This window comes from Vanellus vanellus, assembly GCF_965231255.1.
Source record: "Vanellus vanellus genome assembly, chromosome: 10".
In the NCBI taxonomy this organism is placed as follows: domain Eukaryota; kingdom Metazoa; phylum Chordata; class Aves; order Charadriiformes; family Charadriidae; genus Vanellus; species Vanellus vanellus.
In genome coordinates this window covers 21,316,379-21,458,403 of record NC_138915.1, presented here as the reverse complement: position 1 = coordinate 21,458,403, position 142,025 = coordinate 21,316,379, and the positions used below count along the sequence as shown (strand labels likewise).

General features: G+C 49.5%; 1 protein-coding gene across 1 annotated transcript; it reads left to right on the top strand.

Annotated features, from left to right (window-relative positions):
• Positions 1-63,389: 63,389 nt before the first annotated feature.
• On the top strand, positions 63,390-66,105 carry ZIC3 (Zic family member 3; the record flags this gene model as incomplete). Its single annotated transcript, XM_082488027.1, has 3 exons — positions 63,390-64,440; positions 65,119-65,282; positions 65,799-66,105. 3 exons carry the CDS (start codon positions 63,390-63,392, stop codon positions 65,979-65,981), a joined length of 1,398 nt encoding a protein of 465 aa, XP_082344153.1. The 3' UTR covers positions 65,982-66,105.
• Between the last annotated feature and the right edge of the window lie 75,920 nt (positions 66,106-142,025).

The following is a 142,025-nucleotide window of genomic DNA, read 5'->3' as shown; positions in this document are numbered from 1 at the left end:
GTGGAGTCCCCATCCCTGGAGGGATTTAAGGGCCGTGTAGGTATAGTGCTGAGGGACATGGTGCAGCGGTGGGCTTGGCAGTGTTAGGGTAACAATTGGACTAGATGATCTTACAGGGCTTTTCCAATCTGGGAGATTCTGTGATTCTGTGATTTTTATTTAGGGCAGAAAAAGTGCCAGCACGTAGCTGCCGCTGGGGGAACAAATACACCAGCACTTAGCCCTTGCTTATCTGGAACACCGAATCCCTTTCTTTCATAGACCTGTGCATAACGCTTTGTGCCACGATCCAGCCTGGCACATTCCTCTATTTCTCCCCATGTCACTAGAAGGAAAGAGATCCTCTCCCCAAAAGCTCTTTATCCTTCCACCCATCTTCTCCTGGCCCCTGGTGGAGCACGGCTTATGGCCATGGCAGTGATTGGTGCCGGCGCAGAAGGAAAGGCTACACCCCAGAAGCCTGTTCCCTTTGCACGTTCCTAAGGTGATGGCAACGCTTGGAGTTTTGCTGTGAACCCACTGTGGTTTTGCTCTGTGCCCCATTCCCGGAGTCCTGCGGGCGTGAGAGACTCCCCACTTCCACTGAAAAAGGGAGAGTGGTCGTTGGGGAGGGTGAAAAAGCTTGAAAGCACTGATTATCTTTTGCAAATAATTTTCGTTTTCTGTTTCTGGTGACCAGGCAAGTGGAGGGCTCTGGTGGAGGTGCAGCTTCTCTCGGGGAGCTGTGGGGAGCTTGTCCTCCCTCTGCCACCCGCTGCGAGCGTGCGAGCACATTTTGGGGTTCAGTGTCCGTGTGGATAAGTTACGGGAGTCCAAAGTGTGCGTGCACGGTGCCTGTGGGAGTGAACAGGGAGATTTCGGGGACCTTACACGGTGAATGTAACGCAAGTGTGTGTGTTTGCTGGGGCATCCTCCCTGCGCGCAACCCCCCGGGGACCTGCTCTGTACCCGGACTCACCGGACAGCAGGGTCCTGCCCGGGCTGGGGGTCTGCCTGTCCCCCCACCCGGTATGCTGCCCAGCTGCTGGCAGAAGCTGGTTTGCAGTTGGGGCTTTGTCCGTGGCTGGAGGGCAGCGAAGGTGCAGATGGGAAGAGCTGAGGAGGGGAGATCAGCATCCCGGAGCAGCTGGGGGGGGGGGGACAGAGGGGGGGAGACTGGATTAGTAGTTGGGAGATCAGAAGCCCGGACCGACCAGGGAGGGTGGATCAGGTACGCGAGGGGATCAGAAACCCCGCTAAACCACGACGCCCTGCTGCCCCACGGAGGTGTTCAGGGGGGTCGGGACAGCTGACGGGGGTGAGACCAGAGGGGACGAGCGTTGTGCCGGTGCTGCCCGCCTCCGCTGAGCATTGCCATGCGTCGGCACATGGGGGCTGCATTCCCCCCCCCCCCATGATCGCACCGTGTCCCCAGCGCAGCAGCAGGAGCTGCCACCCCCCCGAATCCGCCCCGTGCAAAACGCAGCGCGGGCCATAGCGCGGCGGCTCTTCCCAGGGCCGCCATCCGGGCGAGCGGCGGTTTGCGGCAGAGAGGCACCCCGGCGGTTACGCTGTGTTTCAGTGGAGAGTTCCCAAAAGCTGCTAAAATGCCGCCATCCCTGCGACGACCCCCACTCCGTCACTGCGAAACGCTCCCTCCCCACCCGCGGGCGCCGTCCTCCGAAGGCTGCGCGTGGCTAAGCAGAGCCTCGACACCCTGCTCCTGCCCGGCCGAGCGCGGAGACGCTGCACGGCAATTGTAAGGGAGAAGGAGCTGTTTAAGACAGACAACTGATAAAACAGCGGCCGTGCTGTTTCAGCTCACGCGTGGCTGCGGAGGTGGCACAGCAGCGTCACCGTGCCACCACCCCGGGTCTGACGTCCGCAGCTCTTCTTGGAGCACCAGCTCCAGACAGACGTCCCCGTTACCCGCGCTGGCAGCCGTCCCCCTCCTGCTGCCATCTCGGGGAGAGCAGCCCCTCGGGAGGGCGGGTTGGGGTACGGGGGGGTGAGACGTGGCTGGCGGAGGGGGACAGCCCCTGGGGAAGGTGGCTCCTGCCCCCGCTGCGGGCACTTGGGCAGCGCTGAGGAGGGTTGTGCTTCTCCACCTGGTTTTCCCAAAGGAGAAGTAGGAGTGGAGATGGAAGGGAAAGCTTTCTAGAGAAGAGGGCACCAATCACTTCTCCAGCGTGTGCTGTCCTGACAGTAATTGCCAATTAGTATTCTCTTTCTCGTGCCTCTTCCCCTCTTTCCCTCAAGCGATGTGGCTTCGCTTCCCACCGCTGCTTGCTGTGGTGGCAATGCCTGAACACAGCGCAGAGGCGTTGGGTCACCTTCCAGAGCTGCAGGGATACCCCGGGAGGGGAAAATGACTGGTGTCACTCAGTGGTGTCCCTAAACCCACAGACCCTGGTATTGGGCTTGGTTGCTGGTGCCTTGATTAAAGGGATGGAGCTCTGACCGCCTGGTGCTCCCACTTTCAGAGGCATCGTCTTGGACCTCTGCCTCGTGGACTTTTGCCACCAGAGCTGGTGGGAACAGTCTATGCTGAGCTCCTGCCAACCCAGCTTCTGGTGTCCTCCAGGTGCTGGGAAGAGCTGTGGGTGGCTGGATGGAGACAGCTTTATGGAGCGCAGCTAATTGTTTTGTTGTGCCTTTCAGGCCCCGAAGGTGGGCTCAAGGTCCAAAGGGAAGGGAGTAGAGCAGGACCATTCAGAGCAGCCTTGGGTTTGGTTTCGCAGTCAGAGACGAGACGTGGATGAACCTTGTAGGGCACTTCCTGATGTTTTCCTGTCTTCTCACCCTCTTTCTTCTGTTTCCAGCTTGGGTTTGTTATTTTCTGACGTTTCACTGACACGGGACGTGTGCCCAGCAGTGATGGAGGGCACTGCAGCACAAGCCGAGCATCCCTGTGCTGGCACCAGCCCCACTGCCACGAGGTGCGTTAGAGCCAGCGGGGTCGGTCCCTCTGGACCCGCTTCAGCCCAGCCATGCAGGGTGGCCTCCTCTGCAGTCCTGCTTACATCGCTGCCCCGTGGGAGGTGTAAAAGGGAATGTGTTGGCATGTGGCAAAATACTGAGATGGTGGATGTTGGAGTTCGGATGATGTTCTCGTTGCTCAGTCAGAAGGGTTTGATAGCGGAAATAGGAAAATCATTATTTATATTATATAATTATCAATGCATAGCTGATTTCAGAGACACAAGTAGAGGGACAGAAGGTGTTCCGCCTGGGTGAGGATGGCAGGGTTTTGGCCGTGTTGGGTCCAGCATCTGAAAAGCTGAACTTAAAAGCATCCATGTGGAAGATGGTATGTGAGATGCCAGCACCACGCCTGGCATCTCCCATACCCGCCGCCCCGCAAGCCCCGCGTTCAGGAGGCTGAGCGTCTCCCTGCCCTGGTGGCACGCAGAGCTCCAGCCCACACGCATGGGGTTCCTAAAGCCGCAGCAGATCCTGCCCTGTGGAAGCTGAGACTGCCGACTGCTGGGACTCGGGATGTGCCTGGGAGGTGGCTTAAATGGAAAGCTGAGACAACCTCATGCAAGAAGGTAACGGCTGAGAAAGTGGAAACCTGTAAAACCTTTGAGGCGTGTTATTTGCTAAGCTGATAAAAAGTAGAATGCATAAATTTATGAACGGGGGAAATCCCTGCTGTATTCACATGGGCTGCTCACGGTTTCATAGTTAAGTAAATATAGTTCAGAATAAGAACAGTTTAAAGGGAGTTTGAGAACATAATGAAGCTCAGAGAATTAACTGAGTAGCTTTCATTTGAGATTACAAAACCACGGTGTAATATAATGTTTAAATACAAATGTGGCTTCAATATTACATAAAATAACCAAACAGAGATAAACCCACTATTCTGCCCTAGCATTGGCCGGTAATCTTATTACTGAATTAATATAACCATGTACTTTATGATCACTATTTTCCCTACCTTGACAGACAAGGTGGAGGAATGAAAAAAATGTCAGAAAAGGAGCACATGTTGGTTTTGGAGCTCACCAAAGCGGCAAAGCCTGATGCGAAGCAGAGCCTGACGACCCGGGCTACACCACGCTGCCAAAAAGCTGCCACCCCAGCTTTGGCTGGGGCAGGAGAGATGCCTGGATTTTGGAACAGCTGGAAGGGGCTAGGTGGATTTTTCATCCTGCTGGTGTCAACCTTAGAATCATTGAATCATAGAATCGTCTAGGTTGGAAGGGACCTTTAAGATCATCAAGTCCAACCATCAACCTAGCAGTGCCAAACCCACCACTAAACCGTGTCCCTCAGCACCACGTCTACACATCTTTTAAATACCTGCAGGGATGGTGACTCCACCGCTTCCTTGGGCAGCCCGTTCCAATGTTTGATGACCCTTTTGGTGAAGAAATAACTCTTTCGGTGAAGAAGCATGGTGAAGACTTTGTGTTTCCGGGTAGGGACCGTGAGTTTAAACAATTGAATTCATTGTAGGAGGGAAGGGAGGTGAGAGGGGTGAAAGCGTGCAGTGGCTGCTGGTTTCCAGAGGGAAAGCCCAGGTTTTTCAGTCTCCTGTGGTGCACGTGGCTTTTGGGCTGAGGCAGGGCGTCCCCGTGGGCTGTCGGTGCAGAGACTGCCCGTTGGGGCACGGCATGCCCCGCGACGGGTGTTGGCTGTGAAGAATTTACTGGTAGTTTGTGGCTTCGCTCTATTTGTCATTACTGTGAGACTGCAAAATCCCCCTTGTTTGGGTGCCAGCTTTCCCTGAACGATGCACCGTTCTAACGCAGCCATCCTCCCTGCGGCGTCCCGGGAGGATGGGGAGGCACGTCCAGGAGGAGCAAAGGCTCCCCCGGCCCCATCCGCATCCACCCACAGCATCGCCGGGGGCAGCGGAGGCCCAGCACGAAGAAGCAACGAGCAGTGCGCGTCAGGAGGTTAGGGGGAAATAAGTTATAAATGAGTAACAGTAATAAAAATTAACTGTGTGTTTTTTTTAGTGAGCTTTTTTTTTTTTTTTTTTGCCCAAAGCGTCACCACTGACACCTGTGATTTGGGATAAGAACCACGTGTTGTGGTCAAACCAGGGGCTGTTGGGGGCTCCAGCTGGCAACAGGGACCAGCCCTGGGGATGCTTGTTCATGGCATCAGTAGATATGGTGTAATCAAGAGACTGGTGTGGCTCCTTTGGCACCATTTCTTCCCGTTGTGCAGGAACGGTGGCCAGTGCTTCGGCACCCTCGAGGTCTCCTGCTGGTACACGCGTCTTCTGGCTGCCTCGGTGGGGGCTCAGCTGGTGGAGCCCATTGCCGGTGGGGAGGCTCTGGTCACGCAGCCGGGTACGTCGCAGGTCTCGTAGCTTTAGGTGCCGAGATGGTTTGGCCCGGGGAAAACAAACACCTTCGCGTCCATCTTCATAGCCAAAATGATTTGCTCGGCTTTGAATTATAGCAACGTTTCTCCAAATGTTTTGAACTCCGGGATAATGCTGCTCCCCAAACCTAATACCTAAAAGGCCTCTTTTATGTGACTATTACTTTGGTGACCAAAGTGGCAGGGTTTTACAAGAGCTGCTTATCCTTTGATAAAACAAAATCAGTGAATTTATGCTGACAGCTTCAGATGCTGCGGAAACCTGAGCAACCTTTCACCAGCATATGTTGCTTGCTGGATCCTTCCTTAAGAACAAACCGCAGAAGCATCTTTAGTAATTTAATGAGCAATAAAGCCGACTATAAAAAAACAAGGATAATTAAATGCAATGATAGATTTTAGCACCCTAAATGGTTACCAGAAGTGCTTAATCAAAACTAAGGTTTGTGCTAGGCAGAATGAATAGCTCTTTGTTGCCCCATAATAGAAAATATTTAGAGATAAAATGCAAAGAAAGATTTGGGATGGCATCGGGATGGCAGAATCATTAAAAATCATCACAGCCTGCCTCCTGATGCCCCTCTGATGCTTGAGTAAAACAAATAAAACCAAGCAAAATTAGGGAGCTGTTTTCTATATTGCTTTGATCTTTGTTTCACCTTTTGAAAATATTTGTGATGGGTACTTTAATACAATTTGGCTTGTAATTTTTCAACTTGGAAGAGGAACAAATAGATTGACGGTGTTAAAGGTTAGTCAGCGATGTGATTTTTTTTTTATTTTTTTTTTTTTTCCCCCCTCTCCTTCAGCCTACTGTTCTGGGAGGTAAATCCTAGAGCGCGAATCGTTGGCTGCCTAGGCAGAAGGAAGGGCGATGTGCGTGCGTGGGTGCTGTCGTGATGGAGTGTACGCGTACGCCAGCCTCACCGCCGCTCGCCTTTCAGCAGCACAGATGGGAAACTAAGGCAGGCACCAGCGTTGCCGCAGCTTCTTTCTTAATACAATAGCCGTCGGGAAAATCAGTGGATTAATTACACATTTTGATGCAATAACACGATGCTAATTGTTTACACTAAGCCACGTTTGCTTATGTCAGTTATCTCAATGGGAAAATTCTTCAGTGTGTGATTGTGGTAGAGAATTGAAGAAGTGAGGAAATACGGGGGACGTGGAGGCAGTCCTGCGCAGAGGATGCTCTGGTGTGATTCAGGGCGACCTCATCAGTTAAGTCGGGCGCGAATTTCTCAGATAAGTGCAAAAGTGCTTGAAACACAGGGGCTGTAATTCTGACCGTTAACGGCCTCAGCCTGTCCTCCTTCCCTGCCGAGCCCTCCCCACCTTCCTGGAGGGAAGGGGCGACGAGGGCCGCGGAGGGGGCCTGGTCCTGCGTCTCTGCTGGTGGGACCGCAGCAGCTCAGCTCGGGAGTACCGGGGTGAGCGCAGCGTTTCTCATGAAAACCTCTTGTTTGCAAAGAAATCAAGAGGGGTGTTTGCGCTGGGTTTGGGTCACTGGGCTCTACGCCGCTGGCCGGAGTCGCCTGCCTGCTGTTGGTTGCTGGAAATTTGTAACGCTCAGTGAAAAACGGTGATTTTGGAGAAATCTGTGAGCGAATAACCAGGGCAGAGCTCAGGTACGTAAAGGAGGAGGGTGAAGAGCCTGGCCTGCAGGTACCAGCGCGCTCCGCGCTCTAGTCGGTGTGAGGTGGGAATCGGATGGTCTTCCTCAATCCAATACAATCGCTTTTTCATCTTGCTGGGTTTAGTGAGATAAAGAAAAAAAAAAACAGCAACAAGGCACCCCCAGCCAACTTCTGCGTATGGCACAGGTGAGGTGTTTGGGCTCTGTTTTCCCGATTACCCCTTCACAATTTTACAATCTCCCGATTTACCCACTTTGTACCCGCGCTAATTACCGTAGGGGTACTTTCCTGAGGCTGTAGGTTATCCTGGTTGCTTCAGGATAAGCCGCTCGGGAGTCTTCTTGGAATAAGTTGGTGTGGTGCCGTTGAAGACATCAGCAGGGCCTGTTAAATTAAGAGACACGTGGGGAAATGTATGGAAAAACACAGAGCAGCCTGTTTTGGCTCCGAAAGGGCAGATACCAGCGGGGGACATAGTTTCTCCACAGGGAATGCCTCCGCGCAGCCACCGTCATTGGAGGCCAGGTGGCCCCCCTCGCTGCTCTGGGGCACGGTCACCTCACCCCGTGGATGAAGCTGTTTGTCCTCCTTGCCACGCTGCAGGCTCGTCCTGGCTCTTACCCTTAGGATGCTGCCACACGGCGTGCTCTCACCAACACACGTAGGATTCCCAAACCTTCTCCCCGCCACCCCGACGGGGCAGGATCGCTGGCTGGGGGACCCTTCTCCTTCCCCAGGGATGCAGAAGGTGCATCTCTCCATCCTGGTGCGACGTGCAGAAGAGCCCCATCTCGGCAGCTGCTTTCACCCGCTGGTGCGCGGCGTCACCAGGCTCTCAGAGAGGTGGGGACCGTTGTGTCCCCATAAAGGGCTCTCCTGCTGCCGTCCCGGCCGGTGTGGGTGCGTGCCTTGGTGCCGAGGTGGGTGCAGCGTGGCGCTGGCGTGGGGGCACGTGCGTTGGTGCCGACATTGCCGCCGTGGGGTGGCGGAGGCAGAGGGTGCCGTGGGGGGCCGCGTCCACCCGCTTTGTTCGAGGTGCGGGGTGGAACCAATGGAGAGGACTTCAAAGCTTCATCCGGCCCACAGCCGCCTTACTGCGGCCTTTTTCACCAGCGATTAGACACGTAGGTAGGTAGATGGGGGGGAAATGCCGGGCCGTGCCCCCCTCACCCCCCGCCAGCCCCTTTGTGCTCCCTGCCACAGCCCCGACCAGGAGAAGCCTTTTTGCCCGTATTATTCTCAGCGTCTCCCTGACAGGCGTAGTAATATACCGAGCTGTCTCAAGCTGGGACTGTTTGAATGAGAGATTTATTAAAAAAAAAAAAAAAAAAAAAAATTTAAGAGTGAGATTTCAAGGGTCGCACCGGAGCTTGGTGCTACGAACGGCTTCGTCGGGAGGGTGCGGGGATGGGGGAGAGGGGAGGATGCCCGCAGGGGATGGCAGCGCTGAGCTGCACCGCTGCGTACGCGGTATCACCACTTAATACGTGTGATCCAGGAGAGGGGAGTGCGCGTGTGATGGAGTGGGACTCTCCCGCTGCTGCGCTTAAAATGGTTTTACTTTGGTTCGGCAGCTCCTCTAACGGGAGGATGAGCGTCACTCTTTAAGGGCTGAAATCTAGTTAAGTCTTTCTCAGCATTAACCCCCCCCCCCCCAGGCAATGTCTTCGTAGTCCACTGCAATGATATTTTGCTGTATCGTATGGCTAGAAGAGTTGTGTCCTGGGTCACTGTCACCTATCAGAGTCTAGCCCCATTTAAAGGGGGGAAAAGAAGCAAATTTCCTTCTTTTTTTTTTTTTTTTTTAATTTAGACTAACTTTTTTCTTCCTTTTATTTATTGGGCTTCGCGTCATATTTTCTTAAGAGAATCTACTCCTGATGCTATGTAAAGACTGTCAGTCTGGAGCATCACAAAGAAAATGCATCTGAAACATTTGCTGAGTGGAGCCTGAGAGGCGCGAGGCTGTCCGAAAGCGTTAATGCGGGCGGGCTGCAACCAAAGGAGCTTTTGCAGCTCCAACAGACGTATTAATTTTGAAGGGTGTTTCTTTGAGCATTAAGCCTTTCTCATGCTACATGCTGTTTGCGCTCTTTTGTCTTATAAACCTTTTAAAATTTATCCCAGGGCGCTTCAAGTTGAGGCTTTTGCTTTTTTGGGGTGTGGGTTTTTTTTTTGTTACTGGCTGTTTTCTGTCTTAACTCAGTAAACTGAGAGCCGGCGAAGGGCTGGGTGAGAGTTTCAAACTCCCTGTGGGATAGTTTCGGAAAAGATGATCTGGAAAGAGGAAAAACAAAAGCACATGTTGCCCAGCGTATGTGTATTTTGCATCAGTGTTTTGTGTCGTAAAAGTGTATTTGTATGTATTTTCAAGACTGTGTGTGTATTTTCAAGGCTGTGTGTGTATTTTCAAGGCTTTGTGTGTATTTTCAAGGCTTTGTGTGTATTCTCAAGGCATAGAGGGAATTCGCTAAATGAAATACTCAAACACTTTGGCAACTCCCGCACCGTATTTTTTCGTTATCGTAAAGCACTTGTTCTGTAACCGGGTATGACATTTATTAAAAAGTAGTGGGGTTACCAGTACCCATAAACAATTTCTACGGTTACCGAGGTGACGTGGCGAGAGAAATCAAAGTTCTTATTAAAGATGTTAAAAAGCAGGTTTCTTTTAAATGAAAGCGGAGCTGTACTGGGTAACTTCTGGTTTTAAATATTTTGGTTTAGGAAGCGTAGTTCTTGATCTGGTGCTGGTGTGAGCGGGTCCAACGGCCCTGCAACCGGGGATGCCCACAGCATCGCGCCCGCTTATAGCGGGGGGGAAACCTCTCCCTTGGCTCAAACTCTGCGTCCGCTCACAACCCCGGTCTCAAGCACATCCCTCTGAGGATGCGAACATGTGCGCAAACCCCCCCAGCCCGCTTGCCCTTCGGAATGGTTGTGAGCGCCCAGTGAAGGCCACTGGAGCTGGTGATTTTATGGGGTTTCAGATCCAACCCCCCAAGCAATGCAAATATTTCGGGTTTGCGCCGTCCCGAATCACAGAATCACAGTCAGGGTTGGAAGGGACCTCTGGAGATCATCTAGTCCACCCCCCCTGCCAGAGCAGGGCCACCTACAACAGGTTGCACAGGACAGCGTCCAGGCGGGTTTTGAATGTCTCCAGAGTGGGAGACTCCACAACCTCTCTGGGCAGCCTGTGCCAGTGCTCCACTACCCTCAAAGTGAAGAAGTTCCTCCTCATGTTAAGATGGAACTTCCTATGTTCAAGCTTGTGCCCATTACCCCTCGTCCTATCAATGGGCACCACTGAAAAAAGACTCCTCCCATCCCTCTGGCACCCTCCCTTTAAGTATTTGAAAGCATTAATAAGATCCCCCATCAGTCTTCTTTTCTCTAGACTAAAGAGACCCAAGTTCCTCAGCCTTTCCTCATATGAAAGATGTTCTAATCCCCTGATCATCTTCGTAGCCCTTTGCTGGACCCTCTCCCGAATGTGTTTTCTGTGCCTGCCACCAGCAACAGCGAATGTCACAAATATACTCAACGAAAGAGGGAAACCTGCTTTCTTGTGACGATACTTGAGAAATGAGTTACGATGCTGCCAGTCTTTGAGGTTTGTTGGGTTTACCATAAAGTTCTGGGCCGTATATCAAAATCCCCGCTTTTAGGGTCAAAAACATGAGTTGGAGAACCAAAAAGCCAGAAGCTTTTATAAGGACTAAACGCTTTCTCCGGAAAGAGCCGTGTGATTTCTAAGCTTAACTTATGAATCGGGAGGTGCGAACGCACGTTCCCAAGATGTGACCCCCACCACCCCCATCGCCCCCGGCTCTCTCCTGCGCGTCAGGCGAGCGAAGACGGGGTCTGCCTCCGCGGGCGGGGAAAATCTCAGCCTCCGCTACGGCAGCCGAGAGGACCTGACACAGAAAGGACTGCCTGCTCGCTGTCTGCGCTATAAATAGCGCTATTAAATCTGATTTTTAAAAGCACTGGGAAGTCCTGCGAGACGAGACACGCAGCCGGGAAGCACTTATGGCCGGGGTGTATCTGCCCAGCGAGGTGAAGCGCTGAAGCATCTGCTGCTCAGCTGCTCTGAGGCTGCTGTAAAGCCCAGAGAAGCGGCAGGAACCCCCGGTCCCCGTAACGGGACTTCTCCTGCCTGCCGCCGGGGCGGTGGGGCGGCGCGGGGAGGGCTGCCGGGCACCCGCTCCACATCTGGGCTGTATCTTCGGCATTTGGGTTCCGGCCTCCCAGAAGTTGGAGCATCCACGCTAATCAGCAACACCTTGGTTTAATATATACCGAAACAGGTTTTCCATGCTTTACATATAAAACGCTATATCAGGAACGTATTAAATGTTCTGGAGCCGAGGCTATCCGGGCAGGAAAATGCCAATGAAGTGTGACCGAATCCATGTGAAAATGAAGTGGTTGCTTGAAGGAGTTAAAGCAAATTTAAAATGCTCGAGTGCGCTGATTAGAAACATTATTACATCTTTTTGGCGGTGAACTAGCCAGCCGCAATTTCTGCTCGTTTCTTCGCAGGCCCTGAGTTAGCTTGAGGGGATTGAGAGGATTCGTGGACTGGAAGGTAACGGACGGGGAATGCAGAGAACTTCAGCGGCAATGAAGGTACCTGCGTGTGATTGAGCTATTCGTTTAAATAAATACAAAAACATCAGTAGCGCGTATATGCCGCCTCTCAACCTGAGGCAGCGCTGCCCGTATGGGGTCGGCGGTTTGCCGTCCAACCTCTTTACGCCTTTGCAAACGGGGAAGCTTGGGGAGTTTCTTCTAAGGGAAGATGCTAATCGGCTGGGAATGCCTGCGAATACACCGCTTTCTGAGGGGAAACAGTTTCCCGATACTCACCTGGAATTCTCCTTTATCTCGCTCTTTTGCGTCGCTTTTCTCTGCCCCCCGGGGAGCGTACACGGGTTCGGGTGTTTATCTTCTCTGAGGGGTTGTCACGGGCTCTGCTTTGAAAGGCCGGAGGGGGATGAGCGTGGGGGCCGAAGCGACCCCGTCCCCAACCGCTGAGCTTCGCAGGAGCACCAGCCGGAGGTGCTGAGCCTGTGGGTTTGGGTTCAGGGCAGTGGTGGCGTCCCCGTCCCTGGAGGTATTTAAGGGTCGTGTAGATATAGTGCTGAGGGACATGACGTAGAGGTGGGCTTGGCAGTGTTAGGGTTATGATGGGACTAGGTGATCTTACAGGGCTTTTCCAGTCTAGGAGATGATGTGATTCTGTGGGTGTCCGCGTGGGCAGATGGAGCTGGAGTGGGAAAAGCTGTGTTCTCGGGGGACATCGGGGTGGAGGGAGAGCTCGGGGCTGCCTCCAGACCCCTTCACCAGCCCATGCCGGGGGCCACGGCGCCTTACAACGTCCTACCGTGGCTCTGTGGAGAGGGACCGGTGGAGACAGGGCTTCCTAGGGTGACACCTCAGCACAGCTGTCCCAAGACCAGCGTGGTGGGGTGCATTGCCGCCGGTGCCTGGCTGCTCTCCCAGTGGGAGCAGGCACATGCTGGGAAGCGATGCCACAGCCCGGGGTGGCTTTGGTTGCCACCACACAGTGTGGTCACCCCCAGCCCCATCTTTGGTCCAGCTCAGGGGCAGGGAGGGATGCAGCGGGGCTGGTCCCAGCCCCGACGCTGGTTCCCGCCTGGGAGGTGGCTCTTTCTGTGCTTGCGGAGCCTCGTAAACAGAGGGGGCAAAGCTATTTCTTTCCTTTCTGTTCCTGTGCTGCTTCCTGAGGCCCATGTCTCCGGCAGGAGGTTCCTCCTTGACCCCCTCTTTCCCTGCTCTCTGGCAACTGTGTGGCTTTATGATGGCAAAAAAAAAAAAAAAAGAAAAAAAGTGGTCCCCAGATAACTATTTGGTATAAGCAAACCATGCGGCTTTAATGGAATTACCTCAGCCCTGCTAGTAAATAATTTATAGGAGGCAGTAAATAAAATATGTTTCTGTGTTCTTAAAAAAAAAGAGTTGTCAGCCGGCAAACGCCCGCTGGGGGGGAGTTAACCCAGAACGTGCCCCACCGCAGAGATCCGGCCCAGGTTTGGGACCTGGTGGGGAAAGCATCCAAGCCCAGACGAGCTGTGGGGAAGGGTGTTCAGAAAAGCTGTGATGCTCGGCAGGGACCCCCAGGGTGCCCCCTCGCTGACCATCCGCTGGCTGTGTGTGTCCGTCTGTCTGTCTGTCCGTCCAGTGGGGCATTTCCGAGGTTGCCTCCCGGTAGCCTTGACCGTGAAACCCGAGTCCGCACCGCTTGACCTGAATTTCCGAGGCACCCGCTGCAGCCCCACAGTGTCACCGAGCCCCGATTGAAACTCGACCTCTGTCACTAATGGCATTAACGGGAGCTGCGGGGCCAGGGCAGGCGGCAGCTGGGGGGTGCCCGGAGGGCCCGGGGGGGATTGCTGGGAGGGGCGCAGCGAGGAGGATGCGGGATGCTTGGGGAGGTGGGACGAAGGGTACCCAGAGGGGGATGGAGGGAAGGAGGGATGGAGTTACGGAGGGAGGGATGGAGTGATGGGAGGGATGGATGGAGGGATGGAGTGACAGGAGGGATGGAGGGATGGAGGGATGGAGTGACAGGAGGGATGGAGTGACAGGAGGGATGGAATGATAGAGGGATGGATGGATGGATGGAGTGACAGAGGGATGGTTGGAGGGAGGGATGGATGGAGGGGTGCAGGGCTGGCTGCCCTGCCCCTCCCCAGGGCTGTGTCCCCCTCCTTTGGGGTGCAGGGACCACTGAGCGGCACAGCCCCCCCGGCCCCCGGGGATGCACTGCCCAGCAGCGCCGCGGCCGGGGCTCGACCCGGTCCAGCCCTGCCCGGGGAGGGGAGGCGGGGGGTGTCTGCAGCCGGTCCCCCGCTGGTGTGGGGGAGTTCGGGCCGGGAAGGCGGCAGCGGAGATTTACGATGCGGGAGGACAGAGCGTGAAAGCAGTATATCATCATCAGGTTGGACTGAAAGAAAGAAAACATATCTTCAACAAAAAGCGGGGCTTCGCAATTCAGCTGCGTTGTTAGGACAACGCAAACTATCCTTGAAATGATTAGTTCCACTTCAAAGGCATTTACATTCAACAGGGGCAGACGCAGCCTCTTTTTATGTCGCCAGAGGAGGAGGAAAAAAAAAAAATAATAATAATAAAAAAAAAAAAAAGGCGAGGAGGAGGTGGGGAGGTTTTGTGCTAAGGAGAGTCATATGTTTGCGCCTTCTATTTATTTTTCCTCATTCAGGGGACACTTGTGTAAGATAAACAGAGCACTGGCAGCCGCGGGGCTCTGGGGCCGCCGGCCGGGGAGGTGGGCGAGGGGTGGCCGGGCAGGCGGCTCCGGGGGCTGCGCTCCGGCTCCCCCGCCCCTTCCAAATGGGAAGCAAAAAGACAGCAGTGAAGAAAAAAAAAAAAAAAAAAATCCCTGACCTCAAGAGCTGTCTTTCCTGGGACATCTGTTATTAACTTGAGGAAGCGTGACATACGTTTGGTAGGATCACAAAGGCTCAGGGTGTCCTGACAGAGTTTGGGAAAGATTTGAAGGCTGAGGTGTCCCCACGCTGCTCGGGAGTTGGATCCCGTGGGATGGCCAGGGCTGGGAAGAAGGTTTTGCGTGTGAAATCACGCACCTAAACCGCGTCCCGGAGGCCTCTGCATGGGGAAAACCCAATTGGTATATTCCAGGTTATCCTGAGCTGCTCAGAGTCGAACGTAAAAGAGGAAAAAGATGCAGGAATTAGCCCAGAGGGAATATTTACCAGACCCTTATTGCTGTCCCAAAACCCATCTCCCCTGACCCTAATCAGTTCTTACATCCAAACGAACCTAGTCTTCTCTCCTATTTCAAAGCACATCACTTATTTTAGCTCCCAAATCATGCTTAGCGCTGGAAGTCAAAAGGCAAGGATAAAAAAAAAAAAGAAAATGCAAACTACGAAGCCCATGCAAAGAGTTATCTGTGCTGAAGGGAGGAATTCCCCGTCGCCCGAAACGCCTTGCGCCGGCACACGTGCGTGTGGATGTACGAGTGCGGGTCTTTGCTGTCTCCCTCTTTTCCCGTTGCCGGTTTCTGCCTGACGTTTTGCAGCTCCTCCTTGGGTTAGACCTCAAAATTCTGTAGGAGAAGACATTTGAAATTGTAAAGGATCCTGGGCAACGGTTTGCTAAAATATTTTGTCTCCCACAGCTATCTCAGCGCATATGAACTGAATTATTCTCAATACTGGTGCTGATCAAAAATCTTTCTTTCAAGTTGCTTTTGTGGGGAGGTTAACACTTTGCACATTTGAAACCTGACAACTATATCTGTTTTTTTTTTTTAAAAAAAAAAAAACATTTTTAAAGGTGTTGCGAACATTTTAATGCTTGCACCCACCAACTCTGGGCTTTAGCCCTGTTGGAAAGCCGAGATGACGATGGCCCCAGCTTTATGAAATAAATAGCAGCGTGCAAGTTAGCGTTTGGAAATGAAATCCTTATTCCAGCTAAGTTGTGTCTGACTGTTCAGTGATCCTTGTTTTAGGTTATGAATGTGGATCTGAGTCATTCCTGATCAATCCAAGAAGTTCCCTTCCCTTTCTTTTTTTTTTTTCCTTTCCCCTTTCTCTCCCTTTTTTTTTCATTGACCTTTTTCTCACCAATACGGGAAGGTTTAAAGAGGAGGGCTGGAGAAGTCAGCACTCGCTTTCGGTTACTTTCATCCAGTTTGTGGTCACCTCAGCTATTTTGTTTGCTCTGGAGACCTTTGGCTCAGGGAGGACCGGTCCGGTGCTGGGTCTTGTTTGGATGGTGTGGGGTGAGGAATAGTGTGCTGCAGCAACCAGCGAACAGAGCCCAGAAATGGGTCTTTCAGTGAAACCGCCTCTCGGGGGGGTGTTGGCAACTGGGAGAAACGTGGCCGAAAGCGGCAGTGGAATTAGAAAGAAAAGTGGTAATGTTTTTTTTATTTTAGAGGGCGAATGCCAGAGGGTTGGTGTTCTGAAGAGAAAAAAAAAGAGAGAAATAAAACTGGAAAAATCCTAATAAAAAGAAGCGAATCTTGAAATTGGAGTCGGGGAGGGAGATGGGACCTCTGCCCGTGCGAGAAGAGGGCGGCAGGGCGAGCGCCGGCTGCGGTGCCGCGTGAGGGGTACCAGAGCTCCCAGACCGAGCTGAGAGCGCTGCCAGCCCGAGCCGCTTTAGCCAGCGGTGGTAGTTTTCATTCCTAAAGATAAAGAAATGTTTTCAGTCAGAAAAAAAAAAAAAAAAAAAAAAAGCGTTTTTATTGAATTCCCTGCAAGTTCATACTTTAAAAATGTGGTTTCCATTTCTGACTTTCTTGTTTTATGAAACACTAGAAACACGAGAGCTTTTCAAATATCCTCGAGAACGATGAGAGTTTCACATTTGTTCTGTCGTTTACTCAGTCATTTATAGGGGTGTTATCGGAGAAACTGAAGCTGATGCGTGTTTTAGCTCTACAGCATCTTCTGATGTGGACCTTTCCCTTCTCTCGACTTTTATTGTTATTCTACCACCCTGTTCCTTAAAATCTCGGCGAGGCTGCGGGGGCCGCTTGGCTGCGGGAGGGAGGGGAGCATCTCCCCCCGGGGCTCCCTGGTTTAGTGGGGTGCCTGTAAAGGAGAAACACACCAAGCAGAGAGGGATTTTTTAGGCTCCTTTGGGAGGCTGAGGGCTCAGGGGGGGGAGGCTGAGGGATCCGGCAGCATCTCGTGTTCCCTGGGCTCAAGAGTAGCAATTTTGGCTTGTTAGCCCCCGGCTGATCCATGCCTGCCCGTATGCTGGCGTTAACTGGGACCAGCTCTTGGTTTCGCAGGCAGGTGCTGGTGGCTGTGGCATCATCCAAGGTGCGTTTTTGGGAACAGGGATGAGGAATATCGGTGAGAAACACACCCAGCTCCCTTTGCAGATCTGCCTATCGCGGCCTCGCCGGTAGCGATGCAAAACTTGGGTGGGCGGGAAAATCCTCTCGGATTTGGGGGTTCACCCCAAAGGCGTGATGCTCCGCTCTGGTGTCCTTGCGCGGGGCGAGCACCGAGCGAGAGGACCAGCGTGGGGCGAGGAGAGGGGGAGTGGGCCAGGTGAGGACCGCCCTTCCCCATGTGGTCTCATCCCCCCTTGTTATCCCCTTGTCTTTCCCTTTCTCTGATTTTTGTGTGTGTGCGTGTCTCCCTCCCCTCCTTCTTGTCTGCGCGGCTCCTCTCCCATTCTTGTCTCGCTCCACCCTCTGTCTCTCTTGTCTGGCTGCCCCACACCCCTTTTGTCCTGCTGGGCTGCTCGGCATCGCTTTTGTGTGCTAATAGCCGCCGACTGCCACCGGCTCAAAGGATCCCAACGCCGCTGCCATCCCCTCGGCTTTTAATTCAGCTGCTGAGGACCCACGAGGGTCCTCTGTCCCGGCCCCCTCGCCGTGCGGCGTGGCTGATGCCCACTCCTGGGACGTGTTTGTGGGTCCCCTCTCTCTGCTGAGTACAGCACCTTGGCCATGATTGCCCCCCGCCCCAGTTAGCTTGGAGAACCCGTGGAGAGGGTTGTGGCAATGCAAACTGGAGCTGCAGTGGGGTCTTCCAGGCTGCTTTGGGCCACACCGGGGCTTCCCGGAGGTGCTGGCCCCTGGAGCCAGGGGGAAGGACTTGCACCTCCATGGGGATATAGGTGCCTCTCACTCCCAGGACCCTCCAGCCCTTGCAGCTCCATCCCCATCTGAAGCGTTTCTTATTTCGTGTTACGTTCAACTTAAAACATTCAGGGAAATGGTTTCCTGTGGGAGCTTTTCCTTTGAGTACACGGCATTTGCTGTTTATTGTACGACAGAAGCTGGTGGCCCAGAGCAGGTCTGGGAATTGGCCTTTCCCGCCTCCGAGCGCATCCCCGTGAGGTGTGCAGGGATCTCGTCCTTGGGATCCCTGCGGCGGGAGCACCCCCCTTGTTCAGGGATCGGGTGCTGCTGGGGCAGCGGGTGCCAGCATCGTCCTGGTTTGAGAGACACAGGACTGGTTTCCCTTTCAGTAATTTTACTTTGCAGTAAGGTCTCTTCTAATGTTTGGGAAAACCACTTTTAGAAGCCTCTGGTGTCTGAATTTGTGAAAACATTTACATCACAGCCAGCGATGGTGTGCGGGTTTCGAGGTCTCAGTGGTTTGGAGCTGGCCGGGTGCGGGGATGAGGGGGAGCGAGACCCGGGCACTGGACCTGAGCTGCCAACAGGGTTATTCCATACCATGGACGGCGCATTCCATAGAAATCAGGAATTTTGCTGAGGAGTTCTCTCTCTCCACCCGGAGAACCCCTCGCCCCGGTGCCGCAGCCCTGAGCCCTTCCCTTCCTCCCGCAGCCGCAGCGCTGGCGGTGTCCCACGTTGGCTGTCACTGCGGGGAGCGCACGGCTTCTACCCACAGAACGGGCCGGGGGTAATCTTTTATCCTTTTATATGGGTATTGGAATCAATATTGGTTCTTTAGTATTATTAATGTTAATTATTTAGTAGTATTCTATTAGATCTGTTTATATTTCACCCCTCGGGTTTCCTTGTTTTTCCCCAATTGCCCTTCCCGGGTGCGGAGGGGTCGTCAGGTGAGAGCATAATTGTCTACATGACAATAAATTGTCGTGGGCTCCTCACAACGTAACAAACACGCGCCAGCGGCTCGTCCCCACCCCACGCTTCGCCCCTCTCATCCCCGGTGCCGGCCCCGGCAGCGGCTTTGCCGGGCGCTCCTCCCCGAATCCCACCAACCGCCATTCTCGCAGGAGGCATCGTCGCCCCTGTCCCCCCCCGCCTCACCCCGCAGTGACAACATGCCACATGCTTTATTGCTCCTCTCCCTCCTGGGAAGCCTCTGATTGCTCTCGGGAGCCGCCACGCTCGGCCGAGCGCACCCCGCGGCTATCCCGGGTCTTGGAGCAGGGATGGGGGAGAGGGGCTCCGGTTTGCACGGTGGCATTTTCGTGGCTGGACGGTGTTTGTTGCAACCCGGTGTCACGTTTATTTTTCTAAGAGCCGCTCTCCCCACCCTGGTTTTGTCCTGGGGAGCTCCGGGCTGCGGCCGTGTGTCTGTAGCGAGGTTGGCAGAAACCTGCCTCATCCTCCGAGCCCTGGGAGCACCGGGATGCCGTGCGGGGATGCTACGTGTCAGCCAGGCGATGCCGAGACCTTTAGTACCGGCTGGGAGGGAGGGAGGCAGGAAGGGGTGATGTGACCTGCCTCTGGTAAATGCAAAAGAGTTGCAGAAAATGCTAAGGAGGCAGGAAAAAAAAAAAAAAAAAAAAAAAAAAAAAAGGCAGGCAGAAATCACCCAGTGTCTGTTCTAAAAGGAAAATCTGGGAAGTCGAGTGGTGTTTTTCTGCGGCCACATATTTCCTCTGAAACTGTGCAGGGTTGTGCGTAAGCACCCCACGCCTTGCGACTACACCCGGGTTTAAAGGGGGCAAGGATGAGAGGGAGTGAACGCGTTTTGCCTAATTGCTCATCCTTTTCAAGACTTGTTTGAAATGTTTTTCCCTGACACCGTGTTTTCTTTCCTCTGAAGAGAACAAGTTAAAAAAAAAAAAAAGAAGTAGAAGAGATTGAGGGAATAAACGCTAATGAGATGTTAAATGAAGTATTTATATTACTTGCTGATGAGTCTCGCTTGTCCACCTGGAGTAAAAATACCTGGAGTAATAATAAAATGAATATATATGTGTATAAATGTATGTAGACATATATAGATTGCTTGAGTGCCTGCGTATGCGTGGACACACGTGTGTTTGCACGTACAGGTAGGTGGAGAGAGGGAGACAGAAATCCCACGGGTTTGCCCTTCACTTAAAAAAGCCCAACAAACTCCCTTAAAACCCACTAGCGGCTGAGATAACACAAGGCGGATGCTGGCGAGGTTTGCAGCCCCTCGAGGAGGAGCTGTGTGCGGGTCTCCACGGCAGGCTGACCTTTAGTGCGAGTGCTTCCCCCCCCCCCCCCCCCCCCCCCGCCACCGCGCCAGCCTGCGTGACCTTCTGGAGCGGTGCGGGAGTCGCAATGTCCTGGAGAGAAATCCCGTTCCCGCCGAACCCGCCGCGCCGTCCCCGTGCCAGCCAGAGCCGGAGACGGCATCGGCCGCGCTCGCTTTTCTGCACATCACGCACCGTCACTGCTGTCGGATGAGAATACAAAAGCCTGGTTTTATTAATCTAGTACAGCCTTCTACGTATTAAAAAAAAAATAGTTGTGCCATTAATAATGAATTCGTCACATTTCTCTGTCAGTTCCAATTTGTGTTGCTTTGTCAGCCGGCGCGGTGAGCTGGCAGAGCTCCTGCCTGGCATCGCCGCATCTCGGCATCACCTCCGCTCTGTGCCCGCAGCCCCCTGGAAACGCCCAGGGGCTCCATCCTTACCGCCTTCCAGGAAAGCATCCCATTCCCGAATGCCGTAAGGAAGGGGAGGCTGGCTCAGCTGGCAAACGTGATCTGAAAAGTGTTTTCTATTCCTTGGGATACTAAAAAGAATCAGAATGGCAAATACACAGGTTTTTGAATGAAAAGATTTTGTCGCTCTGAGCAGTTAAGTAGTTGAGTGTAGATGTCACCAGGTAACTGGGATGGCAGTTACTTAAATGTTCCCAAATAAATCTTCTTTTCCTCCGCTGAGACCAGATTTGAATTAGAAGTGATGGAGTGCAGGGAATTGTGTCAAATACCTGTTTCGGCCACCAGCATGTCCCGGCAGCAGCCGTTCGGGCGGTGGGAATGGTGAGCTCCAGCCCGTCTCCCACCAGGTAGCCCTTCTTGGAGGGGGTCTGATGGACCTGACGTGCTGTGGGGCAGTGCCCATCCTGCAGACGGGGTCGCGGGGAGCCCAGGGTGAGCACGTGGCTGCTGCTCATCTCCATCTCTTTCAGTATTTGCCTTAGGAAACGGCACGCGCCTCTGACTTTGCCACCACCTCCAGTTTATTTTAAAAAACAAACAGCCCAGTAAGTCTTTAGGCTCTGGGTTGCTTCTTGCCGTGGGATATTTTGGTTTGGACTCCAAAGGAGATGAGGCTGTTGCTTCCGAGCGGCTTTTCTGTCCCTGTCCCTCTGCTTTGCTAACTCTGAACTCGTAAATCGGAGGCATCGGGCTTCGTTAGCTGTACCGATCCCAGGACTAATTGGTATTGCCCTGGAAATCACAAGTCAGGCTGTGCAACATTGTGGGAATAGCTTAAAAAACTTGAAACGGGAGGGGAAGAAAAAAATTAGACCGGGGTTTGACTTGATTTTCTCTAGATCCTTTGAACCCACGGGGATGCGATGCAAGGTACCCTTAAACAGACATTAAGAGACTCCAGTTCAGTACAAGATGGGGAAACCAGTTGAAAGTGGCAGTGTGAATCTGTACTGCGGGCGTGCAGCACCACGTAGCACAGGAGGGTTTTGAGGGAAACTTTTGCCGTTGGGAGCGGTGTTGTTTTTTGTTGGTTTGTTTTGTTTTTTTTTTCTCAACTGCCCTTTCTTGCTTTCTTTTCCAAGTCCCTAATCAAAACATTTGCTTATTGAGAGAAGAGGCTCCTGAATGCCTCGACGGGGAGCGCGGCAGCGGGCGATGCTGGCAGGGTCCCGTGCCCCTCGGCGCGGGCAGCTCGCGGGGTGCTGGTGGGTGCTGCTGGGGGGGGGACACCTTCCCGACTGTCCCCGTGCCCCAGCAGGAGCTCCGCGGGGAACCCTCATGGGTCACGGCCTCATCTGGGCACCTTTAGCCCTTCTCCGCTGCTTCTTCGCCGCTCTGCTCGGTGGAGGGGCTGTGGCTAATGCCCGGTGAGGGCACACAGGGAGGTGGTCAGAGGGACTCCGGGTGAAGCCTTCAGGGGGGGGAAACCTTTCCTTTCCCTGAGCACCCCAGGGCTGGCGGCACCCAGCACCACCCCTGATGTGATGCTGCTGTTCCCCACCCCGTGGTGGGGATGGGGGACCTCCCCTCCGGCGGGAAGGGGAGGGATGGAGCCCTCGGAGCTGTCACTGCTGCCTCTTTCAAAGCGTTGAATTCTTCTTGTAACGCTCTTCTGTATATGCGGTTTCTTTTGCCGTCTTAGGTGGGAGCTTTTGGAGCTTGGCCGTTACTGCCTGTGCCACGTGCTTTTAAGTTATCGCTCGTGCCGCAGCGTTTATGGCTTTTGCTCTCACACTGCGCCGTTGTAAAATCTTTGTTTTGTTTAAGACCCCAAAATCGACCCGGCAGCGAGCGCGGGTGCCGAGGCATGGGCTGCGCCGCCGAGCATCCCGAGGCATGGGCTGCGCCGCCGAGCATCCCGAGGCATGGGCTGTGCCGCCGAGCATCCCGAGGCATGGGCTGCGCCGCCGAGCATCCCGAGGCATGGGCTGTGCCGCCGAGCATCCCGAGGCATGGGCTGTGCCGCCGAGCATCCCGAGGCATGGGCCGCGCCGCCGAGCATCCCGAGGCATGGGCTGCGCCGCTGAGCATCCCGAGGCATGGGCTGTGCCGCCGAGCATCCCGAGGCATGGGCTGTGCCGCCGAGCATCCCGAGGCATGGGCTGTGCTGCCGAGCATCCCGAGGCATGGGCCGCGCCGCCGAGCATCCCGAGGCATGGGCCATGCCGCCGAGCATCCCGAGGCATGGGCTGTGCTGCCGAGCATCCCGAGGCATGGGCCGCGCCGCCGAGCATCCCGAGGCATGGGCCGTGCCGCCGAGCATCCCGAGGCATGGGCTGCGCCGCCGAGCATCCCAAGGCATGGGCTGCGCCACCGAGCATCCCGAGGCATGGGCTGTGCCGCCGAGCATCCCGAGGCATGGGCTGCGCCGCCGAGCATCCCGAGGCATGGGCTGCGCCACCGAGCATCCCGAGGCATGGGCTGCGCCACCGAGCATCCGCCCCGCGAATTCACCCCTCGGCGGGCACAACAGGCAGAGGCAACATTTCCCCTTGTTTTTCGAGAAAAGCTACTGAAAAAGGAAGAGGGGAGCAGTGAGCTGTAATGATAAAGCATTTTTTTTTTCGGGTACGTGTGCCTGTGTGCTGAACCACGGGTGCCAGCCAAATTGTTCTCGGGGAGTTCAGCGCGAGAGGGGCCAATTCAGAGTTACTTGAAACTGGCGTCAGGACTGAGTGTAAGCTTTTGGTAGGAAAATAGCATTCTGAATTGTTAACCCGAGACTGAGATGGAAATGCAGTCGGGGTATCTCCCGGCTGTGTCACGCACCGCAGACTCACGATGTCTTGGCTTAACCCTCGTTAACGGTAGGGGAGTTGTGGCCACACTGAGAAGGGGCGCTGGCAGCGGTGCTGCTGCACCTCTGGGCTCAAAGGATGTAAAGAAGAAAAAGATGGAGAATGATTTTTATTAAATCAACTGTTAAGCGAGACCCGGGTGCTTTTACCGAGCCACCTGTGGCAAACGTATCTAGACGATAACAAAAGATTTTTTTCTTGAATGACGGTTTCAAAGTAATCTTTGGGGAAAAAAAAAAACCTATAAAATACGCGTGCGTCCATTCACAAAAAGCTCAAACCTTATCTATAATTTGCTGGACAAATATAAATGTGGCGGTTGGTCTTTCTTTTTAACTGAATTGAATATTAGCATTCTAGGCTGACTTTTCCATCTGTCCCCTGCAAAAGATTATACAGGAACCTTCGCTGACTGCGATGTGAGCGAGTCTAATGAATGTGTGTGTTCAGCCTGATAAATGGATGACATTTTCTTTTTAAAAATGTGTGTTTTTCAAGAGCTTGTACTGAAGCACTCAGAAATTCTTATTAATCTACCAGAGTTAGCTTTCTAATTAGTGTATGATTGCTATTTTATAGGAAATGCCAGTTGAACATTACGGGTTTTTTCCCAAAGAATGACTCCTGAGCGCACATAGAAGTTTAATGATAATGTGTGGGACTAAACAGGAGCAGAATTTGGCCCCCAAACACTAATTTTGTGAAGGAAAAGGCAAAGAAGGTTCTGAGGAGCAATGCTAGATGCTGCTTTAAAATTCACTTATTGTCCTGGTGATTGACTGCGCTAACCGTATCCTGCCAGTAACGGCTGGCTTTTAAAATATATATTTGTGATTAGTTTAATTCATGGAGCCTTTTTCCCTCTGAATTGATTTGATGAAATGAACTAGGCAAATAATAAATTTTTCACTGGAATGAATCTGCTTAATCAATTTAGACAATCAGTTTGTTCTTTGCTTAATAACATTTGCAAAAAGAAAACAAAGTCTTTCATTAGCAAGGCTGGCCAGACATTCATAATGAGAGGTGGCATCTCACATCAGGTTACGTCTTCTGTATGAGCAGAAAACAGGATTAAACATCTGGTGCAAGTACCTGCCTCTAAAATGCCTCTCCCGCTGCCCAACGTGGGATTCGACAGGCGGTTTTTTTTTCCCCTGGCATGAGTCCCGTGTACCTCCCTGGACATTTTCCCGGGGCAGGAGATAATGACAGGGACGTGGGTCTGGATCCGAACCTGCCTAAAAAACCGTGGAGGCTTCCAATCTGCTTTTGACGGGAGCTTTGGAAAATAACGCAGAGACCGAACACGGTGTGGAGACCCGGCATTCAGTAAAGCTCTTCCATTTGCTTTTTAGAGGAGGAGTTTAATGCGGAGTGGTATTAAATAACTGCTTTCTTTCCGTGGGCTGCAAAGTAAGAGCTCACCTGAGGAGCCTGGGGCTTCAACGCATCTCTGTACGGGGGAAGCAAACACTGCCAGCCCGAGAGCGATTTCATGCGTAGCGCAGTGCAGAGGACTGTTTGGTCTAGTGATTGTAAAGACGTTATCTCCTAATGTTTTATTTTCACTGTGTTCTGGATTTTATGTTGATTTTAATTATACCTCTCAGGAATAATATCTGGTAAACTAATTTTGGTGAGTGGCAATGAAAAAGCATTATCCACCTACAGTAATTACACATATTTCTTAGTCCCTAGATAAAATAGTTTTACTTAAAACCCCGCTACAGGATTTGTAAACTCCTTTTTACAGAGTCTGCCAGTGGAGTTTCAGATAATCGAAATCTAAAATAGTAATCTCAGCATCCCAGATGGCCGCCTCCAGGAGCGGCGTAAACTCTTTCCCCCAACAAATTTCCCTTTGCAGCCTTCTCAGAAACACACAGCAAGCCAAAGCAGAGACATTCAATACTTTCCCTCATGGTTCCTATTAATTTAATAACTGTGGGATTAATCCTTCCGCCTTTGAAATCAGAGGTGGGGGAGGGTTTTTGCCACTGAGTTTTGTTGCGGAGTTTCGCCCACCCGATCGCTCTCCTGGGGCGCGGCGTAGGTGCTCGGCTGCCCGGTGATGGGCGTTTGGTGGTGGTGCTGCTCAATATGTGGGAGAATTTTACTCAACCCTTCTTACTTCCACCATGACACTCCGCTGACGCTTTGGCCTCTCTTTACCAATGTCCTGGTTTGAGGTAAAACAGAACCAATTTTGTTCAGTAACTTCGCTTCTTAGCGGGGCCTCTTCTAACTACTGAAATTAACTGCATATTGTGCAGACAGTGTTCACTCTCAGAGTGATAAGACCAATGTTTATAGCTGATGCCCGGGCATGGCATGCAGAGAGGCTCCTGCTTACACTCATTGCCATAACAGCCAAGGCCAACCAACTTTGTTATTTGCCACGTTGGAGGGTCGGAAGCGGAAAAGCATAGTGGGGTCCCACCTGCAGGGAGGAGCGGACAGGACAGGTAACCCCAAACTGACCAACAGGGTATTCCATCCCATCTGCCTCGTGCTCAGTATAAAAGCTGAGGGATCAAAGGGTCACGGGTTCTTCCTTCAATGGCCAACGCCTGAGGAGGACTCTGTCCGTCTGCCTGTGATCCCGATCCTGACTCCAGATCCGGAATCCAGTTCCCGTCCGTCACTGAGTCCAGCCTGGGACTGCCCCAGTGCCAGCCAGTGACATGATTGTCATCTCGGGAGCTTGATACGGTTTTGTATATATTTGTCATTATTTCTTTTTATTTTATTATTAATATTTCATTAAAGTAGTTTAGTTTCTTCTAAACTCGTAAGTCTCTTTTTCCTCCTCTGCCTCTCTCTTTGTAGAGTGGTAGAGGGGAGCATCTGTCGGTCCCGTCTGGGGTCCCTCGGGTCCCCAGTGGTGGATTTGGCCTAAACCACGACAGATTAATTGGCGCCCAACGTGGGACCCTGAGCAATGACAAGCCTTTGAGCAAATTAAACAAGAGATTGTGCATGCAGTAGCCCTTGGACCAGTCCGAACTGGACGGAACATTAAAAATGTGCTCTACACCGCAGCCGGGGACAACCAAACGTCCCGTTCAACAAACTGAATCCTCCAAAACATTATTTCTAACATGTTGTTGTAAAATATCATGATACAAGAGCACCTTCTTCCCCACGTCTTCATAGCATTTGGAAACAGAAGCTCAGGATGAGCGGTTGTTTTCACCTGTGGGTGATGTCTAATGACTGATAACCTCCTCCTGGGACACCTTCCATCTCTCTCCACCCCTGTCGTCTTCTTCAAACCTCTCCTCAAAGCATGGCCTTCCCCCGGCGCTTTGCAGGCAGGTGCGCGTGGATATACCGGGCTAAAATAAATAAGAAACTGGAAGCAAGCCCTGCTGCCTGGGTCTTGGGACAACCTTCCCTGCTCCTGGATCACTGCTGTGCCTCCTGCCTTCCCCTTTGCCTCTCCCAGCTCTCGTGTGCTCCCAAAAGCACTGTGCGGGTCTCCAGGGTGAGAGGTAAGGAGTTTGGGGCAATCACCCAACTGGGTGATGTTTTTTGCAGAAGGGCTGCTTGGTGCCAAAATTTCCTTTTGTCTGACTTTTTTTTGGTTTTTTTTTTTTTGTTTGGGGTTTTTTTGTTGTTGTTGTTGTTGTGTGTTTTTTTTTTCTTTTCTTCCTCCTGAAATCCTTAAGGAAAGCTAGGTCAGGAAGCCTCAGTTAATGTTAAAGAGTCCAGCAGGCTCATTTAGGGGGGTTATAAAAATGATACAAAAGATGCATCGCAAAAATTAGGGGGAGCCAAAGGCAGCAGCCCATAGAGGGAAATGAGGGGTCTTGTAGTGTGGATGTCCTGACCAGCACGGCTGGGGGACCAGCCGTGTCAAGCCCAGTTTGGGGAAAATCCTGCTGGCTCTTTAGCTGGACCCAGACCTCCTCATAAGCCCCTCTGCTGCTGGTTAACACACACCCCATCCTGTTGGTCATCACCTCTAGTGAGGTTTTCTTCCCCCTTAACATTCATTAATACTGAAGCAAAAATTCCAGATTTTACCCCACTCTTGAAAACTGTGGCAAATACCCGCGAGCCGGTCTTCTATGTGGGCAGGAGCCCTTCAAATCTGCTGTTTTATTTGGCATTTCTGCTGTATTTTGGAAAAGCGACAAGCAGGGACACAGTACATCAGAACCGGCTTCCCTGTTCGAGGCTGTACAGGCAGCAGTTATGTTTTAGGCTAAACTTGGACTATTATGCGGCGGCAACGCCTGCCCTTTCGCCAGACGGGGCTTTTGTAGTCCGCGAGATCAAGCGATGAACAAGCACCGCTCCTAATTCTCGCCCGTGAAAAGTCCCCGTCAGCTCACGTTGTGCCTTCTCCAGCAGAGATAATGCTGCGAAATGAGCCAACTTGAACTTTTTCCCCCGGCTTTAAGCTTGTGTTTAAGGATGTTCATCTTTACCCTGAAAGTGGCAAGGCTGGCAGTGGAAACTCCCCTTCCTTGCCGCGTCTGATGGCGGCAGGGCTGGGGACGTGGGGGGGGGTTTGGGGGAAGGGGGGAGGTTCTTTCTGCACCTGTTTCTGGGGTATCCAAAGAGCTTCTCTAAAGCCTGATTTTGACCTTGCTGGACCCAGGACAAGGCGGCTCTTGATTACAACGGGAGAAAGATCAGGTCCGTTGCTTTTACTGAGCATTTTATATAGTGATTTCTACCAGGTGGGAAGCTGAAAAGATGTAAGATTTATGTACTGGTCACCAGTGATCTGCAGTACCCGCTGGTCTGAGATGAGATACGGGACTGAGTACAGTGACTCTTTGCATGATGGATGCTTCATCTGGTCAGTCGAGGATTTCCAGTAAAGAAAAGTATGGCAGGATTTTTTTTTTTTTTTCTGTCTATTCGGTCAGTCTTTCCTTGAGCTGTTTTTGCAGTCTTTGAGTATTTTTTATTTTTTACAATGCTTTAACTATCAGATCTAAAAATATATATGAGATAAAGAAAGAACAAGAAATCCCTAACTGCTACCAACAGATGTATTACAAATGAGTCAAATGCCTTTAAAAAAAAAAAAATCACTTCAGCCATTCATTTTGCAATGTTTGATTGTTCGAGTATTTAGAAATAAAGGTAAAAAGTAATTGTTAAATAGAATCTAACAGAAAGGGTGTTCCACTACTGAGTTATGTGTTGTTAGAAGAGCAGAATGCAGCAGAACTACAGCCTATACAAATCAAACTGGTTAAAAAGTGTAAGCCAAGAAATATCTTATTCCAGTCAGTGGCTTTGAAAGAAATAAGTTAGGAACCTTAAGTGTGCTCTAAAGAGGCGATATATGCTTTACTTTTAAAGGTAATCTATGCTGTTGGGAAGAACTGCTGTTACACTGCTTCATTTTTGGTTGAAAAAGTTATTATTTGTAATAATCCGTTTTCTGAAATTGAAATTATTATTTAAACTCAAAGCTGAATACAGAGCAGGATCGTCCACGGACAGAAAATAATTTGATTTTGTTGCCGGTCTCTCGTTAAGCGTGAGGGACGTGTGTCTGTCCCCGTCCCAGGGACTCGGTCCGGCGCTCAGGTTTGGCTTTGGGGTCGGTTTACCGCCTGTGTGAGCGGAAGAAACGTGCACATCGCAAAGCGGAAATGCAAACTCTCTCCTGCCTGAGCTGTGGTAACTGTCCTCGCTGGAAACCCTGTGCTTGCCGACTTCCCTGCCGTCCTCCAGGAATGCCTTCCCAACCGTCCGTGTGTTTAAGCGGCAATTTAATGTAGCATGGGGAAGGGCAGGTGGGGGGGAGGCTCTTTAAGAGCAATTAAGTGAACACTTTTGCTGTTAACATTTCTCGGAAGGCACTGGCAAAGAGATTGAGCCCTTTGTGTGTTAAATATGTGCACAGTTAGTTGTTCTTGGTGGTTTTGGGTGAGCCAGTCGCCTCTGCGAATAGACACCAGAGCCGCGGGCTTGCCGTTTTCTGGGAGAAATGTAAATTTTAGCATCGGTAGTTTGCCTCTTGGTACGTGGTGGCTGCAATGTTAACCATCTGTTATAGTATTATATTTTCTTTTGTTGTGTTTTTCTTTTTTGTCGTGGGGTTGGTTTTTTTTGTTTGTTTGTTTAAGCACCCAGAAATCAAATATTAACCTGATTAAGAATTCAGCGTTACATGTAAGGCGGAGAAGAGCTGCAGGTGGTGACAGACAACTGGATTGCGTTTGATCTGGCAGTTTTCATCTATGCCACCATTTTATTCCTGCTGTGGGACTGCAGCAAAATGGTGGTTCGCTTGTTCTGTACCTCGGTGACGAACAGGGGGTGTGAAATCCCAGCTCCTGCGTGCCAGGGACTGCGCTCGCTCCGGGAAGGAGCACGCTGAAAGATGTACCCTTGCTAGCGTGTAAGGTACAATAGGATCTCCTACTGGGGAGCTCCTGGTGTTGGAGCGAGGAAAGAGCTACATTAATTCTTCTCATGGGATGAGGATTTAGGAATTTCATCGTCCAGTGAGTTCCTCCCCCCTCCCCTCATGTTTTCTTTGGGTAGGGGAGGGAGATAATCTCCTCGGAGCGTATGTACAGGGATGTCTTGTTGTGATGTCTAAAAGACAGCCAAGCGCCAGGGACGGCTCCACGTCTTCAAGCAGCCCCAGTCCTTCCTCCGGGAGGCTCCGGGATGACCTTTACTTGGGGGGGTTTGCTCGGAAGAGGCTGGATGTGCAGGGAGCCCTCGGGGCGCCCAGAGCCGGGCTCACCCGGGGGGTACCGCCGGGACAGCCCTGGTCCTGGCAGGCTGGGAGAGCAGGGACCCTCTGGAGCTGACCAGGACCCCAGTTTGGGAAACCCTTTCCCCAGTCGTTCCTGATGTGCCCTGAGAAGGCGGCAGCAAGGTTTTGTGTTACCCTACGCTGAAGAGCTGTGCTCAGCGCTGGTTTCTTTGGCTGGCCACAGCAATCTCCACCTGCCAGGGATCTCCCAGGGCTATCTCAAAATCATCAACGGAGGCCCTCTCGAATGCGCTCCAGGATGGAAGCGGGGTGCTCAGTTCCCTGTCAGTGTCCTGTCACCTGAAGAGATGATGCGTGGCCAATGCCTGAACCAGCAATTGGCCCCTGGAGAGCATGGGAAATATCTGGATTGCTTCTAAGAGAAATTATGTCTGACTTGTTTTCCCCACCCACTGTTGAGCTGTGACCACCTAAGGCCGGAGGAACTTGTTTCTGCCCTGGGGTGGGACAAGAGGTGCTGTACCAGGCTCGGGCTCAGCCAGTCTCCGACATGGAGCGTGTCTGCGTCCACCCAATTAATATATCGAGAGTGGGCAGCACTGAAGTAGGGTTGCCTTGGGGAGACGCTGGAAACCAACGGGTAAAGCTGGCTTTGAGCTACTGGGAACCGAGAAGGACAAGACGCATGGAAGTGGCATCGGTAGAGCTCAAAACAGAGACCAGATGTGTTGCTGGACTCCTGTTAGACCGTCTCCGTGCTGTGCCCTGTGGGATAAGAATGCAGGACGTGCAGGGTTTCCTTTTCCGCTTTAACTGAGGGACCTGGACAACCCCTTGTTTCAGCTGGCTATGTCCCAGCCCTGCTTGCAAAGCAGAGAGTTGCCTAAGAGGAGTCCACGTTGCTTTGGGCTTGTTGGGGAGCTGGGCTGTGGGGTCACACAGGTTGAAGGACCTTGCCATTTCTGTGGCCAAAAGCTCAAGCTCGTCCTGGCATCTGGCCGTCTTTGCCAGAAGAGAAACGTTTCGCGTGAATGTTTGACTGCATGTGGTAACCCCCCATATAGAGTGAGGACCAGCTAAGGGGTCTCACAACCATCTCTGGACAAAAAAAAAGGACTTTCTCGTCCAACGGAAGTGTCTCTTGAGGGAATTCTGAGTCTTGTTGTGACCCGAGACAAACAAAACTCCATGGGCCAATAGTGCTCAGACCCCACCGTGTCCTGCCCAAGCACTTCTGTAGGAGTCTCTGAGGATGTGTTGCCTGTGCTCATCTACGCAAAGAGCTGGACGGATTGCGGCGGGGACTTGCTGTCTTCCAAGCTTAGAAAGCACCTTGCACAACTCTGGGCTGACTGACATAACAGTAATCCCTTGGGATTGCTTGTTCGCTAGTGATTTAAAAAGGGATTTTTGTGCTGGGATGAGCTTCAGAAGAAAAACTGTTTCAACAAGGAATTTTTTTTGGCCTCAAGTTTTCTGCATGCTCCGGCCTCCCAGTTGTGCCTAAAACTGTTGTGTATCGATAAGAGTTTCCTTCCACCCGTAATCTCCTCTCTCCTTCTGTTCCCTGCTGTAAACAAGCCATTAAAAATGTGTTTATGACATCACAGTTGGTGACCATGGAAATGACTTTGATGTTAGAAAGACAAATATAGCATCGTGATTTCACGGCAGGATCAAGGCAGGAGAAGACCCTTGTTCAAATGGCGGGTAATTAACAAAGGTGGTAGAGGGGAAGCTTGAAAAAACATGAAGAGCCAATTGACGGAATATGATACATTTTAAAGTTTTCCCCAGTGTAATAAAATAAAATAATTAAACAAAACCAAAACAAACTCTTTCAAAAGAGAAATTGCAGTGCTCTGGCTGTACTATTTTAAATAAAAACTATAGGGTAAACAGAGAATTGGGAGGGAAAGCTTTGGAATGAGAGTTATAGATATGCAAAAAATCCAGCAGGCATCTTTCAAGCTGGAGCGGTTTGTGCTTAGAACAGGCTCGGAGCGTAAGGGCCAAGCTAGACAGTGGGGCCAACCTTCCTCCAGTTTACACCGGTAACAAAGTCCTGCGGGTTTTGAGCGCAAACGGCTGGAGCTGGGATCTTTGTCTAAAATCCCCATCCCTTGCTGTGCAGGATGCTGTGCATCCCTGCCTGCAGCCGGACTCCTGGAAGGAGCCAGGGGAGCCAAGGTGGGCAGCGAAACAAGAGTCGTTGGCTCCGGATTTCGCTGCGACTCCAACTCCTCCTCATTAGGCCAACGCTCCTGGCACGGCTGCATCCATCGTTTTACGCAGCTTGTTGAAAATATGCCCTTGTTTTCACATACGTTTGATTGAATCGTGAGCGTTACAGGCTTTGGAGGCGACGGGACCGAGCTGCTAGGAAAGTATTGTCAGAATCCTTTCTGGGCTCACTTTTCGAGCAGTTGTTCCAACATATGTAATTATGAATGAAATAGCCCTCCTTGGGTTCAGCGAGAGATGAGAACAATAGGGTAGAGATTAAAAAAGATGGTTCTTCTCCGCTAATTGTTTTTAATAAAGTGGCAAAAGTGAAAAAAAAAAACCCACCAGGAAACTATAATTAGGATGATAATGCTTTGTTCTGCAGAAATATGTGCCCTGTTGCCTCTCCTATTACAGAGCAACAAAGGGAACGAAGTGGAAGGGAAGGGAAAAATGAGGATGAATGGGGGTTGTTAAATACCGGACTGGAAAGGTCAATAATCTTGTCTCGAAGGTAAAGCGGATAGAGAAGAGCCCTGCAGCAGGGCTGCCCCGAGCGCTGCCCAGCCTGCTCGAAGGGTTACCCAAGCGCTGGGGCTGGTGGGTCTCCCTGGCTGCCCCGTGCCCGACGTCCTGGCTGGGACCACGGCTTATGAAGGCCCCCCGGGATTCCCGGGTGCTGTCGCTGAAGCCCGTGCTTCCTCCTGCGAAAGGAAAACCCGCAGATTTGGGGGGTTTGTATGTTTTTCGCATCTGAGTTCTCCCTCGGCCGAAGGCTCAGCTCAGCAGGTAGAGGAGGAGGCAGCTCCTCCGCCGTGTGTCCTGGGGCTCTGCCCGACTGTATGTGCCCTCTCCGCCCCCCGAAACATTCCTGGTTACCATAGAGCTGCCACAACTGTTTGTAGCAAATAGCACATAAACCCAAATTAGCCCCTTTCTCTTTCTGAGTGATGCGCGGACAGATTTGGCTAGCTGAAGGCTTGTCCAGTGACACCGTGTGACAGTCGCGGGCTACTGTTGGTCTCCCCCCAAATCATTCGGGATTCAGCACGATGTTTGTGAGCAGGTTTGGAGTGTGGTTGACTCGGCACACCACCAGGTTTTGCTTACGAACCAGAGAACGGCGTTTTGGCTTTGCTCCTTTTGGGGGGGTTTGGTGGCCGTAAGTATAAGTTCGTGGCCGCGCTCTTGCGGCTGCTCTTCGCCTTCCGGGAACTCACTTGCGAATGCAGACGGACCCATCTGCAGGTATCAGAAAGGGTTTTTCCAGACTAGTATTTTGCAGTATTAACCCTTCTTTTACCCTTTTGGGGTACGGAACCGGCAGGTTTGGGATAAGAAAGGATGCCTTTGCCATTCTAGTGCGGACTGGGAGGAAGCACGTGGGTCCTGGAGGTGCTGCAGCCTTTCCGGGGGTTGGTGCCTCGCTGGGGGCCCGTTTCTCTTTCCTCCGCTCTGGGATGGCATTGAACTGCTACAGAGACTGGTGGTTCAGGCAGCCCACGGGTGCGTTTGAGGGCCCTCACCCGTGGGTTGAAAGCTGGGGCTGCGGTCCTTCATTGGGCTTCCCAGGGAAAGGTTTTGCGCCCCGAATTAACCCCTTGCAGAATTACCCATAGTAATAAGCAGCCTGGCCCTGGGATGGGGCGAAAGGCGCTGCTGGCCAGTAGTTGCCCTCTGCTTGAGGAAAAACAGGTTGTGTCACCCTTTGGGGACCGCCACCGCGGCTGGGGTGGCACGGGAGCGGGGACACCTCCGCCTCTGCCGCGGGGTGGCAAGGGGGGCACAAGGGCAGGGGGTCGCCAGAGGGTTTTATTGCGTAAGTATAAAGAGATTTAGTTCTCCTCGGGCTGGAGGGCTCTGTGGTACTCGGGCAGCGTGAAATTCATGAGGGAGCAAAAGCTGAGTTACTGCAGGGGAAAGGAAAGCTTTGGAAATATCCGGGGGCTCTTTTTGTTACGCTTATGTCCAGTGCCTAATTACCAGTTTGGAGAAGGGAAGTATTTCTCATCCAGCAGCCCCCTCGCATCGTCTCCTCTTGCGAGGCGAGAAAGACCAAATTTTACATCTACGAAATTAGTAAAGTAAATGAGAAAATAGCGTCTTCCCCGAAAGAAGAAAGAATGAATCCTTTCGGTCTCATACCAAGAAGCAAGAAAGATCATAAAATCGAAACGTTTTAAAATACTCCTGGCTTGCGTTTAGCAGCTGGCACCGAGCAGCAGGGAGGTGCGAGGTGTAGTTATTGTTTATTTCAGATACTTTATTTTGTTTGTTTCGTTTCGTGGGTTTGGGGGTTGTTTGGTTTTGTTTTTTTTTTTTTTTTTTTTTCTTCCAGACTCTGGATAGAAAATGATTTCAATTTGCCTTGTGAGAAAAGAAGAAAATGTATATTGAGAGGTTGCCAAGGCGCACCTGGGAAGCCAGGCTGATCGGGGAGGGCTGAAGGCTCTCCCCTGGCCAGCAGACTTTCTCGACTGAGTCATTTAAGAGCGTGAAACCCCTCGGTCCGCTGCCAGCGAAGTGCTGGTGATTTCGGAGATACTGTTTGAACGCGTCCGTCGGAGGATGGGCAGAGACCACCAACGCTCTTGCCCCAAACAGCCTTTTTTCCAAGGGAAAAATGTTGGTGGATTCTCACCACGGTGATTATAGGGGATTATTCTAGGATTCTCAGAAGTATCTGAAAACCAATCTTTCTAAGTTATTTCTGAATAGCTATTGAATGGATAATTTCCATACCCATTATCAAAATGATGTGCTGGCGGTGAAATTTAGCTGTATTGTATTTGATCAGTAATTGGTGAAATGTTTTCCTAGGGTTAAAAGTAGTGTCGGCAACAGCTCTGTGTAGGGATTTACAAGGTGTTTAGATACATTTTTATGTATTCAGTTGCTTTATGCTATCCAAACGCTTTGATGGTGCGCAGAGAGCTAACGGGATTTATCTGAGTATTTAAAGACAAACCGCAAAGACTTTTACCTTCTGAGACCCAAGTGCAGAGTTGCGTTGCTTCTGTTAGCTGTTGATGACACAACTGACATTTATAACAACGTACAACCTTAAAGTCTTGATCATTAATGACTTTTCGGTCTGGAGAATAGAGCAGGCTCCGAAGAAATCGATGCAAATGCACTAGAGCAATTAGTAAAGAAAACATCAATGATAAGAGAGTGAAAACTTTCCTGAGCTTAGATTGTTTCTCTCAGTCTGTGGCAGCAATGATTGAGATGATGCCGTATCTTGGGCCACGTGAAATAAGAATTTGGTAAAATGTCCCCCACTTTTATGACTGAAGCAAAGAGAAGAGATTAAGACTGGGAGAGAGTAAAAAAAAAGAAATCTGGAAGGAAGGGAAAAAAAAACAAAACCCAAACCAAACTAATTTGCAGTTAAAAGTGGACTGAAAAGGAGAGCTGCCGTTTAGCCCTGGATTTCCATGTCAGTAAGGTGACAAGCACGCGGTGGATACGAGTGCATGGAAGCAGGGGCAGGCAGGAGGCAGGCAGCGCTTCGTCCTGAGCTGTAGAAACGTTCCTGCGTTGCGGTAGGTAGCTGCGGTCACAAGGAATTTTCTGGAACTTTATCTGCCCCGTGAGGTGCTGGCAAAGGGGCAGAGCTGAGCTGCTTCAGGACTGAGGAGGGCAATAAGTAAAAGATCGCCACATCCCTCACGGCACCGAGTTACCTCCGTGTTCTCAGTAGAAGCAAAACCTCTTTCCTTTAGCCCCTGCGTGGCTGGTGTGTGCCGGTACACTGCCCTTCCCGCTGGCGTTCTGGGTCCAACGCTGCTGGTTCGTGCTGCTGTCGAAAGCCAGAACGTGCCTCTGTGTGGACGGAAGGTCAAGGTGGCCGGGAACGTCGGGGGACCCCACGGTGCCCTCCTGAGGCATAGAGTGAATCATGGAATGGTTTAGGTTGGAAGGGACCTCAAAGATCATCTGGTTCCAACCCCCCTGCCACGGGCAGGGACGCCTCCCACCAGAACAGGTATTTAAACATTCCAAATTGTTACCACCTGCTGATAAAAAGAAACCTCTGATTGTTAAATCTGGCACATTCTAGACAAATATTTAAGTAATGTTCGATTTTAGGGCAGGCTGTCTGTCGCATGGCCCTCTGCAAGCTTTGGGTTGGCTGAGGCTTCCCCAGATGTTCTGGTGCTGCTGCACTCAGCATCCTCCAGAGAAGAGCCGTCCTTTCCCAGCTGGAGGGGACAATGCACGAAGGGACTAAGTGACTTGCCTGAGGCCAAAAAGTCTGTAGCTGAGGAAGGAACTGGAGCCTGGTTGCTCAATTCTTGGTCTGGCAAGCTGGGTCCGGGACCGTCCTTCCGCTTTAAGCAATGGGACAATTTAGTCTATTTAGAAATAACCAGATAAAAAGGAAGAAAAATATTATTTTAATATTCCTTGGTATGAGACAGAGCACCTGGAGCCAATGTAAGCAATGAAGTCAGATGGTACGGATAAATAAAAGCTTACCTAATTTACCACCGGGCTGGATAACAGAAACCCAAACTAAATAGGGAGCAAACCAAAAAAAGTTTCAGACTGCTACCTACAGTTTATTGTTGCAGATTTGAGGTGAATTCCCTTAGATGCAAACCACTGTATCTGCAGAGCATTTGTCCTCTTATTTTAAGGTGTATTTAGTGATGAGATTTCCTGTAACAAACCCCACCGGTTTCACCTTGAGTGGCTCTCTCGTACTGCCCTCCTTGCTTTCACCCGGCGGCTGGTGGCCCTCGGAGAGAGCCCCACGCCGGGGGCTGCGCAGCTCTGGCCCCGGCAGGAAAAAAAAGTTGGAAAGGAAAAAAAAAAAAAAAAAGAAAAAAAAAAAGAAGAAAGGCAACCCATCCATCTCGGATGCCTCGAAACACGTATAGCTGAAGGGAGCTGCCAAGGGGAAGCCATTTCCATACGCTCTCCTTGTCAGAAGAGCAAGCAGGCTGAAAAAGTTGGATGTGCACAGTAAGTGGAAGCTGACCCGGGCAGCCTTGATTTACATAGCGCACACTTGGGACCTGCTCATTACCACAACATCCCCCTAATCATCACCTCCGCATGACGGGCACACGGACGCGACTATGCCCCGGGATCCCCAGCGCTTCATTTTCCGAGCAGCACCCAGCCTTTTGCGGTTATTGTGATATGACAGATGCACATATCATTGAAAGCAGGTCTTGCATGGCATTACACAATGTAAATCAATAATGTGAAAATACAGCCGTTAACACAATGTACAGTTTTGCCTATTACTACAATGCCCTGCTTGTTCCGAAGGAAAAGCAATTTTATGCTCCACTGAAGCATGGTTTGCTTAGCCTTCAACTAGCGGCAAATGCCAGATACTGCAAAATGTTGCTGTTACGCAAGCGGTGGCCTGGATTTATTTATACGTATCCATGCAAAGACTAATTTCAACAAGGACTAGGGCCGGAGCCCCTGTGAATACGGGGCTGAACTGCTCTGACCCTGCATTTCCAGCTCTGGGCACCTAGGGCCCCATCCAGCGAAGCTGCGCGGCCCCATGCAGCTCAGCGGGGCTGAGCTGGGATGAAATTCTCCCGGGTCTTGGGGTGTCCTACCAACCGGTGGCACCTCTCAATCAAAAAACATCACACCAAGATGACTGCCTGCTCCATACGTGCCCCACATATCCAGGTACCGGCTGCCTGGCCCACTCACTGTTGCTTTCCCCTTACCTCCACCCATCTCCATCACCCTCCTTGTTTGCCTCCACGATTGCCTCCCTGCGTGGCCAGAAAGTCAGCACTTCTTGGGCATCCCTTATCTTCGCCGGCTGAGACGTGTGGATGCCATAGCATGAAGCCTCCGAAGCCGTAATCGTCAATATGGGCCCTATCGGCTGCTCCTGCCGTTTTCAAGTCTGGTGGAAGTTAATTCCTTTTAGCTGAGGACGCGAAAGGAAGAGCTGTAAGGATAAAATGAGAGATCCGCTTGGGTAGCGGGAAAGAGGTGCAATGTCACTGTGCAGAGGCAACCACCACCCCCACCCCCCCACCCCGACCCTCTCTGAGGGCAGAGGGTGCTCAATGTTCACTTCTGAGCAAGGATGCCTTCATGTGTTTAAGCTGGGGTAGAAACAAAAGATACCAGGAAAACGTGTCGTTGAGGTGGAAAAGCCGTCATTCCCGAGCTCGTCAGCTCGGCGTAAGGGGGCACAAAAGCGCGGTCCCGCTTAGGCTTTGCCTACGCAGCCATCCGCAAGAGGAGAACTGTCCCATGCTCGGCTCGCGCCGGGGATGTTCATTTTCCCATCGTCATCGAGCGCAGCCGGGACGTGGCTGGAGCTCACACCACACCTTCCACGTTTTCTGGCAGAATTGGGTTTTTCGCTGGGAAAAGGGGAAATTTGTCAGAGACGGGCTGTTTAGCAGAAATAGATTAATTACCCTGAGAGCGTGGACAGGAAAATGTGGAAAATGAAAACGGATGGGGATCCCCACAGGCTCGTGTTTTACCAGCTCTGTGCTTTAAGTCTCCTGGGTGGAAGCAGTCGAGTAGCCGCAAGAGAAATCTTTTTCTTCGTGTTCGGTTTGGGTCAATTTCTGGATCTTGACTTGTCCCCGAGTTGCATGGAAAGTGCGTTTCAAAATGCTAAATTATTGCACAGAACAGAAATTCTGGCATTGCTCAGTTCTGCCTCCTGCCTCTCAGGTGAAGCCGGGAACGGATTAGAAGCTCCTGCCCGTTGCGCTGTGCTGGCATCTAGCCACGGCAGGTATGCTTCCTAACGAGAGCTTCATGAGGTAGCGAGACTTTTGCTGGCAACAGAAGGACGCAGATGCCGACTTCTTTCGATACAGAGACTGCCCGTGCTGTGGGCAGAGGAACCAGGGCATGGCACGGCCGTGCCGTGTACAGGCTGGGGGCAAAGGCACAGCCCCCTCCCTCCCACCAGCAGCACGGCATGGGAATAGCTAGAAAAGGAGGGTGTGGGGTTTTTTGTTTTTTGTTTTTTTGTTTTTTCATCTGGGGACCTCTTTGGAGCGCGGCACGCTGCCGGGCAGCCTGGCCTGACCCGCTCAAAGGGCGCGTGGCAAACGCGAGAGGGTTTCATCCAGGAGAAACCAAGCGTTGGGGTTCATCTCAGGGTCCTTCAAAACTTTTTTTTCTTTTTCTCGTTTGGCCTGATGTCAATTTGAAATGCAAATACAGCCTTAAGATGGGAAGTAGGAGGGTTTTGTCTTTTAAACATCCACACAAAATATTTCCGTTTTGTTAAAAGATGTTAAATTTAATTGTTTTTTTCCCCTCTGGAAACATTTGCCGTGTTTGGCCCAAATTCAGGAGTGTTTTGGTGCCTGTCCCCCTCCTTTTACCATTGCACCTATTGTTTTCCGGGGGAAAAAAATGCTCAGCCTAGATTAATTAGATTATAGATTATACAGCCTAGATTAATTTTGATTTTTCTCTTTTGACTCCTTTGTTGTGTTTATTTTAAGGGATTTCTGTCACCTCCCTCTTATACTTCCACGTGCCTGAAAAATTTCTGTTAGGAGTCATCGTGACTTGAGGAAAGTGCAAATTTGAAGACTTGGATTCACTTTAAAATCCCCACTGCTTTCTACTCTTTGGGGTTTTTCCCCTCCCCCCCCCCCCCCAAATTAGCGCATTTTCACACTGAAGCTTCCCCGTTTGACAACACTGTGTATGTCATTACTGCCACAAGATCTTTCCACTACCGGGCTCCTCTCTCTTCCATTTCTCACTGTGAATATGAGATTTGCGGGGAATTGCTGCGTGCTGAGATTTTGCATCACAGCCCGGGATGCTTCGAATAAGACTTCAGGGAGCTGGAAGAGACTTGAGGCCGATCCAAAATACTCCGGAGAAAATTCCCCAAAGTCATAGAAAAATATTTCCGAGCATGATTATTTCCACCCTGGCAATTCTCTTTAAATATCTTACTGCAACCGACAGCCAGACAGACAGACAGACACTTACGTACGGCTGACATTAGCATGTAGCTTCTGCTGTCACCCGCAGCCAGGCTGCATGGTTGGAATGATGATGTTTCTGCCCTGACTTTGGGGAGTTTCACATATTAGACAGTACTAAAAGAATTTTTAATTGGACTCATTTTACTTTTTTTTTTTTTTTTATCAGAAATGAGACAATGTGCCCGAACCCCTGTGGTTACTGTAGTCTCAATCAGCTGCCAAATAATATTATAGAAGTTGTGATTGGATTAATGAAAAGCTTGTAACAAAATTATGGTTGTGAGGAAATTATCCTATTGGGGGCTTTAATTTAAACTGGTGGGACAAAATTAGTCTTAAATTAAAGAAAACAACTAATTGTCTAGATATCACTCGGTTGATAAATGCACCAGTAGGATCCCGCTCCCAGGGCGTCACTCTGCTGTTTATGGGGTTTTTGAGGGAAAATGCACTTGGCAGCCTTGTTCCGCTCCCTTTTTTGCTTTTTCCACGGGTGTCCTGGGCTGCTGCGAGCTGCGAGCTCCCGCTTGGCCCCGCTCCTGAAGGCACCGAGCCTTGGAGGTCCTGGAGGGAAGGGCTGGTTTGGGGCAGCCTGGGGGTACCCGGTGCTTCCTTAGGGACCCCGACCCCTCAGCTGGGGCGATCCAGCACCCACATGGGCTTCCACCACTGGGACATTTAGACAAGGTGAGGACTCATCCCTACCATCCCTTGCGTCCCATCCAGTGCTTCTCGTCAGTGCTTGCGATGGAGCGGTCTAAACCACGTTCTCCATTAGCATCCGATTCAGCCTGCCGCCCTAGCCGAGGGCGTTCCCCATTTCAGGGCAGAGACGGGTATTCAAAGCCCTGCGGGTCCCCAGGGTGGGGGAGAGGACAGTCGGTGACAGCCTTCTACAGAAAAAGCTTTTTTCTTCTGCTGGAGTCAAAAACCAGCCACAGATCTGTAAACGCAGAGCCACGGCTGTGCCTCATGCTGGGAAAGGGACGTATTCTCGGGTAACAGAGTTCTGTCTGTGTTTCCTCAATTTTCCCTATCGCTGGGAAACCCTGAGTTCGCCTTTTAATAAGGGCAGAGGTGCTGGAGGCAGCAGAGCCCGTGGGACACCGCACGGGGAGAGCCGGGGGTGGTTTTCACCACGCTTTGTCCTGCTGATCTGGACCCGGTAAGAAGGTTTTGTGGGCCACAGGGTATTGGGAAGTGCTAAGTGGGATGTGGCAGGTATTTTGGGTACCAATCGCATCGTATCAGGAAAAATCCCCAAAAGGAGGGGAGCGCCTTCGGGGCTGATGGGGGACCCCCCCCTCTCCGACGCAGATGACCTGCAGAGCTGAGCCACTTTGATTCAGGACTCCTGGTGCCAGCGAAGGGTGTCGGTAAGCAAACGTTAATCCCCTCGTACTTGGAGGCCGGTTAGACTGCGTTTTCCCTGTGTTTCTGAGGCCCCGTTAGATGCCGGTGTTTTGCCAGTGGGTTAAGCTGCGTTTGCCGGATCGGTTGTCTAAGGAAAAAAAAAAAAGCTCAGTTTCCTTCAGAAATTTTTCCTGTCCTTTAGAAGACCATTTCTGTTGCCTGCCTCCGCCATCAGCCCTCGAGTGGTAAATCCCAGGCAAATAAATCTGTATTTAAAGCAATAAATTCGGTGCCTTTCCTCTGTGGCTTTATTTTCTCATTTAGTGACCTCTTGTTCCCCATGTCTTTGACACTTCTCCGATGTGCATTAAGCAAATATGCAATCATCCTTTCACTCTCTATCTTTGCTTTCATTATGATTTTTTACACTTCATTACATTTCCCTCTATAATTGCAACTCTTTGTTGTCCCAAAGTTTTATGGCTCTTTCCTCTCTTCTCTCACTTCTTGTGTTTCTTTGTTATTCACGTTAGCTTTTCTTGACACTGTGTTCCTAGTACATTTTCTAGATGTCAAGCAAACTCTTAGGCCTAAACTCATTTATCTTTGAACACTTTCCATTTCCACTTCAGTGCTCTACCCCAATGAATTCCATCCAGAACTTCCTTTTCTTCTAAAATTGGCTGTGCTGCTTTTATTCAGCGTTCTTCCCTTTTTAGGCCTAATTATAAATCCGATTGTTCGGTCCTGAATGCTTCCACGAGCTCCATTCATTTCCGAGCGCGGTTCTGCCATAACCGCCGGGGGAAGTTGCGTGACTGCCCTTTCAAAATCCTAATATGATCTAGATGAGAGAAAGAGAGAGAGGGATGTTATTTCTAACTTAAATTAAACGCTAGCGCAAGATCGGGCTGTTAAGTCCCTCCGCTCTGCTCTCCTGTCGCCGCCTTTACCCGCCCGAGGAAGTTGAGAGGAGAGGGAGGATGCTCTGCGGTGGGCGCGTGGGTGCCGGGGGGTTTCCCAGCCCCTCGCAGCGAAGCTGCCGGGAGAGCCGGTGGGCACCGGCCCTGCCTCCCGCCGGCGTCGAGTGCGGGGGTCTGTCGAAATCCCACTGTTCCGGCAAAAGCAGTTCAAAGTGGCAAACGGCCGGTTCCCGCCAACACACGCACCCCACCGCTTTCCTTAGGAATTTTTACCGGCTGCTTGGAAAGCTGCGCCTTTATTTGTAAGCAGAAAGCATCACCCTCGCTGACTTAATTTGGAGCATCTTTGGGATGAGTGGCCAAGGGGAAACGCTTGGGTTTTGGCCGCAGCTCTCCCCCCGGGGATTGCTGAGCGGTTTTGGCTGAATTTCGGCTCTGCAGCTGGGCAGGGGCTGGCCCCGGGTAGCCCCGGGGAGGGAGCTGCGTGGGGACAACCCACCTGCGGCTTGTGAAGCTCGCCCTGCTCCCAGGCTCTAGGTGGAGCTCAGCTGTTCCATCTCAAGGCGAACCATGCCCACCGCTCCACAGCCGAACGCCCAACTCCAATCCGGAGTCTTAGCGAGTCAGACTTCAGGAGCAGCTAAATGACATGATGGGTTTGATGTATCTCCAGGCACGTCTGGCAGAGTTTGCCTTTAGGGGTGTTTAGGGCACTTAAGTAGCTTGGTCTGGGTTGAATGTTCTCGGGAAGGGAACGCACAGGGCTGGGAGCACAGTCTGAAATAGAGAACAAGTAGGAAGATGATACTTTTCCTGTGGAAATGATGGCAGGATTTGCTAAGCTTTAAAGCAGCCAAGACAGCACTCCTCTTTCTCCGCCACAATTGCCCTTGGAGGGAAGTGATGACAAAGAGAATCACTCTTGTCCACTTACTTACTGATTTAACCTGATTTCTTCCTGTTCTTCGAGCATCTGGGGAAAAAAAAAAAAAAACAACAAACCACGAGTAATGTGATGAAAAGGTTCATCCTTTGCTCCCAGTGGAAGAGGAGAATGTCAGTGACTTTGCAGACCGGGGGCACCCTGCCATCCCCAGCTAGCGTGGGGGCTGCTCTGCTCTGCTCTCCAGGCATCGCTGTCTCTCGAAAGCCCGAGAAAAAGCAACCACTGCTTCCTGGCCTGTCTTCTCGTGACCTTTCGGACTGATGCTCAAGCGGTGTCAGCAAGCCCGGACGATGTACAGCGGTGGTCCTGTAGGAAGGTGAGCAACAGCAGTGCGCCTCGAAGTGCATGTAGAGGTATGGCTGTGCACGGTGCGCCAAGCGCCTCGCTGAACATCGGTGATTTTGCGTCCTAGCCGTGGGCTGGTGTGGCCGCAGGCGGATAAACTGTTTGGGCTCTACTTCCCACCTGTAAAGCAGAGCGGGTATTGCTGGCTGTGTAGTATGTATGGTGACTTTGCTGTACGATGCTTAACTCCGCTAAAGGGTTTAAGATGCCTCACGAGTTGCTCGGTGGTCAGCTCCGTGATCCGAAGACTTGCCCTTGTCCAGCTTCACTGGCGCAGAGCTGAAGCATCCTGGGTGGAGAGGGGACATGTGGAACGATTACTAAAAATGATCAATAATGCAGCATTGGTCACACATTAAGGAAAGGTATGAAATCAAAAGGCTTCTAGGGTAGAATACAGCCGCAGCCGGTATGTGAAGAATCTGCTACGTCTGGGATTCCCTGTACAATATTGCTCGCAAAGCAACACGGCGGGTGGAGTGGGGTGGAGACTCCAAGGCCAAACCCTGTGATAATCCGGAAAACATGGGAACGAGGTGGCACCGCGGAAGAAAAACAGTGCAAAGGATGGAGCAGAGTGGAGACACCGCGGCTAAAACCGTGTGATAAACTGGGAACTTGGGGACCAAATAGAGCCCTCGAAGGTCTTATAGAACTGATAAACTGCCCACTTGTTACCCTGAGCCAACAATCTGTCATTTTTTTTTTATGAAATGCTGTCCTTTAGTGAACTTTGCTCATTATAATGTCATTATAATACCAAAACACACCTCCATCCCAAAAGCTACCCGCCTCCCAGGTGCAACCACTCCTCCTTGAGTCTGCGCCCTGAATTTTTCGTAAACTATACCTTTAAATGCGAGGCGAGAAAATTTTACACCAATCATAATGAAAGTATTTATGACTAGAGTCACTCAAACGCCACCTTGAAGATAAAAAATAGTATAAAAATAGCCCAAGAAAAGGGGGATGGGAGGGAAGACACCATCGTGGACTTCTGAGACCAGTTGACAGGCTGAGCTTCTCTCCCCCCACCCCCTCCCCATAAGGACGCTTGTGGGTAAGATTCGAACACTCGGCTATACCAAGTGCTTCCCCGGGAAACTTAGAAATCTCTGTATAGAGTGGTTTTATAACTTAGCGCTTTTGTAACCGAGCTATATTGCTAGCATCTTTAGCATTCGCACGGGCTTTGCAGACAGTCACTATCACCGGCAATCCAAAAGAACTTGTGTATTCCAAAAGAACAGTCGTTTAAATAAACTGCACGGTGTAGGCAGCTCCTCATTTGGGTTTCTCACTGAATGTGACCGAAGCGTGGCCGTGTTAGTTCATGAGCACAACCGGGCTGAAGGTGCAGTCTGCTATTAGTGTATCCAGAACCGTAACAGTTTAATATATTAAACACGCCTGGGCTGATAGTGGTGAATTGGGCATCACTCAGAATTTAAACCTAGCCTCACCTCGCCCCCCACCTCGGGGAGGAATGTTAGAACGCAAGGGGGGGGTATTTTCTGCCAAAACTACTTTGCCCCTTTAACGCAACAGGACAGACACTACCAGGATGCACAAATGACCACGGCAGGGGTTGCCGCACGTAGCCATGGATAGGTGCCACATAGCACACAGCAATGGAGGGCTGAGGAATAAAGCTCTTTTGACCTCAGAAGAGCTCCATCACCTACCTCGTGGTTCATTGCATTGGGCTCCTGCTCTTTGCCCAGACAGTGGAAGAGGGGTTCAGGCTCCCCAGGTGCCAAACGAAGTCTTACAAATTACCTGACCTTAGAGCCTGAGCCCTTTTGAAATCTGTACACTGATTTGTTAAAAGTTTTGGGAGTTTTTTAAGAACTTCCTTAAGTGAAGCTGCTTGAGATGGTGGCCTTCACCATGAATTGGTTGGTTATGAGGTGGCAACTGTCCCCAGGGAGCGCAGGGCATGGCTGGGGTATTTACCTTGTGTCTGGAATTGTTATCCTAGTTTGCAGAACCACTAGTTTTTTGGACACTCTAACGCATCCGTGTGTGTGATCAGGCTATTTCGTTTCCTCTTAAAATATCTGACAGAGGGAGATAGACCTCTTGCAGCAACTTCTCTGCGTCAGACCAGTCACAGGAGACGACCTGAAAAAATCAGCTATCACACACCGTATCATGTAAATAAATACATCTTGCAATTTTTCTAAGCGTCTACAGTCGGCTGCATATGCAGGATGGATATGAGTGGATTATTATAGTCTGTCATTTCAGCATGAATTCAGACACTATTTTAAGTGTGTATTATTTAATAGGCTGGAAGAAGCCTTTGGAGCTGTTATTATCTCTGATGTAAATGCACGTTAAAGCAATTTAAACGGGCATATCATCCTCCTGATGGACTGCATCGCTCCTGTGGAAAGGCTGAGGGGTTTGTACTGTGCCACACCGGAGCTACCCACCCTCTGGGACGGCAACCGGGAGACGTGCGGACCCCCGGCATGGCACACGGAGGGACGTCGGGCTGCTGCAAGGACTGGCCAAGCTGCTCCCCGGGCTACGGCCACGTGCTTAAGGAGGCAAAGCAAATAGCTTTGCTGAGGAGGATCGAGGTAAATCAGTTCAACGCAAACTTTAGGGGTGACTTCAGAAAGTCTGCGTGGACTGACCGTATATTGATGCTTCGTTGCGGCACGACGCGGCTGTGCTGCCTGCGGGTTGCGGGTGCGTTGGGAAACGGGATCCAGCTGCCAAGGGAAAAGTTTTCAAGGTCCAAAGAGCAACGTCTGGGACAACGCTGGCTTTGGAGGGCTGGGAGCCGTGGGGAGGGACCGCACGGCTTCACCGTTTATTAACAAACAGCAAAGAGCCGTGGACAGCGAGCGGGGAGGAGGGATAAAATCCCACGCAGCACAAAAAGCTGCTCGATGGGGATGCTGCTCTGAGAGACGTGCGTGGCTGGGGAAAACAGGATCTTCTGATTACGGTCTTGAAATTGCCGTAAGAGCAGGTTCCATCGGTGCTCATTCTCCATCCCTGCCCCAGCCCGGGAGAGCTGCAGCGTGCCCGGCTCTGGCCGCAGCCAGCGGGCCATCCTCGGGAGCAGGCAGCGTCCCCAAGCTGCCTCCTGATATTACTATTTTTTTTATTATTTGACGCAATAAAAATCTGTGATTTATTAAGCGCTTGTCATGTTTTGATACGTGGATCAGGAACTGATCAATAGCCAGCCAAATTTAATAAAAAGGAGCTCTATTCTTGGGAAATGAGCTTGTTACCATGCCAACTATCGATCTTTCCTGACAGGCTGCTGTAAGTCGCAAAATGGGGTCCTGATGGGGAGGTCGGTCTCCCTGCCTGCCTGCCTGCCAGGAACGATGCCGCTTGCAGCCTCTGTATTTAAAGGACTTTGGAGACAACCCTATTATTTAATACTGCCTCTAAGTAATTCTTTGGCAAAGGTTCTAGATTGCCTGGAGCTAGCGGAAATCGTCCAAAGGCTTTGTTCTGCTTACTGGCTCCGAGGTGGTGGAAATACAAGACAGAGGGGAGCAGACCTCTGGTTCTGCACCGGAGCCTCCCGGGATGAGGAGGGATGGAGCCCGACGCCAGCCCACGTGGCCACCTCGCTGGTGCAGGTCGTGCCAGCTGTCGCCCGGTCCCTGCCCGACACCAACGCCGCAGCATCTTTCTTTGCCATCTTCGTCACTTAACGGGAGCCAGACGGTGTTAAAGGGCACCAAACCAATCCCCCATCAGGTGGATTTCTCTGGCTGACCGTGGTAAGCAGGACGGATTTGCATCCTGAGGCAGAGAGATGCTCTGTGGAGTCCCACAGGTCGCAGGGTCACTCCGCTGAGCTTCCCACGCTGATCCGAACCCCCTGAATTTGAAGCGTTGGCGTTGCAGCTGCTCTCTGGCATGGGTGGCACTGGAAGATTTGGGAGCAAAGGCTGAATATGGACGAGAAGAAAGGGGTTTGTCAAATGCAAATAACACGTCCCCGAGGTTTTGATTCACCTGAGCCATTTGCAATGTTCCTAGGATTTTATTTGTGCTTTATTCTCCTTTTATTTCTCAGAAAGAAGGTGGGCTGGGCTGCCTGCTGCCGGGGCGGGCTGTGCGGGGACCCGGGCTGTCTCCTTACCCGGGCAGCCTGGCACACAGAGGCAGCGTTCCTCCAAGCACAAAGCACTCTGTGAATTTTGGCCCCATTGTTCTCCTTCAGGGCTTGGTCCAAAACACACCGGGTTCAGTAGAGACAGATTTCAGAGGACTCTGGCCCTCTCCCAGTCCAAACCATTTAAACACAGTGGCCCGCATCCTTCTTCAGGACAGCCGCGTAGGTCGGTGTTTGAGAGTTTAAGAATGGATGGTGAATTGTACGTGGGGCGGCAAAAGCTTTACAGGCTTAGAAATCCAATTTTGTGCTCAGTACAATCCCTGAGACTCCCCTAGAATAGTTTATCCAGACAAAAGTGAGACAAAGGTAGAATTTGATGTGGAAGATCTCACCAAAGTCACTTGGGGAGAAAGGAGTGCGATGTAATTCCCTCATGGCTTTTCCAGATCGCGTTCTGTAAAGCTTATTATGGTTTGAGACCGACATTAGCCCTGGTTGGGGTGGGGTGAGGGGGCTCAAGATCTCCAGAGGTCCCTTCCAACCAACATCCTCCCATGATTCCATCTCAGGGATGTGACGTGAGGTCTAACGCCGGCATGAACACGCAACTGGCAACATCAAAACGGGAATGTTTCTCAGAACTATTTGTGCGTATGAGGTGCCAGAACAGTCGTAGTCCCTGGGCTGTGCCAAGCGGGGGTCGTTGGGCGGCGCTGCCTGCCGCAGTTCGCAGAGGGGCTACCAGCAGCCAGCGCCTGCCCTCGTGTCCGCTCTCCGCATTCCTCCTCCTTGGGCTCAGCTCATCCCAAACGCCCCGTTTCAAGTTTCCTTCTTTCAAAGGTTTCGCTCTAGCAGAAATCAGCGGACGTCCCCGTAGGGTTGGTTAACGCGAATCCTTTAGTGGGAATGTCCTTCGATAGACGGCAAAGGTGAAGGTCTTCAGTGAGGTTTGGTAACCCCCAAGCTCTCTCTGGCCCTGCAGTGCTGTACGCCGGCGTGCCGCGGCAGAGACAGGGTGGAGCAGCTCTTTGAATTTAGCCTATGCGTGCCAAATTGAGCCTAAAATAACACCCTTCTTAAAATCCAGCGAAGGTTGTTTCGGGGAAGAGCCTGCCCGATCGGATCCCCGCTGCCCGTGCAGAGCCCGGCAAGGTTTTAACACGGTCCTGACCGCGTTTTCTGTTCTCTCTTGCAGTTTGGGCCGGAGTCTTGAAGGCAAACGAGACCGGTCGAGTGCTGACAGCAGTGCGATGCCGAGGAGAGAGAGGGGCCCCCTCGGCAAGTGGCCGGAGGAGGAAGGCAGCCCCTGCCCCGCTCCGCCAGCCCAGTTTGCCCCTCTCCACCACCCGGCGGGTTCAGCGGGAATGCCAGCCGTGGGATAACCGTACTCGGAAAATAACCTCTTGCTTAGCAGAGGAAGGCGCCAAAAGTTTTCTTTTCTTTTCTTTTTTCTTTTCTGCCCAGCTGGCCGGCGGTGGCGCCGGCAGCGAGGGGTTCCACACCAGCCCAAACCCCAACGAGGGCAGAGAGACCCAGCGCGGGGGTGCCCGGAAGGTTTGGGGTTGGTTTGTTTTTTCCCTCCTACCCAAGGAGCCTGCTCTGCAGTTTTTAACTTACATCGCCTCGTGATTTGGCTGCGAGTTGAGCCAAATGTGTATTATTATGTCGGCAGGCTCGTGGCATGCCTCTCCTCCCCGCCTAATGTACCAGTACACAGCCAGAGTTTCCCGGGCGAGATGATGTGTTTTGGCTGCGTGAAATAGTGATGTTCTTCCTATAGGAGAAAAAAAAAAAAAAAAAAAAAAATTAATTTTGCTCCGAATTCCACTATAACCAGAGAGCTCCCCGTTTATATCCTGCAGAATAAATCAACGCAACGTGAAGTCTCGTGCACAGAACTGAAGTGGTTTCTTAAAGCAAATTTGGCAGGAAATAAGTCGTCATCTTAAAAAGCCAGTTCGCTCTCCACATAGAGTACATGAACAACTCTTTGCTTAAAAAAGGGTTGGAACTCGATGATCTTCAGGGTTCTTTCCAACCTAAACCATTCTATGGTTCTATGAAAACTGCAAACAAGCACGAAAAGTCATTTTGTGAAAAAGGGAGAGAAATCCGCGGGCTCTAGCGGCGCTCTGTGAGATAGGCCCTGCGATTCTGTTATCAAAATAACACATAACTTTGTCAGAGAAATCACCCCATGAGTTCTCTTCGGCTCCCGGGCTTGCAGTGCCCAGGTACTCAAATATCACAAGGGCCATTAGTCTGCCTTCGTCTAAAAATAAGGTCATGTTGGTATCACATCTTCCCTCTGTGCTTTTCCTCTCTCTTCTTGCCTCCTCAGCTAATGCCGCTATTTTTTCCTAGGGTTTGGGATTTTGTTTTTTGTTTTTTTTTTTTTCTCCAGCCTTCCTTTCCCGTTTCTGTTTCTATCGTGCAAGCATGCCATGGCAAAGCGATGTAAGCAATGCATAATATATTTGCAGTAATGTATGATTCATTTACTAGCTTTCATAATTAATGCGGCTGTGTTTTACATACACAATACTTCCTGCATGCATTTTATGATGTGAGCGCTCTTCAAAATCTAATAAAATGTAATCCATTAAAAACAATAGTACTATTCCTGTGATGAGATTTGTGTGCAGTTTTGCAGCAGCTGCAGCAAGAACTCGGTGCTGAGTTTATATTCTAAACACCGATTTTACGCTGCTATTTTATGCAGCTCCTAATTCTCAAGGTGGAAATTATTATAATGATATATATTACTATAATGATACCACAGTTGGTCTGGGTATCATCTGCTTTCGTACCCTGAAAGCTTTCCAACGCAAATATTTTTTCTATCTGCTGTCTGGAGTTCAGTAACAAATACAAAATTATGTTGAATTTATGAAGCAACACAAACAGCGGCATCTGTAAAATATCAGCTCAATAATGCCAACATCTGCACCTCCGAAAACCTCATCCTCGCCCGGGGTTTGGTGGGGCTGAGAGCACACGCAGCCTCGCAGTCTGGCCCCCAAGACCCCGTTCCCAAAGATATTTCTGCATCTAATTGCCGTCAATACCAGCAAGAGTCAGGAACTGCCGAAGAGCTCAGGCCACGCGCTTTATTTACACATTATTCTCTTCCTAGCGAGGACTTGAGGACCCCAAATTATTTTGCACCCCATGGAGAAGAAAGCCGCTGTAGCTGCGTGTGTGTTGTTCCTTGCCACGCCGTTTCGGGCAGATGGATTTGGGAGCTTTTAGTTTCCTGTCTTCATACTGAAAATGTGTGTAAAATAATTTCCAATAAAAAAATCTCCACTTAAGAATGAACCAGGAATATGTTGAAAATTCAAAATGGATGTGAAAAATGGATATGATTTCCAGTGCAAGGCTAGAAATCCTGTTCCCGTCTCTCCAGACACCAGGCTGAAATTTTCCCTGCTGTCCTCCTCCAGCCGAATCCTCATTATTGAAGCCGACGGGTGCAAACAATCCCAGCTCGGCAGCGGTGCAGGATTGGGGGATTTACCTCTGCCGAGGCTCTGACCCCGGGCTGGGGCTCGGACTCGGGCTCGGGCGGCCGCATCAGCCCCACTCTGCTCATGCATTAGCGCTTCCCACCTGTGCAGCACCTCGGGGCCGCCTCGGCTCTCAGCAGGTGAAGAGCATCATTGACTTTAATAAGTTAAGCCTGGGCTTGTGCCTCACGGGGTGAGTTTTGCAGTGTGTGGAATAGGAAAATGCAGCATTTTCTGGATACTATTGGTCAGGACAGCAAGGGGACGGCTACATCTTCGGCGTGACTCCAACCCACTGGTTTTGCTGGACTTGCACCACGCCTCTCCCTGAAGTATTTGAAATGCGGACTTTTTCCAAGGTATTTAAGCATTGCTTTTGGACTTTGCTGTGTCCCTCCCGGTGAATGTTTCCCCACCGGGGCAGCTGCCTGTGCCGCATGGGCAGTTTTGGTGTTTCTCTGCGAGCGAGATGGGTTCAAGCCTACGGGTAACTTGCACGGTGGCTGATGCAGCTCTGAGCTGGGGGGGGGGAGAGCTGCCGTGGCCGGGAGCTGCTTCCCTTCCCCAGCGTGGCACTAGGGGAAAGGTGGAAAAACCTTTCACGTGGAAAAAATGAGCTAAAGACCTTAAGGCCCAAATCCTACCATTTAGAGAGATCAATACCGCTGTTACTGTCAGCAAGCGAAACGCTGCGCTGCAGCAGCACAAATCCGATGTGCTGTGTCCCTGGCTGGAGTGAACCTGCTGACCCCTCGCCTGGGGTCCTGGGCTGGGGGGGGACCCACATGCCCCCCAGTGCGCTCAGGCTCCTTCATGGCCACCTCTCACTTGGGATGCTGCAGGGAGGCGGTCAGGGCAGTGGCACGGATGCCTGGTACAGTGCCCTCTTGATCGTTCCTAATGTTTTCTAGTTCTGATCGGAGCGATGGATTTCTTCCCCTGCCCCCTTCCCCCCCCCCCCCCCGCATTTGAGGAGGCTTATTTTAACATTGAATTGTGTGTACTGCTCGGATCTTTGGGACTGGAGGTTGTCTTGACATTTTTTCCCAGATTTTGGATTAGGTTTGCATGCTTATTTCTACCTTTGCTCTTTTTCTTCTTTAACAATTGCTACATTAATTATTGGGAGGAGAAAACCCATGTAAATGTATCTCTGTACCCTGTAAAGATTCAAGAAATGCAAAAAAGTGAAGGGGGGAGGGATGAAGCAGCAGTGATGTTCTGAAACACCGATATTTGAGAATTATTTTGAGTCAGTATCTTCAATATCAGAGACCTGGTGGTGACTTCTGCCTTTGGCAGGTGTGTGCAGGTGATGCTGAACTTTTCCTGGCATCTGCAGCTGTACCTATTTTGCTGCAATCACAGCAGGTGCTTTTGCCACAGGGTCCCTTCTTCCACCAGCAAAACTATCGGGGGGGCTGCTCCCCCGGGCAGGCAAAGCCCCCGTTGTCCAATCTGCACAGAGCACCTGGCAGCGGCAATAGTGGCGATATATCTGAATCAAGGCGTGTGGCAACAGGGGCTGTGCTGTGGCCCACGCCAGCACACGAGTGGGGCTTGGCCTCGGCGTGGGGTGCTGTCCCTCAGCCCCAACCTGCCAAGCGCCACATCAGAGCTCTGCTCTCCGGTGTCAGGGCCCCCGCTGTGCGAAATGGGGGAGAACCTCCTGGGACACGTGTCTACCCAGGTGGCCTCCTGTCCCCAAAGGCTGACCTCCAGCTGGGAGGTCTCTGCCCCTCCAGCCACCTCCCCTCAGCATGGTCCCTACCCGGACACCCCCGGATGGCACCGGCTCCAGGTCTGCCTGCTGTCAGCTGGGGTGAAGGGGCAGAAAGTCCCTTTTGGGGGAGGTTTGGGGAGGGAGGAACAGCCCAGCCCGGTTCAGCGGGAATGGGAATGCAGCAGCAGCTCCGGCACACGCAGGGGGCTCTGGATGGTCCCCTTGCGTGGCCTGACACTGCGGCCAGGAGGGCTGAGACCCTGCTCAAAGCATTGCTTTTAAGGAGGGTTAAAGGGACAAGTTTTTTGGGGGGAAGGGGAGAAATGCAGGACAAATGCTGGGTCTGGAAGACCTTTGCCTGATGTGGAGGAAAACTCACAGGGGCATTCAAAGAAAACAGCTAATTACTGCTTGTATGGAGGGAGAAGGAGGGCACGACACGACTGGGAAGGCTGGAAGCTACAGACCCCTTTGTGGGGTGTGGGGGGGGAGCGGAGAGGGGCAGGGGGCAGCAGATAGGGGCGGGGGGGCTTGGACACTACGGGCAGCACCCCCTGCTCCACCGACCACCGTGCCGGGGGTCCTGGGATGGGGTGGGGGTGTTCCCCAGTCCTCTGCAGTCGTGCTCCGGCGGGGCGGGGAGGGGTGGCGGGGGGGGGGGAGGGATGCGCTCAGAGGCTTTCCGAGGGCGCGGAGCTGTAGCGCGGATGCCCGAGCGCTTCTTTCTTCAGGGCAAATGGGGCGGGCACGGGGTGGCTCCCGGCATCCGAAGTGCCAGGGATTTTAAGGTTATAAAATATATATCTTTTATATATATATGTATATTTTACCTGCACTAGTAAGCCCCGGCTTCATTTGCACCTTTAGTTCTCGTTGTGTCAGGGCGGGCTGCGATGCAGCAGCCGCCGCCGCCTGTGCGTTAAACGGGAAATAAAATAGAAATAAATATCCGCATCTGTCCCGTTTTTAAAGCAAACGGCAAAATTATCTCCTGTCTCCCGGTCCGGCCAGATCCGCCCAAGGACCGCGGGGGAGACCCCAACGTCTGGGGAAAACTTGCAGCCCTCTCCTGCGAACGAGGGCTGCGAAATCTTGGGAGATAAAATGATGGAGCCAAAGAGGTGGTGGGGAAATCTCTGTAAATAGGTTGAGCATCGGGAGCCTTTGTGCCCAGGTCGCCTTGGAAGGCGGAGGGGCGTCGGGGATGCCCGTCCCTCCCGGCTCCCCTTTTTGTAATCTCCGACACGGTCGCATCAAAGGACCCGCCGAAGGGAGGGGGGTGGGGGGGTGTTTGTGCACAGCCGTGTCCCCGAAATTTGCGCCTGGGAAGAGGGACAAAACCAGGCGATATTAATATCTTACTGAACGGCGAAATATTGACTGTTTCTGTTCGTGCGCGTTGCCAGAGGTTTGCACAGTTTGTCTGAAAACACCCGGAGCTGGAGGCGGAGGAAAGGGAGGGGGATTTTAATAAAAACCATTTGCCGCTTGTCTTCAATTAAGGTCCAGAAATTTAGCAAAAAGACAAAATGTCTATTTTTTTTTTTAATTATTTTTTTTCTCGCTTGCCGTCGGGATCAAGAGGTAAACGCGGCGCCCATGCAACGGTTTCAGGGCTTCGCGTTAAAAGCCGGGAGCAAACACAGGCGGTATTGTCGCGATCCGTGTCGGCGCAGGGGGCGACGAGGCCGGCTGGGTCGATCCCCCCCCGACCCACCGGTGTCTCTATGCCCCGGTACACACCTCGCCATGTTCCGCCGCTTCTCCCCCCACCCCCTCCCCTCTGCAAAGGGCTTCTCCGCCCGGAGCCGGACCCCCGACGGGCGGCGGGACCCCCGCGGGGCTCGGGAGCGGCGGGACGGGGAGATGCGGCTCCGGGAGCGGGGGGGGGGGGGCTTTGCACAGCCGCTCCCTGCAGCCCTCAGCCTGGCGTGCGGGGGGGGGGGGGGTGTCGTTTCAAGGTGGGGTGCCCCTCAATTTTGTCCCCCAGTGCCATCTGGGGAGCCCCAAGCCGGCGGGGTTTGTCCCTCCTACGGGTTTTGCGGCCACGGAGCCTCCCGTCACCCTGTCCCAGGCAGGTGATGGGCACCTCGGGGGCTGATACCCCCCCGCTCCCACCCCGATATTCCCCTGCATCTTAGTGTCCATGACAAATAGAGGCAACGTGAGACAGGAAAGGGGGAGGAGGGAGAGAAAGACACGCACACAATAGCCAGGCAAATTGTTAGCAACTCCGGCGTTTGGGGAAGCCGGTACTGTAACTGCGCTCTCATCAGTCACCGCTCCTGAAGTGATAGTAAAAATGCATCTAAACATGCTGCGGTGTGATATATAAAAGCACAGCGGGATGAGCTGCTTTCCAAAAAGGGACTTGGTGATTGGATATGCCTTGGCATGATTGACAAGAGCTTAGTTTGGTAAAGAGAAGACACGCAAGCTTTCACAGCGGGATTTCTTTTCTAAAATATATCACACTAGCCTTTGAAAAGCGCCGCACACTATAAGGGAAATAAGGTTGCTTTATAGTGCGCTGACATTTCTTTAAAACACAACTAAGATCAAAAAAAGAAATAAAATGTGTTCCAAACACAATGTTTTAATTAGTTTATTCTGTGCATTTGCTTTTATCTGGTGTATATATCACGGATCCCCACCCTTTAATTAAAACAACTGGCTGCCTATACAACGGCAGAGACAAATGCATAACTTTCTCCTTTGTAGCTACAAGCGAACGCAATTTACTACAGAGTTTTTAAAATAAACGTGGACGCCTTGAAAAGCTATCGGGGAATGGGCGAAGGTAGCGGGAAATGGCTGGTTCCTGCCTTTCAAAACTTGATGCGGAGGATGTGAAGCTCTGCCCGCTGCCCTGCCCGCAGCCCTGCCCGCACCGCTCACTCGCCGGCCCCGTGGGCTCGCAGCCCCACCGAGGGAATTTAACCCCAACGAGGGCACACGGCTGCCTTCAGCTGGGAGCCGCAATCGAAGGGCTGCGACGGGGCTTTCTGTTTTGCTTTTTGGTTTTGTTTTAGTTGCTCTCTTTCTCCTTTTTTTCCTTTCTTTTTTCTCTTTTTTTCTCTCTTTTTTTTTTTCTTCTTCTTTTTTTTTCTCTACTATTTTTTCCTTCCTTTGTTTGTTTTTTTTTTTCTTTTTTCTTTGGTGCGGTCCTCATCGAAGCGCAGGTTACCGCAAGCCCTCCCTCCCCCCCGGGCACCACCCCATCGGGGGGTGATCACTTGAGGCACCTCTGCTACCGCGATCTCCCCCGCCTCTGCCCGCCGAGGTTCTCGTTACCGAACCGATCCTCCGGGGTTAGGGAATAAAAGGCCTTTAAAAGGCATCGACTCCTTCACCCCGTGGCAAGCACACCGTTTACAAGGGGGGTTAATTGTACCGGGGGGGCTCGTCGCTGCCCCCCACGCCCGAGGTGCCCACCTTGCGTGTCCGCGTCCCGCAGCGCGGGGCCTGCGCGAAAGCGGCGGGGAAAACGCGCTGCCTCAATATATTCGATAGGAAAAATAGGGAAAGGGGAGGGGGGGATAGACCGGCGGGGGGGGTCCTTTATCGGCCCGAAATCTGGGGATTTCGGCAGGAAGAGGGGAGCTGACTCCCCCCGAAGCCCCGCGGTCGCAGGGCAGAAGGTGAATCGCCCTGGTGCAAACCTGGCTCCGGGCGAGGGGGGAGTCATTTGGGCAAGAGCCCCCTCCCCACGCCCTGCTGCTGCTATTCACCCCGCTTTGGCTCCGGGCGGGATTTTACCGGAAAAAGCGGCTCCCGTTGCGGGGATATTTAACCCGCGGGGGCTGATCCCGGTTCTGCCCGGCCCGCACCGTCCCACGGCCCGCCGGGGGGGGACGGGGGGGGACGGACCCCGTCGGGGGAGCGGGCTGGAGGCGCCGCCGGAGCGCGTCGTTCCCCTCGTTGGCGACGGGAGTGGGGCAGGCGGCGAGAGGAGCGGGAGAGGCACCGCTTTTCCCGGGGAGGAAAAAAAAAGAAACCAAGGAATCACCCCCCAAAAAAAGGGAATCACCCAAAAGGGACCTGCGGGGACGGGTCACCCGGGTCGGAGGGGCGAAAGGGGGGATTCTCTGCCCCACACCTTGGGGAAAGCACCCGGTGGCTGAGGGGAGGGTCGCTGGGCGATGCGGCCGGAGGGAGGATGGCGAAAGGCGAGAGGCGGAAACGGCACAGCCCTCGTTTTATTATTATTTTTTTAAAAAGACTTTAAATCGTTCAACACGTTGTTCCAACATATCCTCGGGGCTGGCGAAATCGTGTCCCTGTCTTTAAGGGATTCCCGGAGGCGGGAAACATCCTCGGTGCCCGCTGCCGGTGTGCCCCGTCGGTGCGGCGGCACGGCGCTGCCGGAGCCGATGCCGGGCGCACGGCCCGACCCCGCGGGATGCGGCCGGAGCGACCCGGCCCCCCCTCGGTCCGAGCCCACCTGCGGAACCCCCGGGGGCCCTCTGCTCCAGCCGGCCGCCCTGCAGTCCGCCGCCGGGGCGGCACTAGACGGCTCCGCTCCGGGGAGTCCCGGCCGGCGGCAGCTCCCAGCTCGGGGCCGCGGGGAGAGGGGTCTCCCGCTGCTGACCCTCCGGCTCGGGGCTGTGCCCAGTGCTGGGGAAGAAGAGCCGGAAGCGGGAGGAAACCTCACGTTTCTCCCCCGGGGCTCCCGGCGGTGGGGAGAGCGCCCGAGCCCCGGCACACCCTGGGGCTCGCAGTGTCGCGGGTGTCCCCGGGGACCTGCTGCAGCCTGGGAGGGGGGTCCCCAGGACTGGCCTGGGGCCGCCCCCCCCCCCCCCCCCCGGAGTCTGGCAGCTCCCCCCCGTTTGGCCCTGGACGGGCAGATCCGGAGTTGATTTGGGGACGGAGCCCCAGGTCCCCCGGCTGCCTCGTCCTCCTCGGTGCTCCCGGGGCTGCGGGACAGGGTGCGGGGGGACCCGGCCGTACCGGGGCAGGGGTGCGGGGCAGCCCCGGTGGGGTGCCCGGAGCCGTCCGGTGCCCCGGCAGCCGTCGGGGTCGGGCCGGGCCCGCTCCGCAGCGCCGCCTCGTGCCCGGCCCCGCTCCGGTCCCCGCTGCAGCCGCCACCGGGCGGGCACCGGCGGAGTCGGCTCCCGCAGCCCCCCGCTCTCAGCACCGCTCGTCGGGTTTCTGGTACCCGGGCCGGGTACCCCGGGTGCGGGCTCGGAAACGGCCAGGGTGCGGTGCGGGGCGGGTGGGCAGCGGCCCCGGCACGCCGGGGAAAGGGTGGCTCTGCCCAGGGATACCGGGCTAGCGGCTCCCGAGGCCGGGATGCCTCCCCAGAGCCCGGGGCTTGCGGTTGCCCCTCAGGGCTCAGTCACGCAGAAAGGCTGACTAAAGTCTGTGTCCCCCGCAAGAGCGGGACAATAGAGCCACCCCTCCGGGTCACAGGTCACCTCCTCGCTGATTGAGATATTCGCCGCTTCCCCCCACCCCCTCCGCTCCTCGGAGGCGCGGGGGGGGGGGGGGGAGGGGGGGGAGGCGGATTTCAGGGGGGCGGCCGGAGGGAGACGATGCTCTCGGCCGGGCAGGGGTGCCGAGCGCCCGGCTTCTTCCTCTGCCTGCTCCCGGGGTTGCACCGTGCCTCGTACGAACGGCTTTTTGCCCCCTTCCCGAGGGTGGCCTGTCCCCGGGGACACGTCGCTGCGTGGCTATCTGGGTGCGTGGGCATCCCAGCGCGCAGGGGGCGGCCCCGGCGCCCCGCAGGGCTGCGACCCCCGCCGTTCCCCCGCCGCTGGGTTTGCCCCGGCCGCCTTTGGGGCGACCGGACCCGTTTATTCTAACTCGTCTTCGTGGTTTTCCCACTCGCTTTCGAGCCCGACGCGGGTTTCCCACGCAGCTGAACGGTGATTTTCTTTTTTTTTTTTTTTTTTTTAATTCGCGGGGGAACTTCTTCCCATCACCACCAAATATGCGACAAACCCCGGCCCATGGGCGAGGATGCCGCTGCCACCCCGACTCCCCGGGCTGCAGGAGGGAGCCCGCTGGCACCTACATTTCCTCGCCACCTGGGTCTTTCTGCTCGCCTCCGCCTGGCCTTTGATATTCCTCGCCCCCTCCCCTTGCCGAAGTTCAGACCTGTTTACTCCAGCCCGTATCTCTGAAGTTCAAATGTACATGTGATTCCCCCTCCGCTGAGTGACAGCTACAATGGAAATGTCTCGTTCGCTCCTGGTTTGCATTTAATTACGCTGGAGACGCAATATGTTTATGGCAGGAGAAAAACTACTTGTCTTTACGCTTGTTAGGGATATTAATTTACCCGCGATACAGCGCGGTTTAAAAGCTATTTAGGGCGTACGAAATATTCCCCTCGCCGGCCGGCTCGCAGGATATTTTATTTTATTTTATTTTATTTTATTTTATTTTATTTTATTTTATTTTATTTTATTTTATTTTATGGCTGTTTCCCCGGGTTTGTTTTGCCTTTTCTTCGCACCCTCGGTGGAAGGGACAAGGGAAACCCACGGAGCCGCCGTGTCCCCACGCACACGGACACTCCCCACTCCCGGGGCCGTTACCGAAAGTTCACCCGCCCCTGCCCCGCTGCCAAATTCGCCGTAACGAGTGGGCAACCACTGCGGACCATTTTTTTCCTCCTGCCCTGCACGGCCCATACATTGCGGTCTTTCCCCCGGCGAGGCTCCCCGCACCGCGCCGGGGTGCGGGGACGGGGCAGCGTTGAGCCCCGGGAGCCCCCGGGGCGGGATGGGGGGGAGCCCGATGGGGAGGTGCGGGTCCACCGGCGGGGCTCCGGGAGCAGAGGCAGCTGCGCCGCTTTCCAAGACTTTTACATTTTTGTGGCTGTTAAATTCTCAAATCATCCCAAGGCAAGGAAGGAGGGAAAAAAAAAAAAAAAAGGAAGAAAAAAAAAAGAAAAGGGGGGGGGAAGTGGTGGAGGAGAATTACACGAATATCTGTTCTTGACGTAAAACAGGGTGTCTTTCTCCGCCTTCCCCTCGCGTTGGGAGCACGGCGGGAGAAAGGGAGCCTGCGAGACTACTTTTTTTTTTTTCCCGGTTGCCGTTGTTTGCGTGTTTGCAACTGAGATAGATTTAAAAAGGAGGGAGACGCGATGTTTCCCCCGCCTCCGGAAAAGAAATTGGGATCAGCCAGAAACACCGCTGAATAAAAATGGAATTTAGTGAAGGGGTAAAATATGTACAAATTATATATATATTGTTTTAAATTACGAAAGCACAGGGGAGGGAAAAATTCATAGGCCATACCGACAATGCTCTTTAAAAAAAAAAAAATAAACGCCTTTTATCTCATTTTTGGTCCCCCGTGTCGGCAAATTCCAGCCGGGAAGCGATGGGGTGTCAGTAGTGCCGGTACGCCCGTGCGGATATTGCCGGGCGCGCACAGAGTTGGCGGAGTAGAAACGGGAAACGTATAAAAAAGATTTATAGGTTAATTGATGTAGCCCGACCCGCATGTACACCGCGGCGTGGCAGGGCCACCAAACCCTCCCCGAAACGGCGAGTCCTCGTCCAAAGCTACGATAGATTCTTTTTTACCCCCCTCCCTGCCACATTTCTCCCCCCACACATCCCCTCGGGATGCTTTTCCCCACGCCCCGCGGTCCGCCGCCGCCGGCGCGCAGGGATTTTTCCAGGCGCAAAACGCCCAAATTATTTTTTAATTTTTTTTTAATCTTTTTTTTAGAAACAACAAGCTTCTCCCGCCGTGGAGCCACGCTCGCTCCTTCTCTCTGAGCCAGAGGGTTTCTCGCCACCCTCCTTTTTACACCCCCCCTCCCCCCCATCATCCCACGCCGCCCGGCAGTGGCGTGGGCACCGGGGAGGGCAAAGCGGCGCGGCCACCGCTCGCCCGTCGGCTCCTCGCCACCGGCCGGGCCCCGGTGCATCCCATTAGGGACAGACAATGCCACACGTGAGGCCTCCCGCACAAGCAGGGGTCAGTCGCCCTCGGTCGCCCCAGGTCGGCGACTTCAGAGGCGCTGCCCTCCCCGGCGCTCAGCTGATGGGCTAATTGAATTATGCCCTTCCCCCCCCCCCCCCTTTATTTTTTTTTTTTTGAGGGGGGTGGGGGGTAGTTGTTGTTGCTGAGACAACCCACCACGTGCGGAAGGTAATTAATTACCCCGCCGCGGCCCTCCGGAGACACGCAGGTAGAGCCGCGAAGTGAGGGGGGAGCGCGGCCCCGGGGGCCGCAGGTCGGTGCCCGGTTGTCCCCGATGTTGCCCCGGTTGCCGAGCTCTCGGCCGCGCCGCGGAGAGGGCTGCGATCCTGCCGGGTGTCCCCGTCCCGTCCCGTCTCCCCCCATTCCCCCGCGCAACAGCCGCGGGCGCGCAGCGGAGGCGGCCGCAGCTCCGGGCCCCCCCCGGGAGGGTCCCCCCCGCTCCCGCCTCGTGTTGTTGCGCTGCGATCGTGCACTAACGGCAGCGGGGGACTCACCTTCCGATTTTGGGAGTGTTCCTGGCGGCCGTGGCCTGGGAAATTTGAGTGTTTGACGGGCACCGGTGTTACCTCTCGGGGAGATTTTATATCGGTGGGGTTTTTTTTTTCCTCTTTGCTTTTTTTTTTTTTTCCTCTTTGCCTTTTTTTTTCCTCTTTGCCTTTTTTTCCCCTCTTTGCCTTTTTTTTCCCTCTTTGCCTCTTTTTTCTCTTTGCTTTTTTTCCCCTCTTTGCTTTTTCTTTCCCCTCTTTGCTTTTTTTTTTTTCTCTTTGCCTTTTTTTTTCTCTTTGCTTCCCCCCGTTCTTTTTTTTTTTTTTCCCTTTATTCCCCCCCCCCCGCAAACCCTAAAATAAAGAATGCGAAGCCTTTCCCGGGGCTGATTGGGGGGAACGATGTGAAAGGGCCGCGGTTATAAAGCGCTGCTTGAAGCGGGCTCTCAATGCGTCTCTGAACTTGATCAGATTTTACGTTTCCTGCAGAGAGCCGGCGGCGAGGCTGAGACCTGCCCAATAGCCAGACTTGGGGGCTCAGCAAATCTCAGGATATTACAATTACAGCCATCTTTCTTTCTGCCTTTTATTTCCACTCTTGCTCCCCATAGTTCTTTGCAAATGCTTTCCAGAAGAGAAAATGAGTGGATTTATAGCGCTGTCTGCAACTGATAATTATTCCAAGGCAGAACGTTGCCTTTGCAAAATAAAATTAAAAAAAAAAAAGGGAGGGGGGGAGGGAAAGAAAGAGAGAGATGGGGGGGTTAAAAAAAAAAAAAGAAGAAAGAAAAAAAAAGCTAAATGAGTGTAGGAAAAACGCGGCGCGGGAGCTGCTCGGCCGCGCTCCGCGGGCCGGGGGGAGCGAGGGGACGGAGCCCCGCTGCTCGCCGAGCGGGGTGCGACCCCTCCCGCCGCGGGGCGAGGAGGGGGGAGAAAGGGGCGACTGGGCTCGGGGCGGCGGAGCGAGGAGGGCAGGAGCCTGGGGGGGGGGTTTCGGGGGAGGGGGTGTTGGGGGGGAGCAGGAGCGGGGTCTCCCGCCCGGCTCGGGGCGGCTCTGCCCCGGCGTGTAGGCAATAAAGACAAAATAAATAGAAAATGGAAAGTAAAAATTAAAAAAAAAATTAAAATTTAAAATTGAAATTAAAAAGTAAAATTAAAATTGGAATTAAAAAGTGGAATAAAGAGAAAAGCCGCCCCAAAGGCGCCGGTGAGGGGTTTAACGTGTTTTTATTTTTGAAGCGGCGCAGCGGCTTCCCCCCCCCCCCCCCTTCCCCCGGGGGGAGCGTCCCGCGCGGTGTGGCGGCGGGAGCGGGGGGGGGGGCACAGCACAGCGGGACACGCGTGGGAAGGAGGGCACGGCCACGCAGCGGCACCGGGGGCCAGGCAGGGGGGTGCTGCCCCCCCCCCCCCCGATACCGCGGCCGCCCCGCCGTAACGCGGAGGTCCCCCCCTCCTCCCCCCGTTTTACCTGCCGGGCGCCCGCGCCCAATCAGCGTCCCCGTGGTCGCGGGGCGGGTGCCAATCAAGCGTGCGGCGGCCAATGGGAGGGCTGGGCGGTGGGTCAGGTGACGCGGGGCGGCCGGCCGTTCCCCATTGGCGCGGCGCGGCCGGGGCCGGGAGTTGGGTTTATGTGCGAGGCGCGGGCGGGCGCCCCGTCAGTGCCCCGACGGCGGCGGTGGCGGCGGCGGCGGCAGCAGCGGCGGGAGCGGGGCCGCGGCTGCGCCTGGCCCTGCTGCGCCGCCCGGCCCGGGGTGGGGGGGCTTGGGGGGGGTGGGGGGCGGGCGGCTTTTTATTTGGGGGGGGCTGATTTTGAATTTTAAATTTTTTTTTTGTGTTTGTCGGGTGTGGGGGGTGTGCTCGCCTCGCAGCGGGGGGTGCGTTTTGGGGTGGTTTTGTGGTTTTTGTTTTGGGTTGTTTTTTTTTTTTGGGGGGGGGGGGGAGGGGTTGAGGGGGCAGGCTGCCGCCGCGCCGACGGCCCCGCGCCCATGACGATGCTGCTGGACGGAGGGCCGCAGTTCCCGGCGCTGGGGGTGGGCGGCTTCGCGGCCCCCCGCCACCACGAGATGCCGGGCCGCGATGCCGCCGCTGCCGCCGGTATGGGGCTGGGCCCCTTCGGGGACTCCTCGCACGCCGCCGCCGCCGCTTTCAAGCTGAACGCGGCCCCGCACGACCTCGCCGCCGGGCAGAGCTCGGCGTTCACGCCGCAGGCACCGGGCTACGCCAGCGCCCTGGGCCACCACCACCATCACCACCACCACGCCGGCCAGGTGCCCTCCTACGGCGGGGCCGCCGCTTTCAACTCCACCCGCGACTTTCTCTTTCGCAACCGCGGCTCCGGGATCGCGGACGCCGCCTCCGGTACGGCGCAACACGGGCTTTTCGGCGGTTCTCCCGGAGGTTTGCACGGCCCCGGCGGCATCCCGGATACCCCGGGCTACCTGCTCTTCCCGGGGCTCCACGAGCAGAGCCCCAGCCACACGTCCCCCAACGGGCATGTGGACAACGGGCAGATGCACCTGGGGCTGCGCGGGGACCTCTTCGGGCGACCGGACCCTTACCGGGCCGTCTCCAGCCCCCGCACGGACCCTTACGCCGGCGCCCAGTTCCACAACTACAACCACATGAACATGAATATGGGCATGAACGTGGCGGCCCACCACCACCACCATCACCACCACGGCCCCGGGGCTTTCTTTCGGTACATGCGGCAGCCCATCAAGCAAGAATTGTCCTGCAAGTGGCTCGACGAGAGCCAGCTCAGCCGGCCCAAGAAGAGCTGCGACAGGACTTTCAGCACCATGCACGAACTGGTGACCCATGTCACCATGGAGCACGTCGGGGGGCCGGAGCAGAACAACCACATCTGCTACTGGGACGAGTGCCCGCGGGAAGGCAAGTCCTTCAAGGCGAAATACAAACTGGTCAACCACATTCGGGTGCACACGGGGGAGAAGCCCTTCCCCTGCCCCTTCCCGGGCTGCGGCAAGATCTTTGCCCGCTCCGAGAACCTCAAGATTCACAAGAGGACGCACACAGGTAAGGGCCCCGGGGCCAACACGCCTTCCGCGGGGCTGCGCGGAGGGTTGCGCGGCGCTGCCGCCGCTCTCGGCACCCACCCCCCCCACCCCCCCATCGCGCGCCTCTGCCGAGGCCACCATAGAAATGCTAATGAAATCTCGTTTTCGGTGGCTTCCGCTCCTTTTTATTTTATTTTTAGGCCTGATTGGCGTCTCTCCTAATTAAATCAGCGATACTTTTGTCAAAGTATTTTTATTTGCAGCCCCGTTTTCCCTTCAGCCCTCCGCACGGGTGGAGGGAAGAGGGGCGAGGGGGGTAGGGGGAGGCAGGAAGCAAACGTATTTTGGCTTGTATCCTTGAGTACGCCTTGTAAAACTGTCCGAGCCGCTGAATTTATCTCGGGTCTTCTCCCCCTTCCCCGGGCTCGCCCGGCCGCCGTCCCCGCTCCGCAGCACAGCGTGGGTCTGGCGGGAGGCGAGTTAAAAGTAACAAAGGCTGACCTGAATTTATCCGGCGCGTAACAGACCCTGCTGTCCATCTTTCCCTTCTTCATTGATTTTTTTTTTGGGGGTGCTTGTGCATCCCCAAGGTGGGGTAAGCAGGGCAGAGGCTGTCCTGGGAGGAGGAGGAAGAGGAGGAGGCAGGCGGGGATGGAGAAGGGGAACGGCCCTCCTTCACCCTCTCTGAATTTCGCAGGTGAGAAGCCCTTCAAGTGCGAGTTTGAGGGCTGCGACAGGCGCTTCGCCAACAGCAGCGACAGGAAGAAACACATGCACGTCCACACCTCGGACAAGCCCTACATCTGCAAGGTGTGCGACAAATCCTACACCCACCCCAGCTCACTTAGGAAACACATGAAGGTAATCACCCCCGCGCCCCAGCCCTTCCCTCCCCGAGCAGGGATGCTCCGTCGCTGGCGTGCTCGGGGCTCGCTTCCCCGGGGCAGGGCAGAGCTGAGCGGTGCCTGCTGTAGAGCCCCGCACTCCCGCCATGGCCCGAGCGGTCCCCGGTGGCTAGGCCGTGGCTGGACCGCAGCCCGGAGAAATGGCGTAGTTTTCTTTTTTTTTGTGTTCCCCACTGGTACAAGCGCTGCCCGGTTTCCAGAGCGTGGCTCCGTGCCGGAGGGCTGTGCAAATGCAACCTGGCCTGTGGCTGCAGCCCCCCATGCCAGGATGCTGTAGCCCCCCACGCCGGGACGTTTCAGCGAAGTGGCCGGGAGCTGGGGCGGGCATTGGCCGCCGGTGCTCAGGGTGGCCAGGCAGGGGCTGAGCTGCTGGACCCCAGTGTCCCTCCTGCACAGGGGAGCATCCCGAGCCGGCTCTGCGGGGTGATGGGGGACCCCGCGGGCTCGTTCCCATTCTGCCTCTTGGTTTTAGGTGCACGAATCCCAGGGGTCGGACTCTTCCCCTGCAGCCAGTTCGGGGTACGAGTCTTCCACCCCTCCTGCAGTGGGCTCCGCCGGCAGTAAGGACTCCACTAAAACACCGCCGGCCACCCTTCAGAGTAACCCCAGCCACAACCCTGGACTGCCCCCCAATTTTAATGAGTGGTATGTGTGAAGGCAGCTGCTGCCCGGCCAGAGACTGGACCAAAAGCGTTGGGAACAAGGAGAAAGGAAAAAAAAAAAAAAAATTAAGACAAACCAAGCCAACTGCAGCTCGCTCCCACGGAAATGGAGTTTCCACACCGACGACCGCATAGGGCTACACCTAGTTAACTGCCAGGATCCGGAGGGGGGGGGTCTTTTATTATTATATTATAATTATTACTATTTTTTGCAAGCCCAGACGCTGGACTAGCCATGTCCTTTTCTCAGGATTGGATTTCTTTTTTATTTTTTCTGTTGTTGTCATTTTTTTGCAGTCGCAGTCGTTTCTTTGATTTTTTTTTTTTTTTTTTTTTTCCCCCTCCCTGCCCCAGTCCCTCTTCCTCCGATTCCCCACTTTTTTTTTTATTCTTAATTTGTTATGGTTTTCCTTCTTTTCGGTGGGATGTTGACATGAGGATGAAAATTCTCCTTCGCCTTAGTGGTGATTGTTTAAACTTACAGTCTTAAACCGTGCCAAAGTCCTGTTATGTCTTGAACTTTCCTCTCTAGCTCTCCTGCTGCTTCTTTCTCTGCTCTCCTCCTCTTTCTCCTTCTCTCTCTCTCCAAGCATTACACTTGTGAATGTATTCTCGTCTGATGGGGTCGGTCAGTATTTTTCAGGATGAGGATGTGGTGTTTATTCTACCCAGATTGTGACGTTTAGTATAACAGTTGCCTTTTTGTAATAACTTTTTTTGTAAATACATATCCATGATGCCATATTTATCGTTCGTAATTTAATTATTGAAACAAAGTGCCGGGAACTGAACAATATTTATGGGGGAGAAAAAATTGTTTTCTAACAAAAAAAAAAAATACAAACAACGACAAAAAAAAATCCAACTCTGTACAGCTTTTGGTTATAACTGCTTTAGCATTAAAAGTTTATTGTTTTGGAAAGAGCTGGTTTTGACCTCCTCCTCCGGGGGGACGGGGGCAGCCGCGGGGGCCGTGGCGGGCCCGGTCGGGCGCTGCCGCCGGGGCCGGGCCGTTGTTTTCGGGCTGGCGATGCTGGATGAAGCCTCCTCCTCGCCGCTGCTTTTTTGTTTTGTTTTGGTTTTTTTTTTGTTTTTCTTTTCCCCTCCTGTCCCTTTGTCCCCGCCCAACGGCTTCTCTTCCCCGTCGCCTTCCCGAGCGGAGGGAGCCCGGGCCGCGGCGCCGCCGAGGGAGAGGAGCACCGGGGCCGCCTCGACGGGTGGTGGTGGTGGTGGGGAGGGGACCCCCGACGGTGAGTACCGGGCCGGGGTGGCACAGCACCCGCCGCCCCCTTGCATGCATGGCGGGGGCCGGGCAGGACCGGCCCCGCCGCCACCGGGATGCTTATGCTTCCCGGGCGACTTTGCGGCGCGACGGACGTTCTCCGTTATGGTCTGTTTTTGTTTTTGTTTTTCCTTTTTTTTTTTTTTTTTTTTTTTTAATTTATTTCTGACTAGGATGCGGAAAAGCCAGAAGAGCAGAGGCATTTCACCCCAGAAATTTCTCCTCCGGAGCAGCCCAGGACCCCAAAGCGACGGTGGAAACCGCCCCCTCCCCCGGCAAACCTCCGTGGCCCCGACGGGCGGGGAGACGCCCGTGGCCCCGGCGGGACGGCCGGAGCTTCGGTGGGGATGCAGACGGCCAGCGCCGGGCATACGGCTCCGGAGCCGCATCGTCCCACCGACGGCAGGGACCTTCCCGCGGGCTCACCCCCCGGCTCCGGCGGGACACGGGGACCCGCACCACGGGCTCCGCACCTCCGCTGAGCGGGAGAGACCCCAGACGGGGCCCATCTTGAACTTGACTTCGGGCGTTGTGGGGGGACGGGGCGACCGGGTACCTCCAGCCTGCCGCAGGGTCCGCTGGGGCAAAGCGAACCGCAAAACCTCGCATGCTTTAAAAATTAAGTTTAAACAAAAATCTCATCCCTCCTCTCTCTACCAAAAAAAACCAAACAACCAAACAAACAACGGAAAAATGGACAAAAAAAAAAAAAATAAGGTTTATCGGGCAGAAAAAGACAAGAGTAAAGTGGATTGCAGCCTCTGGGGCTGCGTACATGAAAAAAAAAAATATACATTCCCCCAAGTGCAGGCAGGTTTTCCGCTCCTCCCTGCCCAGCCTGCCCCCCCCCCCCCCGCCCCAAAATGGTTGCCTTGGCGGTGCCCCCGCCAGACGTGGATCTCCGCTTCTTTTTATGCTGTGAAATCTTTCTCTCGCTGTGCGCAGAGCCGAGCCCGGGGGCTGAACGCGGAGCGCCGCCGGTCCGGGCCCTTCCCCGGGGTGGGGGCGAGCGGGGCCACCCCCGCCACCGCGGCGGGCCAGCAGGAGCGGAGCCGCCCCGGGGGCCGTCGGGGCTTTCCTCGGACACCCACCTGGGTCGTGTCTGCGTCGTTCCGGACCGCTCCAGCCTTGGAAACGTGCCGGTAGGCTCGGTTTCTTTACTGCTTTGCTGGGAAACGGGGAGGCGCGGGGTGCGCAGGGTTCCGCGGGTGCGCGGGGATGGGCAGCGGAGCGCCCCGGGACGGGTGGTTGCGGGGGTGTCTGCTGCTGTCGAGCCCCGAAAAGCCGTCTTACAGCTTGGGATGGGGTGGGGGGGGCTCTTTTCTGGCCGGGGTTGTCCGGCCTGGGGAGCCCCGTCTGGGGGGATGCAGCATCCCCGTGCCCCGGAGGAGCCGCCCCGTCGGGGGCTCGGCTGGTCCCCGGGGCTCTCGGGCCGTGCTGGTGTATTTGCCCTCCTGCCTGTCCCCGCGGTGGCTTCCTTGGGGTTGCGGCACAGCCCCAGACGTGTTTTATAGCAAGGGCTTTAAACCAGCACCCTGGATCACTTGGCTTCCCGTGGGTCCCCCACCCGGGGGTCTCCGCATCCAGCCAGGGCCAGCACCCAGTATGGGGAAGGGGGGAGCAAACTGGTGTCTGTGCCCCACTGAGGTTAGGGCTCCCCCTCAGCGTAGTCTGCCGAGGCTGCCACTTTGCGCCTCCCCCCCCCAAAAAAAAAAACCAACCCCAAAACAACAACCCACCACATGGCATTGGTGGGGCAGCAGGGGTGTGTGTATGGTTTGGGATGGAGTGATGGGTTTGGGATGGGTGAAAAAAGGGCCGGGGACCTGTTTGGCTGTGAAATGCTCACAAAGCACGAGGGTCAGCATCAGCACCGTGAGGTGGGGCAGGAGGGCCGTGTCCCCCGAGCACCATACGCCGTCGGTGCAGTGCCTCTGACCCCCCCCCGGCTGCTGATGACCTCGAGACTTCGGGGATGAAGGCCAGGGAAGAGCTGTCTCGCCCTGCTGCCAAGTCCTCAGCTCTCATGGACAAATAAGAAGGGTTTCTCTGGAAAAAAGAAGCAAAAAGATTCTATTCCTCACCCCTTGCCCATTGCAGGGAGATGTGTAGAGTCCTAGAGCGGGAAAGACTGCCTTTTTCCCAGATTTCTCAGGCTGTTTTTGTGATTGGGGGTGAGACAGCTCGTGATTTTCGGTGTCAGGGCCTGGCAGCGGGGACCTGTGGGCATTCCCCACGCTCGCAACTCGGACAAGAGCGTCACGGAGCCGGCCGGGGCAGGACGAGGCTGGCAGAGCAGGTGCCGCGTTAGCTCAGCTTTTAGCGTGTCGTTAATAATAGATCGATCTCGTGTTGCACCCCAGAAGAGTCCCAGGACTGTTCAGGAAGAGGGGCCGTATTCTGCAATCCTTTCCCAGACAGGCAGCCCCTTCGAAGTTGCTGTGCTTGCTTGTATGAGTGGGGTTAGGTGGATTTGTCCCCAAAGAAACAGAACTCGGGATGGTTTTCTAAAAAGGGGTAATGTTGATGCATTGTGCTATAAAGAGTCTCAGCAGAGGCAGGCGATGAGCTGGAGCCATTCCTTCTCCACCACGCTTTATGAGCCATGAATATTTTGATTCCTTTGGTGTCATTGTTTCTGCGTATCTGTTTCTGTGTCTGGTGTGATCCTCTGAAAATAATATTATTATTTTTTTTTCCCTAAGCTTTGTGCGTGCCGTTAGCAGCTAGGGGTTGCACTCAGTGTGAAGGCAGAGTCCTGAAGGCATTTGATCAGGTTGTGTTTGAGCGTCTCGGCGCTGCGGCACCAGGAATTAAGTTCCTATAGTAACTCTGTCTGCTGTAAAGCTCTGAAGCAGTGGGTAGGGTGTAGTATCGCGTGTTTGCATCTTTTTAAATATGATATTCCCAGATTGAAAGCATCAGCCCTTTCAGCTGAGTGGAACTTTCATGGCTGTTTGATAAACCATCCCTGTTATTAATGTTCTTAGCATGATCAAACTGCACGGAAAATATCTCTGCAGAGATGCACTTTTGTTTCGGAGAGGTAAAACTGGAGAGGAAGCTTGAAATTCTTTGCAGAAATCTAATTTTTATCGTGGAGGGTGCAGAAGGAAATAATTTGGATCGCGCTGACTAATCTGCACATCCCCTGAACCGAGGCATTTGGTTAACTTCACTGTGCCGTTTGTGTGCCTTAAAAATATAATTTATGTCTTGCAAAGCGCCTACTCACCTGGACCTGCCCGCGGGCAGTAAAAATGCTGGCGCAGGGGCTCACGCTGGTGGGTGAGAATGGGAAAGCAAGGCTCTACCCTGCAGACTTGATAGGAGATGGTTTAGGATGGCTTTACAGACATCTGCTCTGTATGAGTCGTGGGAAAAACCCTCTGCAGAATCTGGGGAAGGCAGTTGTCTAAGGAGGCGCAGATATATTTTTAATGCTAAGATGCTAATTTTTGTTCTCGGTAAAGAAGGTTTTTGCGCTGCTCTTAGGTTTTCTTTTAGCTAACGCTTCAGTAGTGTCGCTCCGTTTCAAATGTTTGTGTGAAAAGAAACTTTAATAAAAAGGGCTGGGGGGGGGGGGGGGGGGGAGATAAAAAAAAAAAATAAAAGAGTTTAGCTGAATGATTTTGTTTTGGCAACTTGTTCAATAGTGGCAGCTTTGAAATTGCCAAAGCTCGACTTTGAAATGGTTGAATGGGCGATACGTGAAGTTCCTTCTGAGGGAAACCCAGCCGGCGCGTTGGGAATTCGTTCCTGTGCCTGCTGGGCAAGGTAGCCTGACCCGGGACAGCCGGGAAACTCCTCGGAGAGAGGAAAAGTCCCCGGCGGTCCTGCTGGCTGGAGAGAGACTGGGGAAGCTGGAGAGGCTTAATGGCTGAGGAGCATAAAGGATACGTGCAGAAAAGGGCTATTCCCATGGTTTTGTCCTTTTTCAGAGCGTCGTATAATCCCGGTGTGGGCCTGTGGTAGTCCTGCAGATCCCAAGTGGCTCTTAGGCAGGGTTTTTTTGGGTGCTTGGCACGGCGGAGCCAGGGGCTGGGCAGAGATCCCGAAGCTTTGGAGGAGGTTGTGTCCTACCCGGCTTCCAGCATCTCCCGTCTCCCGTGTTTTGGGCAGAAACTGGTCCGTGGGCTGGGAAAAAAGTGGTACATGGGTAGGGTTTGGTCTGGGGGTGTGTGTGTGTGTGTGTGTGTGTGTTTTAAAAAAAAAAAAGTGTTTTGCTTTGCGGGGCTGTCACCGGTCCCCATGTTTCCCGGGGAGCAGCGGTGGGGTTCGGGGCAGAAATGAGTGTTGTGCTGTAGTCACAGGCCGGGACGTGGCCTTTAGCTGGCAGGGTCACAGCAGGGTAGGAAACGTCAGGATTTTGGTTTGTGCTAGCCATGGGCTTGCTGGATTTGCGTGGCACACAGAAAATAACCCCTTTGGAAAATATAGCTACAGGCAGACCGGCTCGGCAGGCAGGGAATCAGCATATAGTATTTGCTTTAAATAAAATTACCTACTTATTTATTTCTTTAAATTTCTCCCAGTTTCACTAAGATATTATTCCAGTGCAAAATCTTCTCTCTTTTTTTTTTTTTTTTTAAAGTATTTTTGCTGCTTTCTGTAGTTTACATAGCATAATTCTTCTACGCTTTTGGGCAAGAAGATAATGTTGTTCTTTTTGTTTGCTTTTTTTCCTGATTTTCATTTGTTTTGTGGTTGTTTGGTTTTTTTTTTTACCTGTGCTAGTAGAATGCAGTTGAACTTAGGGTTTCCACCACTTCACTGTGTTCTTACTGAAAATAAACATTTCTTTTGTTTGCGTTTAGCATCCTATTAAATGCACAGACTTGAGCTTCTCAGTAATTATTGATAACCTCAAGAAAAAAGTGAAACTTGTGTTGAGATCGGTGAGAGAATGTCTTAGCTGTAGGGAAGATCTGAATTTGGACTCACATACTATCTTTAATAAAGAGAAAAATCCGCATGGAGCAGATGATGTGACTAAAGTTCCTCCGGTGCACGCAGAGTTTGCACGCCGGTTGCTCACTGGTGCGAGGGCTCTCGGTGCTGAGGAAGGCAGATGTTCCCCAGAAAACTCATTTTCCCGTAATCTTTATTTTTACTAGAAAGAAGATGCTGCAGGAACTTGCTGAAACTGTCAATCACAAATATTTATAAATCAGGTGCTGGGCATCCCTGACACGGACTTGTTTAATTTGACAAGACTCAGAAAGAAAGAGAAAGTGGATATATTTTTTTTTCTCTTTTCTCCTATTTTTTTTTAAGTGCTGTGCGCCTCACTGACCAGAGTATATTTTGCCTTTTTTTTTTTTTTTTTGGTGACTGCTGTAAGGCCAAAACCTGTGTTTTAAAGCAGAGCTCGAGTTTTCATGTTCATTGCCCAATTCTGGAGCTTGACGTACATTTTTAAATATGAGGCTCTTGATAATATTGTAAGAATTGGCAACAGTAAAGCAGTAAAATATATATTTAATTTTTAATCTTGGCCTGCAGAAGTACTTTAAAATAATGCAGTAAGTGGAGTGATTTACTTTAATGACTTTGCACCACTTTGTTTTTAAAATGAGACACCAACGTCACATTGTGATCTGCTACTGTTTTTCTGTTTCCTTTTCGTTCTTTGCTGATGTGGATGGAGGAGGCAGGCAAAGGACCAAAGGAGTTGAAACTGCACCTTGAGGATACTCCCTGTACCTTCGGGAGGACGTTGGGCTGAGATTTAAAAAAAAAAACCCTCTCCATCAGTGCTCACTATATGTTGCTGAGGATTTGATTTCAGAGGAGTTCCCCGACCCGTTCAAAAATCTCAGGTTGGAGATTTTTTTTAAAAAAAAAAAAAAAAAAAAGGAAAACAAAATTAAAAAAAAAAAAAAGACCTGCATAGCCATTAGTTTTGAAATTACGAGCTGATGTGGTGTATTTTTAAGAATTACGATTATAAAGAACTTACTGGGTCCCTAGCTGTACGGCTGAGCTCTGCAAGCCTCGCCTTGCCGCTGTGGTTTCTCCATATGTTTAACACCCCAGAATGGACCACGTAAGCTGTATCGCGATGTCTGTAATCAGAGGACGGAGAAGAGCACAGTGTGCTCACATCGGATCCTGCTAAGCGTCATAGTCCCAATTTCAGGCTGTGCCCACTTAATCAGCTTTTTAGAAATTTATAACACAAGCGACTACAGTATTAAAGCAAAATTCTTTGTCGCCATTTAATTTTCACCCAAGCTAGGGGGAAAAAAAAGAGCGTTCTAGAGAGAACAATAGTTTATATCAGCATCTTAGTTTTATCACACTTGTATTTCTAGATTTCTTTTTTTTTTGCCATAAGTTAAGAAATAGTTTCCTTCCAGATTGACAGTAAATCGCAGGGAAAGAATGAAGCCAGCGTAAATGCCCCCTACAAAGTTTAAAATCACATATGCATCAGTGAAACATTAATGTCCTGAAAATATGTTTTCTTCTTTTCAGTAATTTTCTATTCTTAATCTTGGACAGTCTTTTGCATAAAAGCGAGTTGTCAGTGCTGCAGCCGCGAGTAAATCGCGCCCGGCAGAGAAGCTGACGCAAGGAAGGGGCATCGGAGAAATACTGCATTTCATAAACACAATCACTAGAGCATTAGGAGAGCAAACATGTGGTTTTATGAACATAGTTATAAATATTTAAACATGCAAAATGAAAATGTTACTAAATGTCTGGTTTTCATTATCTTTCGACGAACATTTTCATTCTTGGAAGCGTTGCTAGCTGTCTGCAGAAAACCATCACCACCCCCCTCCCCAGAATGAATGATGCGTAATGCGAAAACGTGTTAAAATGCACAGTTGTTTGTAATATCTTCTACCAAAGTGGAAGACATTCTACCAAATTTGGTATTCTACTGAATCGCAAAGTATTCTTGCCCAACAAACGGGGAACCATCCTGCTTCTGTCAGCAACTTGCTTGCTGGATGTTATGAAAAAATCTTAAGGACGGGTTTGGAAAAATATAAGATGTCACTCAGCGTGCTTGGAGCCGTGTCCTGCCATCCTTTCCTCCGGCAAAATTCCTCCAGAAGTCAACGAAAGATGCGGCTGCTGATTTTTATCGTTATTAACGTATTATTTCGAAGTGTCAACAAGTGTGGCAGCGTTCCGCGGGCCTCCGTGGAAGGGCTGGGAGGCCGCGGGGGGGGGTCGGGGTGGGAAGCCCCGGGCTCTGCCCCTCGGCCGGGCTCTCGCCGCGGGTGCGAGGCTGCGCCTTTAACGAGGAGGGGAGCGGATCCGGGTTGTGCGATTCAGCTTGCGTGAGTGGAGGCCTGTGGGAGAGCAGAGGCCACGCTGTGCATCACTGTTCATAATAAGGCAGGTGGCTGATTCCTCGGATCCGCCGTACTCGGCCGTCTCTCTTGGCTTCGGCTCTCCCCCATCCGTGCATCCCCACCACGCTCCGACCGTGCCGCGTATGTCATGAAAGAAGAGGCCGAATGGTTTACTTATTTTTTTTTTTTTTTTTTTTTTTTAGACGCGCCGGGAAACCCGTTTTATATTAGTCACGTATTTAACGATGACCGCCGCGAGTTTCTACCACGCTGGGTAGAGGCACGGCGTCCCGCGCGCTGGCACATAGGCACGCACGCCCGCGCGCTGTTTACTATTCCTCCGGCAGTTGCTCCCACCAATAAATCTGCACTGGCCGTAGCCAGGATGGAAATCTTTTAAGACAAAGGGCTTGAATGGGCAGTTTTTTTATTGCTGTGATAGAGTAGAAGGCCCCAAGCTGGGGGCTAGCGCACGCATGAATGCTGCCCCCCTTGGCTGGGTACCGTGTCTCCTGCTAGCGCTGTACCGGCACGGGGGGGCTGTGAAAGGGAGAGGGCCCCAAAGGTTGGTATTTCCCCCATTTTGCTTCTTGCTCCTCTCTCTGACTGCAGCAAATCCCAAAGAAACGATGGCTGAGAAGTAAACTTGGAGGAGAGCGCGGCTGTCGGGTAAAGCGGGGCATCACGCCTGGGAGGGCAGCATGGAGAAAACAAAAAAAAAAAAAAAAAACAAAACCAACCAAAAGCAAAACGTGGGAATGAGGAAAGGAGGAACAAAAGCGATGTGGGTTGGCGAAGGAGGAATAGGGGAGTGAAAGGAGGCCAGGCTGGTGCCGCGGCGAGGAGCTGCTCCTTGTCCCTCTGTGCGCGTGTGAATGCACCCAGCTGAGCCTGTGGCATTTGCAGGCTGTTCAGGCAGAGCCCCCGCAACAGCGCGTGACTCTCCGGAGACGCGCAGAGGATTTGCCCCGTGGGAAGCGGCGCGCGGCGCTCGGGCTGAGGTTCCCTCTGCGCTACGCAAGTTTTGGGCTCCCACAATAAAGCTTTGCGGGGGGAGGGGGGGGACTATCGACCGGCTGCCGTGCGTGGGGCTGTGGGATGTGGCCGGTGATGGAGCATGTTGGCAAGGCGGACCCTGAGCTGGGGTGGCTTCCTGCAGGGCAGCTTGGTGGCCACTGGGGTTGAGGAGCAGAGGGACACTTGGGGAGCCGTCGTTGCCCTCCCGCTCCCCTCCATCCGTGGAGGCCGCAGCCCGGGTTGTGCGGCGGTGGCGAGAGCGGGGCTGGTTTCGCAGCGGCAGGCGCGGTGGTGCTGCTGCTCTCCGTCCGCTTACGTCAATGCAGACCTTTCCGCGGACTCCAGTCTGGGTTGGATCAAGCCGCGCATGATTGTGGCCCTTGTGCGTTTCAAAACTCTGTTAATCTATATCTGGATCCCAATGGGGGCACTCGGGATGAGCCGAGCTCAAACAATCCTTGGCAGGAGGAGCAGACCGGAGTTGGCAAGGATTTTTGTCCCATTATTGGTTACTCGGAGGAAGGAATGTACGCACCATTTTAATATATGACAACTTGAGGTCTGTCATCTTCAGCCTATTAGAAAAGCCTCATTTTTAACAAATCCCAGAGCGTTTACGAGGCAGCGCGCTGCAGCTGGATTGAGGCTGCACGCTGGTGGTGGGCAGAAGCGTGGGGCCTTCTCTCCGTCTCGTTAGGCACCGAGCGCCTTCTCCCGCTGCCGGCTCGGCCCCGTGAGCCCCAGTGGGAGAGGGGACCCCCCCACCCCCCCCAGGGGCTGCTCACCTCCGGCTGTCGTCTGCCTCCGTTGGCGGGGGAGATGGAAATCTCGGGGCAGAAAAAAGCTATAGCCGTGCAGCCCACAGAGCAAACCGCGCCGCAAGCTTTTCCGGACTAGTTAAATCTGCCTGCGTGTTCCCAGCAAGTTTAGCCAAGGGGTTATTTCCCAAGCTCGGAGGAGATTTGCCTCTCTGCAGTAAAATCTTCGAAATACTGTCCCAAAGACCCTGAGAGAGATTTTACATTCTCTTGGTCAGTTTGCTTTTTCCTCGAGTGAAAATCCAGATGGGTGCTTCTGTAGAAAACTCTTTTTTTTTTTTTTTTTTATATAAAGTCACCCTTTCTGCTTTCTCTCTCTGGGTTTCTGAAGTATGAAAACTCAACCTTGTTAAAGATTTTTCAACAAGGTTATTTAGGCTTGTTTTATCAAGACCAAGAAATTAAGTCCAGGTAACCGTTCCCCCCAAGAAATGCTTAGGAAGGATGGAGGAAATCTGTTTGGGCTGTTGTGGTTATTTTTTTTTTTTTGCTTGTTTTGTTTTTGTTTTGGAGGCGGGAAGAGTTTTGAAAATAGCTTTCTCTATTTTACCAAGCATTATTTGTATTTTTATCAATCAACAAACCACTTGAGTACTAAGCAAACTGTTCCCTTCAGCAACATCCCCGTAAAGAGAAAGCTGAAATAATCAGCACGAGGAGTAGGTGTCAGCCTTAGAGAGACGACTGTGTTTCTGGGTGATCTAATGCCATTTTAATATCTTGCTTTTAATGCAGCTCGGAGAATGGTTTGATGGACAAGGCACTGATGCTCACGAGCCCGAGTTCGGTTGTTAGGGGTATGTCAGAAATTGTTTTTCACAGACAACTGTAGTTGGAGCGTCAGCTCTCGTTAAGTATATTGGGGCCTCTGTGGTTCGGCGCGAGCACACCATATTTCGTAGCCTTTGGTTGGCTTCGGTGGCGACAAAACCAGAAGGTCTTTGGTTAACTTCTGACCATTGACATATTAAATGAAGATGCGCATTTGAGCAACATCAGTGATTTCAATTGACTCATCAATTGCCATTGCGTAGCAGTCCTCATGTTTCACTTTGGTAACAAGCTGATCTGCCACATCTGATGCCAGCAATTCAGTCCTTCAAACAAATGACATGTTTGATAAAGAAATCTTTTTAAATTCATTATGCACTTTGGCTTTTGTCTTTCCTTTTAATACAGCATCTGTTGCAGCCGGGATACATTCCTTGATCGTTTCTGAGTCTGCAATTATTTTTATGCCTGCCCAGTGTCCTGGAGATGTGAAACGAAGCTGCCGTGCTATGCTGCTGAGCCCCGAAACTCCACACAGACATTCAATTTAATCTCTTGGAACAGACTGCATTAAAGTAGTTTCATCAGTGCACACTTGCGATAAAAAGACGACATGAAGAAAGACAGTGAACTAAAAGGCCCTGCTTTTTTTCTGGGAAGACAATAGGATATCTGTCCCTTCATTTGTTTCGTGGATTCCTCGCGCAGCCATTTAAATTCAGCAGAAGGCTCCAAATGTCTAAACTTTATCCTGAGCATTTTTTCCGTGCTGGAAAGGAATACAGTTCAGTGTCCCTGGGGGAGCTTTATAGAAAATGCTATGTGCAATGTTAATGAGTTGGGATGGGGTCATACGTTTTTCCGTACAGAGCCAGTACAGAAACAAATACAGGACTCGAGGAGCAATGATCTGCAGGGATCCACTGCTCTGTGCCTCGGGGTGATACTGTCCTTCCGAGGCCTCCCCAAAGTCTGGCAGGAGGATCACGGGGGCTTTAACCCAAAGTGGCCCCCGTGTGCCTCCGTCCCACTGCATTCCGGGGCTTCGTGAATAGCTGGTGCTGGAAGAAACGACAAACTTCTTGGGTGCCACAAGAGATTGCATCAGCATTACTGATCCTCACTCGGCTCATTACTGAAAACGCATCAAGCAGCTATATGGGTCAGACTGCTAAATTTGTAGACACGGAGTGTCAGGAAGCCTTTTTGTCAACTCGGTACCGTTTAGTATATGTGTCCTCAAGTTCAAAGCAACCCTGGCCTCAGACGTGTGATATTTTCTGCCCTTTCCCCTTTCTGTTGACTCAGACCTCTTCCCTTTGAGGTCAACATCAAAATAAAGATGTATGTTTCCTCAGCCTGACCATGGCTCTGAGTCTTTAGATCAGCAATCCCATAGTCCATATGTCTTCCCATCTGTCAACTGGCATTTGAAGCCAGCTTGCTCCTCTATTCTTTCAGACAAGTGTGAGAACCAGGAGTTTCTTTAATGACAGTTTCAGGCCTTAAAGCGTTTGCTAAGATGCTACCTATTAAGATCCCTTGATGGCACCTTGAATAGAGATCAAAAGCAACCGAGTTCACTCCACAAATCTAATTCCGTCAGTCAGTTTAGGGCATTGAGAGAGGGGTGGGGAGGGCTCGGGAGGGCACCGCGCTCCCGCGGTTAGGAGACAGGCCTGGGAAGTCCGAGCCCCGGCTGCGGGGAGCGATGCCGAACAGCAAACACGAGCACTGCCGAATCCCTCCAGTGGTGGCTGCGCTCAGACTGCCGGGGGCTCTTCACTTTTGGCGAGCAGAGCTGGACAAAATGGGTTGGTGGCTTTGCTTGCACCGTGCTGCGGTGACAGCCTTTAGGATCTGAGCTGCGCCTGGTTCAAATGAACGCTTTTTGGTGCCGCGTTAGTACCCGTGTGCCCGCTCCTTTGGCTGGGAGATTATTCAGCATCTTTTTTTTGCAATGCGGGATTGTAAGCAAAAATCTCAGAGCGCAAAATACTCTCCTCGTTAATAGTTATTACCAGGCAATAAGTTGTCTCCTGTACTTTGGAGAGCTGCTAATAATGGGAATCTGTGTCCTGCTTCACCACGGGGACTGCATGAAAAGCGGCACGGAGAGCCGCCGCCTGCGCGGCATTATCGCAGGAGGTGCTGCAAAGCCCTTGGAATATTTGGGGAAGTGTTTTTTCACGGGTGATGCGCTTCCCCAAGTGACACAGAAGAGTTAGTGTGGGAAGTTGTGGCTGTTAATTCAAGCCCAAAGCCTGGAATTCAAGGCCCGTTGGATTTTGGTGCACTGGCAGGTGCTGTGGGAGCCAGGAAGCGCAGGGTGCCAACCGTGGGAAGGGTGGTGGAGGGCATTCCCCAGGGAGCCTCCACAGGCGGTGGTAGTAAACCTCGCTGTTAGTTTATGGGACCCAAATGTCTTGAGAAGAGCTGAAAAAGCCTCAGGATGTGGCTGAGTGCCTGGGGATGGTGTCACACCACTGATGGCCTACTAAAACTTGACTCAATGGAGTCAAGGACACCATATGGCCTTAGATTTACGTTGAAACCTGTTAAAGTGTGAGCATGAACCTGAAGTCCAGGCGCAGAGTTTCTTTGGCCTCAGTGTCTTTAACTTCAGTCATGTCACTTCTGCTCCCTGAGGGCAAAGAGCCGCTCTGGCTGTCGCTGCTTGTGAACCAGGTGGTTACTCAAACTTTGGGGCATGCAAGTTTGGGTGCTTGTAAGAGGGGAAACGGAAAGGACTTTGATGCGATGCTACGTCTTCCCCAAGAAGGTGCACCAGCTCCTGGACACTGCAGTAAGCGAAACAGTCAGAGTCAGTTTTTGTTCCCGCTCCAAGCCCCCTTCAGCCAGCCCCCACCCAAAAGCACTCTCTGGCTGAGATTGTCATCAGGCTTATTTAAACGGGTTTGGCTTTCTGCTCTTATTCTGTGCCTGGACTCTTGGTCACCCACAGTTTTTCTTTTACAACCTCCACTCAGTCTATTCTGTCCCTCTTTTGCACGGTGATACTCAGCCAAGTTTGTCTACATCACAGTCATTTTTAGTGTGAATCCCTATCTGCCTTTTTAGGGGGTGGTGGCGATGGTGACGTATACTTGTGGTTGAAGCAGAAGCCGCTATTGAGTTGGACAAAATAGGATGAATGCTGTATAAAAGCCTTCAGAGAGCTGTGAAATCTCCATCCTCTCTTCCTTGTTCTCCTGGGAACACTTGCACAAAGAGTATTTTTAATGTGAAGCAAAAAGGATTCTGACGAATACTCATTAACATTTTGTTTCTGCAAAGATACATACATAATTATCACAAGGCTGCAAGGGACGTGTATTCAGTAAAGCTCCTACATGTGTGCTTAGTTTTATGTACGTGCTTAAATCTTAGCGATGGCCCCTGTTTTGCTGAACAGACGCCTTAACCAAGAGAAACCCAGGTATTTCATGGAGCTTATTTGTACGGCTCAGGTACGACGCAGTGCGCTGTGAGGTCTCCAAACTCACCGTGTAATAGTGCTCTGTGCGCACTGAATCCTCCCGCACAGTGGTAGCAATCGTTTGGTTGAAATACACACCCTCAAATCATTCGTATCGCAATTCTGAACAACAAACCTGAGGGTTTGCAAAGGGAACCGCCATCAGAGCCATCAGATATATTCTGTAGCTTGTTTTCGTCGTGCGGCCTTCTTAGTGTTCGCCTAGCTGGGAATCATCGGGCGAAGGTATTGCTTCTCCACTGCCACTTTGGAAGCTCCAGTCCCATGAATCCGATACAGACTGCAGTCTTTGTTAGGTACTGGCTATATCCCTCGGGGCATGTGCAGGCAGCCCCGTTTCTTGCTGCCTGTTCTGAGCTGGTTAAACCCAGGAGAGCCTTAGTCAGGAAGAGTTAACGTAGCACGGTGCTGAGTCTCAGCTGGGAATCTTCTCTGATGGGCAGGAGAAAGTGTGTTGTCTGGGCCTCTTCCTGCAGACATGCCACTGATCTGTTCATCTCTTGCTCTGAGTGCCCCGTGGAAGGTGGAGGGCTGGGCTTGCTTGGCCGTGTCATTAGATACTGCCCAAATTTGTTAAGGAGTAAAGATTTCCCATTTGCACAGGAGAGGAATGTGTTTTGGGGGACATATTATGCAGCGGAGGTAACCAGACATGACAGAAAGGCTTCCAGGCTTTGCTGGAGTTCTCAAATCTTCTCACAGGGGGAACTATACACTCATTTTTCATGAGGTCCCCATTCTTCCAATGGTTGTAATCCACTTTCTGTGTTGCTCTTTCCACATGAAACCTTGGGTTTCTTTTAGTAGCTGGTAGAGTGGAATAAAGAATTCTGACAGTTTGAAACACAAAAAGGATGCCTGGTCCTAGCTATTTCTTTTGGGACTACCCAGAAGTGTTCTGAAGGTGGCCGTGCTTTGTACGGCTGGGTGTCATTTTGCCTCACGTGAAGCATACTGAAGCTTTGACACAATGTCACCAGGAACTGGAGTTTCTGTCACCGTGTGATGGCTGGTTTGCTAAGAAGTTCATTAATGTCGTACCTCTAAATACTTCTGGAGCCTCAGGGTGTGGTGCAGTGTGGACTCAGAAGCCCAGGTGTCAGTCCTGGGAAGGGGAAGCTCCAGGTTCTGGTCCTTAGTTGCAGGATTTTTTGTTTTACAGAGAGAGTTGAGAAGCAGGGGCCTGACTCAAGGACGTCCATGACTACGATGTCTAGGTGCTGCACCCAAACAAGCTCATCAGGATGGTGATTGGGCACTGGTTCCGCACCCCAGGGCAGGAGAGCAACAGTCAGGCTCCCCCTGCTTGGACACAAATACTAATTCAAGTGGGCCTCTTGTCCCTGGAGGGCAGGGTGAGCAACTTCAGAACATGACAACTACTTAGGAATTGTCACTAAAAATCAGTCACCGCTTCCTTAGACGACTGGGCCAAAAGCATCCTGGTTTACCTTCAGGAGAGCCAGGGGAGTTACACCACTGTCTCTTACATCACCGTTCATTTTGGCCCTACTGCAACAACAGGTTATTTAGTATGTGTATGTAATTGGGGGTATTTTCTTCTAGCTGATGGAAAGATAGCTGTGTAATTAATGGACTGGGTAATTTGTTCTAACAATAGGCCATATTGTGACATTCATTGTTAAACAGAATTTTCCCTTAGCAGAAAAAAACATTTGCATTTAAGTCTGTTAGCATAATAGGGCTCAGTATTTCTAAGAAATCTGCGTTTGACCTTTGGTGAAGACCAGAGCCGGTAGCACCTGTTACCCGTGAAGCAAATGAAGATGGTGCATCACTTCTATTTATACGACAGACGCCGAGCATTGTAAACACACTGCTTCTTGCGTTAGCGCATCCTCGAAGTACACAGAATATGTGTGTCTAAAAATATGGAAATACAAATGGTTAAAATCATACCTATCACTTGACATAAGTACTATTCTTCAGCACGTAAGTAACGTGAATGTTATGTTGCACAAATATTTAGAGCTTCGTTTACCTTCATCTTCTTTTCATTATTCACAGGAGGTCTCTTGTTCTCTGATGGTGTCCTGAAAAATACAAACTGGATATTATTCTTATTTCTGCTGATGATATTTGCTGTCGATAAATAGACACAGTTAAATGGGAACAAATGTTTGTTTCATAATCCTCCTGCAACTGCAAACTTCATTGTATATGAAGAATACGGAGATTAATTCTGCCATTTGCCAACAGCACGTTTCCAGTTTCCCAGTGTATAGTACTCACATATGTTAATGTCAACCTGTACCTGAGCTGAAATTTATTCTTTTTTTTTCCCTTCTTGAGTAAGATATAAGGATTAATTATTGATGAACTCACTCTAACCTTTTAACCCGGCTGGGATTGCCAATTTTTTCCCCATGCTATAGTGTCTGAAGTATTTCTTCTCCTTGGTGGAGGTGAGATTGTTTTGTACTGCAGTGAACTGGTCTTTACTTTGCCTCCTTAGAAGTTTTATTTTAAAAAAATATTTTCTGAGCACATGGCTAAAGTTCCTTTTCCAAGGGTGGATTTCTTTTTATCACAAAATGCTATTATACCACATCTCAAGAGTTAAAGTTTTATCATAGGCAGATTCTATTTTCAGATAGCATCCTGTGGAGACTATGTTTTCAAAAGCATTAACTCAAACCACACGGATGCACAACTGTTTTAAAATATGAGAATTCACACATGCTTTTTATTATAACGCACATAAAACTGAAGTATAATACAGTAGGCTTTGGCAATAAAACAGAGTAGTCGATATATAAATTTTATGCCTAGTTCTTTAGATTAATGAACCGCTTTTCTTGATGAATTGAGCATGAATGAGTAAAAAACACAATGATCCGATTAGATACTAAATTAATGGTTTTCTGGCAATTCAAAAATTGCATGTCTAGTTCAGAGTTCACTTCTTTTTTTTTTACCCTGGGACAACTTGATAACCTTCTTCTACTAGCCAAACCGCTAAAGAGGCATTGTCAGCCTCTTCAAGTTCGCTATTGTTCTCAGAAAATCACTTCCTTAAGAAATATCCATATGTTGAGGGTCTCAGTTGTACTTTGTGGGAAACAAGACTATGGGTCAAAAAGTCCTTTACTCTGTAACTCCACCGAAGTTGGATTCAGCTGGCACAAATCTCTCCTAATGGTGATATAGCAGGGGCGAGTCTGGCTTCACCTTCCCTCTGCTGGCAGAAGCAATGGGGAGAGGTCTGTAGTCAGTAGGGACGGTTGCAGGTGGGGGAGATTCCTCAGGGCTGAGATTTCAAGTGGAACCACTCCTTACGTTGGGAAGCTCAGATTTGCATGGAGGAATATAAATGATTTTCCAAATGAAGTGAACAGCCAGATGACCTTCTTCTGCAGACAGGGCCCCATATGTGTTTACGTCAGGGAGAGACCTCTTTCATTTTAGAGGCACTGGAAAGAGGAACTGCAGATGAAGGGCTGTCACAAGCTGGTCCAGACCTCCAGCAGCTGGCACAGAAGGGGTTAATCAGCCCCTTGGCACCAACTGGAGGAAGGCCTGTGCAGCAGGTAGTGATCTGTAGGAGAGTAGATATGGGCCAGCTGGGAGAAATGATCTGATTGCTTTGGGGGGCTGTATAAAAGACTGCGTTAGCAGAAGGGCCTACTAGAGAGACAGCTTTGCTGCTGGGGGTTGTGGTTGTAAGGTGTTGTGGCTCGTGCTGTTGTTACAGGTTTGGGTGAGACAAACTGCGCTTTGCACTTTTCATTGGAGTCCTGGTGGTGCTTCTAAAAGGGCTGAGATACTGCTTTGCATCTCAGGCTCCCATCTTTAAGGTAAGAGTGAAGTGGTTGTGGTCCTCAGGCTCTGTGGCATCCCCTTTTGGTGCTGCAGTTCCCAACTAAGAAGGCAGGGCGGTTAGCTTGGGTGATGGAAGCATGCAAATGGAGCCATACCAGAAGCTGGTGGGTGATGGAGCTGTGCCAGAAGCTGGCTGAGATAAACTCTTTCATGGGAAAAGATGGTGGGCCTGATTCTCTGCTTTCTCACAACCTTCTGCAGTTTCTAGTCCAATGCAAAAGTGATGTGAGATACTGAGCAAATGAGTGACTCCCAGAGGGGCAGAGGAATGGCAGCATCTTGTGTCCAGAGAGCTCTGGTGGGAGGTGCAGCCCCTCCATGCAAAGGGGAAGTGCTGTGGGGAATGGGAATACCAGCATTTAAGGCTGAAAGGGGGAATCTGGCAAAGATGGGGAACCCTCCAAGGTGGAAGGAGCAGCTGCTGTAGAGGTGGTTGGAAAACGCGGAGTATCTTGTGAGTCTTTTTCCCTGGGCTGTGGGAGAGTTGTAGCCTTGTTGTGGCTGGCAGAAAGGATGGGGTAAATGGGACAGCCAGGGTGGTTTGGTGTGCAGCTGTGTCCTGGCTCACACCAGAGGGGTCTGAAAGGGAGGGGGAGAGAGAGAAAATGAGTGGTGGAATTGAAGAAGGTGGCAGCACTGACACAGTGGTGAGCTGGTGTGTGCAAACTGGGTGTGTCTCAGATGGACTGGAAGAAAGGAAAGGAGACATATATGGTGTGCAAAAAAACCCGAATAAATGATTTTTAAAAAAAACACAAACAACAACAAACCTCCATCAGAGAGGTCAGCTCTTGAAATGGGCCTGCCAGGGGTGGGGGTGCTGTCCCAGGGATCCTTTACATCCAGAATCTGCCATGGCATTCACAGACCTCTGTCTGGTCCCTTTTCTTCCTCACCAGTGTCTTCCCCCCTCCCCCTCCTCCTCCTCCTTTGTCAAGCAACTCGTTAACACTTATTAGCAAGCATCTTCAAAAGGCCAGGAGGGGGGAAAGGATGGGAGGGGAGCTGAGATGGCTAAAGGAAATGATTAGGAGATTCCTTTTCCTTTCTGCCTATTCAAGCTTTAATGACCAGCCCTTGCTCTGTCTGTGCCCTGCATTGTTATCCAGCCCTACCCCGGGATCGCAGCACCCCCGCAACCCCCGCTGCTGATCCGCTCTGACATCTGGGGCTGCAAGTGCCCAGAGCATCTAACCTTTCTCAGGCTGGAGAAGCTCGCTGGGTCTCAGTCTTCCTCCTGCACTTGGCGTTGGTGCCCAGCGCCGTGCCAGCACTGGTTCAGTCTCCTGCTGGTTGGCTCCTCTGAGGATACCTTCTTGATGGGTGTCATCAGTGCCACACTTGGTCTGCCCCTGTGTGATCCTGCCTAGAGACTCATCTCTATGTCTAAACATGGCTTGTAAATCCTGGGTGTCCAGTGTCAAGGACTAAGAATCTGCTAGGCAGCAAACAGGCTGTTACAGTGGCCCAGATTGTGCTTGCTTGAGGTGGAGGAAGGAGAGCTGAATAAAGGCGGTAGAATTTGGCCTGTAGACTTCTATTCCTGCCTCGCAGTTCCCGTGGCCGCAGTTGCAGTGCGTGTTCTGTGGTTTCCACTCGAGCTAGTTATCTAGAGCTGAGCCCTAATCCCATCCAAGCGCATGGCAGAGCTCCCGTTGGCATCGGGAGAAGCGGGCTGGATCAGCGGAGGCTGTTCTGGGCAGTAGTTGTGGAATGTGGGTTATATTTGTTTTGTCTTGTTCTGTCCATCAGAGTCTTCAGACTGGTGTTTCTTTGCCCTTTCCAAGCTACGATCCCAGAAATACAGATCCTGGTCTGTTTTCTATGCAATAGTGGATTCCCTAAAGAAGGATTTCTCTATCAAAAGGCTCCTGTAACTTGGCCATGACAACCCACCTCTCCTCCCCTCCCACCTGGCAGACAAAGAATTGGGAAGCTTTCAGAAGCTGCTTAAATTCTGCACCTACTGAGGACTCTGTAGGCATAAACTACCAGAAAGTGCCTGTCATCTTTTCACAAAGCTTTTGCCTCTTCCTGCAGGAACAGCAGCTTGGCAGTGGGAGAGCTGGATGGCAGCCCTCCCAGCAGGCAGGAGACCTTCGGAGCAAAGTTCCTGTCTGGAAGAGGGGAGAAGACTTCCCAGATTTCCTGCTCCTGCGCTCTTTAACCTGGGGGCGTATGGGTAGTTGTATGTACAGGGGAGAGCCCTGATCCCAGGAATGGGTGCTTAGAGACAGAGCCTTGAAATGAAAATGACTTTATTTGAGTATCTGCACAGGTCATGGGCTAGAGCTACTAGGTCTAGGACACCTCCTGAAGACACGTCTGGCCCTGAAAGGCAGCACCGCATCTGCTCTGGGCCTTCCCGCAGACCTGTTCTCTCTGGTGGGCTTCTTCAGGGTCTCCTTTTTGAATTATTAGTGTAGACGTGTATTGACAAATGACCCTGTGGCCACCTACTAGTAATCCAGAAAGAGATTTTGACCAGGCTTGGTTGTACAGAGAACAGGTGTGATTATATTAATAAAGTCATTTGCTCCAGAAGTTGGTGCTCTGAGGGCTCCGGTTCGCTCCCTTGGCATGTGAATTCACTGGAGCAGTGGCTCTGTGGGGAAAGAAATAGAGGCTTGCAAAAATCGGGGCATGTTTTACTACTGAATCCAAACTGCGGTTGTTTAGGGCAGCAGCGTGCACAATTTGCCTAGGTAGTTCGAAGACTTTTGCATCAGTATTAAAGATAAGTACAAATCTGAAATTAAAGGAGGGGGGGAAATGGAGTATGTGATTTATTTTAACCTCTCCTTTAGACTGTAGAATAAACCTTGGATAACGTAGAGGAAAACTAGACCGAAGAGGCACTGGTGGCTGGCTGGAGCACTCCTGCTCGTATGCAGACTGTGCAGCGCCTGCCCCGAGAGCTGGGCGCCTTCGCTCACACCCGTTCGTACAAGGTTCCTTCTTTCAACAACTTATTATGGTCTGCTGAAAGTGTGAGAGAATCTCCTCTGTGTCACTAGCTGAGGCTTTAATTTTAAAAAAAGGGGGGGGGAGGGGGGGAAGTGGATTTTGAGATGAGTACTGGAAAATTGGAACTACGTGTGGAAAAAAAACGCAGAGAAGAATTGGTGAGCTGGAAAAAATAGACAAATATTATTTTTTAGTGTTTCTCAGAGTTTGTTCTTTATCTATTACTTATTCCATGCTGCGTTTTGGAAAGTATTTGGCAAATGTATAAAAGCAATCTGTAGGATACTTTGTAGTCGGATGCCATAACCTAGATTAACTTGACTGCCTTTACAGAAATAGCCGCTAAAGAAATACACTGATTTATGTGTCAGTTTAAAATTTGTTTGGGGAAACAGAGCTGTAGAATACAAAATATTTAGGACAGTGCAAAAGTTTTATAGCTTCTTAGTATGAAAAGACAAGTAAATTTCAATTATGCGTTTTATTAACACAGCCTTTTTAGCTCTAGAAAATGGTAACAATGTTAAAATCCCCTCCTGGGAAATACTGTCACATATCATGCCAGTGAGAGATAGTACTTGAGGATGTTGTGAAATGCTGGTGGAGTTAACCAGTTGTTAATCAGTTGTTCATTTGCAGCGGAGTCCTGCTCTAGCTGAAACAAGATAATCAGATGATAATTTTGACTCACAGGTGGTTTTGTTGTGAACTTGGTGTCTAACAAGGTCCATAAGGAATTATTTTATTACTGTGATAAAATCGGGGCAACTCATATTCAACCTTCATCTGCCAGCAGGTCATAGAACCATAGAATGGTGTAGGTTGGAAGGGACCTTAAAGACCATCTAGTTCCAACCCCCCTGCCATGGGCAGGGACACCTCCCACTAGACCAGGTTGCTCAGGTTTGTCTAGGGAAGGGCAACGAAGCTGGTGAAGGATTTTGAGAATAAGTCTCATGAGGAGCAGCTGAGGGACTTGGGATTGTTTAGTCTGAAGAAAAGGAGGCTGAGGAGAGACCCTGTTGCTCTCTACAACTACCTGAAAGGAGGCTGTAGAAAGGTGGGCATTGGTCTCCTCACAAGTTACAACTGATAGGACAAGAGGAAATGGCATTGAGTTGTGCCGGGGGGGGTTAGGTTAGACATTAGGGAAAAACTTCTACACTGAAAGGGTTATCAAAGACTGGCACAGGCTGTCCAGGGAAGTGGTTGAATCGCCATCCTTGGATGTATTTAAAAGCTGTCTAGATATGGTGCTCAGGGACATGGTTTAGAAGTGGGCCTGGTAGAGTTAGGTAATGGTTGGACTTGATGATCTTAAAGGTCTTTTCCAGCCATAACGATTCTATGAATCCATCCAACCTGGCCTTGAACACCTCCAGGGATGGGGCAGCCACAGCTTCTCTGGGCAACCTGCGCCAGGGGCTCACCACCCTCACAGGGAAAAATGTCTTCCTTGTATCTCCTCTAAATCCCCTCTTCCAGTTTGAAGCCATTCCCCCTCATCCTATCACTCCATGCCGTTGGAAAAAGTCCCTCCCCAGCTCTTCTGGAGCCCCTTTAGGCACTGGAAGGGGCTCGAAGGTCTCCCCGGAGCCTTCTCTTTTCCAGGCTGACCCCCCCCCAACTCTCCCAGCCTGTCCTCCCAGCAGAGGGGCTCCAGCCCTTAGACCATCTTTGTGGCTCTCATCACCAGAGAGCCAGTGCTGAGGTGCTAGTGTGGGGCCTGAGTGAGCAGCACCAGTTGGTGCTGGGCACTGATGGCTTCCGGCTGGGCTCCTCACAACTCTTCATGCTGTTGGCGTTACTGCACGGTGCTCTTCTGAGCTGAGGCCTCTGGGGAGCATCTGTGGCAGGGTTTGAAGACTTGGTACCCTGGCACAGACTTCTGTGGGACTGGTGGAATGAGGCGCTTCTATAGCTTGGTGGGGTTGGGAGTGTGTTCCTGTTGTGAGGTGCTTGGTGATGGGGCCAGGGGGCTGCTGCTGCTCCCCGATGCCTGTGGTCCCTTGTTTGGGACAGGTCCCCTCTGCAGAGGGGGTATGGGAGAGCTGCTGCTGGTGGAGCAGTGAGGCCCCAGCATGGCGGGTCCCCGAAGCTCTGGGCCCCACAGAAGTGCTTGGGTGTGCCTGACCAATCCCATGCTGGCATCTCTCCTGGCCAGCCAATCCTGAATTGGCAGCGGTGCCCCTCTGACCAATGGCATTGTGCCATCTGGCTTCTGAGGGCGGTGTGGGGCCTTCGCCCTCTGGTGCTAAGGTGGGAAGCAGTGAGGGCGGCTGTGCTTGAGGGCAGCTCCTGCTCCAGCAGCTGGGTTCTAGCATTTCCCTGACATGCTGCACCCAGGAGCACCAGTGCCTGCTGGAAAGATGCCACAGGCCCTCTCCTGGTGGGATATTCCTTCAGAAGTGAGCGAGTCCCGCAGGACTTGCTGTGAAACTTACTGGGTGCTGACTGCAGGTCATATAACCGCTGAGAACCAGCCTGCCCCAGTTCATTGCAGTCCTGTCTTCTGCTGCTCATGGTGGAAGCATCTGATGTTGGTTCCCTGTATGTCTTTCTCCTCAAAGCATGACCTCCATAGCACAGCTGGCAGCTGTACTGACTAGCTCGTTGTCTTCCTGTAAGCGCTAGTTTTCCCCCGGTGGAAGAGAAAGTGTTTTGGTAATATAATCCCAACAAATGAAGGGGTTTTCTTAATTAAAGTAATAATCTGAACGTTGTCATTGATAAGTGTGTAAACAAGCTGATTGCAGTGGGTGCGTGAATAGCTGTAATGAGCATGTGTGGGTATTAAATTAACCATGGTTCACAAGCCATGCATGGCTGTATGGTTATTTAGAAATAACCACTTTCCCCTGGTGTTCAACTCTTCCCACTGGCCTCAAAATCTTGTCTTTTCACTGTGTCGCACAACAAAAAGGAGCCCACTTCTCTTGCAAGAGGAGGGCTTTGAAGGAAGTTACTGCTCTTAAGGTGGCTGGGACCGCAGCCTGTGCTGGTGGCATTTTTTCCCCGCGAAGCGCAGCCTAGTGCGTAGAGCATGGACGTTCATCATCGGCCTCTCTTTGGTGGTGGGTTGTTCCAGACACTTGGAGGATGGACTCCACTGCTGGACATGGTGGTGGAGTCCCCTGTCTGTGAAATGGGAGAACAATGGCTCTCATGAGGCTGTTGTGCTGTTAACAAGCTCCTTGGAGGAAGGGTCCTACAGAAGTGCAAATCATCTTCTTACTTGCTGTTAATTATTGATGTATCTGCTCATCGCAATAAGCAGGATGGAAATAGCAGGGTGATGGTAGGCTCAGCTGATCCGTAAGTGGGTGGCTTCTTGTGACTGTCCCAAGGAGGTGGCCACTGGACCTGCTGCAATGATCTGTTGATGCTGGTGGGACTCTGGAGGAGTCTCGCCTTTCCAGGCCCAGGAACATCTCCATGATTTGATTTAAAGGGGCTTGTGTGTGTACCTTCCATCTGTTGGAAGGGAAACAAAGTTTGAGTGCTAAATGTATTCTGGCTGGCTTTCCTGGGCGATCCTGTCTGCAATCTAAAATGGCAAAGGAGGACACAGCTTCAGCGTGTAGTTTGGCTTCCAGAGAGTCTTCTGTGCATGCACAGTCACTTCCTAATGCGTTTGAGTTAACATAGGAAGTCCCAGGTGGAATTTCTACACTGGTGTGTGATCTGTCTGGATCACTTCCCCTTCCTGACAAAGGGAAGGCAGCGTTGCCCTGCTCTCTGAAGCGCTCTCCTGGCACCATCATCAGTTTGCACGAGAGTCTGAACTAGCTATAGGAAGTAAGATGTGTCTAAGCTTGTTGTCCCCTGCCCTGCAATGAGGGCAGGATTTGGATTTCGGGAATTGTGGAGAGACTCAGACTTGCTGGAGATTCCTAGTTTCAAGGTTCGGCAGGGATTGCCATTTAGCGTTGCTAGCAAAGAGTCTGCATATATGCTGTATAATTAACACCAGGAAATTCTGACTCCTGAGGCTATAGGGTTAAACAAATATGTCCCCATTAAACTTGAATAATAAGAGGTTAACTCATTAGGAAAAGAACACTCTTGATGTGCTTAATGGAGGGAGAGAGCATTAACTCTTACAGTTCCTTGCAAGCCCTTATGTTAGTTTAACTTTCCTTTTTGAGTGTTAATTTTTCTTCTGTATACCACTTTACACCACCACCCACCCCCAAGTTGATCTCCTGTGTATTCTGTATGAAGAGTCTTTTGATTCCCAGATTATTGACAAGCTTGGCTCCTTTGGAGTCTTTAAAAATTATGTCCTGCTGTGTTGATGGTTGGTTGCATACTTAAAAATAGTATGCAGTGCAGAACTTCTGCAGAACAAAGGCAAATCCTGAAAACTGCTCATTTGAATGTCCAGTAGCAACAATTCACATGCCTGTGTCTTTCCTATTTAATCCTTACATTCCCTGGAAAAACCATGTTGTAGTAGCAGGGGAGACCTGGAGATATGAGGTCACAAGAAAGTGGCCTGCAAATTTAATGCTTTTCGTCTAAGTGATTTATTTTTTAATTGTAAAAGCACACAAAAATTTTAAAGACCTCATATTTGCAGTTTGAAAACCCAGTTTATTTCCAGCAGATGTACGTAGCTTGTAGACCTCTGCTTGGAGTTGTTCTGGACCAGGAGCTTGTTGGATATGCTTGTACCTGGCTGGTCACGGAGTTCAAGGCTCACTGACACTTAGTACCATTGAATGGGCTTTTTGGATCAGGCAAAAGATGCCAAATTTCAGAGGAAAACAGATGAAGTATATGTAAATGAATAGATCCAAGGCAAAAGCTTGCAAACCTAATAGGCTTTTGATTGTGGCATGAGCAAACCTTATTTCAGTGGCTGTGGCTCTGGAATGCCTTTGGTGTTGCCCAAATGCTGTTGTCCTTTAAAGAGAACACGTATTCTTGCCTGAAATTTTAATTCTGGCAGAGCTGATTGTTACTTTCAGCCTGGACAGTGATGGAAATAAGTCAGCTTCAGCCATTTCCTCCAGCTCTTCTTCCTTGCTCTTCTACCCTGCGCTCCAGGGTGCTGTTGCCCAGTGGAAGGGTCTGTGGAAAGCGGGACATACATCGCTCACATTTGGGAGATTTTCCTGGAGAATATTTTCTGTCTCCAGGCATCCCTAAGTTTTGTTCTTTTGAATGGGGGGAGTCTGGGTCCTCGGGAGCTTCTGGCCCTATGAAGCCGACAATCCTATTGCTGATCATGCTTCTGTCAGAGTGATTAATCCAAGCGCTGGCTCTGTGTGATATAACTAAACTATCGGTTTATACAGTTTGGCCCGATCAAGGAGACAAGTGATCCTGTGTACGGGCTTTCTAGAACTGAGAGACTGATTTGTCTTTCCTAGATTATTCTTCTAAACAACAGGAACAGATTTAACTAAATAATTGATTTCTGGTAAATTGAGCACAGAGATCATCTGATTCTACTCTAAGCAAATAGGAAATTTGTTTTCTGCATTGTTATTGCATTCTGGATCTTTCATAACAAACATCTGGATGTCTCTGGCCATGGATTCTTTAGACTTGGCAGTTAAAAAAAATTCTAGAGAGGATTCGAAGTTAGAGGCCCATGGGGGGAGAAGGGGAACCCAAAGTATTCTTGACCTTTGACCCACTTAAAAAAATGAGATTTGTCTGTGGAACAGCTATATGTTTGAAGCAGCTCTAGCTGGGAACAGGTCTAGCCATGGAAAAGACAAAGTCTAGCCTCAGACTATGCAATAATGCTTTTCAAGGCAGAAATAATAATAATTTATAATGCATGCAGCTGTATAAGCTCTCAGCAGAATCAATTATGGAACATTTTATTTTGTGGATCACCTGAGAATAGCCTATCTTCCCAAAGCTTACAGAGGAGAGATGCAAGAATCTGGGAAACGCTTCCGAGCAAGGAGGTTTCCAACAGCAAATAGTAAACCAATGATGTCAACCAAAGAGAGGAAATCAGTGTTCTGGCTCCGGTGTCCTTCATGGCTCTGCCTCTTTCCTGTATGTGGGAGGGTGCATGTATGTGGAACTGTGTAAATAATCACATGCCAACATGTTTCATGTGGTGCAGAGGCTGCCTTAGCGAGACTGGCTTCTGGGATGTGTAGGTGCTTAGCAGAAATACTTTTGTGTTCTGAGAAAAGCTGAAGAACCTGTTTTCAGTGGTGTCCCATGGAACAATCCTGAGATCCAAGCTGTTCCATATGCTGTGGCAGGGTAGAGGAAATAGCAGCTTTTTTTTTTTTTTAAGTAACATTTTTCTTGAATTTTACTGTCTGTTATACAGGCAAATTAATCTCTGTTTTTGTCAGGTGTTTCATACAAGACTTCTGTTGTAGCAGCCCAAGCATTTAGATTTTTGTCTTTTTATTTTTATTGGCCTGGTTTCCACTTTAACAAATTCACAGCTTGCGAGCTATTGCTGGAAGATTCAAATGTGCAAAACATTAAGGAAGCGCTAAGCACAGCCATCCTCCTAATTTGTGCCCTGTCTTCGCTACTAATAGCATGTAACATCTGACTACAGTAAAGCCTGGAGCTCCAGCTCCTGTCGAGCCCTGTTGTGGTGGGATCCAGGCGGGCGGGAGGGGGGAATTCCTGCCTTTGGGGGTCTTGAGTGGGAACTAAATGAGACGGGGGCTGGGGGAAATCGCCACAGCGGGGAAAGAGAGGCAGTGACTTGGTCACACAGCAGACTGGTAGCAGAACAGGGAATGGAATTAGGTCCCTGCTAGGATATTTAGTCACATCTAAACTCATTTTTCACGGCGCCTTGAGGCGGACTAGGTGACTTCTTACAGTACTTTTTTTTTTTTTTTTTTTTTTTTTTTTTTGCCCCATTTTATTACAAGCCCATGGATGAATTAGCTGCCTGATAATTAGTGAATGCAGACGAGGACAAATCCTGCTCAGGCTCACTTTGGTTTGCCTGGGGTAAACTTAGTGCTGACCATGACTTTTCCTTGTTTTCACTGACCAGTTAGATGCTGTGCCAATCTTGATTAACTTGGTAGTTTTAAAAACTGAATTCAATTAATTTCATCATAGAGACAAGCCCTCTGGCCATGCGAGTTTGCCCAGAGAGGCACAGAAAATAGGCTTGGATCACTACCTGCATTTCTCTGGAGTCATTGAAATCATACCCATTAATTCATAACCTGAAAGTACAAATATAAAGCTGAGAGATACGGCAAAACAAATCACGCTGCTGTGTTCCATAGAATGCCATGATAGAGAAGCGGTGCTTTAAGTGGGAACGCCGAGTTCTTGATAGGGAAGAGAAAGCAAAGCCTCTTCTATAGAGCTAACACGTTAGTAATGATAAACAGATCTTCCAATGGATATTGGTTTACGAAAAATAAGATGGATTAATATAGGCATTCATCTTCACTGTCAGTTTAATATCAAGATAATTTTATTTCGTAGTTCAATGTAATAAGCTCCCCTTTTCCTTAATACATATTTGGGAAAAGTAGGCAATATTGTAATACAGTAATTAGCCATATTTGCCTTTACTATGTGTGAATAAGATTAATATACTAGAGTGTTCAACCTAATTGATCTATTATGTGATAGGGACTCACAACCAGACTGCAAATTACAGTTTAACCCCCCAAAGGGCTAGACTTGTTTAGAAAATGTGCGAGTCTTTCAGAGATAAAATTAATAGAACTGACGTTGACCTAAATATTCAGTGTTATTAATTGTATCAGTGGGTTGTGCTGCTTTTATGTGCAACTAGGAAGGCAGCGTGTTTAGAAAGGAGCAGGTTTATGACAGCAGTGGGAAGGGTGGCTAACAGAAAACATGACAATTACTGCAAACCAGGTTTCCTGGTTAAAAAAAGTGATTGTCACAGGCCCTTAAAATTGCTATTCCATGTGGTTGTGATTAAACAAATCATCCGTGCAGCGCGTTTGGAACATAATGGCTCTGTGGGAAAAAAAATGTAAATCAGGTTTTTGTATTAATGAAAACAGTTTAATATGGTTTTAATGACCCATTTTTCAGTCTTCACCAGAAAGTAATTACCAGTTAGATAGTTAGTGCTCTGGGCTTTGTTCGGGCTCTCGGAACTCCTTCAGCTGGTCACCCGGGGGAGTCCTGCCATGCTTCGTGGGCAGCCGTGGGCTAGTGACCCAGCAGCAACGGGCCCCTTCTCTGCTGCAGCTCCCTACCCTCCGCTTCGTGGTGCGTGAGGGACAAGTGGGTCTGTGCCTCCCAGTTCCCCATTTATTGCTGATATGGCCAAGGGTAAACCCATAATGAGAGACATCAGCTGCCCCTGAAAACAAACCTGGGGAGAAGTGGCTCTGCCTGATTAATAACTTATCTCTGGGAGGAGGCCAGGGACTGGCAGCTGCAAGGGTGAACGTCTGGGCATGGTGGCAGGATGGGGAGCAGTGCACAGGTCTGAATTGGGCAACTTGGCTCCTGACGGAGTGTGCGGCCCAAAGATGTACTGCTAACAGGAACAGCCAGCAGGTTCAAGTGGCCATGACTTGTTCATCTCCAGGTGAAGTCAGAGGAGTAGAGGTGCCAGTCACTGGAGAGATAGAGACTGGGACCTGGGACTTGTGCATTCCTGCTCACCTGCCAGCCAGCCCAGTAAACCCCACTGCCTCTTTGCTCTTGTGTATGGAAGCAAAGGTATCACTAAATGACTAAGGTCTTTGCATGCTTTTAATGTTTGGAAAGGGCTACCAGCCAGTGGCTATTTATTCAGAGTAGGGGATTACCGGATTAGTTTCCGCTGCAATGCTATCCAGTGCTGGTGTTCACCCTCTAAATGCACTGCAGTGGCCTCAGTAGATAAAGCAGTGATGAGCAAATTAAGAGCCTGTTTAGATGCTCGTGGTTTGCACCTACTTACACGGCAGCAGATATTTCACAATAGAGGGCTCTTTGATCTTGTGAAGAAAGGCATAATGCAGCTCAGTTCCTCAAGGTAGCAACACCCAGGGTCAAAAAGGTACGTCTTTCACGTTAGGCGTTCTTAACGTTGGAACCCTTTGAGGAATATGGTGGATTCATTGTCACTGGAAGTCTTAATGCCAAGGCAGGATGCTTTCCTCTAGAAACCAGCTGCAGAGGCTCTGAATATGCTCATCCAGTTGTTACTGCATTTGGAGCAGGAGGGATTCAGGGAAATCCTGTGTGCTACGTGAGAGTGAAGGCTGGGCTATTGTGATGGTCTGTGCGGTCAGAGCTCATCTTTCTGAGCCTTCTGATGGAGAGAAGGCCAATGCTATCTCATACTCATATGGACACAAAAATAATGAAGGTTAAGGTCCAGGTGAACCCTAGAATTTGAGAAATTTGTTTTCTGGATTTTAGGCTTGCCACATGAGGCTAGTGAATTTGTGTACACTTGCTGGAGCTTAAACACATCTGAAGTGTCTCTTGCTTGGAAGCAAAGACAAGAATCTTCTAGCTACTGGCTCTGCCCGTCCCAATGAGAAATGGTAGGTGTGTTTGTTCAGTGTCTAGTACCCTACCTGAAGTAGCTCAGCCTGTTGAAAAGCTGAATATCATAGAATTGTAGAATGGTTTAAGTTGGAAGGGACCTTAAAGATCATGGGCAGGGCCACCTCCCCCCATCCCAGGTTGCTCCAAGTCCCGTCCAAGCTGGCCTTGAATACCTCCAGGGATGGGGCAGCCACAGCTTCTCTGGGCAACCTGCGCCAGGGTCTCACTACCCTCACAAAGAAATTTTTCATTGTAATTAATCTAAATCTCCCCTCTTCCAGCTTGAAGCCATTCCTCCTTGTCCTGTCACTACGTGCCCTTCTAAAAAAATCCCTCCCCAGCTCTCCTGGAGCCCCTTTAGGGACTGGAAGGGGCTCTGAGGTCTCCCCGGAGCCTTCTCTTCTCCAGGCTGAACCCCCCCAGCTCTCTCAGCCTGTCCTCGTGTGTGGGATGCAGAGCTCTGTGTGCCAGCGGCTGCTTTGCCTGCAGGTCGGTGTGGTGAGACATCGCAGCGTGCAGCGGGGGGGGACAACTGCGGAGGCTGTGCGAGTTGTTCCTGCAGGTGCCTGGGCTGGAAGCATCAGCGCTGGCCTGTCAGCGCGTAAGTCAGACACTAATACTGGCCTCTCTTAAATGCTTGGGGGGGAAGAGATATTTTGGCTTGTTCCTAGCACTTCCTTCGACTGGGGAACATCACAATGTGTGTGTGAGACCAGTCAATACAGCAGGATGAGACTGTATTCAATGTTCCTGATACTCTTGAGGAAAAAGTAGATTGAGGGCAGTGAGTCAGAACAGAAGGAGATTTTGAGGGAGGGAAGGATCCTTCAGACTTTATTTATCCATTGTAAAGAAACATATGAAAGTAAACAGAAATCAATTTTCTAAAAACCCCTCCCAGGTCACCTGTAAGGGAAATAATGTGACACAGCTCAATGCCATGCACTGCAGATTTTGTCAAGAACATAAAGAAAACTAGTGCTTTATTTTTATTTTTGAAGTGGAAGTGGTTCACAAGGTATACCAGGGAGATGATTCGGTGCTTACAGTTGTGACATGTCACAGTCTCGTAAGCTCAAAGACGACTGTCTTTATTGTGTTTTCCTTTTCATCTTCCAAACTTTGAGCCCCTGTGTTCTTATCATTTTCCTTTTCCAATGTGAAATAAGGAGCATATTCTAAACAATAGTGCTCTTTTGATACATGCCATAATAAAGAAACACTGACTTGGAGAACAGCAGAACATAGCTGTCCACAAAGAAGTACAGAGAGGTGCTAATCCTTTTGGCATGGCACTGCAGCGCTTGCTCCTGCTGGCTGGTGGAAAGCCAACAATTATTTTTCTCTTCTAACATAATGGGGACAAAGGAGCTTCCCTTAGCAGCCCATCTCTGCCCTAATTTATGTTGCAGCTTTTTAGGGAAGGGAGCAAAAGTCATTTTAGGAGCTATTCAAGGATGTTTTCCTCTTTTATAGCTCCTATATGGTTTTGGCAAGTGAAGTAGAATACATTTGTGGGGCACATCAATGGCAGCAGCCTGCGAAAAGGGTTCAGGAAAGGCCTAATCACCTCCTCAGTGGTGGCACAGCTGCTCTGAGATCCTGCCAAAGAGAGGAGGTAGGAGGCACCTCGGGGACCAAGGGAGGGCTGCTCTGTGGATGGGCCTGCGGGGCTGTCCTCTTCAGAAAGGCAGGTGACCGAGCCGGGTTCGGAGGTTGGAGCCCCGGGGCCATGTGCTGGATTGTGCTTTGTGGCAGGCTCTTCCCGGGGCAACTCTGTTCCCTGCTGCTGCAGCAGCCTTGGAGGAGAACGCCATGGGGAGCTGGTTATGATGATGCTGAGGAGGACAGGCTCTGGGGACTGTCACCCTTGCTCCTGCAGACAGGTAGTTGTGACTCATAAATGGCTCCGGTGCCCCGTCTCACCCCTGGGAGTTGCTGCATGGGCCGTCTTTGGAAGTCCTTTGTATATCAGGCGTTTTTTCTGCCTCAAACAGGATGACTTTTGCTGTCCTGTTGTGCGTTGATGGTGATGGCAGCTCCCTGCTGAACGCTGTGCTGTGATGGGGGCCTTAAGATGTGTAACACATGTGGGGCAGAAGCTATTAAAAGGAGTTTTGTGGGGATCTTTCGTATGGTTAGTAAGAGTACAGGGTCAGATCCAAGCTGACTGACCCTGACTGGACATCAGTACTGCCAGGTGGGATTCCTTCTGGAATCCCAGAAAGGACAGAAAATTCACCAAGGGTAGAAAATTTGCTTACTTTCTCCTGCGTATGGATCTGGATGAAGCAAGGACATGCCAACACATGGCCCTTGAGGTAATATATGGGGAATGAGGGGTTAGAACCCAGAGGTGGCACAGTGTTGTCCTGAAGGCTTACAGGGTGAAGAAATCCTGCCAGTGCCCAACTGGAGTATATTGCTTCACGCTGGATTGACCCAGGAGGCCTGTTCCCATCAGGACAAAATAGTTAAGAGTTGGCTCCTGTGTATTACAACTTGTGCTGCCTCTGTACTTTAACTATGAAATAATCTTGCCTCCTTTTGTTTTCCCTAAGGATCCTTGTAGATCCTTCTAGAGAGGGCTTCTAGAAAGATTTTTGTGACTGTCTCATATTAGGGAGGCGAGTGCTCAGGTCAGGGCTATCTTTTCCTATGTGAGTGTAACCGTATTTAGTGCGTAATGGCTTCAGTTTCTATCGGAAACCCCTCTAGGCTTTACTGCAGCGTGAGTAAAAAGTAATAAGATTCACCAGAAATAAAAGACCCTCAGGAATTTTGATTTTTCTACCAGACTGAGGTGCGTAGTCCCCCACCCCTTGAAGACTGGCGTGGGTGGGAGTATTTCCATAGCCAGTGGGGTGGCTGAGCCTGAAGCACACGGTGAGCCTCTGCAGAATGAGGGTTTAACTCCTCCGCGACCTGCCAGCTAACGCCGTTTGCCACTTGAACAAACTGGCCGCTGCTGTAACCAGTGAGATGTTTCAGCCATGTTAAACCAAACATGACGCTACTTTCTCAGGCTCGGTTGCTCCTGCTGATGCTGTGCCCGTGTCCCCCTGATATGCCAACTGCTCACTCTGAAGGGGACTACCAGATTTTGTCAAAGGAACCTAAAATGAATATGCCAATGTCTGTGGATGGTTGGTGGATATGGGTATTTGTAAGCTCCTAGTTTGAAAACCTCCCTCGACTTTTTCATTCCCTTCTCATTCCAATTGTAGTGATGCTTTCTTCTCAGGAGGCTGTATTCATCCTTTTATTTGCCCCGTTAAATGCTGCTTTGTCGCTCTCTGGCATCTATCCCTCTGTTAGGCTGTTCCTGTCTTGCCTCTGTGTTTGATGGCCAGATGGTTGGGATAAGCTCTGTGTCTGGAAGACACTTGGGGACACCAAAAAGAAGGGTTCTTAATTTTTTGGCTGGACGACACTTGATTTATCTTGTTCCTGTCACTGTAATTTTGTTTTATCTGTTTTTAATGTCTGGTTTATTTAAAAATAAATGTTAGGGGAGGATCAGGCTCTGAGTTAGGTCCCAGTGCTGTGACTCCATGGGACTGTTGCAGATTCCTGAGCCCGGTGCCAGGTCCTTTGCTGTGTCCCAGACTCTGGGCCAAGCTTAGGTGGCTCGGTAGTCCTGCCTGTGCCAGGTCTGTGCTCTCCTGACTGCCGTGTGGGGAAAAATGGGAAGGCGTGAGCTGCTGTGAGCAGTGATACACAGGGCTCGCAGGGGAAGGGGTAGGCTCACAGGGGGTGTCTGTTCTTAATCTCAAGATTTTTTTTTTTTTACAGATTGGCTTTCTGGAGCTGGGAGATGGTCTGGGGAGGTGGGGATCTCCTGCAAGCAAAGCCCTGTGTCTTCCCAAGGAGGTCTGCTTGGCTGCTGCCTTAAAGGAGGTCGAGGAGTTTCAGAGCAGCTGCGTGGGAGGAGAAGAGGGATTTGTGGTTGAGCTTCTGGGAATTAAAAAGGGTTGAAATCTTGCCAGCCAAAAATGAGATCCCTTTAAAACTAGGGTGAAATTCAGGCGCTACTCAAGTCAGTGGCAGTTGTGTTCCGGAGTTCAGTGGCATCAAGATTTTTATCCCAGTTGTGTGGAGAAAAAGTTGGGAGTTATGTCCACTGCAGTGTTTGCTACTGAAGCTCTATAGCGTGAACACCTTTATAGAAAATAAGTGTCACAACTGCAGTGCCAGAGCACTCAAACTTGTATGTGCGTGTTCAGACAACAGAGGAAAAACCTGTGGGGGTATTTGTAGGGTTAAACTCCCCATGCTCTTTTTCATAGTCAGGAGAGTGTGCTCCAGCATGGACCATTCCCTGACTTTAAATGTGGCTTTTCCTCTGGAGGGAAGAATCTGTTTCATCTCCCCAGGATCGTGTGACCTGCCTGATCTGTTGATGCAGTGAATGGTATTATAAATACCTCTCGCCCATACAGGGAACTCAATAATTAAAAAGGAAAGAACTAAAAAGGCATTAATTCTATTAGAATAACAAGCACTTGCAGAAATCTCTGGTTGGGGTTGATATGTGAGTACACACAAGAAAAAGGTGAATCGATTTAATTGCCAATGTTTTTGCTGTAATGTATGATTTTTAATTGGGTACTTTGGTCAGGAGATGGTGCTGTAAATATGTCCAGTTGTCTTTTACACTTCTCTAAGCATCCCTAGTGCTATGCGGTATTGAACTCTGAAAGCAGATTGCCCTGAAGATCTGTTCTGCTGTGAGATCTGCCCTGTGTAGCTCTGAAGAGGAATGAATTACATGGTTGAGGAGCTGTCAAGCAGTTTTTGTACCTCAGATGTGGTCTCCTGGTGATTTGCTATCACCTGATCTTCCCCAGCAATGAGGTTTGTCCTACCCTTTGCCCTCACCCCCCAAAGGCTGTGCTATTTGGGCAAAACCCGGGCAACTGGTATCAAGCCTTAAGCACCAAGTTGTTGTACCACCTGAAACAGAGCTATAGCGAAGCTCCTCTTAATAATATGAATTCCTGCTGACCTTAGCAGTAATATCTTGCGTCTTGCATGCTTGAGGTGGCTTGGATAAGTACCCAGTAGGGAAAGCTGTCTGTAGGCATGTCTTCACAAAGCGTTTTGTCTGAAATCTGAGACCCAGATACAGAATCTAATAGGATCTGGTGTGTCCACTAATGATTCCTGGAGGATTTCTAGAGACATACCAAACCCTTAATAGGCTGCTCTTAATTGTCTCTAATTTGTATAGTCTTCACTGACTTTTTGTATGTGCTTAACAGTATTAAAAAAAAAAAAAGGCAATTTAAATGTCTGGAGAGAAAAATAAGCTCCGAAAAGAAACTGCAGCTAAATGGCAATGCGTATGTGACAGCAGATAAAATATGTATGCTAATAGACCACTGCCAGGCCATGTAGTATTTCTGCCTCGTAATGCCAAGAAATAGATAAGGGCTTTGGGGTAAAGCATTCTGTATGTTGTGTGGGTGTTTTTTTTCAGGTTGCTAAAGCTGAGCGTGGCTGAGTGCCGACTCTTGCTGTCTCCCTGTACAGTGCAAACTGCATTGGCTAAATTGGCATAGTGTTACATCTGGCAGCCTAAAGCCTGGGAAACCTGTCCTACCTTAGCTGCCCTGCTGGCTTACGGTACGAGAGCGCTTCTTGTGTGGGGCATGGACTGAACATGGGCTGTGATCGCTCTGAATGAGCAAACCTGATTCTTGTTGGCTTGGGTCGAGCAGCTGATAGTGGGCTGCCCTCTGACAGCAGTGCTGGAGCTCAAATTTTGGAGGCATGTTTTAAAAGCATTGCTGGCTGGGCTTGTGCCTTCTGTAGAAGAGATAGTTTTGCTTAACAGTTCTGGCGGTGCCTTTTTGCAAATAAAGAGTTAATGACTAGAGTGGGAAATACTTTAAATTCTTTTTGATAACTTCAAAAATGTTTTCGGTAGCAGCTGAGTTGTCAGAAAATATTTACATAAGTGCATCTGTGAACCTCGCTACAATATCTTAAGATCTGCAGCAGCTTTGTCACTTCCTTACAAATAGCTGTGAGCGATCTATTATGTAAAAAGGTTCAGTTTAATTTACAGGAAGCCTTACATTTTTTTTTCCAAGTACTATGTTTAGTTTATCTTTTTTTTTTTTTTTAAAAAAAAAACTACTATAGCTTTTTTTTAGTGCTTCTCTACAGAAGAAGTCTGAATGATTTGTAGGGAAACCGAATACCTCTTCATTAGGCTGGCTGACTTGGGGAGGGAGGAGAGAAGCGAGCCATCCCGTGGGTAGGTGAGCTGTTCTCGCAGCCTCCCTGGGCGCTCCTGGCCCGACACCGAGGTGATGCTGGCAGTCGGTTAACTCAAAGTTAACGCTTCTCCTGCTGACACCAGCCTCAGCAATGCCCGGAGGAGTGTGCGTTTGGCCCCACTGTATAGCTCGGTGGAAGCCTTTGGGGCTGGGGGTGACTGCTTCTGCTCAACACCCCGTACGGGTCCTTCTGGCCGCTCTGCTGGCGAGAGCAGCAACCTGGCGCCTTCCTGCTGACTTCACTGCGGCTTTTGGAGGCTCATTTTATCCAGAAAGCTTTAGGTCTTTGTGCAGTGATTTTTTGAAAAATCTGATAGGCAGTATCTTTGTTCCAAGGCCTGATGTTTGTGCCAGTGTAACGCTGTTTTCTAAAACTGCTGTTACAACTTGAAGGCTGTGTGTGTTTTGATTCTGAAACAAATGGCTGACGTTAATGTAAATCGGCTATTTACATTAGCTAAGCTGACTTTTAATCTCTCCTCTGCTCTTTTAACTTGAAAGATAAAGCTGTCCCTTAGTTGAACTGGTCGGAAACAACAAAATTGTCTTAAGCTTGCACCTTACATTGTTCTGAATTCGAGTTTTATATAGACCCAAACCGTTTGGTATCTTTAATTGCGTTATGTAAATTTGACCTACCCAAGTTGCAAAGCTTCCCTGAACAACTAGAGGCTTGTTGGCATATGTCCTTAATCAGCCGAAAACAATCAGGGACACTTCCTGAGGTTGCTTTGTTCTTCTCCACTGTAATGTGTATTGTGTGTGGTCACGTTCTCTAAGTGTGTGAAGACTTACTCACACTGTGGGAATTTCTTCTCTATCTGCATTGCTGATGTAACCAGCTATTCAGACATATTTCTCCCTTAAGTGTAAAGCTAGAGACAATGATAATAATGGGACCAATTATTTTTTCCTAGTGTAGTGTCCCAGATCTGACTTTTCCTGAGAGAATACAATGTTTCTCTCTTATTTTATTTTTTCTTCCCAAACGCTAGATGATGTATACCCGAGGAGAAGGCTGAGAGATGAGCGATCTTTCTCTCAAACTTAGTAATGAAAGAATTGGATGTTGCTATCCAGATAATAACTGAAGTAACACAGCAATGAAGGCGGACTTTGAGCTGGTGCAGCATTCCCTGGGGAAAGGGAAAGTATTGGCAGAAATTTCTTGTTAATTTTCACACAGTGGAGGATTCGGATCACTATATGGGGATGCTGATACTGAATAGGAGTTTGCATAGGAAGAGTGAGGCTTCCAGAAGTACTCTCTAGAGTTACTTGAAATTTCTCGGAAAAATGTTTGCTAGTCTTTGAAGACATTTAACAAGAAAACATTTTGGTGGTGTTTGTTTTTTTTTTTTTTTAAGAGAAAACAAGCGTATATTAGAGTTTGGATTGGTGTTTTTTTTATTATTTAAAAAGAGGCTTGTCTGAAGAAAAACTCTGTAAACTTAATTCTCTTGAGGTAGTGTTTGAAAATATTTGTTTGAGGGTTTCTTGCTGAAAAGCCAGAAAGCTGTCAGAACTGACCAAGTTGAAACATCAGACTTTAACAGGGAAATTTTCCTGTACAGCTTCAGTAATCCAACATAGTTTTACTCTTCTCAATTTGCCAAATACAGTGTCTAGCACCATTATTGTAACCCTGTGTATTTTTTTCCTTCCTAAAAATGAGGAAATATGCACTCTTTCAAGACAGAGAAGACCATAGGAGTAAACAGAGCTCGGCGATTTAAAACTCGGTGATAGCAACTGGGCAGAGGAGAATGGCTTAATGCCACCAGTGAGGAGAGCAGCCACTTACATGCTCTTTCAAAACGTTCAGTGTAATCTCAGTTTCTGGTGTTGGTTTATTTGGCTCTTACTCCGCTAGGTCCCAAGAGTTGCAGTGGGAGGCACTCCCCAGTGTCTGCTCCGGAGGGATGAATAAAAATCAGTTCTCTATAGAGTTGAATCTAGTGCTTTCTCAAACATGGTTAGCTTTTTGCTCCCATCGCTATGGTGACCTCCAGGTTAATGCAGTAGCAGTGCGGTCTGCTGGGAGAACCCCGCTCCCTCCTTCTACGCTTCTGACCATTTATGACTAGTTCTCTTAAAACATGGCCAAAACCAAATCTCTGATCACATATTGAGAACAAATCAAATTTGATTGCTGTCTCATGAAGGTATGTAAAGTCCACGGGATGGGAGTAGAATTCAGTCTGCAAGTATTTTCTTTAAAATCATTGGAAGAACTTGCTGCAATTCAGGCAACTCTTGGATTGCGAGAAAGGCCGTTTTCCAGCCTAGTAGAGCCATCCAGTTTGGCGAGACTGTACCGCTCTCCCCCCGTCCCAAAGTGTCTGAACTTCATTATGAGTTTTCATTTTCTTTGTCCTGCACAAACTTTACGGTTCCCCAGGGTGCAGCTTCCTGTCTAGCCTTGTTGCTGTGCAAATGTCTTCTACCTCAGCTTTTCTATTAGGCCCAAGGTTAACTCTTCTAAAGGTCGCAGTTTCACAGCGTACATCTCTTCAGCTGCTCTGTATTAGGGAGTTTGCGCTCACATTGGTTTTAGGTTTAGAAATTCTCATATCGTTCTGTGCACCTCCGAAGAACTCGTGTCCCTCCTCACGCAGTACTTTTGTCTCTGATTTCCCAAGAGAAGAAAACATTTTCAGGACTCCTGAAATATTAATTTGGGTTCAGGTATTAAATGGACAAATGTTTAGGTAGCTTATTAAGTGTGTGATTTCACAACTTATTTCATACTGTGAAATGAAGCAGGAATGTGAAGCTACTAGCAACTCTTATACAGGCTTGATTTTCTCAGAAAACTTTGAGCAACTCGGTTCTTAATGTCACAATTCTGGGTAACATAATAGCTCCTATTCTATTCCCAATGATTGTAATATTTTTCTGTTGTGACCACCTGTGAAGCATAATAACGCTGCTGCATGCACTGGCACGTAATGCTTTTTTTTCCCCAAAGTGCCTGTTTAAAGATGGACAGCAGTTCTCTCTGCATTTGACTATGCAAGTAACTTGCTTTTAATGGACCAGTCCCTCGACTCCTCTTTCTCTTTAGCAAAGCTGCCTTTTTTGGGCACGCTCCTTTGTTGGTGCAGCAAGTGCTGTGTTGTCCCGGTCCAGTTCCGTGTGCGCTCCCAGCGTTTGTGCTTGTACTTAGCAGCCAGATTGCTTTTGAGCTCTCCTGCCTTAAGTAACTTTTCAAACAGTAACACAGAAGCAGGAGCCTTTGTATTCCCTCATCGGGGCTGTCCCGAGACACCCGGCCCCATTGTAGTTCGTTATTCTTTACAATTTAGCCTTTCATTTGGACTCCTTTGGAGAGGGTTTCTTTCCCCATTTGGCAGTAATTACATGGTAATACACAATTAAACTTGGACTTATGGAATGTAAATTATCAACAAGAACTTTCAAGTGCTTGTAGCCTTGCTTCCCATGCCCTGCACAGCTCGGAGTGGGCCTGCTCTGCTCTCCTCTTCCTCCCGAAGTTGCTGTTGACTGCCCTTTGGGTCTTCTTTCCGTCTTCTTCCTCCTGAGCCACCATGCCTCCTGCAGCAACTTCCCTTCCTTCACCTATCAAACACTTTCAGATTGCTGTTTTGCATTATGTTTTAATCTGTGATATTTTCGAGCCTTGTCCCTCTTCTGTGTTCCATCAGCTAGAAGCTGTTGCAGTGTCTTATAACCATGTCCCATGTTTAGAAACAGCATAAATCTTTTCAAAGTAATCCTTTGCACTGGTCTACAAAATTAAATACGAAGGTAGGGCTAAAATATTCCACTTATGAATGGACTCAGTGCATCATGAGAATGGACTGTGAAGTGAATACAAATGACTTCTTTGTGGCTGTGTGGCATCTTTTAGACATACTTAAATATGAATCTTACAGGAATCTGAAATGAATTGGGGAAATGAACAATAGATCAAGGATTTGCTTTCTCGTTAAATAAGTAGAAATAATCATGGGTACCAATCTGAAGCTTAGATGTTGCTGCTTAACTAAAAGTGATTTTTGAGCAATAGTGTGTGGATTAAATCATGGGATGGAGACTTGAATCTGGGTTCAATTCCCAGATCTGCCATTTCATCGAGTAACTTGTTCAAGTCACTGAATCTTCTGGTGTCCCACTTCCCCTTTATAAAAAGGGGACAACAATACTGCTTTTATCTTAGGTTATGAGGCCTCTGGGACAGGAACTGCCTGTTACTTTGAGCGTGTGTAGTACTCGGCACAATGGGGTCCTCCTCTTGGAGATAATAACAACAACATGTGCAACATTCACATAACACGATTTATCTTTCATCTTCCAATGCACTGGAGTTCCCAGATTGCCATAGCATTTTCTTTTTTAGATGTGAGAGATCTTTTTTTTTTTTTTTTTTTTGTCTTATAAGAATGCAGACATGCTTTTTGTCTTTCTGTCCTCTTGCCATGTGAGAGGAAGGAGGTATGTGCGATAAACATGGTGGTATAGCACGCTTTTCTGAAAAGTCTCCTGGAGTAGGTTGTCAAGATGACTTACTAGTTTTAAAAAATCCATCCCAGTAAGTGAAAGTACTTGCGATATACAGGGAGAAATGCTTCTGGATTTCATGCCTTGTGATGCACCACATGCTGAAGAGCAAGCCAGAAAGAATACCTTGAATGTTGCTGTACTCCAAGGTAAACTACTCGGGTTAGATATAATTTTCTTTTCCAGTGTTAGGGACAGCATTGGGAAATAAAAGGCTTTACAATAGGGTTAAAGAGATGATTGTCAAAAACCAGTTAAACCCATGGCACTAGTATCTACAGAGTAATATGGCTGTGCAGAGGTGCAATGTGGGGAAATGCCTATTTATTATAAATGGCATTAGGTGGACTGTCAGGAAGAAAAATACTTAAGAAAAGTATTAAATGGCAAAAAGTTTTTCTGGCTGTTTGTTATGCCCACAAAAAGTGGGAAGCCTGTATTGACACCAGGGCTTGCCCTGACCCAGGTGCAGGACTCTGCATGTGGCCTAGTTGAACCTCATGAGGTTCACATGGGCTCACTCTTTGAGCTTGTCTGGATGGCATCCCATACCTTGGCCATGTCAACCACACCGCTCAGCTTGGTGTCATCTGCAAACTTGCTGAGGGTGCACTCAATCCCACTGTCCATGTCATCAATGAAGACACTGAACAGTACTGGTCCCAATACAGAACCCTGAGGGACACCACTCATCACTGATCTCCATCTGGATGTTGAGCTGTTGACCACTACCCTCTGGATGTGACCATCCAACTGATTCCTCATCCACCAAACAGTCCAGCCAGCAAATCTGTCTCTCCAATTTAGAGAAAAGGATGCATGTCAAAGGCCTTACAGAAGTCCAGATAAACAACATACATAGCTCTTCCCTTGTCCGCTGATGTAGTCGCTCCATCATAGAAGGCCACTAGGTTGGTCAGGCAGGGCTTACCCTTGGATGAAGCTGTGCTGGCTGTCTCGAATTGCCTCCCTGTCCTCCACATGCCTTAGCATAGCTTCTAGGAGGATCTGTTCCATGATCTTCCCAGGCCCAGAGGTGAGGCTGACAGGTCGGTAGCTCCCAGGGTCGTCCTTGCTACCCTTTTTACAAATGGGTGCAATGTTCCCCTTTTCCAGTCACCAGGGACTTCACCTGACTGCTGTGACTGTGAAGATCGGAGCATGGCTGGGCAACTACATCAGCCAATTCGCTAAGGAGTCTGGGGAGCATCTCATCAGGTCCCCCCCCCCACACACACCCAGCACATGAACCAGCATGTCTAAAAGGTGTAGATGGGCAAAGCTCCCTCTCAGCAGATTTTTTTTCCTTGTGCTATACAGACTAGTGCTTTGAAACTAAACTTAGTGGACTATGAAAACACCAATGAAGTTGCTCTGCATCTCTGCAGGACTATGCAAGATCGTTAGCTTCTCCTTGAGGCTGAAAAGCTTCTCTGAGCGTAAGCAAGTGAAGTGTTTGTGAACTCTGTGTTGAACTGTTTTAACAACTTATTCCAACTAGTATTAACACAAGACACTTGGGCTCTTTTGAATCAGACTGGTTTATCAAGAGTCATAGGATGACTTAAAGAAAATGCCAATTGTGTCAAGGAAAGATTCCTCTTAAAGCTCTTTCATAGAGGATCCAAAAGGAAATGTTTAATTGCTGTGCTAGACTGGGGCTAAGTTGCCACTAGCCAAATGTCTTGTTTCTAGCACTGTCCGTCGCACAATGCTTCTGAAGCGGATGTGAGTCCCACAAAAGATGTGGGGGTACTGTCCCTATTTGAGTGTCTTCTGTGTTTCAAGTAATGACAGAAGAGTGTGAACATGAGACTTACTAGTTTTTCAGAATACTTTGTTATATGTGAGTAGAACTGTTTAACATACACATGTTGATCTGTCCTGGAAAACCAGAAGTCACCATTCTGTAGAATGAGATAATATTGTTAAATATACTTTGTAGAGGAATCTCTTGGATATATTGCACAAATGAGCAAAATTACTCTCTCTAACTTCTCTGACTGTTCTCAAAAATTTCTTTGACTCAACTTACTAGCCTTTCTTAAGCTATCCTCTAGATTTGTACCCTGACTGCTCGCAAACACAGCTGCTGGACTCCGAACTTCTGGAGGAGTGCGTACAAATGGAGATGCCCTGCGTGCATCCCCTTTGAAAACGTAGCTGGCAGCGGTATGATTTCAGCCTGTGATGAACAATGTGCCACTGTTGAGGCGCAACTGCCCTAAGAGAAGTGCCGTTATGCAATATTACTGGAAATGGCTGCCGCAAAGGCAGGCTATGATAAAGCAACGTGGTGTTTTCATGCAGAAAGACAGATTCCATCGCAATCCCAGACCGCAGTCAGCCAGTGTTAGACAGCGTGTTGCTATCGGGTAGAGTCGTTCTAGCCAAGATGCAAGAATTTAGCAGATGTTTAGCAAAAGGTTCCATTCTTCTTGCCACAGACATGTGGAGCTGTCAAGAGTCTAGTAAAGACTTTACAAGTTTTATAAGTCATAGTTTATTGAGCTTGGGAAAGAATTTAATATGGCATCATGATCTTGGAAGCTGGCTTGTTTCTAAAACAATGTCTTTCAATTTTATTTTATTTTTTTAAAGGTAAGCTGTGCTTTTGTGGTAACTGGCAGAAGAGAAGCTAAGTAGATTTTTTTTTTTTAAACGTTGTTTTTCTTCCTCTTTGGAGTGTTCTCTTGTAGTATCTTCTTAGGTTACACAATTGTGTTTTCCTCTGAGCGATAAACTACCAGCAAGTTCAGTCAGAACTTTGAAGCAGCTTAGATCTGGCTTAACTTTGCTCTGGAGGAAGTTCTTTACCAAGTCTCCTAACGCCTGTGGAATGGCACAAAGCTAACACAATTTGTTGGCCATGGAAAGTGATATATTTAGATTAGCGGTTTATGTAAGTGAAGGACTTCTTAGGACATGAAACAGTGCTGCACATCACAGGAGGCGTTTGTAGGGAGGGATCCAGTTTGGGCACAGAGATGCAGCTGCGGAAGTCAGCGCTGTTTCTATCCACTGAGCACAGAGCCTACTAATAAAAGTGAAAAATTAAGTGTGATTATTTTATAACAGCTTGTGAGCTTCAGGCTGTAACTTACGCTGCTATTTAAAGCACAGTAACTCTGAAGTATCTCGCTTCCCATTGAAATTCGGTTGATTTGGTTAAGCCGTATGAAGTTTGCTGCTGGACTTGCTTGCTGGGGAGAGAGCGCTTTCCATCAGCCTCGCTGGTGTGAGCTGGAGCCCCAGGGATTTGGCTGTGAAATAAAGGCAAGGGGCTGAAGAGGCGTTGTAAGGGATATGAAAAAAGGCCTAATGTAGACACATAAGGATAACAAGCGCTTCTGCTTTTTAAATCCTCTTCACAAAGCCTGGCTGCCTTCTCAGTGCTCCTCTAACAGATTGAGAAGTAGCGCAGTCACTGTTTTGGAGGTTGAGAGACCAGTGAAAAATGTTTCCTTCTCAAAAGAAAAACTGGGTATAGAGCTTAAAGCCCCTGAAGGCCACTCCTCTGCTGCGACAGTGACACCACGGTCTTCCTTTGCTCGGAGCTCCTGCTGAATTATAAGTAGGAATGAGGCTGGAATGCCCATGGAAATGCATTTTCCTCACCGGTATAGCTCAGAACAGCAGTTTGTTCAGTACTCTGCAGTTGTGACAGGGCTGAGGGGGTGGAAAAAGAGGGGTTAAGATACCTGCTAGTACTGTTGTAGTGTGATGTGGCTGCCACGCTTGTGTGGAAAAGCATTAGCACTTCTGCTCTCCTTTGCGTATGTCAGTTCTGACGGCCCTAACGCCGCAGAGGAGCGATGATGTTGATTGACATAACCCTAACAGAAACTGCCGATTAAAAACAGCCAGCTGCGGCGCTGCGTCCGTTAGCGGGCACAAAATTTGTAGAGGTCCAAAGTAAAAGCTACAACCTGAAAATCTGGATCTGATCTGCTCGTTTGAATTTGAGCAACAGGATCCCGAAGAAGTGATTCTTACTCGCTCCCAACGTGGAGGGAGCAGGGGTTTGCCTGGTGTAACCTGGAGCAAGACCAGCTCCAGGGTGAGTTGGGGACAGTTCAGGAGCGTGACGAGTAGCACCACAGCAACGTTTCATAAGGAGCTGGGGGAACAGTTAAGTGATGAGAAACGCTGAGAGTCAGGCATGACAGTTCAGTGGCTGAATCCTCCTTGATTTAGGGTCTGCCTTTGTTACGTTTCCATTGTTTCCCCAGACAAGGTATGATGAATGCAGAGATTCTCAGGAGATCTACTGCCCGTCCTGTATATGTGAGTAGCTCTCATTAATGTTAATGGGGGTTGCATGTGTTTCAAAAAGCGGAGACTCCCTAGTGATGCCTTGGGAAGGAAGGCTAATATCTAAATGATGTGTAATTATTTGTGCAAATGGCATAATATGTGATGTCTTTGTTAGGTCACTGTTGCTCAGAGAATTGTCCCGATAATATTTTTCTTTAGAAAAATGACCACCCACAAAAAGTAACAGACTGTATCAATTTCTGCTTTGTTTTACTTAAACTTTGTGTGCTCCTTTCTTGTTTTCTAAACAAAAAATAGTGTTCCCATAGTTCCTCTCCTCCAGCAAAGTACCTTTGAAAATGAGTGTTTCTTAAAGTGAAGTGTCTGCCCTGAACTGCTGGCCTTCAGGGGGTGATTAAAGGAAACTGGAAGCTGTGGTGTGTACCTGAGCACAGACTTTAAAGGACAAGATTAATATTCTTTCTGAGCATTGTGAACAACCACTAAAGTCAGTCAGAGCTGGGGAGCCTCAGGATTGTGATTATACTTCTTCTACCTGATGCCTGATAGAAGGAGCACCCTGTTTGTAACCCACCAGGTTACTGGGCAGAGGAGCCAGAGGAAGATGGGTCTCTTCTCTCACTTTGTGTTGCTCAGCACAGTGGTGCTCTGCACGTAGCCTGTGGGCTTTGTGAGAGTATGAATGGTAAGTAATTGCAGTTAACATCTGTGTAAATTGGAAAAACAACCTTTGGAAGTCTTATCTTGGGAAAGTACTAATAAAGAAATGGCGAACTTCCCATGGAAGAGGCAATTTGGGTTTTGAATCTGTCAAATATTAAAAAATTTCTGAAGCAAAGGCATGACCTGAAGTTACTGTGTCTGTTTGCTTTGCTGGGCTTTGGACCAAAGGGTGCTCTTCATTTTAGAAAGTGCATCCTCTTGAAGATGCTCTTGGAGTGTGGCATCTCACTGAAGTTTGGGGAGTAGCGGGTATTGTCAGTAGCAAAGTTGGTTCTGGTTAAAACTTTATTCTAAGACTCATGGGAGAGGGGAATCTGGCCCTTGAAGAAATAACATGTTAACACACTGGTGATCAGAATTAGCCCCTAGTATAAAACTCTGAGGAAAATAGTGCTCTTCTACAGAGTTGAACGTGGGGGGAAGGCCCTCAGCTCTTTGAACTGAGGAAGCTCAGCGGCTTGGCAGCTCTCAGAGCATCTGCTTACCCTGTTGGGGCAGTGTCACGATCAGTCCCCCACACTGACCAAGCATTAGGGTTGCATCAGGTCGACTACTGAAGTTTGCCTATGCAACTGTCCGTGAGTCCCCTTGTGTGTATCAGCAAGGCTTGTGTGCCAGGTTTTTTTTTTTCCTGACGTGCAGGATCGATATACGTGGACTGTGTAAGCACAGCGTGCCACACAAACCCTGGGCTGTGGACAGAGTTACTGATTCTTTTTTTTTCTTTTTAAATGCTTCTGGTTTGTAAACACTTTGCAAATAAATCTTCATGACAACACTGAGCTGAGAGGGTGACACAGACACCGTGGAGAGACTAAGGAGTGGAGATGGTGTTAACTCATGGGGATGTCTGATTTAGAGACTGTGTATGACTGCGGAGTCATACCAATTGATACTCGTGGTGTGTTCCCAGCAGAGCCCTTGCTGGTTTCATTTGCCTCTCAGAGTACTCATCGCTTCTGCAGATCACTTCACAGATAGGGTACACATTCTGGCAGTTGCCAAATATATATATATTATTTTTTCCTCTTAGTCTTCTCCCAGGTGTTCTGTGGTCAGAAGCCTATTCTGTTTGCATTGTACAAATCTGTGTGGTCATTCTGTTAACATTTTCAGGCCATTGGTGCTAGACCTTCCGAAGTGCAGAAAAGCATGCTTACACTCTTCATTTCCACCTCTCCTTGCTGCTTCAGCTGCCTCAAGATAAGGCAAAAGCCCTGCTGGAGGCAAGGGAACTGCCCTGGCTAAAACTGCTGCAGCAGGGGGAGTTGCTCCAAGATTATTACTTTTCTTTTTTTAAAAAAAAATCCATTAAGAAAACCTTATGTTAAAGGCAAACTGCATTGTGGGCAAAGTGGCTTTTTTGGCTGGAGAAAGGGTTTGTTCGGCAGGGTAAGACTATACTGGAGGCAGCTGTATGTCTAAACAGTCTTGCATGAAACTTGTTATATAGCCAAAAATACATTGGTTGGGTGTTGTGAAGAGGTGTTCTGTGTTGCCTTTGGGTTGTTGTAAGATGGGTGCGTATGCAAACTTCTGATGTCTCCTAAGAACTCTCAGCCTTGCCTCTGTTTCTTTGCTCTGTACTTGAATGGAGTTAGATTGGTGAAGAAGTGATTTAGAGTCTCTGCACAGCTAACAACAATTCTGGAAAGCCCTTCATCATGCAGCCTGCTTAAACAGCGATGTTATAGTAGCAGGTGAAATATTCCTAATGAGAAACCAAGCTTTTATTTAAAGAGTAAAACTGCTCCCTTCTGGCTGTGGCACTCCTGACTTGTCATGAAGCTGATCTTTGCTGATGTGTAACTCCGTGTGCTCTGGCTGTGCTCGGGGTGCTGTTAGGCACGTGCCAGTGAGTTGAAGCACAAGACAAAGGTGACCAGAAGGTACAACACACTTTGCAAGGAATGAAATTGTTGTGGTGCAGCTGTTTGAGGATGGGACGGGAAGCATGCAGAGAGCAGAACGGCTGCTGACCCTCATCCTTAGGGATGTATGCTAAGATTTTAAGGATAGTAGGGTGGAAAGTTGGAACTTCGGAACACTTTGTTTGACAGTGGGGTTCCCGGCACCTGCATGTTCAAGCCTGATTTGTTTCAGAGATGGGATGCTACGTAAACCCAGCTGAGGGATGGCAGATCCTATATATACCCTTTGCCAAAACAGGCAAGGCAAATGAAGCTGTCAGGCTTTGCCTTTTCTTCCTTCTCCTCCATGAAGTAGATAAGTCTTTAGGAGAGTGGTCTTTCCTTTCGGCAGTGGTTTCAGCTGGCTCGTGTTGTTAGACTTACAGCTGATGCCCCTTGGCCAATCATGCATTGCTGATCACCATTCACGGTAAGAGACAAAAGAAAGAGCTTAGCAGTCAAGAGGATGCTGATGAGAGGGGAAATTGCTTATCTGAAAGGCTTCTTAAGCGCTCCTCTCTTTCTTGACAACAACAGAGTTTATCGCTCTCCTTTTATCCCTCTATATAGAGTCAGACACTGTCCACTATGAAGAGCTCTTAAGAAACCCTACTCTTCTCTTTGTTAATCTCTCTCTTCTGGCTTGTGTGTGCCAACGAGAGGGGACGGGGGCATCTGCGTGGCCGGGTGCTGTATTTGACAGAGGAAGGAGCGGTGGCCAGCACAGACCTTGTCCCTGGAAATGGTGTCAGCTCTCTGGGTCTTAAATTTTAATAAAATGGAGTGGAGGGTGAAGGAAGGAGAAGAAATACCAAAGAAAATACACCACTGTGTTTTGAAATGTGTTGACTGCCTATAATACTGGCTTTCTCTTATTACATAAACTATCCTGGACTCTTCGGTTTTACAGCCGCGTGGTTAGCTGGAAAAAAAATCACAAAATTTCTTGGAAAGTAGTTCAATTGTTCTCTCCCTCCAGTTCTGGCTGCCTATTGGTGAAGTTTACTGCCGGCAGTTAACATTGCTTGCATGCCATTTGTCTGATACCAATGGCAAAGATTAGACTTAAGGTGATGCAGCTGCTTTTATGCTCCTGCTGCCTTCCAGGGGTTGCCCGTTGCCTGTCACTACTTCCTATATACATAATTTTTACTTTTTTTTGTTACTCCTAAAGGCCACAGCCCCAGCGTGAGGCCTTATCTGCAGGTTTTTTACCCCAAAGAGCTTGCAGTTGCTTAGACAGGTGGGCAGTGTGTAGGACAGGGAGAAAGTTGCTTTTATTTTAGAGGTGTCAGTTTGAGGCACAGGGAAACCAACTCTTTAAGGAACTGAGAAGGAGCACTGGGGCCAGACCTTTAGAAATAGGGCTTTGTGGAAGACCTGCAGCCGAACATAATCAATAGTGTAATCTTCTGGCTACTTTCTGCAGGGGTGAAGGTGCTTGTTTCCAAGTTTCAGATGCTGTTATTTCCACCTGACTGCTTTGTGACCAGCAACTCTTGATGCACAGCTGTGCTAATTTGTAGTCTTCTGTAGACACCCGTGGGTTACCTATACAATTTTTGGCTATCATGGAATCAGATCCCAAAAGGCTTAATTTAGGTTAATTGTCAATTTTTGGATTTGAATACTTTTGTGTACTATTATTCTGAAAAGCCATGACTCAGCGGAGTCACAGTACTTCATTTTGAAATCTTTGAAATGTCTCACTAGGCTTTTCTAAGTCAACCCAAAATGTTTTGCTTCTGGGCAGCCTGGCTATTAAGTGCTGCTTCTTGTGGTGCATGACTCCACAGGGCCATGAGTTGGGAGACAACTGTCCGTGTTCTCCATGTCTGGTGGGGCCCTGGGCCAGATTATATCTCCCATGAGACACCACAGATCAGTTGGTGGGATTAGGGAGAGTCTGGCCATGGGCAAGAATGGGGCCTGAATTACAGTAGTGAGACTGATAGGAGAAATACACTTCAACGTTTGACCGGTGCCTGAGTGAAGTATCTTGTATCTTCTGACCATCACCTATTTTAGTGATCCTGGTGATCTACAGAAACTGTATTTTTTCACTGGAAAATATTCTCTGTAGTCCCTACAGGGTTATGGAGGTTTGTCCCTGGTAGAAGTAAAGATTCTTTGCATTTTGAAAGGAGAATATCAAATGTTATAATTGAAATCCTGGTATTGATGTGTCAAGTACAAAAATGTCTTGGGTCAGTAAATGTGGGTTTGGAACTGTAGGGCTCTCAAACTGCTCCTTGCTGTGCACAGAAAGGATACGAAATGGCAGTCAGTGAAATTATCAGTCAGTGAAAGCTTAGTTTAATTGGCTCCAGTCAAGTTTCTGTATTGTTCTGCGTAATCTGAATTAAACATTGGTTTGACTACATATGTGGCTTTATCTTCCTTGAAGACATAGGGTGCTCAGTCAGGCAGTAGCATCAGCTTTGAAGTTAAGTTATTCATAGCTCAAGGATTGATTCTGACACTAACACTGTTTCCCTACACTCCTCCTTGAAAATGCATCCCACCACCCCATTCTTTCAGTTCCTGATTTAGTATTAATTTTAAATATCTGCGATTTCATAGTAAAAAAAGCTCCCTTCCACTCTACAAATAAACAATTGAAAAAGCAAATTTAGAGGGATTAGCAGGGAATGTTACTTTGTACAGAAGAACTTCTTGCTTGTGTTTATAAGCTACCATCATATGCTTTAAGTTGCCATTTCCATCTGTGAACGCGTTCTGTCACTTCAGCGCAGAGCTGGGGCAGAAATACATGCAGTATATCGATATACTGAAGGCTTAACCATACCAAACAGCACGTTTTGCTTGGACCTTGCAAACCCATTTTTATTTGTGACATATATGCCTAATAGCTTAGAGTCACTTAAGTAGCCTTTGCTTTTAGCTGGCAGGTACAATTGAGTTAAGTGACATTTCCTTCTCTCTTTTCTTTCTTTCTTTTTTTTTTTTTTAAAAAAAAAAGGGTGGCGTGGGGGGAGGAAGCACGACTTTATTCTGAACTTTCATCTTGTTTCTTTAAGGAACTTTTTGTGTGAGAAAGACTTGATGTCAGTGCACAAAAAAATGACTTAAGATTTGCATTCTTTTGCCACAGGAATAAATGAACAAAGTTTGCAACTGAAAAGGCATTTTTACACCTTTTGTTGTTTAGGAACATAGAAATCCCATTATGCTTCATGCATAGCCCTAAGGAATGTGCAAACAAGTATTAGATCAATGGCATGTCTCTGCAGCTTCTTTTATCATGAGTATTTAAAACTGAATATTCAAACATTCATTCATATTTCAAACATCTGTCTCAAATAGTGCATTTGTGTTGGAGTATGTTTTATTGCCAATAGATAAGTTAAATGTAAAGCTTTTAAATGTTTTATAACTTGCAGATGCTTAGCTACGGTGTGTAGCAGTGTTTGCAGTTTGTGTTTTTTTTTTTTTTTTTTTTTTTTGATGCAACACGGTGGGGAAAATCAGCAATAAGCTTTAAAAGGTAGCCAGGCTAAAATAAAAAAAAGTACTCACCTGAAAGAAGGTATGGAAGAAGGTTAGTGTGTAATTCAGAGGCCCCAGCTCAGCTTTAGTCAATAATAGTGGAGTCTGCATCGTTTATGGACACTGTTAAACCATCTTTCTTCCCCAGGTAATCCACAGGAGGATCATGCTTCTGCTTAGCGTAATCGCCCCACGCAATTTGACAATAGCCTTATCAGCCCGAAGGTTGGCGGTTGCCCGAGATGGATAACCGAGGTCTGATACTGTATGGGCTCCTCCTTCCCATCACATCCTGCCTTGTTGTTCTGGGGGAAGGATGCATGGTGAGGCTTGGTGGCCCAGCAGCACCGTGGTGTGCAGTTTGTGCTCTTGTGCACGTGTCCCCGTCACTGCTGTGCCTGCACCAGTGCCCGTGGACCTTGTGTGACGCTGTCTTCCTGTTTCTGTGTATGGCTTTCCTTTGACACTCTTAAGTCCTTTGGAAAGGACACAGAAACCAGATGTGTTTCACCTGCTCTTGTGCAGAACACCTTCATAAATGTCATGTTAGAGGAAGGTAGGGTAAAGCGGCTGCTTCCCTGTCCAAACGAATCAAATTCAACCTTTTTTTGTGAGTGTGTGCAAAGACCCTCTCTGAGTTTTGAACTGTACTACCTAGACTGATAAAATCGCAGCCGTGAGAGCCCCCGGTGCAAATACGCTGCACTGCTGTAAAATGAAGCTTGCTTTGGTGGTGTCTCCCCGGCGCTTGAGCGGATGGGGTCACTGCGTGAGCAGTGCATCTGTGCTAAGGGTTCACTCAGAGGCAAACATCCCCATGTTGAAGAGATGTTCAACATTATGATTAAAAATACATTACTTTTTGTGGTGAAAATATTTTCCAGTGATGGGAAAGCTTTTATTTATTATTAAAGCATTCCTGGTTTTGGTGAGATTTTTGCTGTCTCTCTGGTGTATAGATTGTAGCAGGGAAATACAGGAAGACTGGAGTCCTTTAAAGACTTTTTCATATGTTCATGCTGTGAATTCTGACTTTCAGACATAAAAAGCTTTTGCAGAGCTACAACTTTAAAAACAAATTCACTTTCAAACAAACCCAATAAAAAGCAAAGATAATACACCCCTTCAAAAAAAGGAACCTCTCCTTTTTGTTAAGCACAGTATATCTGGAATTATTATACTGTATAGGTCATTTTGCAAAATTAACAATGTCTTAACAACGCCTCTCTTCTGGCAGTAATCTCCTGGGAACTAGATTTATTTATTTATTTATTTAGTCAGGACACTAATAACTGTTTTTGCACCTCCTTATGTTGTCCACATCTTGTTTGCAATTAAACTTTAGGAGCCGACTTCCATTTTTGTGGTTGCAAGTACTTGAGCATCTGAGCATCTGGCCGCCTTGACTGAAGTGTGCTGGCAAAACCCGTCTTGCTTGTGGATTGCCTACATGTGTATTTTCACTTTTAAACCAAAAGACAGCGTGGAATGGTCCAGCTGAGATCTTAAATTTAACCTGTTCCTAATCTGCTTAAGATAGGCCCAAGTGAGACTCACTTTAAAGAAAGCCACTGTTTGTTTAGCCTTCTGCTTTTGTTGGATGAAGTGATTTAAGATTGCGTATTATGTTAAGTCAGTAAAACCGTGCGTATGAACAAGCCGTGCGTGTGAAACGTGGGCCTCGTTGCCCTGTCCCCTGGTGTCTCACCAGGGGTTCCATCTAGCAGTGGGTGCAGCACAGGCTGGTGGGTGGAAGCGTTCGTCTGTGGAGCTCATGGCCACCAGAGCTGGATGAAAGTGAGCCCTACTAAGATCTTGGTATTGAATGAAACACCTAGATGAATTTAAAAAAAAAAAAAAAAAAAGAAAGGAAAAAAAAATAATGAAGTTCACTGTTATTTGTATGGAAATGAAGAAATGCCGGTGTTAGAGCTATTTGTGTAATACTGACATGACCTCTGCACCAGGCACTGCTGTAGTTTTTAGGTGATCAGGCTTTTTTTCCCCCGGGGGTCCACTCTTTGATATATTTGCATTGAAGTATTGCAACTCTGTAGTAATCAAGACTTCAGTGTCCTGACAGATTTTTTTTATATGCATTTCCTGTAATTGTAATGGATCAAACAGAAAAACATACAAATTCCTTCATGTGTGAACTGGTCTAGGAGGACTGAAACGTTCTAGGAATACAGTATGTTTTGTTGATGGAGGAACCTCTGGTTCCATTTCAGTCCCTGCAGTAAAGTGGTCTCATTGCACTCCCTGTCTCCTTGATCACGGAATCTTCTTCCAGGGTTTCTTCTAATTCTTCCCATGGATAGTCCCATCCCATGCTTTCTCCTGTGCTCTTTACATCAGTACCAAGCCCTGTACTTGCTGCTTCTGTCCCTGTCCTCAGTCACCTTCAGGGACCTCACCACATCACGGTGGCTCTTCCAGCCACTGCCTCTCAGAAGTGCCATGCCTGAGTCCTCCTGGGGCAACGCTCCCATGTCCTGGCCCCAGCATCGCTCCCTCATCTGCAGTTATCAGCTTCCAACTTCTCCCACTCAGCGTTTCTCCCTGGTTTGTTCTCTCCCAGATGTGCTTCCCGCTCCCCGTATTTTCTCCAGCCTGTTCCTGTTGCGCTGGTACCAGAAGCAGCGGGATCTTGGGAGCGGCGACATCCCCAGCTTCTGCTCTTCTGCCCGCTCCCCAGAGCAGCAGGGCAAGAGAAAATCCTGCTCAGCCCCTGTTGAGCCAGGCTGGAGACTGCTCTGTGCATATGGCGTTTTAAGAGAACTATGCCGAGTCTGTCTTCCCCCAAAGATTTACAACCTGACCAAATGTGACTTTTTTTTTTTTTTTTTTTTTTTCCTTTTAAATTAGCAAAAGGCACAGCAAAATCCCTGTCACCAGCAAAATATCTCTGCTGAAGCATAAGGGACTGTTTTGTCGGGAAGCTATGTGTGCCTTGAGGTGGTCAGCAAGAATTTGTTATAATGTTTACCGAATGATGTATATTTCTTGAGTCATTTTCTTAAAAGTACCTTAATATCTCTTGCAGAAGCTATCAAAAGAGAATGCAAATATTTAGTCCAAGAAAGGTACCTGGCTTGAAACTTTCAGTCTAAAGTTTTGTGAAACTGTAAGTAACTGAAAACAGGGCTCGTAAAACCTGTCACTGCTGGCTTTGTCTTTAATAATAGTTAACGCAAACAGAAACTGCTGCAATGTTTTTGGAAAGATACTCAACCTTCTGCTTCAGGTTTTAAGGGATTAGGAAGACACCCATGGTGGGAGGCAGATTATCTCACATCTGTCTAATTCAAGGCTTCTTGTGTCTTGCTCGGAAACATCTGGTACAGGCTGTTGTCAGAACAAGAACATAAACTAATTTATATGTGCATGTGTTTTTTATGGCTCGTTAGCATGGGCTGGTACTTTTTTCTGTGAATTTTGGGTGAATTGGTAATTTTTTTTTTTAGGTGAATCAAACTCAATGGCTTGTTGCAGCCCCCAACACTCAAAGTACGTTCTTAACTTTAAAAAGTTTTGTCCAAGTAACTGATTTTATTTTTGCTTTTGGCATTTTTTTTGGCATCTGAAACAAGTAATATCTTTTTTTTAAGATCACCTAAACCAAAAAAAAATTGGTCACAGCAAGGAGTTGCAAGCCATTTCATTTTGAAAGAAATAAGCTTTTTGGTGCTTTTTTTTTTTTTTTTTTTTTTTACTGAGACAAAAGAGTTTCATTTAGGTCTTGGACTTATTTTAAGTGTGAAAATAAGAATGGAAGGAAACTCTAAGAAATGTAATATATTGATGTGTGATTAAGATCCTGAACTTTGTTGTTGCTGGAAAAGCTAATATGGATTAAAGTTGATTGTGCTCGTGTTTTGATTTTTTCAGGAAACCTCTCTGCTCTAATTTTGAATGTTCCGTGGCCTTAAGCAGCGGCCATTAGAGATGCACCTCTGCTGGATGGCGATAAACCCTTTGTTATGCTGAAGTGGAACCCACCAGAGGGTCTAATGGGGTAAGGCACAAGGGGCAGCTTCAAGGGGCAGAGGTGGCTCAGCGCTCTGCAAGGCGAGGTCCGGTTGTGTGGTTCAGTGCTAGAAACGCCTGGAATCAAAAATACCCTTGATAGACAGGACTCATTGGAGCCAGTGATGGAGCTGCCCGTTGAGATTCGGAGCCTGCTGCTCCTCAGCCTGGTGGGACTGGAGTCCCAAAGCTCTGAAGTACCTCAGAACCAAAGGGCAGCTGTGCAGACGCAGAGGAAAACGAGCCTGTGTCTCAGGTGAAGGCGGAGTTTTTCCCTGGAGAGCTGCAGGTAATAGTGGAAGCACAATAAAGGCAGTACCGGGTGATTTTTGAAAACCCATCCCTCGATGCAGACCACATCTTAGTGGGAGGCCCTGTTGGCCCAGAGGCTTTGAACACTGGTGTTCTTTTTCTTGGGGGGGGGAATAAAGCCTCAAACTTTTGAATATCTTTAAATATCTTTACTGATAGGCATCCCTGCTGTGACCAAATGTACAAATCAAACGTAACAAATAGTAAAGTTAATTAGTCAGCTACTTTTCCACTCTTCCTTTGTGCAGGGAAGTGATAAAGACAAATATGAAAGTACAGTCTAAGGTCCATGAATTTAATAGTAAGAGGTAATTTTTTTAAAAATAAAGAGCTGCCTGCAGTGGTTTTCTTTCTTCAAGCTTTGGTCTTGTATCTGAAAGGCCGACCTCTATTTGGATGAGGGAATCAAACTAGTTAATATAAACGGATGAGCCGAGTTTGAAAGCGATTGAGGGAAGGGATGGAACATCTAAAGGCTACATTGTCATTAGTTTTATTTTAGTTAAAATAATTGTACATGTTTAGTTTAAAATGGAGGGGGGAAAAATACTTTGAAATATAATTGCATTTAACAGTCTTGTAGCTTTGTACTTTGCGCTATAAATTGCGTTCCCAGCTGTTTTTCATCTCCTGTAATTTAAATAAGTAAACCTTTTGTTCTTAAACTCACTTAGTTCCTTCTAATTCTGTTGATGGACATCCATTTCTACTGCTTTATTTCATGTTAATATTTAACAATGGCACGCAGTTACCCCCCTGCCGGCCGCGGCTCCACCTCCTTTGTTTCTGGAAGGCCTCTTTTTGCCTTGGTCTTTAGTTTTTATAGAAGAATCCAAACTTCCTGTCCCTGCACCTAGCAGGAGTAAGGTTTCTGCATAAACTGACACAAAATCCCTCGGAAAGGGCGCTAGCCCCCAAGCGGGGAAGGTGGTGCTGGGCTGTCAGCCTCTTTTGTTCCGTGCTGGGATGGAAGGGACGGAGTGGATGATGCTTTGTGGGGCCAGAGCGAAGCTGTGCCAAGGGAATGCAAATCCCCTAGGTGTGCCCAGGTGATTTAAAATGCTCACGCTGGCAGCTTTTCTGCATGAGTAAAGCTGTTTAATTAATGCGTTTTCTCCACTTTCTTTTCTTGACAAGTTGATTCGAATTTTGTAAGCGGTCTGTAATAAGCTTGTCATGGGCCTCGGGGACAAATAAACCCTCTTCCGGAGGCGGAAAATTACGAGTCGGTGAATTTTGTATGTCTCTCCGAGCGGAATGGCCGGTGGCAGGTATGGCAGCGTTGGTCGGACTGCAGTACCCACGTACAGCCCAGCCCACGTCTGGGCTTCACGCTGGTGCCTAGGAGGTCAGGTGCAGGACTTCAGGGAGGAGAACCGGCGTCTGTTGAGACTTTTCTGCTTCCCCTACTTTTACACAAGGAACTGGAGAAGTAGCTTGAATGTCGTGGGCGCTGTGCGTAGGCTCAGGCCGTGCTCCTCCTGCCTTCCCCCACCCCCACCCCTCCAGAGAAGGCTTATTTTTCATTTGCTCAGCCTTGCGGTTTGACAGAGATGCAACACGGAGGAGACCTGCGTCCAGGATCAACAAAGGCAGCACTGGGCATTTCAGCCACCGCCTTTGAAACGGGCCTTGACAATAATGGAGTCGGGAAGCCCCACTGTTCAGCCTTCTTTATAGTGTTAATATACTGTCCAGAAAGAAGAGAAGCAAGAAATTGCTCAGATTTCATCTCTCAGATTTCATCTTGCATCTGGAGCGCCGCAACAAATCAAACTGAAATGGGCCCCTTCGTGGCTTCTGCAGTACCGCGGCGGGCTGCCCGCGGCCCCATCTCCCCCCGCTTCGGGGCTTGGAGTGCTGAGGGAGTGCTCCAAGCAGGCTGGTGCTTCTGAATTGCACCAGTGTCCAGTTAAGGACGGGCTCTGCTCTGAAATTAATTCTAGTGTTCCCATTTGGAGGCTGAGGCAGGTAGTGGGTGCCCACTGATAGAGAGTGAGGCCAGAAGAGATGTCTGCTCTGCCTGGTCACTCACCCTGGCTGTCCCCACAACCCATCTTGCTTCCTTTGAAGGTGCAGGGGCAGTTCTTGCTAAAGGATCAACGTGAAAATATGAGGTGGGCTTGGGGGAGGCAGAGTTCGTGGCTCATCATCTCTTCTAGCCCAGGCTTTGGGGGAAGAGAGCCCTGCCAGCGACAGCAATACTTGGTCAGTGCTGCTAGCAAGAAGTTATTGCTTATCGTTTAACACGTGCAAAGTCTTTAACATCATTAACAAGTAATGCTGTGTTTTATTTTTTATAATATTTGTGGAGTTTGGAGTTGTGTGGCTTATCCTCAGGGATGCATTGGGAAGAGCACTGAAAGTCCAGGAGGGCACACACAGGTATTGCGTATGGAGTTACGCTTTAATAACTCAGAGTTGCAAAAATATTTAATTTCAGGAAAAAAAGACAACAATAAAACGGACAAAGGAGCTCATTGATTTAAAGCGGAACAATGATAATCAAAAGAAGTTGCAGCTTCTCGTGTTCATTCATCTCAGGTCTACATGGTAGAGAAATTCTGGCACCTGCATTAATTTAAAGGCCGCTCGCATTAATAATCTCTGCTCTCTCAGTACATTGAAGCAGCTGGAACGATTCTCATGTTGCAATAGACAGTGCATGGCTGTCAGCAATTTCCTTATTATCTTTCATAATTAGAAAATCAAATTTTTGTCTTTAATCCTTTTGCATCCAGGGATATTCCGTGCTCAGGAGGCTGGGAAGTATGTGCTAGCAGATTGTCCTGCCAGTTGGAATTCCCCAGGGCGCCGGGGGAAGTGCTGAGGAACCAGGGGCTTCTGGCTCCAGGTCTGCCACGAGTTTTGCTGATTGTCTGAGTATTTGGAGCTGCAGCATTGCAGCATCCTTTCCCAAGAAGTGCAGCACGGCGGAGAGCGAACACGTGCCGGTGTGTTCACATCTGGCATTAACATATAAAACTTGAGGCATATAAAGTTTTTCCCCGTACGACTAAATTAAAAACCTGTGGCATAAGGTAAACTTGACAAGTGCAAAACTTCTTGGGTGGGAAATTTTAAATGGTTACAAATGTCTCCCGAAAGCTGCTTCTGGAAGAACGTTACTGAGCACGGCTGTCTCCAGGCACGCTGCCCAACAGTGTCAGGGAGAGCTGTCCTGTCGCCGTGATCGGTATCGTTTTTTGGAGAAAACCTCCTGTTCTGGTCCCTAAGACAACAGTGCCGCACAGAGCGTGGGGCAGAGTCCAGGCTGCAGAGCCGCGTTATGCCACGTAAAGTAAGTGCGTCTCAGCTCTTGGAGGAGAGGACTGGACGGCCACAGTTTGCTGCGGCTCCGCTGGGTGAAGCGCTGCATGCTGATAGCTATTGACTTCCAGACACATTATCTCTGTGTTGGGCAACGTGTTTCTAATTCGAATTTGTAGCTCGTGGGATGTCTCAGCTGGGGTAGTGCACTAGATTCTCCTCTCTGGAGACCTTGTTTCTGACTTAATTTGATGTCCTTATTCATAGTTCTGCTGGAACAGGGCCTGGTCTCGATAACTTCGGCTCTGTCTGCGGGAGGCAGGTCCGCAGTAATGCTGCTGGTCATCGGAGCTGCTGTGCTGTCTGTCCTTAGATCAGTTGGGACTGTGAGCTCTTACGTTTTGGGTCATACAGGCTGTGGAGGAGCATGGAAAAAAAGTAGTGAGGAGCTTGACTTCCGAGGTGCTACCTGCTAACAACATCCCTCCACAGCAGTAGGAGCTGGAGCGCACAGCGCTTCTGCAGCCGCAGGGCTCCCGTGAGGCGTTCCTCCCTGCTTGTTCCAGGTCCTGTGGGGGACACCAACCCTGACTGCTGATGTAGAAATGCAAAAGTGTTTGCAGGATGTTGTGAACTACAGATAAACTTGAAGTCGAGTAGAACTGCTGCAGCAGAACGAGACCGTCTTGGTCTCTGCAGCACTGATGCTTCTCTGCTTGGGTAGGGGGAAGTCTGACCAGTCTGTGTCCAGGCTTGGGTTCCTGTTTAGACCGAAATTCGGTTGCGACCTATTTTGTGTTCAAAGAGAAAGGCAACTTCTGTCATAATCACCATACTTGTTCCCTCTTGATGCTGGCCTCCATCGGCCCTTGTCCACGCTGCATTGCTATGCATGTGTTACATCTCTGTTAATATTTTTGTTGATTGCATTAGCAACCCTGCCGTTTACAGTACCTATGTTGCAAATATAGTCCTACATGAAGGCACTTAGAAAGATATGTTATGGCTGTAGAGACCCAAGTGATCAATAGCTTTTAGATTACTGTGTCGCTAAACAGCAGGCTGAGACGTGGAAAGGCACTGTTACTTTAGGGATGAGAGATTTTTAGAAAATAAATCAATAGTAAATACAGGCTGATTGGTTTCCAGTTCAAATAATTCCAAGAAACATGGAGCCCAGGGGAAACCATGCCATTCATACTTGGAAATAAACAACACATGCTTGCTTTTATTTATGTATTTGGGTCAGTACTCTTGAAAATGGAGAGGGAGCCATTGGGCAGGGTATTAGACTGGAAATGGGGAACCCGGGTCCTGCTGTGAGTGCTCCCAGAGACCCTTTCTCCATATCTTCCCCAGGTCTCCTTTGGTGCTAACAGCCTCTGCGCTGGCTCTGCCCGCACAAAACCTTCAGCGCGTGGGGACTGGCTGCTGCGATGCCTAATTGGAGCCCTTTTGGGGCTAACAGAAATGTAAGCAGTAACAAACATTCAGCAAGGTGATTTTGCTTTCAAAATGCCTTCCTTTTTAACGCTCAAGTGGCCGTGGGCTAAATGATTAGTAGCTGTCAGGTGCAGCAGCGTGCTGGACGGCTTATAGACAGGTATGGCACGAAGCTGCCGGGGAAGTGCGTGCTGCTGCCTCTCCAGGAGGTTGCTGTGATGCTTTGCATGTGCAGGTGGGTTTACACGGCGTGGCCCGGCTATGCTGGTGTGCAAGAGTCCCTGGAGCAAACCGCATCCCGCGGGACCACTGCTCCTCCCTGCTGCCTGGCCCCATCCTGGCCCCCATCCCTGGAGACGTGGGGTGAGACTGTCAGCGAGCGGTGACTGGAGGAGCAGGCGAGTCCCTTGGGAGCGGGGACTATGCAAAGGGAGTTTTCTGGAGGTCTTCCAGCACTTCAGGGATTTTGCAGTCTTCGCTCACAGGGGACGTTCCTGTGTGAGCTTGGAGCGCCTTCACTTACTTTTTGTTCTACTTCTGGACCTGCATCCTACTCCACGCTGAAGCCTCCCAAAAGTCTTTTTGTGAGCGTTCCCTGAGGACAATGCAGTGTTAGCTGCTACCTCTGGGACACTGTGGACAGTGAATGAAGGTCCCTGGCATTTGGGTAGAGCCAAAAAAAAAAAGCACTGCTTTTATCTTGGGATGGGCTGGAAAGCTGCCACTGGAGATGTACAGGTTGTGCAGGATGTTTCCTAGAACTGTAGCACAGCTCGGCAGCCGGGGGCTGACTCCTCTTCATGCAGTAGTGGTGGAGGAAGGCCAGTGATGTGCTACTTTAAGGGGAACCACTTGGAAAAAACTTATTTGAAGGAAGAAGTGAGAGATACTTGAATGTTGTCTTCTCATGTGGTTTTGTTCCTCCTTGTCCAAACAGGAGAAGGAAGCTGGCTGCTCTAATCTGACTTCTGCATCTTCACTTAGGAAAGGTCCTTTCATGATAGTGGCAGGGTGAGGGATAGTGCTTTGGTCTGAGGTTTGGGAGACCTGGAGTTAAGTCCCTTTCCTGGCCCGGACCTGCGTGGGACACACAACTATGTCACCTGGCCTGGCTGTGCTCTGTGTGCCAAGTGGAGAAGATGGTATCCCCCCCGTCTCAAGAGAACGAAGGATAATTATTTTGAGGCACTGAGATAAGAGACGCTATATAAGCATCTAAGACAAACAGATCTGCTCCCACTGAATTCAGTGGCAGAACTTTTAATGGGAGCAAGATCCGGGCCCCATCTGATAAAGAATTTCATCTGGATTGCATATGGGGGCAGGCATTAAAGGACCCATCTAAGGATCTCCCCTCTGGAGTGCATCTATAAAAGACCCTCTGTAGTTGTGTTCAAAGCTCACAGTAATGCCAGTCTCCTCAGGACAATTCACTTAGATCATTCAGAAACCCTTTCTTGTCTAAACCCTGATGCTCTCCCCCAGTGGAAGAATGTGGTTGAAACTCCCATGCAGGGAAGACTGGAGATTTGTTTTTTATTTGAACCCAAAACATTAACAAATTGGACACACGTGCTTTGAGACTAGAAGCCCGCTCTTATTTAAGCCAATGCAAAACTCTCCTTGATCCCAGCAGGATCAAGCTCTTGAATATTGCTTGTACCTTTTTAGAATATCTGCCTCTAAATGAAACAGACAGTGACAAACTCATTCTGGATTGATCCTCCTGGACTGATTTGCAGCCGGAGAGGTTTGCAGACCCTCCCTCTTGGGACAGGGGGCTCCATAGTCTAATTGCTGAATGAAAGACCAGGAGCAGGTATCGCTGCGCCTTCTCCCGCGGCACGCTGTTTAGCATGTGAAAGTCAAGGCCGTGCGTTAGCATTTTTTCGTGTTTAAACATCTTTAATGCTCTTGCGAGACCATTGCTCCAGCCAGTGCAGTGCTTCTGCTCACGTATGGGTGATTTTCTTCCTCTTCACGTTAAAGTACTGACAGGTGAGTATTATATGTGTAGGAAGCTATTCAGCAGAAGCATATGCCTTGAATATGTTAGAATTCCTTGTAAGTCACTTGATCAATGTGAAGTATTTGTGTCCCCTCTGTAACTTTGCCCTAAATTCATATTCATCAACAGAAGTTGCTCGGTACTTAATGGGACGCTCGGGCATTGAGTGAAGGGAAGGGACAATAAGCAAACAGGGTGAAGAATGAGGACAAATGTAGATGAACTTCCTCAAACAGGCACAAAATGCTCATTCCTGAATAAAAAATGTGAAAAGGTCAAGTGCCCCCAGAGGTTTCTATTGTGACAGGCACTTAACCCCTTCACTCCTGGTTATCTGCTTCAGCTGCTGGGCCACTCAGTGCACAAGTGCCATTAGCATCGCTGGAATGTGGGGCCGGGGAGCAGCGCAGGATAGGGCTGGGCGAGACCCACCTCCCTTCCAGGCAGCGGGCACTGGGTTAGCAGGAAATAATCCTTGTGGACGCTGACCCTGTCGCTAGCTGTGCCTAGAGATAATTATTTCCTAACGCGTAACCTTTTCATGGTCAATTGCTCCAGTGTATTAGACAGAAATGTGATTTCCTTCTACCTTCGGACACACACAAGTTCTTATCCTTTCCGCTTTAAGGGCGTAACTTAGCAAGCGCACGGCCAACCCGGTGCTCTCTGACAAATGTTGTTTCTATTTTGCTTACGCGAAGAAGAGGTTTGCTGCTCTTCCTTGCTGTTGAGCAGAAGGCAGGTGGGCTAGATGCCCACGCATATGTTTTTTGGCAGACGGGCGTTTCCCTTTAAGAATTTAATACTAATCAGGCAACTGTCAGCATTTAGCAATCTTCTGCTCCGCCGGATTTGTTGCTTGTCGACCGATTTTTTTGGTTCACCTTTGCCTAGCTTGTGACGCTTCAGCGTGTGCCCCTTGACACATCACCGAGGCGTCTGAAGAGGCAAGATCAGCAGAGTATGTCAGCACAGCCGCTTGGAAGGCATCAGGTTTGATATCGTCAGGGACGTCAAAATGAGCAGCCAGGGGTGAAGACGGTTCTCTTGCGTGCCCCCCCGAGCCCAGCCCGCTCCTGCATGGAGTGCATCCCACAAAAGCAGCTTTGGTGACCGGGGCTGGCGTGGAGAGCGTGAGGGAGGACACTGTTCCTCCTCCTTCGCCCCAAATACTCCTCCTCGCTTCTCTGTGTTGCGGCGGGTTCAGCAGAGACTTGGGCACGCCACCCAGGATCCTCGTGTTTGAGGCAGTCCCTTTGGGGAATGGCATAAGCAAACTTACTCGTCTAAACCCTTGGGGACAGCTTGTGTGGACTGTGCTGAGCAAAACAATGACACAAACCCAGCGAGTGCCGCTGAGCGTGATTCATAGCCAATATTTTTACAACCTGCTGCTTGTTTTGTAACAGTGTCTAATTGGTTTTTTTAAAAAAAAAAAAAAAATGCAAAACTAGGTCAATTTGCCATTGGGCCTTGTAAGACTCTTTAGCTAAATCTCCAGACTTTAGCTGGAAGTTAATTTGAGCCAGACTTAGGAAAAATATATATTAATATACCCGCAGTCTCACGTGAGAAACTTGTAGGCAACGATTTGGGATTCAGAGCCGTACTCGTATTCCTAAGACTAAATTCAAAGCCGTCGTTTAAAAGCAAGCTTGCACGCGCGTATGTCCTGATCTTTAATTAGGCAAAACTCCCACTGACATCAATAGAAGTTTGACTTGAATAAGAACTGCAGGATCAGGTCCATAATTTGGTACCTGGGATTTGATTAAGCAGCTAAATTACTAGAACAGTTTCCCCATGAGTATAATTGCCTAATTAATTTTTAAAATAGCTAAGTTCAGCACTGAATATGGTGTACCTCTTGCCACGTGAAATGTATGCTGCTTAATCCAAGTTGATGGAGCTATTTGCAAGAGCCTGTAGAGTTGATTTTTATAGTTAAGTAGTACCGGTTATTTAAAGTTCAAAAGTAGCCACCATTGTGTTAAAATATCATGTTTCAGAAAATATGCTCTTGTAATAGACTTCACTCGTAGTCCGGTTTGGCTGTTAGCATGCAAATGTATGGTAAAGAGTAGTGCTCTAGTGTGTCCTAATTCTTGAGTTCTGGCCACCATGATTCACTTTGCAGGTGGGAAAACACTCTGGAGGCTGGGGAGGAACCTGCTCTCTAACAGGACTTTTAAATTTAAATGCTTTGAAAAGGATTTTTTGTCCTCTCAATTATCTTATTTTCTTGTTTCTGGTGCTCCAACACAATACCTGGGGTAGATTTTATATATATGTATATTAAAATAAGTGTATGTTGTTGGCTTTTTGCTGAAACTTCTGTCTAACACTGTGGACTATAGTTGATATATTTGTTGCAGAAGGAGTTGCTTTCACAACTGGAAGATATTTTTTGGTTTTGTTGGTTTTTTTTGTTGTGTTTTTGGTTGCCGTTTTTTTTTTTTTTAAACAGGGAACTTGTTATGCAAAAGGAATAGAGAGATCACGCATGAATTTCCTAAGCGGGGGGGGGGGGAACCTGCAGAAGAATGCCGAAAAGCAGAAGCTGTTCTCCCTAAACATATACACGTATGCCTGTGTGCGTCTATATGTGTCTGTGTATATAGACATAAATAATTAGGCTTGGAGTTGGCATAATGCATAATGCCTACTCATGCTGTTGACAGTTACTTAATAATGCACGTTCTCCCATTCTCTCCAGCTGAATTCTTAAGGCATTACCATGGGAATTTTCCCTTTCTGGGGATTGTAACAGAGCTCCAGGACTAGCTGGTTTTGTGATGTGCTTCTTGACTGGCTGGAGCGGCCGTTATTCAGGAACTCCATCCAAGCATCTCCTGCAGCGAATGAAACCATCAGCTGTCCCCAAAGAAGTGGTCCACGCTGCAGCAACCTGTAACGGTGAGTCTTGCGCCTTTGAGTCTTTCAGGGCGATGGGATCTTGGATTTTAACATACTTGAAGCGTGGCTAGGAGTTTAGATTCCAGCATATCGCCTTATGAAGTGGGATACAATCTAACGTGCTCTTCAGAGTAGCAGGCTTGAAGCGTTTAGCAACCATTCTGCTCCTTTTTAAGGCTCTAAGAACACTTGATAGGTAAACAAGACACGACTCTGAAACCGCAGCCACAGCCTGAAACTGGCTGAGGTCTACAGTCTTCTATCTTTCAAAAAGATAGCTTTTTTTTTTTTTTTTTTTTTCTTTCCTGCCAATGTCAGAGCCTTGCCCAAAAAACAAGCTGTCCTATACCCTGGAAAATTAGCAATTGGGTCCACCCAAAATGATGAGAAGGACTTAAAAATGGGAAGATGATCTTTTATGTTTAAATTAGAGTCCTTTTGAAGTCTGTCCTGCTGTCTTGGTTTGCCAACTTTTATTTTGCATTCAGCTCACGTTTTGAAGATTTTCTGTGAGGATACTAGAAAGGAATAGAAGGAATAGAAACTTTCAGCTTTTGTTTAAAAAGAAAATAGATAGCTGTCTGTCTTGCCGCTTGATTTCTGCAGCTGAAATTCTCTGAAACATTGTGATTTAGTATCATTACTGAGGACTATTGTATAGAAGTGATGACTACTGGTTTGGGATCCTCCGGGTTTTAAATAAAATTTGGAGATGTCTTGGGTGTCCCCTTCCCCCCCCCCAAGAAGTGCATCCCTCCTCCCCCCATTAACTAGTACTGAATCTCAGTGAAATTGAGGACACTCCTCAGCGATGGAAACCTTAAAAGGTAAGAAGGAAGTGCAAAGTCTATTTATGATAATTTAGGCTGTAATTTGTCGCACCCCGTCTGTCTGTGGCACTCTGACCTCCTCTAGCGGTGGCTGGGCCACAGAGAGCCTCTCGCAGCTGCCTGGCGGGGGTGACTCTGGCCTGGGGTGACGTGACTCTGGCTCTGGGATTTGGTGGTCTGGAGTGGGATCTCCTCTCTCAGGGATCCGCTGGTGTCAGAGGTTTCCAATTCCCTCGGATTCAGTTGAGTTTCCACCTTCTGCCTTGATTATTTATTTATTTATTTATTTATTTATTTTTCCTTTTGGACAATACCAGGAGCTCCTTGTCAGTGTGTGTCACTCAGAGGAGCCAGAGAGATGTGATGGTGGAAGTCTGACAGCTCCTTTTAGCTATACTTATTTTTAGTCTGGGTTTCTAAAATATGAAACCAGCAAAGAACAAATAGCAAGAGGTTGTTTTTTTTCCCCTTCCCCTTTCTCTTTCTAAAATACGAACGTGGGGAAAAGAGCCAAGTTTCAATTTCTCCTCAAATTTACGTTGTTCTTTCTGTAACTGCGGATGCTTGAAAAATCAAGAGTAACACCGCAAAGGGGAGATCTCCGTGTGTCTCGTTCTCCTTATTGTCTTGGCTCACTTGACCCTGTTGGGGATGTGCCCTTTCGTCGTGTGCTGCTCTTGGGCCTGTAAGGGCAAACAAAGGGAAATGAGCTCTGTCTAAGCCCACGGCTTGATCGGGGACCAGCTGAATTAGCTCGGACCAGCCCTCGGCTCGGTGCGGCTGCGGCGGCGTTCTCCGCCGTTAGCCAGGAGCGCTGCTCGCCTTCCGGCTGAGTGTTTGGTGGAGGATGGATGCAGTTGGTGGTGGGGATGCTTTCCTCTGAGTGAGCGAGGAACGGGCACAGCCTTGCTGGTGGTGAGGGGAGGAAAAAAAAAAAAATCTGAATTAAAACTTTTAAGGGCTACTGAATGGCATCCTGCTGCAACAGGAGGGCAAGGGATGGTTCCTCCTGTGGTCGCTGTCACTGGGCAGAAAGCAAAAAGGTGCGGTCCAGCGGTCCTTGCCACGGGCTCTGGCGTGCCATGTTGTTATCCCTGTTTTACGTTTAAGGAAGTGGAGATGGATTTAATCAAAACCGTGCCGAGCAGAAATGGCAGGGCTGGATCCGGGGGGAGCTCTGCCGCCCAGTGCACTGGGCTCTTACTTTCGAGATTAACAATTAAGACCCAGTTCGAAGAGGGAGGTACACGGTATCTTTTTCTTAAACCCGTAATGCCCTTCCAGTTACTGCCCCGGAGTGGTTTGTGTGTCAAAGATCTTCCTAGCTGGCAGTCCTTTCTCCTGCTGTTTTGTAAAAACTCAATGCTTTCCCTAGTCAGTGAAGTCATCGTTGTTTTAACAGCGTAAATGTCTCCTGAGGCTTAAGAAACTGTGGTGTTCTTTTTTGGTGGCTGTTTTTTTTTTTTTTTTTGGCTGAACTTCTTCGGCTAAACCTAGGTGAAATGTTTGATTTGTTGTGCTTCAAAAAGTAAGGGCAGCTGCTGGATTTTGCTGCTGTGTTTTCTACTACCTCAGATGATTTTTACACCGCAGAAATGCTGGAAATAACATGAATGCAACAGATTTCAGCTGTACTGATGACTGGGGAAAGCAGCGTAGTGGGGGGTGTGAAAATAAGGGCCTCATTCTGCTCTTGCTTCTTTAGCATTGCAACTCAGGAAAAGATTTAATACAAGAACAGAAGTGAGGTAAAGAGCTTGAAAGACCCGTGGTGTGTTTAAGGCCTGCCCTAAAAACGATCTGTCAGGATTTGGGGTGAGCATCCTGGAGGTACTTGGATAAAGTCCTGTGCCACCAGCTGATCTCATCCCAGGCAGCTCAGCAGACCCAGGTGGGGGAGGTTAGGTTGGGTTGTGATTATAGGTTTTTTGTGATGTACTGCTTGCTTTTTTTTCTTTTCTCTCCCCCCTCCTCCCCCCCCCCCCCCCCCCCCCCCCCCAATTCTGGTATTTGGGGGACTTTTAAGAGCTTTAATGGACTTACAAAAGTTAAAAAACAAACACACAAAACCCGGCAAAACCAAAACCCAAACAAACTGCACCCCCCACCCCTCCCCCCCAAAAAAACCCCAACCACAAATGGAGTGAAGCTTTGAAGCCAGAATACAGATAGATGTTTTCTTTTTTTTTTTTTTTTTCAGAGAAATCGCGGTGGGTTTTGGGTGTATGAGATTTGGTCACACTGTCAAATGACTTCACGTCTTAAACCTACACTCTTCCTAAGCTTGCATGTTAACGGCAGTTTGGGTAGCTTTTGGATAGAGCTGAGAGCTGATACCTTTGAGGCCCTGCAGCCAGCATCAATTAGGCCAAAATTGTCTGGGTTATCTGGTTCCTAAACTACCCCGTCATTCTGGATGGATGCGTGGGAATTTTGGCTTTGCTGCATCAGTCTCTCTGAGGGAGGATTAATTCTCCTAGAAGTGTCCTCCGCTTTGCATCCATATCAATTTTGGTGAGGTCACATCTCTTCTCTTTCCTTGGGAGAGCGGAGGGAGTGTTTAAACTGAAGAGTTACGGAGTGTGGCAGTGCTGGGCAGTTTTCTAAGCCCCAGGCAGAAACTAAGTATGGGTATGTTTCAGTCTGGAATATGTGAGGAACTTCATTTTTATCTTAAAGCAGTTTGGAGAGAAATGCAAACCTCATCCTTCTCCCTGTGAAATAAACAGGAGCAAATATGTATTGTTGCTGCATTCTAGTACTCTTTTTTGCCATCCTTTACCCCACTATTAAATCCTTTTCAGTTTGATTAATCCTTGGAGTGCAGAGAAATCTGCGTTTACTCCTATTGTGAGCACCCTGTCCGATCGCCCCTCCAAAACAGGCGATAGGATTTTCCTGAAATGAATGAATTTTGTTTGACCGAGGGTGCTTTTCTAAACAATTTGCTTTGCCTTCGTTGAAAAAACTGTAGCGATGGATCTGCATCGCTGTCGCCTGTGGTGAATGACTTACTTCCAGCCTGGTCAGTCTGTGTTTAACTTCGGTTTTTGTTAGGCCTTTGCTAAACTGGGAAACTCTGTTATCGCAGTTTGGTTCCCACATAGGTGTGCGTGGACCTGTGCTTTGATAAGCTAATTAGACAGAGATCTCTCAGTAAAGTGCATCTCCCATCCTTTAATCAGCTGTGTGACGCTGCTCTCAGCCGCTCCGAATTTAAAGAGGTATTTTCTGTTACTACCCCTCTGCTAGTTCCCTCTCCCTTGCTGTGCTCTGTGGTTTGCCTTTAAATGTGTTTTGGGGGTGGGACTGTCTGCATGTTTGTATGTTATTGAGGACCCGGGGAGGGCTTCTGGATACTGCCTTAATAAATACGTTAAGTAAAATAAAGGCCGGAAGAGATGCTGCTTTACCAGTATCTGGGTGTACCAGCGAAGAAACCGAGAGCAGATCCTGTTAGTCTCTCCCCTTGCTTAGCCAGCTGGGGGCATGGGAGATGCTTTAAAGACCCACCGTGGCAAAATCGTCATCATATTTCTTTTATAAATACACTGATGGTTAGAGTCTGTGGCCCTTCAATATTATGGTATTTTTTCCCCTAAAAATGCTGCTGCTGCTGCCGCCGCCTTCTTGAAAGCCGTGCGAGATCCCCAAAGCTTTGCCAGGCAGAAAAGCTCAGGGAGCTCTCAAAGGATGTTGCTTGCTGCTTTTCCCTCTAACCTCTTACAGTCTCTACCTTTCCTCTGTTCTTTTTTCTTTCTTTGCCAGCAAGGCGCTGTGTGCAGTCTTCTGTGAACCTTTGTGGGCCAGATTTCTCCCAGGTGCCTTTTTTCCTCCTCAGTAGCTGCAGAAGAGGCAGTGGATCTGAGGGGGAGATGTGTTTTATGATTTGTGACGCTTTATAAAGTGCATTTCACAGCAGGATTGACAGAGCTGGAGACTGAAGTCCACCCAAGACCCGGGGATGCAGAGGCGGGTAGGGGATGGATCTGCCCCTGGTGACTATCCCTGTGCCTCAGAGCCACCCGTGGAGCGAGCGGGGACGCATCTGCTCGCTCAGTCCTTGCCTCCCTGCTCAAACTGCCTGCTGCAAGAGGAGGGGATGGTGCCAGGTGAGCTCAGGACCTCTCTGCTGAGAGCTGGTTTTGAGTGGTTGACTTTTACATCCCTGGTATCTCTCCAGAAGCCGTGGGAGGGCTTATGCGCGTGACCGGGCTCCGTTATCCAGCTGCTGATCTAAAGCCAGGCTTATTGGGACGATCCCACCTCTTTCTCCATGGGCTGCCTCGCGATGGCAGGGTTGTCGGCGCGGTTTCCCCGTGCGAGGGAGCTGAGCTTTACTCTGCGTTCCCTTGGCACTCGCGTGCTCTGTTAGCCGCTTCAAACGGGGTTCTTTCCCACGGTTCTCCCGCGCTGGTCTCTGCCCCTTTCTTGCCTGTAGCCTCAGGGCTGCAGCTCTCCAGCCATCTATTTATATGGCCCTCATTTGTCTTGGTCTCTTTGGCACTTATATGGCTCCCATTGGCCCGGGACCTGAATGCCTCCCCATCTTTAATATATTTATCTTCACACATGCAGACACACACGCATACCTGTGAGGTCAGGAAGTACCATTGCTCCTATTGTACAGATGGAGAGCATTAAATGGTAATTGGGTAAGCCGGGAGCAGGTGGTGGTGATGGAGGAAGGCTGCTTACACCTGGGACAGAAAAGGGCATCACAAGAAAAGGGTTCATCAGCCACAGCGCAGCGATGGGGATGCAGCTCTCCCCACTCATATGTGAGTGGTGTAGCCAGAGGACGATGAGGTCCCAGCCGTGCCCTGCCCGTGTTCTAGCTTCTTCAGTCTTGTTTTAAAATACTTTTGTCCCAGTGATACAATTTCAGAGGTAAAAGCTTCTGTTGAATTGCCCAGCCAGGATGGAGGTGGAGGTTGGACTCCTCTTAGCATGACAGTGGAAGCAAAGGATCTTTTAATGGGGGGATCCTTCCCTCTTGCTCACTGGGTTCGCTGTTCTTGGAGGGGATTTGGCCCCCTATTTTCAGTGGCCCCGAGGTGGGCATGGGCCCAGCAGTCTAAAACGCAGCCGTCGGCTCCGGGTTTGCTTTGTTTTGCCGGAGCGCCCTGAACAGGCTGTCTGCTGGGGGTGGGAATTTTTGGCAGCTCGTACCCAGCGACACTATTCCTTGGCAGTAGCTTTCCTTTTAGCATTTCCCAAAGATGGCAATGCTGCCAAGCGTATCTCCGGATGCTTTGCAAACTCAAACAATTAACAGCATCTTCAGCATAGAGACAATGCTTGTTGCATTTAAGGAGCTAAATCAAAACCCGTTGGGGGGGGGGGGGGGGGGGGGGGGGCAGTGGTAATCCCGTTCTTTTGAGGTCAACGGTGTCTTCTCCTGCGCTTAAAGTTGAGCGAGTGCGAAGCGTCTGGCTGAGCGTGAGCCGAAGCCGCGTGCCCGGAGCCGCTGTGTGTGAATTTGGCGAGGGGAGAGAAGTCAGGTGGCTGGTTCCTGGGCCCGTGCCTGGCCAATCGACCACGGCGCTTAATTAGCGTGGCAGCTGTTCTCCGTTAGCAATGCTTTCCTTAGGCGCCTGCACTAATGTTCTTGATAGCAGCTAAGGAGAAAAAGCAGGAGGAAATTGCATCTATATTTAATTAATACCGCATTCATATTTTATTGCGGAGAGCCCTTAGGTGCAGGGAGATTCTCGGTGAGAACAATTGCTTTTGAGTGCTGGAGCCATTGTAAGGTGCTGAGGAGGTGAACTTTGGTTTCAAAAACAAACCCGAACTCCTTCCAGGGTAACCTGGGAAAGCCCAGAAACCCTCTGCCAGTCACCTCCCCGCCTCAGGCTGGAAAGCAAGTGGCAAATTTGCTGATAATTCATATTTGATTAGCTTTAATATCTTCTAATATTGTGAGGGAGGGAGGCTTGGTGGGCTGCAGACAAACATCGCGCTGATTATTTTTTCCTTTTGATGAGCTGCCAGGCTGGGAGAGGTTTCCTTTTCGGTTCTCGGAGCTTACTCCCCTCTTCCAGCTGCGTGTTGTCTTCCTTCTCTCCCGGCTCTGGCATCCCGGCCAGGAGACGCAACGTGTCGTTAAAATGACCGGTCACGTTCCCGTCCTGCGTGGTTGGGTCGCTGGGGCTGGCGGTGGGTCCGAGGTGGCCCGTGAGGCTGGCAGGGTTGGCCTTGGGTAGCCAGTAGAGCCGAAGAGCGGTGTCGGGCACGTGAGAGGTGAGCGTTGGCTGGAGTGGCCTTGGCCACTTTTGAGGCCACCCGGGGGCATCGCTGGCTGGGTGCGCTGCTGCACAGAGAGTAAACCGGAGGAAGGCGGTGGCGTTTATGGTGAGGCTGAGCGTGGCCGAGCAGGAGGGGCAGCGGCGAAGCTGCATGGAGGGTCCCGATCCCGCGGGCGACGGGTCCGGCGGCAGCAGAGCGCGTTCACTGACCCGCTGTCAGCGCTCACCCCGCTCTCCTCATTAGGAGCAGACTTGGGCCAGGAAGGAGACATTTTATAGTCCGGTCAGAGAAACATAAAAAATAGCCTTTGAAAGACTGTGTGGCGTAATAGCCCGAGCCTCTTAAAAAAAAAAAAAAAAAAAAAAAAAAAAAAAAAAAAAATTATGTACGCACCCTTCATGCACCATTGCGTATCGTTGTTTCGTTTAGTTAGCACCTGGTATACTTCTGCTTGTACCGTGCGAAATACATTACACCTCGTTCTCCAAAATGTTGTTATACTCCGGTTTGCGTTATAATAAAAATATGCAAATGGTTATTATCCCATCAAAACTAGATGTGATTTAATTTTTAAGTCCTCCTCCCTTCTCCTTTCACTGATTCCACAGTTTTTTTTTCCTTGGTAGTCTCCAAAATTCAGAGAGAAAGGAAAGCTGAAGTCAGAAGTGTTTACAGAAAGGAGCATTTCTGCCTTCCTGCAACTACAAAAGAAACATTTGTTGCCTCAGATAACTCCTAAGCAAACTGCTGTCAAAACAATTAGTGTTATTTTTCTATTATTCTCCTATTTGAGAGTAAATAACCATTTCATGAATATGTTAATTACCTGGTAGGTGCAGAAGATAAGTGGATGGTGTATCTCAACAAATGATGATAAAGCTTCTATTGTATACAAAAATTCTCAACAATGATTTTTTTTCCCCCCTGAGTACTTGGGGTCAGGCGATTGCGGTTAAACTGCTCACAACTGGACACGTTCTGCTTTGATAAGTTAAAGATTTAACAAAAGTAACACCGTTGTGCAATTGAAGATTATTTTTTTTCCTTTCCTTTTTGAGATTTTTTTTTTTTTTTTTAAAGAAAAAACCATCGGGTGAGCAGTCAGAACTGAGTCCCGACAACAGCTGAGCATTTAAATCCTGTTGTATTTCTGTATTAAGTTTTAAAGGCGAACAGAGAGGTTCTGAAGAAAAGTACTATACGCTTGATGTAACTACCGCAGAGTGGTATGTCTGTGAACTGTTAAATACACGGTGTTTTCAAATGTGAAGGACTACTGGGTTATTTCACTTAAATTGGGCTGTCTACAGGCCAGAAATTAGTTGTGAATTTATCTGTCAGTAGGAACTGCAGGTTACTAGATAGATATGTTTGTTTATTTTTTAAATGATCCAAATATTTATTTTAGTGAGAGTGTGCTTATTTAGGCTCTGGAGAAGCAGAAAACTGCTGGCTTTCCCTTTGGAGATGTGTACATTTAGGAAAAAAAAAAAAATTCAATATTCTGCAAAGTTGAATGCACCATTGTGCCAGATAATTAAAATGTAAATTTAAGTATCTATGCCTGCTTTGTGATTTTTTTTTTTTTTTTTTTTTTAATACTTTTAAGTTAGTTGTCTTTTAAAACATGTGGTCAGCTGTTGTATTCACATATGGTCAAATGATCAAAGTCTGAACTCCTCTCTAATTGTCCCCTGCTGCTTGTCTGCTCTGTCCATGATCAAGGCCTCAGCAGGTGATAAGAAAGGCATGAGAACAGGCTGGAAGGAGAATGAACTACTGAGGGGCCCAAGCTGAAAGAAATAAAGACTTCCAGTACATCACCCTGACAGTAAAGAACCAAGAAAAAGTGAAGTCTGGTTAGTTCTTATTTTTTTTTCTTTCTTTCTCGCCTTCTTCCCCTCCCCCTTACTCCCCCCGCCTTGCTCACCAATCTGCATAGATTTATTTTTTTTTTTTTTTTTAAAGCAAAATGCAAATGAGGTCATCTCTGCGTATTCTCAGCTCATATAAAAGGCAGAGCCAAACAGCCTACTTGCAGACATGTTTATTTACTTGCTGGGAGGAGGAAGCTGCTAAGTCACACAGTTTATAGTATTTCACATGTTTGTGGAAATCATTGCAATTCTTTTCACTTGTGCTTGTCATTGTTTGCCTGGAGTTCACTTTGCCAGATGGTTCTTTATTGTCACTGGTGTCCACACCTCGCTCTTGCATCACTTCAAGACCAAATGGTGTGAAGAGCTTTAATACTTAGAGGATTTAGTAAAAGTAAATCCACACTTTGTGGAAGGTTCATTCTCGGCTATTCAAGCAGGTCTAGCACTGATTCGGGGAGGGAGTAGCTGACCCAAGGAATGAAGAAAGGGTGAAATAAATGGATTGTCTTTGCCGTTCCTGTTTGTCCCCTGCTCTCTTGCAGTCAAAATGCCAATGGAAAACTCAGGATAAATATTAGATTTAGAATGAGGAGTTAACAGTTAAAGAAAGGAAGGCGCGTTTGTCAGATCCCTGCCCCCGCCCCCGGTCGCTGTAGGAAACACTTGGCTGCATTTCTTAAGCTAAATTTCTTAGGCTTGCAGTAATGTATTTGTATGCATCATGTTTCTGGAACCACGTGAGGATTAAATTTTTACATGAATTTGCATGCAAATAGAGTACTCCCTTTTGGCTTGTGTGGAGTCTCGTTTCTTGATGTTTGCAAACACTGTCACTCAGATGGGAGTAGCGCGATTGCCCCATTTTA